The sequence below is a fragment of the Acomys russatus genome, chromosome 7 (assembly GCF_903995435.1).
Source record: "Acomys russatus chromosome 7, mAcoRus1.1, whole genome shotgun sequence".
In the NCBI taxonomy this organism is placed as follows: domain Eukaryota; kingdom Metazoa; phylum Chordata; class Mammalia; order Rodentia; family Muridae; genus Acomys; species Acomys russatus.
The window spans coordinates 204,618-329,444 of NC_067143.1; the positions used below are offsets into that span (position 1 = coordinate 204,618).

General features: G+C 42.4%; 1 protein-coding gene and 1 pseudogene across 1 annotated transcript; both read left to right on the forward strand.

Moving 5' to 3' along the window:
- The first annotated feature begins 11,487 nt into the window (after positions 1-11,487).
- Positions 11,488-12,326, forward strand: LOC127192051 (palmitoyltransferase ZDHHC3-like; annotated as a pseudogene).
- A 15,206-nt stretch (positions 12,327-27,532) lies between these two features.
- Positions 27,533-86,048, forward strand: LOC127192356 (zinc finger protein 25-like). The gene is given in 6 exon segments (XM_051149650.1): positions 27,533-27,585; positions 71,179-71,305; positions 77,998-78,009; positions 78,012-78,089; positions 83,307-83,416; positions 84,402-86,048. Coding segments are annotated over 6 exon segments (1,980 nt in total). The 5' UTR covers positions 27,533-27,579.
- The last annotated feature ends 38,779 nt before the right edge of the window (positions 86,049-124,827 follow it).

The window sequence follows — 124,827 nt, forward strand, 5'->3', positions numbered from 1 at the left end:
GACCCAACATTCAAGAAGCCAAGGAAGGTGGAATTCTGTGAGTTCTAGAACAGCTAAGGCTACATAGTGAGACTTTGTCTCAAAACCAAACACTTAAACAACAACAACAACAGCAACAACAACCCCCTCTCACTTGCCGATCTACAGACATTCTGCTTCAGTCATGGATCAGAATAAAGAGCACCATGAGCACTATTAGACCTCATGTCTTCTTTGAGGTAATGGAGAAGGTGTCCAGGCCCTCCCCTAGTTGGGCAAGCCTTGGCCTGAGCCACACCCCGACACCAGACTTTGTCATTCAAAAATATAAGCAAAAATCTATTCAAAGTGGTGGAGAGGGCTAGGAGCTGGGCTGTATTCTACTGCATTACAGCCGTACGGGGCATGGTGAGCCGCTAAGAAAATTCATTTTTACTGGTGCAGTGGTGGTACATGCCTTTAATTCCAGCACTGGAGAGGTAGAGGTAAGCGAATCTCTGTGAGTTCAAAGCTTGCTTGGTCTACAGAGTGAGTTCCAAGGCAACCAGTTCTTCACAAAGCAATCCTGTCTCAGCAAAATGACAAACAAATCTTCATTTTTGTCAGTCAGAAGAAGCAACTACAGCAACTCTTCCAGCAGCCAGCCCTCAGGAGCTAGCAACTTCAGGGCTAGTCTCAGCTATCTGAAACCCTATCAAAAATTACATAAAAAACAAACAAAACAAAACAAATCCTCCCTCCACAGGCAGGGTGAGGGGAGCACATGGACCCAACTAGGTCTACTCAGGTGATCAAGATAGCCTGGCCAGACAGGGGCCAGGACCTGCCTGGGTTTAAACTGGGCACTGACCTAACAGTGAATCTGACTCATAGAAATGTATGCAGACATTTTATTTGGTTTTTGAGAGGGGCACTTCCTTCTGACCTTTGGTGGGTGGAGCCACAGCAGCTGGCTGTGACCAAGACTGGTGGGGCCAGATGTCAGCAGTATCTAAAGTGAGGAATTAGATATTTACATTTCAGTTTGTCACTGCTGTTAGTTGTCCCTGGTGCCAGGTCATGGCTGGCCTCAATCTCCCCATGTGGCCAATGACCCTGAACTCCTGATCCTCCTGCGTGTACCTCCCAAGTACCCAGATGTCAGGTGCCCCTCTGGGCTGTAATTTCTGCAGAGCCCCTAAGTCATCAGCAAGCTGCTGCTCCCAGCCAAACCATGCCTGCTTCTTGGCTCTGCAAGTAGTTCCATGGTCATATATAGCCATGCCCTCAGCCACTCTGCCCCATGCTCCCATCATAAACATTTGAACATGTTCTTTCTGCCAGAGACCCCTTGTTGGCCAGTTTTCATTGTCAACCTGACAAAAATCTAGAATCCCCTGGGAAGTAAGGGACTTTCTGGACCAGGCATGTCTCTGAGGGTTGTCTTGAACTCTCTGGGGAAAGCTTGGCATCCCTTTTCCTGTACCAGCTACCAGTCCCCCTCCTACCTGGGTACCACCACTCCTCCTAGGCAATGCTCTGGCTTTCAATCCCTCAGGTGGATTCTCTCATTTGTTTGATACCAACACCTGCTATGGGAACAGTCAGGGATCAGGCCATGTTCCTTTTGATGTTCTTTCTTAGAGGCAAGGATGAGATGTAGTAGTTTTGGAACTATTTAGAGAGGACAAGCAGATTCTGTTAAGAAGGGGACAATCACATGAATAAGACAGGAAACTAATGGCATATCAGTTGGACCTATTTCACACTGAGACATCATCTGGCCTGTGCTTCTGTGTGTTGTGGTCCAGAGACCAACTTCCTGTATCAGTCTCAATATGAGCTTGTTTTCTACACATATTCCTTTGGACTTGAGGATGCAAAAAAGTGTACACTGGTGTAAATCTTCAAAACTTACAAACAGAAACAGCATCACCACAAGCAACGGTGAGTGCCATGATGCTGGTTACCACAGATAAGGCAAGAAGAAGCACAGTGGAGGTAGTGTCGTGGCTCATACCTTTCTCCTTTATCCCTGGGGCAGGTGACCCTCTGTAGGAAATATGGAGGCAGCAGGATAGAACAGGGAAACTCAAACCTACTCCTTTCAGACTCAAGCATATTCAGACTAAAGTAATGAAATTTGTCAATATTAAGGTCACTTTGGACAAACAGTGTGGGCCCTTGTCTGCAGGCAGAGGAGACACTCCCTCAAGGTACATTTAGTACTTGGACATAGGTGAGTGGACCCCACTGCTGATAACAACCCACCAGACCCAAATGTGTTAAAAAGCTAGTTCCTTGCCAAAAGCTGGCTCTTTGAAGAAAAACATAACAAAGGTGCCCTGGAGACAAGCTCCAGGAAGTGTCCTGGGAGTGGTTCCTGCAATTTAGTTACCATTGCTTTAAAAACCCAGATCTGGAGTGTAGGCACAGATTTTTCCTTCTGTAGCTCTCTGTCTTTGTCTTTCTTTTACCATTAAGCTTAGTGAATTAAAATCTAGCTCTTTGACTCTTGATTGTCTTTATTTCAACCAAGTAGAGTCAGTTATCTGGTTTTTCATAGGTCAGAGGCTCCCTTCTACCACTGGAAGGGGCTCAGATTCCTATTGTCTCAAACCCTGGCTAAGTGTGGCTGCCCTGTGCTCCCTCCCTGCCCAGAAGGCCTTCTTCGTGACCAGTTCTCAGGACAGAGCCTTCTTCAGCTAGCCTCTCGAAAGCTGAGGAAAACTCTGTGACTAGATTCTCAGCCCAGCCTCCCAGAGAGGCTATGGCCATCTGCTGTGTGTTTTCATGAGCACGTGTGTGCTGCACCTACTCATACACAGCACAGCGTACAAACAGAGATCAAAGACAGCTAGGGGCTGGGTGCAGGCTGAGGAGTAGCTGCTTCACAGCCCAGATTTTGCAGAATCGCCTTGGGTTGGAATATTGTAGGCAGTTTGCAGTTGATTGGCAACCTAACTAGGTATGGAAGGCAAAGATAAGGAGCTTAGAGAAAATCTTCATCTTGGGCGTACACCTGAAACTTCAAAAACCACGGTCCTAGTAGTTGGGGGAGGGGAAGAGTCCCATGACCAGGAGAAGCACAGATCTTACCCTCAGGAATAGGCAGGTGGGGAAACTTATGCTGTTGATTGACAGGAGTACTTATCTGGAGTCCATGTAACGTGTGAGAGGTAGAATCTCAAGGTTCGATTAAGCTTACAATAATTTTCTAAGTTTACAAAAAGGCACGAAAGTTTTAGATATTCCGACACTACCATGGTTTGTAATGTGTACTGAATCCACATTGTAGAAAAAGCAGTAGATTTATGCCTTTGAATCATAGAAAAAGCTGTAGTTTGGGAATAAAAGCATAAACACTTTCCTTTGCCCAAAAGGCTGGATATATAGATTGGACAGAGATCTTTTCAACAAGTATAAAAGCATTTTTACATCTATATTTGGAAAACAACCAAAGGAAATTTACATTTTTGAGCTTGTGACTGTGATAAGAGTGTCAATGCTTTAACCAGGGCTAGAGTCATAGCTTATCAGAGCTCCATTGATTAATGTTGGTACTCTGAACTTATAAAATATTAGTACAACAGTAGAATAGTGAGAAAAGAAATCTGAAACATTTTTATTTTTTACATACCTCAAATTACTTTGCCATACCTTTATAAATTTGCACTTACATATCTAAAAACATTTTCTTAAACCCTCACAAATTGCTTAAGCTTTCCTATTCTCAGATCTGTACATTTGCATTTATATGTCTTAAGTTACTTTCTTAGATCCTCACATCTTACTTAAATTTCCAACCTTTTGTTTCCATCCAATCATTTACATGAGACACAGGTTGTTGACTACTGAGAACAGTCATTGCAAAGCAAGTCTTTCCCCAGCCCCAGACAGGGGTTCTCTGTGGAGTCTTGGCTGTCCTGGATTCTGCAAGTTCTTTTAAATAAGGAAATAATAAAAAGTTACATTGAAACCTGTTTTGTAAGTTTATCTTTTTCAGCATGAAGTCAGCCAGCAAAGTAAACTGTGCCTGTGTCTGCCTTAGCAGGCCTACTAGCTCTGCAAAAGTGAGACCTGAGGCCGGATATTACACATAAAATGAACTGAACAGGCAGTTGAAGCCTTGAGGAAGGAGCTGTTTTGCTTGTTGTTGTTAATAGAAAGGTGTAATTAGCCATCAATATCATCAGAGATCTGTCTGATAAAGAATAGCAGAAAGTATAATCCAATGGCTTCTGTATATATTAAGATGACAGAGACTTCCTAGCTACCTAAAAGGTTACCTTAGGTTCCTGTGGTCTCAGTGGCTATTGTTGGGGGACAGAGGTCACAAGGTCTTTGGCTGTCAAACAGGACAGCATTACAGCTTCAGTTGGTGCACAAGAGAGCTTAGGCACTTAGCTGCCAGAGCCAGAGATTTTTCCTGTGGAGAAGGAGTTTGGGGAAACTAATCTGTATTGCCAAGGCAGAATAGAGCAGTCAACCCTGCAGTGTCCACAGTTTGGGAAGGATCTGACAGGGGGTAAGGTATGGGGCAGTTGTTTGTTACCTAGTGATTAGTGTTATCACAATTCAGGTGGAGTGATCTGCACCCCATTTTTTTTTTTTTTTTTTTTTTTTTTTTTGGAGACCTTAAAGTCACTGCTATGAGCAGACATTTCTGTTTATCACAAAAAAATGTATTAAACATTTTAAATGCCACATTCAGTAGATCTCTGAAGATTTTGAGGACTATTTGTACTATCCAACTGTATTTTGACATTAAGGGTTAAGCAAGGGAATATCATTGGAGACTGTGCCTTATCAAGGGCACCTGTCTTCAAGGCCTTTAACTCATCCTCCTGGACACTTGGTCTGGAGCTCAAGATGATAAGGTAAACAAAGGAGCAGGCCAGCTGTGTGCAGTTAATTAAGGCATGACAGGCAATCGGCTTTGTATTTTTATGACTTATGCACTGTTGGTCTAGATAACACTAATTTCTACATTCTTTACCGACTAGCAGGCAATTGAGAAAATATTTGGAGAAGCAGGATAGGAGTTAGTTTCTAGGCCTGGGAGCATGAACTTAGTTTGACCTTGCCAGAAAAATGGAGAAGTTGTCCCTGAGATGGCTGGACCCAGACAACTGTTTCCTTAGAACATGAAGGAGCACAGCAGAGAGGAAGAGACCTAAGGAAGACAAGGAGAAAGGGAAGGGACAGGACAGAAGGAGATCAAGAGGGCAGGAAGAGACCAGAAGGAGATGGGAAGGGAGGGAAGGAGACAAGAGAGGATATTAGTACCTCACCCCAAGATCGCTGTGGCTTTCTCTACTCCTCTACACACAAAAGGCATCTGACATAGTGATATGTCCTGGCCCACAGGACAAATTGAACCAGGGTTCACCTGAAAGAGGAAGTGGGGATTGAAAGTGGGGTACAGAGACTGTGGTACAAGTCTGGAAATTTCTGATCAAGACTTACTTTAACGCGGAAGAGTAAGGATATATAGAGCAAGGTCAATAGGATCTATTCTGATCCCACTCTCCCTAGCCCCCAGGCAAGAATACAATGGCCTGAATTGCTCCCTGTAAGAACTTCCTATTTCTCTGAGTAACTCCCTATAAGAACTTCCTTGATCCTCTGGGTGGTTCCCAGTAGGTACTTCCCTACTTCTTTCAAAGGTAAACAGTCCAAGGATAGCCTAGGACACAAGACCTCATCCAGCAAAGGTCAGCAACTCGAAGGTCACAGCGTGCAGCCAGAGCATGGGATTTCTAACATGGCAGAATTTGGCATGGCTCCCCACAACATAGAGCACTCATCTCAGTGGGCCACTAACAGGGATCCCACTGCAGCCTTCACACACCTCACTGTGAATGCCTCCACTGCATGTGTGGGCTGCCACTGTTGTGATTGCTGTTAATCCCAAAGATGGGAGGAGAAAGACCACTTGCCCAATTCATCATGGCCAAATTAATTAAAGAAATCTTCTGTTTCTGTTTTTTCGAGCAGGGTTTCTCTGTGTAGCCTTGGCTGTCCTGGATTCAATTAGTAAACCAGGCTGCCTTGAACTCACAGAAATCCACCTGCAAGTGCTAGGATTAAAAGTATTGAAAGAGCCCTGAAGGGAGACCCTCACTCAAGCCTTGGGATGGCGCGCACCCAAAGACACACAAACGACCGTCTTGCTGTAAACGCACGAGGTAGTTTATTGGCGGAGCTCTGGGTTGACACATATCTCACGCAGGAGACAGAGGGGTCGACCCAGAAGTCCAGGGGTTTGGGGTTTATATGGACAAAGGTCGGGGGGCGCAGCCACACACGATTGGTTGTTTCAAATATTTGAACATCAGCAAATTGCGTAGGCAGATCTGGGGTAAGGTCAGACTTAATCACACGGGAATTCAGAACCCGAGGGTAGATGTTTATCTGAGCTAACGACACATCTGGTTAAACTCAAACCTGGAACATTGTGTGTGGGCCTCAAGGGGGGATTAAGCAAACACCATAAGATCAGATGAGGGGTCTTGGCTCATTACTCACTCGACCATGCCCGGTACCTGTTTCTCTCAGGAATTTGTCCTTGTGTACCCTCCCTATCTTTTTTGGCCAGCCGGTCCCTGGAACACTCAATAGGCCTTTGTCTCCTAGCTCCCCATTCTTTGTGACTTATCATCTGGGACCTTGGGCTAGCATACCTGCCGACCTGCACTTATGAGTTAGAGAGCTGAGAGCTCTGCTGTTCTGGTTGCTTTAATGCCAATTAAAATTTTTCCCTTTCATAAAATTTTCCCTTTCAGTATGTGCCAGTACGCCTGGCTAAAGCAAGTATTCTTGTGTGCGTGTATGTGGGCTGGGCCCCCTAAAATGGGGTTCAAGAGGCCAGCCTTGAATATGAAGAGGAGATGGCTTTAATAGCTCAGGGCTATTAAACGAGGGATTTGGTGGGCAAAATACATTGGGTTACAGAAACAGAGTAAACAAGTGAATCTTAACAACGTCTTGTCCTTGGGCAAGTGGGACCCATAGTAAGAGGCATTTTTGTTTTATAGGTGTCTTAAGTTGCAGTTATTTAAACTTAAAACATAAAGTTAGCCATTACACTGGCTAGTCATTATGAAGGCTGTGCTCTTGGAATTTTCAACAGGAGGTACTCATATATGCCAAAGGGCAGACTTGTGCTTTAATGTTTCAGGGAAAAAGGTTTTTATGGCATTTGGAGCTCCCAAACTACTGCTTGCTCTTGAGCCACAACCACTGCCAGTCTGGAGGGTCAGAAAAGATGATGGACATTTAGCTGACCCAATCCAAGTCCCATAGAGATCTGAATGCCTCTGCCCACCAGACGCTGGCATTAAGGAGTTTGCCCCCAACTCTGGCAAGGCACTCTCTTCTAATCCATTCATTTCATAATGGTAGGACACCAAAAGGTAAATGAGCTTGAACTATGACCTGAAACCCCAGCAGTTGGTGTCTTGAAAGCTGTCCAATTCTCTCCCTGCAAATAATATTCAGAAGCCATACTTCTTAGTGAACTTGTGGGGCATGAGCCCTTAGCTCATACAAGATCTACTAATCCCAACCATTTTGTCTTTGTATTCTAATGCCTTGACCTCACCCTCAAAACCTCACTTTTCTGGACCCTAATAGCTGGGGTCATTGCCCAAGCTGGTATTAAATTTTGATGTCCTGTCTCTACCTCCCAAGTGCTAGCAGGAAAGATCAGAGCCACCACAGAAAACTTGTAAACTGTTAATATTTTGGGCTAACGATATGCAGCTGAGAGAGATGTAAACCATCCTAGGTGGGCTATTTTGAACTTCCTGATGCCCCACCTGGGTGGACTAGGCTTCCTTCCAGCTGTGAGGTAGGGAGATCCCTTCACTGTACATTGTTTTATGGGATGTGCATTATAATGACCCAGTGCCTAGGAGAAGGGGAAGTACTTTACAGAGTCCGGAAAAATAGCAGAGTGTCAGCTTTTGGAGCCCAGGCATGAATTCTACGGAAATGCAGATCTCTTCAGATCTGGGAGAGGTCTATGCCTGCAGTATAAGCAAGAGATGAGAACCAGTGTGCTGTGCCCTTCAGTGCACCTGCTCACTAATAGAGCTGCCCCTGTCAATCAGGGAGTACTACCCAACAGGTTTTCCGACTACCCTCCAGCCAGAAGCGGTCGAGATCTCTTTCTTGCAATGATGCTGCATTCTGGGTTCTGGGCTAAGAAAGTCACAAGTGGCACTGTGTGCTTCACTGTGAATGCTGTTGCCAGGAGCTGTAAGCTATACTGCCCAGGAGTTGCAAGGACCTAGCAGGATGCTGGGTTGCCACCAGTTCCTGCTCACTCCCAGGGAGGACCCATAATACTGGCTCCAGCAGCTCAGCAGGCTCTGGGGACAGAGGCTCCTGGGTCATCCATGATGCTTCTGAGATCGACCACTCTCTCCTCACATCTGCCTCTGAATGGCTGTGCTGCCCTGGGTGCATCTGAGCAGAGCACAGAGAGCAGGGGAGTGTGCACACAAATATCCTTGATGCCATCACAGTGCAATGTGCATGCATGTGCTGCTGGTTTTGTCGCTGTGGAAGGCAGGTTGCAAAACTCTGAAAGATTTAGTTTCTCTAGTTTCTTTTAGAAGTTATGCATTTTACATTTAACATTTAGTTTTAGAATCTGTTTTTGTTTTTGTTGTTGTTTTGTTTTTGTTTTTGTTTTGAGACAGGGTCTCTCTGTCTAGCCCTGGTTATCACAGAACTCACTAGACCAGGGTCCACCTGCATCTGCCCACTAACTGCTTGCATAAAATGCATGCACCACCATTACCAGCAGAGTTTACTTTCTTTTGTAGCTGTGGAACACCTGTCCAGAGTGGTACTGCCACAGTGGGATAAATGGTGGCTATTCACGCCAGCTCAAGGCGCAGGGAATTCCACTGGTAAACATCGAATACTTGGTAAACCCTCAAGGCAGGAAGAGTGGCCAGGCATCTTTTTTATCAAGAAGAAAATATTACTGAGATATGGTTGTCTAAATAATATCTCATGTAAATTGCATTTACTGTCTGGGAGTGCAATTCCTTATGTTGTTACCACTTCTCTTATTCTTTAGTTAAACATTCTACTTGAGTGCTGAAGACCTTGCAGATGTCCAAAATTCTTTTTTATTTTTGTACTGTTAAGGCTAGTTGAGTATCTAGTCTTCAGAGGCCACTTGCACTCAAGAGGAACCTCGGATTCTGTAGCCTTTTTTTTTTTTCCTTACCAGTTGTCCATTAATGTGATGATAAGTTAAACATATGGCTTCCTTTGAAGCATTGAGGAAATCTTGCTTCCATCAAGTCTCCTCTTTGTAGACTGCACATTATTTATAATTCATAGAGTAGGGCTTCCATGTCCTCCCTAAGCAAGAGAACAGGTGAATTTCCACATAAATAGCATTAAGAGATGACCCACAGTCCCCTAGGACCTTCAGGCAAGGGTTAATCCCTCCAACCACATTAGAATAGCTTCCATGTGTGGTTATTCAACACCGAGAAGATCAGTTTTGCATCAGACTGGTCCTTTTAGCTACTGTATACTATTTCATGGCTACACAATTTAAATAAACTTTGATTTGGCACATAGTTTAGCCAATCCTTGTAACCATTCATCTCTGGCCTTACAAACTGTAAAACAATATACATCATCTCTAAGTTTCACTTTTTAGTTACCTTAAATAACTTACTCAGATCTTAACTTGCAAAAGCTTTTTAGTCTTTTTCATTCTGGAGGTATTCAGCCATCTTCATCTACACATATCTAACTTCTTACTGAGGCCATTTCCATATTTAAATCCACCTGGCATTTTATTTTGCCTACTGATTTCTTAATACCATGAGACCAGCATCTGGCTACTAAATCTTTATTAGTAAAAATTGAGCGATTGGGATTTTGTATTTTAAAACAACATGGTATAGAGAAAGTAGATAATATCAGTATTAGAGAGGGGTTTTTTTTTTTCCATAATAGGTACCAGGTGCAAAATGCTTGAATGTGATACTTATTAGGGTTGGATGGGAATAACCCCCATAGGCTCATCATATATTTGCATACTTAGTCCTCAGTTGGTGAACAGTTTAGGGAGGATTAGGAGGTGTGGTCTTATTTGTGTAGGTGTGTTATGGTAGGGTAGTCTTTGAGGTTTCAAAAGCCCATCTGGGTCCAGTGTCTCTCTGCCTACCACTGGAGGATCAGGATGTAAGCTCTCAGCCCCATGCCTGCCTGCCTCTTGCCATGTTGATAATGAACCAACTCTGTGAAACTAGAAGCAAACTCTTAACTAAATGCTTTCTTTGGAGAGTTGCTTTGGTCATAGTGTTTCTGCACAGCACTGGAGAGTAGCTAAGACAAAAGTTAGTACCAGTGACTGGACTATTGCTGTGACAGGCTTGACTATGCTCTGTGTTGGAGAAATATGAAAGAATTTGGGACTTTGGGAAAAAACTTGGTTGACAATGTTAAGTATGACCCAGCAGGCCATTCTACTAGGAATATGGAAGACAGAAGTGCTGAGGGAAATCTGAACTATGCAAGCCTGTCTCAGAGGGTTTCAGATGTTAGGGAGTGGCCAACAGACCACTCTTGTGATACTCTGGTTGATTTCTGCCCTTGTGTAAAAAAATCTGCTGGAGGTTGAGAGAGAGAGAGAGAGAGAGAGAGAGAGAGAGAGAGAGAGAGAGAGAGAGAGAGAGAGAGAGAGAGAGAGAGAAAATTAAAAATTTTAACTAAAAAGATATGGGAGATGGAGAGATGGCTCAGAGGTTAAAAGCGCTGACTGTTCTTCCAAAGGTCCTGAGTTTAATTCCAAGCAACCACATGGTGGCTCACAACCATCTATAATGAGATCTGGTGCCCTCTTCTGGCATGCAGGCAGAATAGTGTATACATAATAAATAAATAAATCTTAAAAAATAAAAAATAAGATAGTGGGACAATATTCTGGAGAGACCATCTTAGTAAGCAGAATTCCTCCATGGTCTTTGCATTGATCTTTACCTTGGTTTCTCTTAACGGTAAGTGTAAATCAAACAAACCCTTTCCTATTTCCTGTCAAGGGGATTGCTATGAAGGTCTGACCTTGTTGCTTATGTGAGGATTGTGGAAGTCTTGGCACTTTGGGCTAGGAAAGCTATTTGAGTGTTCAAGAGCTCTGGGCTGTTGGAAGACAATAGTGGGAGCAGAACAAATGACTGAGGCCTAGCTTCTAAAGTTTCACAGTAAAGTTTGAAGGTCCCTCAAGTACCTGATTAGGGCCATTTGTGTGATATATTCCAATTACGAATCTGGTTTCTGCCCGCAGCTGCAGCTGGCACCACCGCCTGGAGCTCCATTTGCTTCTCCTGCGTGCCGCCCACTGCGAGGCCGAGCTTCGTAAGCCCTGGCGCCTGGTGCCCGAACCATAGTGGCTGCTGGAGGCTGGACCCCGTGGCAGGGGCAGGAGCAGGCGGTGCGGGACTGTACACTGCCTCCAGATTGATGATGCCAGTAAGGACAGAATAGCTTATGATGCTTATCCCCACCCACCACTTCCGAGACATTAAGCAGAAACAGAATACCTCCAGCTAGAGAAATGAGCAACCACCTCTCTTCTTGGGTCCCGCGGGAACCATGTGGTTTATCAGCAATGATTGTGGCATGGCCTGTGCCATTGTCACCTGGTTTCTGGTCCTTTATGCGGAATTTGTCGTCCTCTTTGTCATGCTGATTCTATCCCTAGACTACAGGTATAGCATCATCAATGGAATTGTGTTCAACCTGCTGGCCTCTCTCTCCCTGGCCTCCCACAGGAAATGCCACTCAAGAGTTCATGGAGAGCATTCAGCTGAAGCCTGGGCAGGTGGTGTATAAGTACCTCAAGTGCTGCAGCATCAAGCTGGACCAGACACACCACGGCAGTGTTTGTAAGCAGTGCATTCACAACATGGATCACCAATGTCCTTGGGTTAACAATTGTGTCTCGAGAACAAGCAGAAATACTTTGTCCTGTTTGCAATGTACATAGCTCTCATTTCCCTTGCACACCCTCAACATGGTGGGATTCTACTTCCTGCATTGCTGGGACAAAGTGCAGCTCTTTCTCGCCGCCTGCTCATCCTGCTGTGCTTTGAGGCGCTGCTCTTCCTCATTTTTACATCAATGATGTTTGGGACCCAAGTACACTTCATCTGCACAGATGAGACGAGAATAGAACAATTGAAAAAGGAAGAGAGAAGATGGGCTAAAAAACCAAAGTGGGTGAACATGAAAGCTGTTTTTTTGGCCACCCTTTCTCTCTAGACTGGGCCAGTCCCTTTGCCACACCAGACCAAGGGCAGGCAGATCCATACCAGTTTGTGGTCTGAAGGACCCTTGACCAGCGTTGCCACTCAGACCACATCACAGCACCGCTCCATCGGCTCTTGTGAATGTTTAGGCCAAAATCAAAACAAAGTGACTACTCTTAAACTTTTTCACGTCTTCAGAAAAGTGGCTGAGCATTGCAGAGAAAGAAAAAGTCCCCATGTTTTACTTTTAAAAAGAAAAATCATCCTTTCAATTTTTGGATGACTGAAGCTGCTCTTTTCCTTTTAAAATCACATCTCTGGCCTTTGTTTCCTCTCTGGTGTCTGTCAGCATAACTAACATGGAAGATGCTGCCCAGGCCCTGCCCCTTCCACTAATTGAATGCCCCCTGATGCTGTGCGTGGATGAGTTGGCCCAGTAGGAAAGCCAGGGGGGCCCTGACTGCCTCTTGCCCACAAGGCAGCACTGACACACACTGGACTCAGAACCTCATCGAAGATGATGCTAACTCCTTGAGGCCTAAGAATAGCAAGAGTGGGGGCTGGAGCCTTCATAAGGGTCCTTGATGCTGTGGCCTCTGGCCCAAGTGGGCAGACACAGTTGGCCTCATTCTCAAAATTGATTGCCAGTTTTGCATTTGATGAGCATGAGTGTACAGACTGACTTGGGGGAGGTAAAAGGCCTAAGTATTCTGAATCAGCAATTATGTCTCTCTCTGGCTTTGGAAAACTTTGGAGGAGAGATGTTTTCCAGTTCAAAAATGCCTTATACAATCGCAAGAGGAAATACACAATTTCAGGCAAGCTACAACGATTTCCTACCCCAGTTCCCACCCTTTCCCAGCAAGATGTCAGTCAAGTTATGTTCATTCTGAGGGAAACAGACAAACCACCTATCAGGATCATCTCATTTTTAAGTTGTGTCATGGGGACATACTTTCTGGACTTTAAAGTCCTCCAGATGTGCACTGTCTTGTGTCTCACCTTTGTTTAGCCTGGGAAGTGGCTGTGGTGTTAGGCAATGTTTTTAGAGTTGCCAGGTAGCCTCCCACCCACTCACCTGCTTCTTAGCCATCCACACAGACTGGCTTTCCCATCCGTAGGTACTGCCTGTGCAGAGTTTGGTCTTGAGCTGGGGAAGGACTAGGGTGCCCCATTTATTGAAAAATTTCACAGTTTTTATAGGCACAGAGGCATGGGTATTTGTGTAAGCAAGGGTTGCTATGGATACCTAACTCTGGAATGCTCCAGCAGGTGTCTACCTTTACAGCTGCTATAATTGCAGAAGAGAGAGAAATTCCAGAGAGAAAGGGAAGTTGTGAAAGATCTGCTTAGTCAGGAAAAAGTTCCCAGAACTACTGCTCGCAGGCAGCTAGCCTTTAATCTGATTTTACCAGTAGTCTTACTGGAAAAGCTAGTTTATAGCCAGAAAAGAGTAGCTCTTACTATGAGCTCTGGGGGTCTTGGAATGACCCTCCCCCACAATAAACCACAACAGGTGTCTAACTGCCGAACTATGACAGGGTTAGCTGGTTTCTGGTAAATGACAGACTGCTGGAGAAATAGGAACCTACGCTCTGACAAGATGGCTGAACATTGGCCATATAGCCCGTCCCCTACAGTGGTTCTTCCTGGGAGTGGGTTGAAAGCAGGGCCCTGTGCAGTCCTCTGCAACTGCCGCTCCCAAGCCAGGCAGTGTCTGTGCAAATCACTGAGAGAAGTGTCCTTCTTGTTGACATAGCTGTGAAATGCTCCCCCTTGCGGGGCATTTGCTGTGGTTGTGTAAAGTTGGCCGCCAAACTCACAGAAGCCTAGTTTAGTATCTTTTAGAAATTCTGCACTTTGCATTTAATATTTGGGTGTAAGATTCATTTGTAGTTAATTTTCTGGAGGTTGTAAAGTGTGCCTAATTAGTGTATTTGCATATAAATGCCAACAAGGTCCAGTAACTTTTGCTAGTAAAGACATACTGAGTGTCCTTGCCTTATTTGACAAAACCAATGATATTTTTGTGGGTTTAGTTTTTACATTTTCTCTTCTGTGCTGTTGATCTCTATCCTATCTCAAACAGTCTTTATTGTTAGGATTTTTATTGGACGTTTTTTCAGTTTGTATTTCAAATTGTTTATTGATATTCCATTGAGTCTATAGTGATGGGATTGCTCTCCTTTTATAGAGTTTAATTTTTAAGTACAAATCTGTAGTTTTAGTCTATAGTTATTTGCTACATTTCTATGTGTTTTTGTCTGTTTTATCTGTGGTAACATAGCCGAAGGTGCTCTCTATGACACCTTCAATCCTACAGTTTTCATGCTGCAAAACCAGTAACACCTAGAAGACATTATCTGATTCTGCTGCGCTGGCAGCCTTTGTCCTTTTTGGACCACAGTCTGTGTGTGCTGACCTGACCCTGAGGAAATACTTTCTTCTTCTTCTTCTTCTTCTTCTTCTTCTTCTTCTTCTTCTTCTTCTTCTTCTTCTTCTTTCTCTCTCTCTCTCTCTCTCTCTCTCTCTCTCTCTCTCTCTCTCTCTCTCTCTGTGTGTGTGTGTTTGTGTTGAGATAAGGTTTCTCTGTGTAGCCTTGCCTGTCCTGAACTTGCTTCGTAGACTAAGCTGGCCTCAAACTCACAGAAATCCACCTGTCTCTGCCTCCACTGTAGTCTCTTTTTATGACAGTTGATTTCTCAATTCCAGCTTAACCAACATAGATTGTCCCAGTAAAGCAAGTTTTAATTCAGTGGCAATTGTCTCTTGCCATTCACAGTTAATCTGTCTGCCTCAGTAGACCAGAAACCAGATTCTTTTTTTTTTAAAGGTTTGGAAAAGGTTTATTGCATTGTTGCCATGTGGAAGCACTGACAGTTGGAAAGAAGGAGAATGTCCCACTGACTTCTGAGAAAACCACAGGGCTTCATTAATTTCCTTCCTACTTAAAACTACAGTGAAACACCCTATCTCCAACCCCAACCTCAAGCAAAAGCGAAAAAGAGGACATTTATGGTGATTGTTTAAAACATACTGGTGTGGAAGATTTCATGGTGCTCAGGGTCCACATGGGCTGCAGAGTTCCCAAGTGGTCTTCTCTCAGCACCTCCTACATCCCCTGGTGTAGGGGACGGGCTATATGGCCAATGTTCAGCCATCTTGTCAGAGCGTAGGTTCCTATTTCTCCAGCAGTCTGTCATTTACCAGAAACCAGCTGACCCTGTCCTGGTTCAGCAGTTAGACACCTGTTGTGGTTTATTGTGGGGGACGGTCATTCTAAGACCCCTGAGCTACTCTTTTCTGGCTATAAACTAGCTTTTCCAGTAAGACTACCAGTAAAATCAGATTAAAGGCCAGCTGCCTGCAAGCAGCAGTTCTGGGAACTTTTTCTTGACTAACCAGATCTTTCACAACTTCTCTTTCTCTCTGGAATTTCTCTCTTCTGCAATTATAGCAGCTGTAAAGGTAGACACCTGCTGGAACATTCCAGAGTTAGGTATCCATAGCAACCCTTGCTTACACAAATACCCATGCCTCTGTGCCTATATAAACTCTGTGAAAGTTTTCAATAAACAGGGTTTGATCAGAATCCAGACTTGCCCCCTTCTTCGTGTCTTGTGTTCTGTCCCTATACAGGAAAATTCTCCTCCCGAGCGTTAGTCGAACCCTGGCGGGCCAGGGCAATCCACCACAGCACCTGCTTCCTTGGCTCAGCCGCCCCTTCTCTCAACTGGGGACAGTGGACCCTCTTCTGGCAACCTCTGGCAGCTTCCATCAGCAGCTCGCCTTCACTCTTCTCCCAGCTCCAGGCAGCAGTGGTTACTAGCACCTTCTGGAACCCAGCCTGCAATACAGCAGCCTGGAATCGTCCTCTGCCCTCTTTGAGTGGCAGACAGAGGCCTTAATGGGCTAATGGATAACAGGATCAACTCTATTTGTGACTGTGTGCACTGAAGGGACACAGCACAATGGTTCCTGGCTTCCCCATGCACAGAATGGATCTGAAGAAATTTGTATTTCAGTAGATCTTGTACCTGGACTCTAAAAGCTGACCCTGTTATCTTCCTGAACTCAATAGACAGTTCTCCTTCTCCTTCACACTACTGGGTCACTATCATGCACAGACCATAAAACAATATGCAGGGAAGTGACCCCCACCCTCCCAACACACACACACCCAAGCTGGAAGGGAGCCCAGCCCAGTTAAATTAAACCACCTTTCCCTGGAACCTTCAGTATGAATCTGTTTTGCTGGCAAGTTTTTTTGTCATTTGAAAAGGAAAGGGAAGATAAACTGTCTTCCAATGGTACTGGCTCATCAGCTTCAGAATCCTGCACTGCTGCAGAGATGGCTCAACAATTATGACTGTATTCTGTTCTTGCAGAGAAATTGAGTCTGTTTCCCAACACCCAGTATGGTTGACTCATATGCTTATAACTATGGATGCAGGAGATCTGACCCCCATCTTCTGCCCTCTGAGGCAATTAGGCAATCACACACATACATACATACAGGGACTCACACAGACACATATATAGCAAGCAAATAAAACGTAAAGAAGTAATTTTTTAAAATTATGATGAAAGTTCCAAATAATGTAAAAAAGTGTAAGTGGCCAACCTTAGTGGCTCCTGGCATAAAACACAGGCAATTCCACCTTGCCTGTAGGCTCCATTTTCTACACCTCTGTTTGGCACATAGCAAGCTGAGAGTCAGCCCGAGGCCACACCACTCAGTCTCCATCTCGAGAAACTGCTTATTTACCTTATCTCTGAAGCTGCATTCCTCAGAACTTACCTCCCTATCCTTGAAGTTTTTACTACTGAGATATATAGCAGAGCATCCCCATTAGCTCCTAGGAACCCACTTGCTTATCAGCTACATTCTCTCAAAGTTTACCCCCTTATCTTAAAGTTTTTACTACCGGGGTAGAGAGCAGAATAGCTGCCATTAGGTTTCCATAGCAACCCTGTCCTTGCCTCTCTGGGGCCCTATAAAAACTCTGTGAAAAATTTCAGTAAACGGGGTTTCATCAGAATCCAGACATCATTTCTTCGTGTCTCCCTGTCCTGTCTCTTTTTCAGCCTTGCATCCCCCTCCCAGGTTCTGTTTGAAGACTCCGTGGGCCAGGGCAAAAAAAGAGCATGCTAAGAAGACTGAATATATTTACTTGAGCTCTAGAAGGCAATTTTTTCCTTATTTGCCTATCAGATTTTGATATTTGTGTGTAAATGTTAATAAAGATTATAAATATGACCAAGTGGGCTGGAATGAACTTTGCGGAAATATTTTCTTCTTCATCTCCTCTCTCATGGACACTTGGCCCAGCCTGTGAGGGTTTGACTAAAGCTCGGGAGGAAATTCACCTGTATGAAGGGACAAAAAGACATGAAGGAGAGCAAATCTAAATCGTTGATCAAGCTTTCAAATTTTACTTTTCAAGCAACAGCTTTTATAAGGCAGAAGATGGGAAGCCTATTGCTATGGCAACCCAGCAGCAAGCTATCTCAAGACACGGGGAATTCCAAGAAGGTCATAACGTTCTGCTGGTTTCTGGTAAATGACAGACTGCTGGAGAAATAGAAGCCTAAAGGTGCAGGCTCTGACAAGATGGCTGAACACTGGCCATTTGGCCTACTGTCCACAACAGACACTAGTTCAAGTTTTCCTTTGACTATCTCTTCCTAATTTGTATATGGTTTTGTTTCATCTTAGTTCACACATGCACGCACGCACACACGCACACGCACGCGCGCGCACACACACACACACATATATGTTTTATGTTAAATAAAACTACTTTAATTTTAAATGCCTGGCTGTGATTATAACTGTCCTGGTACATTTGATATTAAACAACTGATGAAGAACAAAACAGATACTAAAACCTCACAGGGAAGACCATGTAAACTATGTAATATGGCATTTAAATTGATTTCTTGTAAACAAAATAAAAAGCAAACAATAAAACTTAGCAAAGGCCAGATGTGGTTGTGCACATCTTTACTCCTGGCCCTTGGGAGGAAGAGGCAGGCAGATATCTAAATTAAAGGTCAGCATGGTCTACAGAGAGAGTTCCAGGACAGCCAGGGCTACAAAGAAAAGCTATCTATCTAAAAGGAAAAAATAAAAAAAGAGGCCATTCTCATCTACAGAGCTTGAGCTTACACAGAGAAACTCTATCTTGGAAAAAGAAGAAAAGGAAAGGAAGGAAAGAAGGAAAGAAAGAAAACACATCAAAACCAAGGCAACAACATCCAATATCCAACAAGCTGGTGCTGGGAAGCCAGATAAGCAGTTAAAGCATCTGCCCCACAATGTGAAATCGAAGGTGAGAATTGATTGCACAGTTCTCTAGTGGTCTCTAAATATACACGGGTATGCCCACCTTCGTAAATAAAAATAAGTATTTAGCCGGGCGAGGTGGCATACGCCTTTAATCCCAGCAGAGGCAGACAGATCGTTGTGAGTTCGAGGCCAGCCTGGCCTACAAAGTGAGTCCAGGACAGCCAAGGCTACACAGAGAAACAAAACACAAGGGCTAGAGAGATGGCTCAAAGGTTAAGAGCACTGACTGCTCTTCCAGAGATCCTGAGTACAATTCTCAGCAACCACATGGTGGCTCACAGCCATCTATAATGGAATTGGATGCCCTCTTCTGGCCTGCATGTGTACATGCAGGCAGAGCACTGTATACAAAATAAATAAATAAATCTTTAAAAACAAAACAAATAAAAATTTGCTAATTATTCTTACCCACATTACCCCCAGTTTAATCTGCACATACACTAAACATCAAACTAGAATCATGAGAGAACAATGCATTCAGTCTCACTGAAATGAATTATCACATGTAATGCCTTACAAGACGTGTTCTTCTATTCTTTTACAAAGGAAGCACAAAAAGTCAGAGCTGACCGCAGTCCCACATAAAGTAGCAAAGGAGTTTAACCCAACTTGACTAAGATCCTCAAATAGAATAACACTGTGATGGAGATAATTATCAACTTGACTGAGTTTAGAGTCACTATGGGAACACATCTGGATGTGTCCTCTATGAGAGGGCTCTAAAATGTATAATATGAGGAGGCAAGCCTCACCCTGAGTCTGGGTACCACTGCTCCACTCACTGGGGCTCAGAAGAAAGCACAAGGGAAGTTGAACAGCAGCATGCATTCAACTCTCTGCTTCCTGACTGGAGCTGGGATGTGAAGAGCTGCCTCCAGCTCTGGCCACCATTCCCTGCCACAATGGATTGCACCCTCAAATGGTTAGCGCACAGGAACTACTCCTCCTTGACTTCTTCTGTCAGGTATTTAACACAGAGTCAAGTAACTGACACAACCAAGATGTGTTTTAAGTGACTGACTAGGGCTGGGAGTGTAGCTCAGGGCCGAGAGGGTGGTGAGCATGAGTAAGGTCCTAAACCTGATCCCTAACACAAACACTAACAGAGAAAAAAATGGAAATGATAGCCATCTCAAAGCCAACACTACTGAGACATGAAACTTCTTACAAAGATACAAACGAAGACCTATGTAAAAGAATGATCTTTTATATTTAGGAACAAGAGGAAGGGAAGGGCAAGTTTTACTCTGATATTCAAAGCATGTTGTCACAATGTCAGTGTATTAGCAATTAAAGAGAGATTTTAGCACAGAAAACAAGATTATTGTTCAGTGGATACAGGCTGAGGTCAGGCAAGCTGCAGCTACTTTTTAACTGTTAGGCACAGGGACTTCTGTCAACCCTCAGAGGAAATCAGGAGCCAGCATCACAAACATGATGATAGGTCTTTCTCCAGCCTGATCACTGGGTGGTGGCTCCATTCCTGGAGGGACTATCCTCCTGCAATCTAGGCCAATCTGCTGACAAGAGAATAATAATAAAAAGTACAATCTGCAGTGTAACAAGTATACTTAGATAGATGGGAAACATATTTTTTTGAGCACTACTGTTAGCCAACACAATGAATCCTCATCTTCCTGAGCAAGCAGACAAGATAAACTCAGACAAGCAAGAAGAGCTCAGAAAGACTTCTTACCTGCCACAGGCAAGGAAAGCATGGGAGGCATTTCTAAAACAATGATTTTCCTCAACAAAGGAAGCATGGGGATTTTACTTATGGAACCTGGACACATTCCTGTAGAGGTCTGCTTATCCTAAGCATGCTTAGTTAATAAGTCCACTTTTGAACATGGTCACAAGGTAAAAGCAGAAATATGTTGGGGCATGCTTAGCTCAAAGTCATGTAGGAACGTATGTAAAATATAAAAACGATTCACAGATATTAGCATAATGTTCTTGTTGATTGTGTACAGTTTTTTCTTGTTCTTTCAAATGTTTGTTTCTCTACCACACTATCTGGTTTCAATCTCGACATTGCATTGTGATGTTTATTCTAAGTATCTCCTGTCTCAATTTTGTGTAAACATGCCACAATTTGTTGTTTGTATTGCCAATAAAACCCAACCAGTGCTAAGCAATAACAGAGATTAGGGTGGGACATCCTAGTGTAATGAAGGGAGGAGAAAGAGAGTAAGGACAGGAAGGATGCATGTGGAGAAGACTGAGAAATATCAGGAGAAATGAGCTGGACCTAGGAGGTGAGTAAAGAGCAAATATAATGTGGGAAATCTAAATGGGAGGAAGCTATACTAGCTTACATATTTAGGATAGAGTAATTATCGCTCAGTATTGTGCTCTAGGCTAATTAAGTATATCCTAGTCTCTCTGTGTGATTATTTGTGTAAATACCTGGTTAAGAAGTAATTGTTGATTTAATAAAATAATATCTCAACTTTAAATATTAATAATCATTCAACATATGGCAAACAAATGTGTGGCTTGAATATAAGTTATAGCCTGAGAAATTATAGGTGAAAGTTTCTTGGCCAAAGAGGAGGGAACCAAAGACAAATGCACCTCACCAGTGCCGCTCCCTGCTGTTTCCCACAGATTCAGCTCCCACAGAGTAGCAGCATGTGTGGACACATGGTGGCTTGGAGAGGCAAAACTGGGAAGCAGGCAACCTTCTGGACAGAGCTAGACCTAAAACTGCACCTAAGATAAAAACCAATATGGCAGAGGGCAGTTGGAACTTTTCTGGCTTGGTTTTGGCTGCTGTTGTTTTCAGGGACCTGGTTACAATGTCTTTAATGATAACCACAGTTTTCCATGCCCTCTCTACAAAGATCAAGGAGAAAATTGGAAGAAATCCAAGAGATGGAATACTAAGTTGCAGGCAATAAAAATGGAGAAAGAGTTGATGGAAGCTAGATCTCAAAGCTCTCTAGCTGTCAAGTCTTTCTGGGAAAGGTCCACCTATACGTTTTTAGCAACTAGATTCCAAGGAATCATACACAGGGCTCCACCACTGTAGTCTGAGATGGCACAACTGACCCAAAATTTAAAATGTTCTTGTCTCTTTGCTTGAAAGTTTTTGTTTTTCCCTATAGCAGAAAGAGAAAGGACATTTTTGTTGTTTGGCTTTGCTAAAACATGAGAATTTTGAAGATTTTGACTGAGTTTGAGTTAAAAAATGTAAACAATGTAACACCATACACCATTCATCCCAACACACACAAAAACCCAGAGACTGGGAGATCTCTGACTTCTGGGTCAGCCTGATTTACATAATGGAGTGGGAACTCCTGCTGAGAAAGCCACTTTTCAAAGCTCCAGCTCCAAGGGGGGAAATGATCAGTTTAAATTTTCCTGTTGCCATCAGCACAGATTGATGCTTTCTTAGCATGGATGCCACCAACTCTGATTCTTAATTACTACTATGCCACCACCACCACCACCACCACTACCACCAAGAGATAGTGTGTTAATCAATATAAAGACCCAAGGTTAAGCTGGGAGACAAACATGCAAAGAGCTTGCCTCCCACAGCCGAATGCTGATTAAGGTGAGGTGTCACATTGCTCTAGCAACTGGCTTGTTCCTTTAAACATTAGACACTTTGCCATGGGGGACAGGTTATGGTCACACCTGGCCCAAAGAGACACAGAGGATTATACAGGCAGAAAAACACTAAGCCGTGTTGTTTCTTTTTGAAAACTTAAAAAGATTCTTGTAAGCTTCAGGAGATCCACTGGAATCTACAAGTCACACTTTGGATAAATATTTTTTATTTCAGAGGTTGGGTCCTGCCCCCCATCCCCCAGTTTTGGGACTCCCCTCCCCCAACTACCAAGACAATGGGCCTAAACGTTTCAAATGTAAACTCCTTAGCTTTATCTTCTGCTCCTAACATATATATGTTCCAGCACACAGCCAGGTGCTGCATCCCGACCATGGCTGCTTCAGCCTAAACCTCACAGATTGCATCAGCTAGACCTGCATTTTCTTTGCCACAAGTGGTCTCACAGATCCTGAACAGCAAACAGCCTGCTCTTCCTGGACTTGGCCAACATTTCAGCGTTTCGAACCTCTGTCGCCATCCTACTGTCAGCCTGAAGCAGTCAAAACACCAGATTTCTGCACCTCTTATGCATTTATTATCAACAAAAGGCTGCTATGTTAGGCCCTGCTGCAAGGCATGCTTGGCATGGCCTGCCCTCTACGGAGGGGGTGGGGCTTCCCCTCCCAGAGATTCACTATAGAAACAGACATTTTCCCTACACCTTCCTACCCCTCTCTCCTTCCCTTCCCCTCCCCCCAGCACACCATCCCCCTTCCGTGTCCCCGACCTGTCTGACAATCAATTGGGACCCTCAGACCCCTGGGGAGAAAATGGGGGACAAGAGACATGAAGAACGGACAGCAAGTCAACCAGTCTGATCAAGCTGACAAAATTTTATTTTCTCACAGGAAGCAGGAGGCTGAGTAGGGTGATCCAGGTGGGCGGTTTTCGCAAGATATCAGGAAGTCAGGAAGTTTGGCAGGGCGAGGGCCCCCGTGGTTCTGGGGCTGGGTGGAATTGTTAGGCATCTGGAACCACAACATGTTATCTATAGACTTTGTTCTGCTCGTCCTCTGAAGGCCTCTGTAATTCCGGGAATACTGAGAACAGCTGGAGAGTACCTTGAGGGAGGGGAAGAGGTTACAAGGCAGCCTTCTGGAATGTACCCTGAGGCAAGCAGGGAAAGAGGTCACAAGGCAGCCTGTGTAGGGGACACGCTACATGGCCAATGTTCAGCCATCTTGTCAGAACCTAGGTTCCTATTTCTCCAGCAGTCTGCCATTCACCAGAAACCAGCTGACCTTGTCGTAGGTCAGCAGTTAGACACCTGTTGTGGTTTATTGTGGGGGCTGGTCATTCCAGACCCCCAAGCTACTCCTTTTCCGGTGAGACTACTGATAAGATCAGATTAAAGGCCAGCTGCCTTAAAAAAAAAAAAGGCCAGCTGCCTGCGAGCAGCAGTTCTGGGAGCTTTTTCCTGACTAACCAGATCCTTCACGACTTTCCTAGAATTTCTCTCCTGCAATTATAGCAGCCGTAAAGGTAGATAACTGCTGGAGCATTCCAGAGTTAGGTATCCATAGCAACCCTTGCTTACGCAAATACCCATGCCTCTGTGCCTATATAAACTCTGAAAATTTTGAATAAACGGGGTTTGATCAGAATACAGACTTGCCCCCTTCTTCGTGTCTAGTGTTCTGTCTCTATACAGGAAAAATTTCCTCCCGAGCGTTAGTCGAACCCCGGCGGGCCAGGGCAAGCCTGCCCCAGGTCCACTTGATTTATTATGCCAAGGTCCGAGATGCTTGCCGGCTATGGTCTTGACTTCCCTTCTCCCCTCCCATGCCACTTCTAATAAACCTGCATTTATCTATTATAGCATCATCACCAATTAGCTCATTCTGTTTATTTAATCAATCAGTGTGGGACATCACAGTCCAATGAGGGGTGGAGAAAGAAAGGAAGGATGCATGTGGAGTAGACCGAGAAACGTCAGGAGAAATGAGCCAGACCTAGGATATGAGTAAAGAGCAAATATACCGTAGGAAATCTGAAACAAGCCTGTTAAGGGATCGTGGTTGTTCATAGATTTACCAATCTGAGCATGAACATATTTTAACACAGAAAATACAGAAGAGGCTTTTAGGCAGATACAGGTGCCAAGTCTTCACCTGGGACTCAGGATTCCCAAATGTAGACCAAAGCCCATTAGTCAGGAGTTTATAAAGAGAGAGAAAAAAAAAGATGAAATCTAAATCTGCTTTGTAGCTAAACTCTTAAATAAAAAGGTAGCCATCAGCATCACTAATGTTTACAATCACAGGCTATCTCTGACCACCAGAGGGGTTTTTAAAAAGTAAAATATTTTACATTCGACAGCACCAGCAACCACAAAATAAAAATGAACCCGTCTTCTAAGTAGAATATGGCAGTGCAAATGTCCAGGAGGAAAAAAGAAATTGGTAATTTTTTACATATCAACCCCTCAAAATCTCAGCCTTTTTGTGTGTATGAGTGAAAGTAAATATTAGTAAGAAACATTTGTAAACTGAGCAGTGGTGGCACAACCTTTAATCCCATTACTCCGGAGGCAAAGCCAAGTGGATGTCTGTGAGTTCGAGGCCATCTTGGTCTACAGAATGAGTTCCAGGCCATCCTGATCTAAAGAGTGAATTCTAGGACAGCCAAGGCAACATACAGAATCCCTGTCTCGAAAAACAAAACAAAACAAACAAACAAAAACCTGAAAGAAATAATGAAGGAAACAGAATAAAGATTTGTGTATCAGTGAATAAATAACTTAATGTTGAAGGTTACCGGTTATTAGTCAATTAATTGGGGCAACACTTCAGCCTTAATATCTCCGTCAGCGAGAACTGGTCAGTCGTTCCACGGGGCTGGAGGGACAGTTTATGATAGCTCTGGCTTCACCTGGCAAACTGCACCCAAGAGCCCCCTGCCCAGGTCTCCGCTCCGGGGCCTCCCCTCCCCCGCCCCCCATCTTTCCCCTCTCACAAAGCCCTGTCCAATCGAAAGCAGTGTTATAGGAGCATCCAATCAGATTCCCTGAAGAGTAGCGGGCGGGCTTTGTTTCTAAGTAAGGTTCTCAGTATTTCGCACCAACACTCGCACCCATTGGGATCTGTCAGCCTCAGCTTCTTCTCCATAGCTGGGATTCTCTTGTGTGTCTGGCTGCTCGCAGCCGCAGGGGGCTCCGCAGCGAGGACACGGGTGTCCGTCGGGAAGCGGAAATGGTGAGCGCACGGCGTCCTGACCTGGGCTGTGTGTTGCAGCTCCGCACCTTCCCGCCCCGCCCCTTTGAGCCATCATCCAGGCTTCAGACTCTCTGGCCTAGGCGGCTTGGTTCTCAGGCACCTGGGCGGGGCTGCCAGGAGCCAGGAGCCACTTTCAGAGGTGGTGGGTCAGGGCACCCAGCGGCGTGCTGCAGTCGTCCCCCCGACCTGCATTCACCCCAGGGCTTTCCAGTCCCCGCTGTGCTTTTCATCCTGGTCTTTCCCCGCGACTCTGGGGTTGTGTGTCTTTTTTTTTTTTTTTTTTTTTTTAATACTTTTTCAAGATTTAATTATTTATTATGTATACAGTGCTTGCCTGCATGACAGAAAAGGGCATTAGATCACATTATAGATGGTTGTGAGCCACCATGTAGTTGCTGGGAATTGAACTCAGGACCTCTGGATGAGCACTCAGTGCTCTTAACCTCTGAGCCATCTCTCCAGCCCTGGGTTTGTGTGACTTTGTGGTGTTTGTATCGGACTCTACAAATCTGGGTGTATGAGCGCAAATCCACTGTGGCTTTGCTGTCACTGGCTGGTCTTTCCCGGAGTTTCTCACCACCCTGTCCTCAGGAAGCATTTCCTTGAGTCATATGGGTCACTAGGGTATGGACCGCGTGATTCTGATTGTAACTTTATTGAGGAGGCAGTGGCAGATTGACTCGCTGCCCCAGGACGACTCAACTAGATGTACCTAGGGAGGTGGGTCCAGGGCTAACTGTCTCACCTCACCACAACACTTCATATGGCTCTGCTATTGTGTGTGTGTGTGTGTTGCTATGAATCTGTTATCTGTGCTCCGCCCCCTTCACTCCCTCTACCTGTCACTCCCCTCCTCCCTCCCTCCCTCTGAATATGTGACTGGCTCTGACTGTCAGAACCCAGGCTTGTGAACCCACTCTGCTTTGTGTCTGCTGTCGCTTTATCTTTGTTCAATATCTGACTCTCTTACGATCTAGTCAACAGAACCATGTTTCTGAGACCCTGGAGTTCCTAGGTCCTGGGTTGCAGTCCTGATTCCTACTTCCTTCCTGGGTGATTGTTACTAGCTGCCTCTTTGAGCTATTTGTATGTGTGTGTATATGGTATTCCAGATGGGACTTGGAGATTTGAGCACATTAGGCATAATCTGAGCTCTGATAGAGACAGGGTTCCAGTGTCGCCCAGTGTGGGCTTTAACCTGCTTTCCTCCAGTGGTGGCTTTTAAAATATCTGGGATTATAGACTGCACCATCGTGGTTGTTACTGGGTCCTGTTTCTGTAGAAGGAAAGAGGAACCCAGGGCAGGGACAGACATTTGGTGTGCACGTAGACGTTAACTGTTCGTCTGTAACCCCAAAATCTGCTTGTGATGACTCTAGGGTCAGTGTGTGTGCAATGGGCTATGAATGGATCTGTCCTGGTGGGGTCCCTGCACCTTGCCCTTTGCACATAAGGTGTTCTGGAAGACCACTGGTTCCAAGGGATGTGTACACTGAGGTACAGACATGGTGAGAAGTGCAGATCACAAGGCCCAGCAGCTGGCCACAGTTAGAACTGGAGACCTGGCCCTTGGGTAGGGGTGGAGGCTGACTCCTGTTTTCCTATTTGTCCAGCACATTGGCATGTGGGCAGCTGAAACTGCTGTTTGGAGACATGACTCAATAGACTGGTTGAGGTATTTTCCAGTTCCCACCTGTGCTGCACCCTGATTGGGGAACTTTTGCAGATTTCCCTTGGGACAAGGCACTGATGTAGTGGATTGTGTTTTTGGCCTTCAGTGCAAGGCAGAGGACAGAGGGAAAGGCTGTAGGAATTAGCAAGACAGGAACGAGAACTGTACCCCAAACCTGGCCAGGGGTGTATGGGTTCTTTAGTTCTTTATTCAGGTGTCTCGTCTCTGCAAGTCTGTCCCTATGTTCCTTGTATCCCATGACCTCCTGCCCCCTTTTCTCTCTTTTTCTTTTCTTTTGCAGGTAGGTCTGTGTTGACAAGCCTGGCCTGGGACAAAAACGGACCGATCTATCCACAGCTTCACCCTGAAGCAGTGATTTGGCCATCATGGGACTGCAGAAGACTGTGGCTGCACCAGCCTCAGGAAGACAGCTAAAGGCTGGAAGAAAACACGCTGATGATCCCCAGTCCATGAAGGTGGCTTGGGAACCAAAGTGTCTGAGGGGGGCCTATGGGAGGGTGTGGGGAACAGGCATTCTCGGTGCAAGGGAGAAAGACTGTGAGGGAAGGAATCAGGGTTTTAGCAAGGAGTTACGGTCTTTGGTAGGGGACATAGCCTGCAGAAGTCTGAGGAGTAAGGGGGAAAATAGTTTTGAGAGATGAGATTGTGGGTACAAGCTCCGAGAGAAGAGATTTGTGGAGAGGCTGAGGATATGAGGGTCTGAGGGAGAGAACACTGTAGCAGTCTGGAGTTAAGAGACGTGGTTCTGAGGGAGGAAAGATGAGAGAAAAGGATGAGAGTCTTAAAAATTAATTTTGTTTTCTGAAATTATAATTACACCACTTCCCCCTTTTCTTTGCTCCTTGTAACCGTTTCCATTTAACCTCCACTTTGTTCTCTTTCAAGTTTCTGTCTTTTTTTCTTTAATTGCTGTGTATTCCAACATACAGAAATGTACCCTGTTCTGTCTGTATAATGTTACTTCTATGTGTGTGTTTTCAGGGCTGACCATTTGGGGCAGTCTTCAGGGAAGGGCAACTTCTCCCACTGTCAGCATTTTGTAGTTACTTGTCTGGGGATAAGGCTTCCTGAACTTTCCCCATCCATGCTATTATTATGTCTTTTGTCCTTGTTTGGGTCATATTTAGGCATCCATGTTGGAGAGACTTGGTGGATGTAGCTTCTGGCATTTTTAGGTAACATTCTCACAGGACACTCCTTGTTTCCCTACGTCTCACAGACAGTCTTTATGCCTCCTCTTTGGCAAGGGTCCTTGAGGTGTGGTTGCAGGGTTTGTGTTGTGGATGTATTAGTTGGGCTTTGGCTCCATAACTTTGCATTTTGGGGTTAAATTCTGCCTAATGCTGGAACTCTAGCCAACTAACCTGAGCTAGTTAAGTCATGGATTTTGGAAGAGAAGGTAGGTGACACTTTACTGAACTAGCATAATCCCTAATTACACTCTAAGTATACGCACAGATAAGTGTAGTCCCACCTCGTACCAAGAAAACCCCTTGCAGTAGAGGCATGGGTTTTCAGGGAATCTGAGAGTAGATGTCAGTTTTGAGGGAGTAGGAGGGTGTGAGGAGATCTGAGGCTGGAAGCATAACCCATGGAAAGCTGAAGGAAGGGCTGGCGAAATAGCTTAATGTATAGTATTGCCAGGAAAGTGTTGAGGAGCTGAGTTCAAGCTGTCAGAACATACATCGAAGCTGGGCATGAAGTGTGAATGTTTGTAATTTCACTGCCCCTCTGGTGAGATGAAAAGCACAGAGGGGAGAAATCTCAAGAAGCTGGCATGCCAGCTAGCCTGGCATATCCTATAGAAAAGCCCCAGAAGAGACAATCTCAAGTTGGAAGGGAAAAAGTAAAACCTAAGGTTGTATTTCTATTTCCACATGGGTACTCACATTCATATTCATATTTTCTCTCTCTTTTAATCTCCCCCCCCCCTTGCGCTCGCTCGCTCTCTCTCTCTCTCTCTCTCTCTCTCTCTCTCTCTCTCTCTCTCTCACACACACACACACACACACACACACACACACACACACGGAAACATTTGTGCTACTGAAATAGTTTAATCAGTTAGTTACTTATGTATAATTATGAGGATCTGACTTTAATTTCCAGAACCCACTTAAAAAGCTCTGTCTGAGGCGGCTGTAGAGAGGGCTCAGCATTAAGAGTGCTTGCTGCTCTTGATATTGGTTCTCTGCGCATATGGAGTTTTTCCCCAACTCTGTGTAGCTCCAGCTCCAGGTGATCAAAATACTGTTAGTCTGTGGGCACCTGCTCTCTCCTTCATACACACACACACACACACACACACACACACACACACACACACACACGTAAAAACTGTAGATTCCCGAGTACTGGGATTAAAGGCATGCGCCACCGTGCCCGCCTCAAAAACTGTAGATTCTTAATAGAACGTGGGTGGAGATAAACACATTCCTGGGCAGTGCAGGCCAGCTAGCATGGCTTAGTTGTAAAGAAGTTCCATGTGCAAAGTAGGAGGCCTATCTCTAAAGCAAGGTATCCCTTGATTTCTATCATGGAAGAAAAGTTAATATAAATACCTTACCTATGGTAATGTAAGGGTGCAACTGAGGAAGGCACCAAAGGTTAACTTCTAGCCTCCATACACACCCACACACCCACAAATTTATAAACACAATCTGCCAACTTCCCCCTTCCAGAAAAAAATTAGGGGGACATGGGATTCCTTCTAGAATCTGGTGTTTCCAGCTGGGAACCAAGAGTTTCTATAAAATTAAAAAGATTTTCTGTGACAGTTGCCTTTGTGGCGACAACAGTCCTTCTATGGTATAATAGCATTTCTTCTTCCTTTTTAAAATTGTATGTAAATGAGTGTTGTATCTGCATGTGCACCTGCGTGCCAGAAGAGGGCATCAGATCCCACTAGAGATGGTTGTGAGCCACCATGTGGTTGAACTGGAAGCACTAGATGTTGAACTCAGCAGCTCTGGAAGAACAGGCAGTGATCCTAACTGATGACATCCTAACTGATGATCTCTCCAGGTCCCTCTAAAACAGCATTTCAAGCAAGAATGTCAACGTACCAGTGAACTGTGTTTACAACCTATGAGTACATGACCTTTTGAAAGTATGACCTTTTGAACTCAATCACACATTATTAAAAGTAAAAACATCTGAAGTTCTTCAACTCTTGGTTTACCCAGCAGCTATAAGCCTGGGCAGTGACACCCGGTAACTACACTGTTAGCACATTTAAGCTTCTAAGTGATGCTTTAAAATGGAAGGTCACTAGTTCTCAAACTCCCGTCATCTGACTGTGGCTGCTGTGAATTGAACCCTTGTCCCCTGCAAGAGCAGACAGTGCTTTAATTGTCTGGCTCCAGTTGAAGTTTTTATTTTTTTACATGACCTATTACTTTATAAAATGGTTATACTAATTTTATATAAAACTGTATAATGTATTGTGACACACTTGCCCAATTGTTTCTTCGCAACAAAATTCCCTAGTACATTTATGTTTGTAATCCCAGCACTCAGGCAGGCAGAGTCACGGGGATGTCTGTGAGTTAGAGGCCAACCAGGTCTACAAAATGAGTCCAGGAGAGCCAAGGCCCCACAGAAAAACCCTGTGTTGAGAAACCAGACTGAATAAATAAATAAATTTAAAAAATTGTTTTTCAGAGATCCAAGCATATTTACATATGTCTAGATCCCTTTAGTCTTAGAGCTTGGGTGAGGAGAGGAAGGAGAGGTTTAGCCTGTATTCCTTCAAGTCACTTATGTTAAAGCTGAGGCACCCAATGCATGTGCAGATTTGATGGACCTGTAGATTTCAGTGGCTTAAGACAGCGCATCAGGGGCTGGAGAAATGGCTCAGTGGTTAAGGGCACCGCCTGCTCTTCCAGAGGTCCTGAGTTCAATTCCCAACAACCACATGGTGGCTCACAACCATCTATAATGTTATCTGATGGCCTCTTCTGCAGATAACGCACTCATATACAAAAATATTCATTTGCAGTCTAATTGCTTAGGAAGCTCTCTACACAAAATTTGTTGCATCCTTACATTACCATAGGTAAGGTATTTATATTAACTTTTCTTCCATGATAGAAATCAAGGGATACCTTGCATAAGACAGTGTCTTAGTTTCTTTCTTAGTGTGATAAAATAGCCTGACAAAAGCAACTTAGAGAAAAGTGTTTATTTCAACTCAAAATTAAAGCGAGCATATTCCATCCATGCAGGGAAATCCCATTGGCAGGAGCTTGAGGCAGCTGATCCCATTTGATCCAGAGTCATACATGAGAAACAAGGAATGTTTGCATGCTTAGCTCTCTCTCCTTTGCTTAAAATTCAGGACCAGGCCCTCGTAATAGTTGCATTCATAGTGAGTGGGTACTTTCACCTCAGTTAATCTACTGAAAAACAAACAAACAAACAAAAAACTTACTCGTGTCAACATAATCTAGACAATTTGTCATTGAAGTTCCCTTCCATAATTCCACATCCTGTCAAGTCTTCAGTGGAATCCATAGAGATAATAGTGATGCTCGCCGAGTACTTGGGGTTTAAAAAGAAATGTGCCATTACAGGGCTCTGTATCATTTGAGGACATCTCTGTGGACTTCACTTGGGACGAGTGGCAGGGTCTGGATGTTGCTCAGAGGACACTCTACAGGGATGTGATGCTGGAGAACTACAGCAGCCTCGTGTTCTTGGGTGAGTCCATCCTGTGCTCTTAGTAAAAGTTACATTCTTGGTTGGTAATCATAGGACGCATTGCTGGCCTTTGTGTTTGTCTATTTGTTCTGTTTTGTTTTCCAAGACAAAACAAGACAGCCTGTTCTATGGAAGGAATTCCAGAGCATCTACGGCTATACAGAGAAACCCTGTCTTGGGGTCTAGGGGAAGAAGTTACTCATTACTTCCATATGCATCTCAGTAAATACTCCTGTCTTCTCCCCTTCCTCCTCCCCTGTTCATTTTCTAACACTCTAATAATTGCTGTTTTGGGGATTTTTGTTTGTTTGTTTGTTTGTTTCAGGTTTTTTTGTTTTGTTTTCTGTTAGTCTCTGCAAGGTAGCCTTAGCTTTCACATGATTTGAGAAGTGCTGAGTGATTTTTGTTTTCGTATTTGGGATGAAATGTTTTATTTCATATTTAGATAAAGACTTTATTTTTTTCTGCGAAACCTAAAGAAACATCTGTTCATAGCTATGAAGTGAGTAGATAAGCCAAAAGAAAGATTCCCTCAATTCCAGCTTAGAGAATAAGTGGACTTCCTGGGATTCACAGAGAACAAGGGCATTCAGACAGTTCTACTACCAAAGGTCCCAACCCTACGCAGTTCATACCTACTTGTATCATGTAGCTGGCTAAATACCTTTAGCCTTGTAGGTTGATTTCTTCTTTTAGTTGCTTACTTTTCTATAGAGGTAATTTTGAAATTCATAGTTAGGTTGACTTTTGCTTCTGTTTGCTCTTTCTCACATATATTATTATCCTCCATTTTCCTGATTTGTTTTTTACAACACACACACAGAGATTCCATGGGCTGACAGATTCTTCTATACATTGAGCCTCCAGCTGCTCTTGTCGCTCTTGTCGTTCACATGCCTGCATTTTTTCCTTTGTTATGGGCCACCGCTCTTGCCAGGCTGGTCTCTTCGATACCCACCGTAGGGTAGGGTTGTTGGTATTTCAGCCGTGGCCCCTCTTATCAATTTAGAAGCTCAATCCCTGTGATGTCCTGTGTTTGGACAATGAGCACAGCTTTTGATTGTTTTTTGTTACACTTGTCAGTACCACCCTTAGGAGCATCTATCGTTTCACATCTAATTTCACCATTGGCTGTGTCTGGGATTGCAGGAATATTATTTGATTACCCTTTCCTCATAAATTTATGGTTATGTCAGCCACATAGGGTCTCAACTTCCCTGTTACACTTCTGGTCCCACATATTTAATCCATCCTGCACTTTGTCTTATTTGAGATAATTTCCCAATTCCTATAACCTTGGTGTTAACCTTCTGAAATGGCCATTCTGGACTCTTAAGACTTTTGGAAAAGGATACTGATGTCAGCTCCTATAGCTACTAAACCTTCTATTTGAACACCATTTATGTGTAATATTAATTTGGGTCTGTGATCATTAACTACTGTTTGCCAGAACACATGTTTTCCAGTACTCCCAAATGTCCCTGTTCTTTCTACTGGAGCAGCTTTGCCCTTGATGTAGGGAAACAGTAATAGCTGAGCAATTCTGTCCCCTGCATTAATTTATATTTCCATTTTTTACATATGCCATTTTCTTCCTTGGAATCCCCATCTATAATACCTGGATGCACAATAAGTCCTTGAGAAGTTAGTTCATTTCTTCCCTACTATCCCATAAACACCAGTAGTTATTTTGTAATATTCATCTTTTGGGAATAGATTTATCTCTTATCCATTTGTCTGTTGGTGCTGTTCATGCCTATAATGGTCTAATTACTCTTTTACATTTACTGTTTGCATTTTCAAATGCCAAGGTCTCTATCAATACTTGTCTGGCATCAGGGTTTGATATGGCTTTGTTTATAACTGAAGCAAATCTCAGTAAGAAGTGTACGAATGCTTCTCCAGAGCCTTGCATTATCTTCTAAAATGAGGTAGATCTTTTCCCTGGATCCTCAACCATATCTCAAACTCTTGAAGCTGCAATATGACATTGTTCTGTAACTACATCATCAGATTGGATTTTTCTGGTAGGTCAACATAACGCCCTTCACTGAGCAATTGATTTTTAACAACATTTAACCCCCTTGCTACATTTTGTTGTTCTATTTTCGTGGTTTCAGTCCCTCTACCATGGTAACCATTATAACTGCTGAGCAGATTATAGCACAGCTGACACCAATCCCTTCCAATACCAGGGAATAATTCTATTTTAGGTTGCCCAGTTAATGAATATTTGTTTAAAGAATGACTTCTTTAGGCTACAACAGACCCATTAAAATGCTTTATTTTTTTAACTTTTTATAATCTAATCACATTACATCCCGGTTATTACCCCCTTATTCTTATCTTCCCATTCCCATCCTTCCTCCCTCTTCTGCCCTATTCCCTTCCCTTAGTCCTTTGATGGGGGAAGGGGCCCTCCTCCCCCACCATGTGACCACAGCCTATCAGGTCTCATCAGGATAGCCTTCTTCCCCTTCCTGTGTGGGCCTGCAAGGCTGCCCCACAGGGAAAGTGATGAGATTGCAGGCACCAGAGTTCATGTCAGAGGCAGTCCCTGCTTCCCTCACCTCCACATGGAGAATGAGCAGTCCATCAGCTACATCTGAACAGGAGCTCTAGGTTCACTGCATGCATTGCCCTTGGTTGGTGCATTAGTTTATGCAGGGCTCTATGATCCAGACCTGATGGCCTTCCTGTAGAGCTCCTGCCCCCCTCCAGGTCCTTCCATCCCCTTCGCTCTTCTATTTGACTCTCAGCACTCTGCCCAGAGTCCATCCAGCTTCCAGTCCCAACATCTGTCCTGATCTCCTTCTGGTGGAGTCTCTCAGAGTACATCTATGTTGGGCTAATATGCACTTAGAAGTGAGGTATATACCATTTATATCTTTCTCCTTCTGGAGTAGCTTACTCAGGATGATCTTTTCTAGTTTTATCCATTTGCCTGAAAATTGCATGATTTCCTTGTTTTTGATAGCTGAATAGTATTCCACTGTGTAAATGTGCAACAGTGTCTGTATCAACTCTTCAGTTGAGTGACTCTTCCCCACTTTTTCTTCTAACAGATTTAGTGTGTCTTGTCTAAATTCTAACATTTCTGTTGGATGCCATGTTATATTCATGAGCACTATCTTTAGCAGGCATGTGTTGCATAATTAGTGGAAGAACTGCCGCTGACCTTATAGTCCCAGGCAACTCATCTGACGGTGCACTTGGCTCAACATTAACCCATTTGTCTTGTATGGGCTCCTGCCCTTCCTGCCCTTTGCCTCATGAAGGGGCTCTGGGTACCTGGTGCCAAAAGTGCCTAGAGCAAGGTAGGGCAACAAGAGCTGGGCAAACTCTGGCTCTCAATTAGCAGGAGTGAACTCATATCTTCTCTCTTTCCCAGCAGTTCACCCTCTACCTACAAACTTTCTTATTGTGCAGCCAACTCTGCAATCCTTTCCAGAATGAGAGAATTGAATGGCACTTCGGTTTTCCTATCTCATCCACTTTTTGTTTCTCAGACCTTTCCCATCCACTTACAATTTTTCTAATTATCCAGCAATTCGCCCAACCCTTTTAAAATCAGAAAAGTCCTTCTGGTAACAATATGGGAGTAAACCAAATGGCAGCAGCTGCCACTTTGTTGACATCATGAACTTTATAACTTACCTCTACAGCATTAGAAACCAAGTTTCCCAATATGCCTTGCAATATCTGGGCACTACTTGCAAGCATCCTTTAAAACTCTATTTTATTTGGCATGTACATCTCTTCCAGCCCACCCCCCAACTCTAGGTAGGTGAGAAAGAAGGAGTGCAGGTCCCTACACTTAGTCCTGGCTGGTTAGGATCACTGGGTTCTTTGGCACAAAGTCATCAGGATGTCCAGCAGCAGCCTTCCACTATCTTCAGCTGGCAAAGACTAAGACCTTCTCTAAGCTGGACAAGGCTGTTACCACCTGGCAAACACTATGCCTCTCTCTCAGGCACACAGCAAATTATCACCTGTGGATATACTAAAAGCAGTTCCACATCCTACACATGAGATTAAAACAAAAACCTGTTTTTAAAGAAACCAAAACTTCCCACTACACTAGTCTAATCTCTTCTACTACTCTCCTCCTTCTCTTCTTTCTCCTCCTCCTCCTCCTCCTCCTTGTCCTCCTCCTCTTTGTCCTTCTTTGGGAGTAAGACATTTAAGAAATCTAATAAACAGCTTTATTAACTCCACGAACAGACAGAGAACAGCACAGTCCAGCTCTCAGAACCAGAGAGAGGCAGGATGACTTGGGTTCCAAGGAGAGGAAATGGGAACCCACATGACAGCAGTGGAGTTCTGATCTTGCCACCACGCCTGGCCTGAAAGTCCTGTTCTTATACCTGTCCAAGGACAGGGATGTTACATAGCACAGTTCTGAGGCCGTGCACTGTGATTCCCAGGCTGGAGGCAGAAAAGGGGGTGGGATGCAGGGTGTGTGGCCACCAAGCACTAATTTGATGTAAAATCACCTACTTAGAGATCCGGGCACCTGGAGGTCTATTAGCTGGGAACTAAGACAGTGTCTCACCAGGCCTATGTGGATGGCCCTGAAAGGGAGAGGACAATTTTTCAGAGTCAGTTTTCTGTTTAGTACCATTTAGGTCCCTAGGAATCGAACCCAGGTCACCGGGCTAGGCAGTAGGCTTCTTTTCACACTGAGCTATCTTAATGGCCCACACTATTTTTGTCTATTAATATGTAATTATTAATTTACTAGTTATTCACTTTAAATCCTGTTCATAGCCCCTTCCTTGTTTCCCCTCCATCCCACCCTCTCTCCCAGTTTGCCCCATCCCTCCTACTCTCCTCCCTAAAGCAGGGGGAACCCTCCTCTCTCCCACCCCAGCATATCCTGTCACATCAGGGATGAGGGCATCTTCTTCTACTGTAGCCTAGAGAGGCAGCCGCACCAGGAGAAAGGCTTTCTTCTTAAAGTATTCAGAATTCTCTTTGTTTTGCTACTTTGCCTATAATTCAACATAGAAAACACAGAGTCATTTTGTGGTTTATGCACAGGATTTCTCTGATTAGCCCTGGCTATCCTCAAACTTACTGCATAGACCAGGTTGGCCTCCAACTCAGAGATCCAACACCTTCTGCCTCCCACGTGCTAGAATTAAGGGAATGGGTTGCTACTACCTCTCAACACATTTGCTTCTCATTGATGATGGAGGTATATATATTAAATGATCATTTAAAAATGCCTAGGTTACTTACTTCACTTAATTTTGTAAAAGAGTCTCACAATCTGCTCCTGGCTGGCTTGGAACTCATTACAAAGGACAGGCTGACCTTTAGCACAAAGTGAGCTTTCTGCCTTTGCCTTTGAAATGCTGGGATTAACTATGTGCTCTACCATGCCTAGCAATTTAGAATATTTAAAGCATTTTTTTAAAATATGTTCTTATTTATACCACATGTGTGCAGTACATATGGACAGTTAAAGAGAGTGTCAGATGGGCTGGAACTAGAGTTACAGGTGGTTGTTTGCCACCTGATATGAGTGCTGAGAACTGAGCCTGGGTCATCTGTACGAGTAGCAGGTGTTCCATCTCTTCAAAACCTAGGCTTATTGTTTTATGATTACTCTCTCATTTTTAAAACTTGTATTTTCTCTTTTATTCACTTCTGTTTTCTTACATTTTCTGGCAGTCACTATGTTGACTGAAGGTCATATTTCAGTCAGTGAAGCATGTGAGTATAAACCCTCTAATGAAAGTTTCTTATTCAGTGAGCAAAGCGCAGGTCCAGAATTATATCTGTTGTCTTTCATGTGTAGACTGAACCTAACACTTGTACAACACGTGTTTACTATTCCCCACTTACAGGACATTGCATGACCAAACCTGAGCTGATCCTTAAGTTGGAGCATGGACTTGGGCCATGGAGTGTGACAGAAGCCTCTGTCCAGAGCCTTCCAGGTCAGTGAATGCTACTGAGCAAAGGAGGGCAGCAAGAGGACAGGTCATCATGGTGGTCGAGATAAACGCTTCTCTCAACTTCCCTAGCCCCAACCAGACAAGTGTCTGAAAAGTGTTTGTAGTTTCTGGAAGGAATTCGCCCTTTTAACCCATCTCCTAGTTTTTGGTTGTTTCTAATGTGTGTTTCCTTATATGCAAACATGAAAGTTTTTTTAACTGATTGCTGCCCTATTGGTGGTGCATACATCAATGAGGCCACCAGCCAGCCAACACACGGGACTGTGTGGTAAGATGAGGACAGAGAACTTACATTAGACTCTAGTGACACAGTAGTAACTGCTACACTTCATAGGCTCTTAATGGATACTACTGTAAGAAAATACAGGTTAAAATGCCCCCCTTCTTTAACCTCCTTACTTCATGGTGTTTTTACTTAATTTTTTTTATTCAATCCTTCTTTGTCTATATTTTTATTCTTCCTTTTTGGCTTTTTGTTTGTTTGTTTTCGAGATAGGGTCTCTCTTTGTTAGCCTTGGCTGTCCTGGAGTAGCTTTGTAGACCAGGCTGGCCTCAAACTCACAGCGATCCACCTGCCTCTGTCTCCCAAGTGCTGGTATTAAAGGGGTGCACCACCATGCCCGGCTCCTTGTGGGCTTATTTAACTTTGTATTTTTTTTTTCCACCAGATGCATTATCTCTTGTGTTTTTCTGTTCACCCTTCATACATTTCTTTCATTTTTATTTTCCTTTTACTTAACCCTGTTTTCCACTTCCCATGCTCTGTTATTGTTTCATTTTTATTATCTCTTTCACATTTATTGTTTTTTTTTATTTTTGTTTGTTTGATTTGTTAGTTTTTTTGTGACAGGGTTTCTCTGAGTAGCCTTAGTGGTTCTTCTGTAGAGCAGGCTGACCTTGAACTCAGAACTGGCCTGCCTCTTCCTTCTAAGTGCTGGGATAAAGGCATGTGCCACTACTACAAGTTTTTTTTTTGTTGTTGTTGTTGTTGTGTTTTGGTTTGTGTTGTTTTTTTTGTTTTGTTTTTTTGGTTTGTGTTTTTTGTTTGTTTGTTTGGTTGGTTGGTTTTGGTTTTGGTTTTTGGTTGTTCGAGACCTTTCTCTGTGTAGCCTTAGCTGTTCTGGAACTCACTATATAGAACCAGCTGTCCTTGAATTTATGAAGTCTTATAGTCTCTCTGCTTCTGCTTCAGAGTGCTAGGATTAAAGATGTGAGCCACCACACCCACCATAATGCTTATACATTTTTACCTGAAATTTATACTCAAATAGTCTTTGGTGTATCAGTTTTGATTATTATTACTGTATTTGTTTAATGTGTGTGCACATGTATGTTTGTATGCTTGTACACTTGTTATTGCACACACTTTAGGATGCCATCAGACAGCTTGTAGGAATTGGTTCTGTTTCTACCATTTGGGTCCTGAGGACAGAATTCAGGTCATCATATTGGCTGCACCTTTCTTTATCCCTTCTGCCATCTTGCAGGCTCTAGTTTTTGTGTTTATTTTCATTTTCACTTTATGTTTATGTCTGTTTTCTTTTGATGACAGTGCTATTACTTCAGTTTTCTTTCTCTTCCCTTAGTAATGATGGAGATTGAGGCTACAGATTAAGGCTGCTGAGTGAAAAGACCCTGAGCCTAAAATAAGAAGAGCTTGCCTTTCCTATACCTCCACAAATGGCACTCTGGAAACCCAGTAATTATGGCAGAAAAGCAAAATTGACAACTCTTATGCAACATGATCAATCTAATAACTGAATTTTGTACGTGAATTGTCCAGTCCTTTGACTGGCTTATTTAGAGACCTTAGTGAGGAAGCTAGTGCTCATGTTTTTTCAATGAACCTGTTGAACCTGTCAGATTGTGTTTAAATATTCATACTTATGTTAACAGGTTGGTGCTGGTGTCAGCTTTGGTCAGAGAAGCTTGGCCTTGCCATGGGTATTGGTTACTGTGGACTTAAGATTTATCAAAGCTCTAAAACATGAATGTTTCGGTTGTGGTAGTGAGGCAGGATGGTAAGTGTGAATTCTGATGCTGGCCTGGTCTCCATATCAAGTTTCAGTATAGCTAAGACTGCAAAAAGAGACCCTGTCTCAAAAAGAAAAGAGAAGGGGCCAGGGGATGGGGTGGATAATAAACTCACCCAAACCAAGAACAAATATTTCTTTTAATATAAACAACACTACAGGATGTTCACACTTCACACTTTCTCTTCAGTCTTTTTGAAGCAAATGTTAATTTCACAACACAAGCAGAAAGTTCTTGTTATAACAAAAGCATAAAGCATCACAAAACAGAAAGAAATCAGGAATACAAGTTAAGAAAGAAATCCGTGATAATTCAATTTTCAGGTGACATGACCATATATTTAGATAACCATAAAGGCTCTTTTTTAGTTTCTTTGTATAACAGCCCTGGCTGCCTTGGAGCTCGCTTTGTAGACCAGGCTGGCCTCAAACCGAGAGATCCATCTGCCTCTGCCTCCCAAAATTTGGGATTAAAAGCATCAACCAACAAACCCAGATGACTATAATGGTTTTTTGTTTGTTTGTTTTTTTAATATAAGGAAAGTTATTTGAGGGAAGGGAAGGAGAGAGAGGAGTTAGTGCCTGAGGGCAGAGAGACAGAAAGACAGTGGGAGAGCATAGGAGGGAAGATAGAGGAGGAGAAGTAAGAGAGCAGGCAGAGGGAGATAGAGGTGGCAGGAGAGAGCAGGATCTTGGTTAGGTTCTTGTTCCATGCTCCTAATGGCTGTGGCAGATGATCACATCAGAGGTTGCTAGGCAACCTAAAAGCAAGCTATTGGAATAACATTCCTCCCTTTTTGTTTAATTAAAAAAAAAAAATAGGAGCTAGGAAGGGGCAGTGAGGCAAGAGTGAGGGTGTTGTACTTGAAAATGGCTGCTTCTTGTTGAGTTGGGGGTGATGGCATCTTTGGGGAATGAGGGTAGTCTGGCCAAATCCTCGAGAGCCAGCTGTTTTGCTGCTGCATGATCTGTGAGAATGTCTAGAAAGTATGGACCCATCTGACACAGTCTTCAAGGTTAGCCTGGAGCACCTGTGCTGTCCTGAATGGAGGAGACAGCTGGACTGACAGGATACTGGAACATATATAAGGGCAGAAGATAAAGTTAAATAGGTTAGGGAAAAATAATTCTTTTTTGGGGGGAGGTGCACATTTGAAACTTTTGGACGTATTGTTTTGGTAGTTGTTGGGGGACAGGAGTCCCAAAAGTAAGGAAAAGGGGTGAAATCCTACCCTCTGAAATCGGCAGTAGGTGGAATCTTAGACAGTACTTATCTGGAGTCCATTTGATCTCAGAGGTGGATTCAGGTAGACTTCCTGTAGCTTACAAAGATCCTTTTGAAGTTTAAAAAGAGGATAAACTTTAATCATGTTAGCATCACCATTGTTTGTAATATGCAGTGGAATACACATTGCAGAAAAAAGGCAGTACACACATCCTTGCATTATAGCATAGTATAGGCTTAATAAATAATTTGGAGTTAACAGCATGTGCTCTCTGAGTTCAGGGAAGGCAGAGGCTCACTTGATATTGTTTTTCAGTATGATTACACATCATGAAAGAGGGCCTCTTCTTTTTATCTAAGAGACTGGATGTATATAAGTTTAGCACAGTAAGAAATATTTTTAAGGCTGTACTTTTCCTATTTCCCATGAGATGTAGGTGAGACTGCTGGGAGCAGTTACTGTCCTTTAGCGAAAGGAATGGTAAAAGGTTACATCTGAGACCTGCTTTTTGAGTCTGGTAACAAGGTAGACTACGTCTATACCTAGTGGACCATCTCTGTGATAATAAGGCCTAAGGCCTGATTTTTAAACATGAAGAGTATTGAGAAGGCATCTGAAGCCTGTTTATCTTAACATGAGGTCTATGAATAAGGTAAACTTATTTGTCTTTTAAATAAAAGATCTAGTAGTTAGTAGTTTTAACTAGCTAATGAACTGACTAATGAACTAACATGGTGGATTACCTTGAGAAAAAGAGCTACTTGCCTGTTGTTTAGTTATCAAACTATGATTAGTTTAGCCATCAGTGTGATCAAAGACCGGAGGAAGATAGATTGTAATCTAGAAGATTCTATGTATCAATCAAAATGGCAGAGATCAGTCTATTGTCCACTCCCTAGACAGCTGTCCCAGGTTGCTAGGGGTCTCCATGTCAATGGAGGCAGAGATCGCGTAGGCTTCAGGCACATAAGATGAGAGGTTTTTTCTGTGGAGGAAGAACATGAGAGACATTGGCTCCACCTCTTTTTCAGCAATGTGAGATAATAACTCTCTGGGTATCCAGTTTGCACACAGTTCAGGTTGGGCCCTGGCAGCAGGTAAGGCATTGGGGGTAGTATTATCCAGTGGTTGTCGTACCACAATCTGGGGTTGATGTTATCAGTCATTGTGCCCAAATCTTCTTGGAGACTTTGGGGAGTTGCTGCTAGGATTTGGGAGTCTCTGTATGCCATAATAAGTTTGTATGTGTTTAATGCCATGTTCTGCAGATCTCTGACAGGCTTGAGGGCTACCATATCTGAATTAATCTTTGTCTATCTTTAGCTATATTATATAAACTACACCTTGCAAACATAAAGCAGAATGTTATGATTTATAAATATGGCATATTCTGAAGATAAGTGTTTGAAGACCACATCTATCTCAAGTACATCTGAATAGACAAGCTTTCTTGTTTCTAATTAATTCTTGTTTAAATTTGAAAACATGTACAGGATACCAAATAAAGGTTAATCTTGTAATTAGATTGGTTCTTAGCATGACTAAAGACATATTTCTGAACAAATTACAGGGTTTGATTATTTGTAAGATGACTATTAGCTTGGATTTCTTAATTTCTTAATAATAATCCTTAAAAACTAGGATTTTAGGTAACTCCCTGTTAAGTTAGAGCTTTAAAAATCATACACACAGTCCATAAAGAGACTAGGAAGTTTTTTTTTTTTTTTTACCATTTTACAGTGTACCAGTAAAGAGCATAACAGTTTCCTGTATGATTTAGCTTATAAAGGTCTATAGCTTATTAAAATATAAAGCCATATTTTAGAATAATAACATTAACAAAAACAAGGCTAAGCTTATTTTAAGGCAGCGATTTTTAAACTTTTGAGAGTGAAAGTAGAACATAATAACCAAGCTCTAACATTATAAACAAAGGAATGTCTGTTATTAATCTGATTTCCAGAGCTGACAATATAATAAAACACTATTAAAACAAAACCAACCAAACAAACAAACAAACACTTTCTCAATTGCATTGCCAGGCTTGAACAGCAAGCAGCTTTTCCAGCTAAGCCATCTAGTCAGCCCATAAAATACTCTTTTAATGAAAGCTATCTGCACATTCAATGCATTCCCAAGAAATGATAACATATTCTCTAAGTAACAGAATATACACATATGATTCTCTTACAAAAGCAATAATGCCAATTGGCCAATGGAATCCTATAGAAAATGTGATCCTGGACATATGCCTATAGCTGCTTTAAAATAATGCTACAAAGATCTAAATTAACAACAGTAGCAAGTTGTTGGCAGAGATTTTCAGCACATACCTTCAAATGGACTTACACAGTGATCTAAAAGTATATTCACACAACCTTAGCCATGTTTTTCTCAATAGTATAACCAAGAAGCTGTGTTTCAACAAAAGGACTTTAAAAGATCATTCTGTAACAAGTAGATCTCCAGAAAAAGAAAAAAAGAAAAAGACTCACCCACACTGCCATATGGAACACAGGCCTTAACAGGAGGCTTTTAATCTTGAAACAGTTGGAGAATTTCATGAAAACATCATGAAATATGCCATGTGTAGTGACTTCTGAATAGAAAATAAACAGCTCTGGAATATGAATGTAGCAGGGCATTGTGGGTCATGCCTATAACCCCAAAAGTGAGAGGAATTCAAGGCCATCCTCCACATGGTAAGGTTCAAGGCCGGAACATGGTAGACGAGACCATGTCTGAAACAAAAACAAGTACAACAGCAAAAAACGAATTCCTTCTTTGTAAATTTTTAATTTCTCCCCAGCAACAGCCACAATGAAGTATTCTATAGAAACAAAAATATCTTTGCCAGGTAGGATTAAAAATGAGAATATATGGAAAAAGAGCCTATGTATACAGTTGGTGATAACATAAAATTATCCAACTACTATGAAGTTTTCTTCAGATATGAAAAATAGAACTACTGTATGATGCGAGTATCCTCTTCCTGGATATATGCATGATGAGACTGAGGATTTCCTTCAAATACCGTGCTCACAATAACCTAGATATGATACCATTTAGTGCTCATCATTAAATTCATCAAAAAAAAAGATTAGGCACAATTCAGATATATTATTTAAGTACGTGTGGTACACATGCAAGGTGAAATAATTAATTTTATTCTTCTAGAAAAACAAAAATGTATACCATTATCATAAGTCAATATTTTATAGTTTCCATAAAGATAAGAAGATACATTTTTCATTTGAATTGCACGAAAAAGATTTCAGAGTTTTTCATGTACAGTGATATATTTAATATCATTTTAGGTATTCATAAAATAACTGCCCCAATTGAGAGCTACCAGGAAAATCACAATGGACATTTGCGGCGAGCTACAATCACGAAAAGCTGTGCATCAAATGAGGAAATTGTTGAAGTAAGTAAAATAAGATGAGCTCTTAACATATTTCAGATCTAAGCATACAGACTGGACATTACTTAGGAATGGTTCTTCAAGAACTTAACCCAAGACAACAAGATGACTCAGTGTGTAAATCAATTTGCCACCAAGACTGACCATCTGGGGTTGATCCCCATGTCCCATATGTTGTAGCATGAGAGAAGCCCCCAAACCTATTCTGTGTCTTTTATAAGTGCACCAGAGCATGTATATGTATACACACACAAACATAAATGTGATTTGAAAATGAAAAAAAGTAAATCAGACCTGGGGAGATTCTTTCAGTCAGTAAGTGTGCTTGATGGAGAAAAGCATGGAGCTTGAATATAGATCATCCCCACCATGTGTAAAGCCAGCTTTTGTGACGTGCAACTTTAGCCAGGGATATGAAGGCCACTGGGGTTTGCTGGCCTAGCATTTCATCCCAGCTAGGAAGCTTCAGGTCCAGTGAGAGATCTGTTCTCAAAAATTAGTTCAGATAGTGATTTATAAAGAAAACTGAACATCAACCTCTAGTAACCTCACACACACACACACAGACACACATGAACTTGTGTATACACACATGTTTTCTCCTGTTAGACTTACAAAGAACCCACAGATGAGAGTCTTTTTCTATTGTGTGGCTAATAACATGCCAGCTGGAGAAGAATGTGAGAATTTTAATGATAATATAAAATTACTCTCACATCCTGGCCAACTTAATTTGCCAAAACCTCAGTCAAAGTTGACAGCTGTGCTTTCAATATATTTGACCACAGATGTTGTTTTAAATAAAGGCAATCGTATTTACAATTAATTTTCATAGTAAAGAGACCTCTCACAAACTTAGTAAATGTTTGAAATCTTTATATATGACATTATCTATGTAACACAAGCAAAATCCCAAACCCAAATCAGAAACCACAGTCTAGGAAAAAGCTCTGTGTCTGTATGAAATATAACTAATTCCTCTGTCTCAAGGCAAACCAGAAGGTGGCACAGAAAATCCACCAAGGGACAACATCCTATGAAGGTAAAGGATGTGTGAAGACATTTTGCCAGCCATCAAAGCACACAAGGAGTCAGATGACTTATGCATGTAAGAAAAGTTTTGGTTCTGTATCACCCCTCAATAAATGTCAGGGGCTCCTTAAAGAAGAGACACTGTATACACACAGACAGTGCAGGAAGAAATTCGCTTGGAACTCCCATCAAAAGAGTCATAAAGATGCAGAGCCATGTGAAGGCGCAGAATGTGGGAAAGCTTCCCACACCAAGTCTCAGCGTCCGGCCACTCATACAGATGAGAAGCCCTACAAATGTCTAGAATGTGGGAAATATTTCTCATGCAAATCAAAAATCACTGAACATCAAAGAAGTCATACAGGGGAGAAGCCTTATGAGTGTACAGAATGTGGAAAATCTTTCAGCTATAAGTCACATCTCACTGTACATCAGAGAAGCCATACAGGTGAGAAGCCACATGAATGTACAGAATGTAGGAAAGTTTTTTACTATAGGTCACAACTCATTCGACACCAGAGAAATCATACAGGGGAGAAGCCGTATCAGTGTAAGCTTTGCTCCGAAGCTTTCTACTTTAAGAAACAACTTACTCATCATCAGAAAACTCATAGTGCTGAGAAGCGCTTTGAATGTAAGCAATGTGGGAAGGCATTCTACTGGAGGTCTAACCTTGCTGTGCATCAGAAAACTCACACTGGTGAGAAGCCATTTGATTGTAAACAGTGTGGAAAAGCATTTTACTGCAAGTCCCACCTCACTGTGCATCAAAGAACTCATATAGGTGAGAAGCCCTTTCAATGTACAGAATGTAGAAAAGCATTCTACTCTCAGACACAGCTTGCTGCACATCAGAGAACTCACACTGATGAGAAGCCCTATGAGTGTAAGCAATGTGAGAAAACATTCTACAGCAAGTCTGGACTTTTTGCTCATCAGAAGACTCATACAGGCAAGAAGCCCTATGAGTGTAAACAGTGTGGAAAGGCATTCTATGATAGGTATTTGCTCATTGAACATCATCGAGTTCATACGGGTGAGAAGCCCTATCAATGTACAGAATGCAAGAAAGCGTTCTATTGCAAGAAACATCTTTCTCTACATAAGAAAACTCATGCAAGTGAGAAGTCATTTCATTGTGCAGAGTGTGGGAAAGCTTTCTCCTGGATGTCACACCTCACTCAACATCAGAGAATTCACACTGGTGAGAAGCCCTATGCATGTGAACACTGTACGAAAGCTTACTACTTTAAGAGACAACTCACTCAACACCAGAGAAGTCATACACATGAGAAGTCATTAGATGTAAATAATGCAAATGCATCCTCTCTGTCTCGAAAAAAACTCACACAAAGGAGAAACCCTGTGAATGTACCAAATGCAGAAAATGTTCTCCCTCATGCTACACCTCACTCAGAGTCAGATGAGAAAGACTAAGAGTGTAAAGGATGCATGGAATCTCAGTCAAGTGTATAATCAGAAAGCTTGCAGGTGAGAATATGATTAGGTAAAAAACTACAGAGAATTTCTACTGTAAGTCAGCCATTAATCAACCAATACACATATACTGGTCTCTTTGTAAACATTGTTAGAAGGCATAGTACTGCATGTGCTTTCTGTAAGAGAGGGTATGCATGGGAATGTCTCCTAGGAGTGTAAAAAATAGAGAAACGCTTGGTCATTCTTGAAATGACTTGGGTATAATGTAGGTGAGTAACGGTGAATGTAAAGAACAGAGAAAATCTTTCTAACATTAGGCCCCATCAATTCACAACTGAAAATTTGGAAAGGTGTGGCATCCAATAAAATTAACGAAATAGAAATCTACATTAGAAATTTCGCATGTGATGTGCCAAGTACAGCAAACATTGTAGTGAGCTGTATGACCACATGCTTTCAATTCTAGGTCCTCATACTGCGTCTTACTGAGCTTCAGTGATTTGTACTAGCCTTAGCAACATAGGTAGATTCATGACATAAAAAGCAGCAAAGCCTTCTTGAAGTATACCCTTTATGTAATGACATTGTAACCCATGTGTTTAAAACCATAAAACTTTAAAGAGTCCCAAAACTTTTTAGATTAATTTGAAATTGATCTGGCACCAGACGCCCAACAAAGTTGATTAAACACAGGATTCCAATATGAAAACATAGTTTCTTTGTCCAACTGATTTTATTAGAAAGGTTCATCAGCAACTCACAGATGTCAGGATTCTAGAAAAGGCATTCAGCCATGTTGCCACAGTACCAGGGGTCAGACAACTTATGAAAGTGAGAGCAGATCTGAAACTTAAACGTTACCTGGGCTTAAATGTGGCTCATGAGTCTTGTGCTGTATGTCTACACATACAGGTTTTCATGTGTCATCTTGAGGTAGAATATTTATGTGCATGAGTCATTGGTAAGTCAGATAAAATTGTCCATGAGTTTTAATGCCTCATCCGACATGAACATTTTAAATGTGTTTACACTTTTATCATTGTTTATTTTTGAGACAAGCTTTTGTTCTGTAGCCTGCATTTCCTCTGGCCTCTGCATGTATATAGGTATATACTCACATAGACACACAGTGCATGTACACAGAATAGAAAAGTACCAATTTTTTAATATGTTTTACTTTAGTAACTTTACATTAGTAAATTTTATACAGTTTACATTAGTAAATTTTATACAATTTACATTAGTAAATTATATAACAGAACATCAGTATATGTAATTTTCATGCATATTTTCAAATGTAATTTTGATTATATGTGCTATTGGAAATTAAAATGTTAAACTATAACCCAATAAAGAAACATAATGATATCCCTGACAGTATCCGCTAAACAATTTCTTTTTTTTTAGATTTTGTTCCTTATTGTAATGCTTCGTACCAAACTCATAGACTAAGCAAGTGCTCTACCCTTAGCTATGGTTTCCTAGGCAATGTTTTCATGAATTTGTTGTCAGCACTGCAACTCTGTAGTTGACACTAATCTATTAAAGGTCACACATCCTATCAAATGTATGTGCTTTATAAATAGTAGACTTTATTTACTTGAGTGGCTTCAGCCTACCACATAGAATATGTGATGGTTGTCTAAAAGTATAGCAGTTGAAATCAGAATATACCTTAGTAACATGGGATATGGCTTTGCAATTGTGATTTAAAACTGTCATTCCCAGCACATACTGCTGCTCCCGCAGACTAGTTCCAGGAACAGTGAAGAGGAGAGAAGAGAAAGTCTTGGTGGATTCGCGGTAGGGAGAATTGAGCAGGTGATGAACAGCTGGTTAAGGGAAACCCACCATTGGTTGAACAACTAGGTAGAGGAACTAGTTGTTGAAGAGAGATTGAGGAACGGAGGAAAAAGAAATACTGGAGACCCAGGCATATGCACTACAAACTAAAGGTTTTAAAGCCCAGAAGAACTTTATTTTCTGTCTCTCTTATATGCTGACTGTCTGTATGTCTCTAGCTCTGTCTTGCTGACTGTCTGTCTGACTCTCCCTGGACCATCCCCAGTATTTTATTTAAAGTGAAGTTCAATTAATTTCATTACAGGTTACATCATGATTTTTCTCATTTTTTACAATGAACAAGTCATTCAGAAATCAACAAAGCAAGAGAACAGCTAACAGGGAAATACAAACAGTTCTGTATAACCTACAATAATGCATACAGCAAAAATCAATCAATTTCTAAGCAATAGTCAGCATAACCTGATTATTATTTCTTAAATAATTATTTCTTAAATAATAATCAGGAAAGTTTAATCATAAATTTCCCTGGGCTAAAGCCATTGTGTTTATAAGATTGTCATAGCAACATAACTTGAGCTAAATGTTCTCTAATAAAGAAAAAACTTGACTTACTCCCAGTCCCAAATTAACAGGTGAGCTACTCAAACCTAGGCTAACTGCCAAGTGGTCCTTTACTGTAAAATATCTGTAAAGCATGATGTTCCAAGCTGACCTCTATTGCTCTCAAAACAGATTCTACAGAAACTTTTGTATAGGTAACAGTATCTGCCAGGTACTTTTCTGTCATGGTCTTAACTTTCTTTCATGCAGTTTCTGCTTGGGTGCTCACAGTCACCGCAAAAAACTCTATCCTTGTCTCAAGCCCTTGTCCAGGTGCCCACTTTCAACATTCTCTGTGGGAAAAAATTTCCCCAGTATGAATTTCCTTAGGGCCAAGAAATAAAGAGAAAAAGAAAGTTTTAGGAAAAAAGGTAGATTTCTAGACAAAATTACACCTGGACCATATGTAACATTAAAGGGCAGTGGTGATTAGCTGGAGATCTTTGGAACTTTATCAAGCAAAGCCTCAATAGCTGTCCTAGATGTCTGGAGATCATGTTGGACAGTCGGAGGTCTTGGGAACTTTGTCAAGCAAAGCCTCTGCAACTTTTCCTGTCTATGAAAACACACAAGTAATTTATAAAAACTTAAATGAAGAAGCATAGTTAAAAGAGAAGGTACCAGACTTAATCTTCAAAGCCATGTCCTTGTGACCTTGACCAACTAAGCTGCACTCCCTAAAGTCTAAAGTACTTCTCCAATAGTTCCACAATTTGAAGATCAATCACTCAGAACTTAAACATTTGGTGGATATTCCATGTAGCTGCACAGCACATAGGGACTATATTCCCAAATAGTTAGGTTCCCCAATATTTTAAAAAAGGTTAGGAAACTGCGAATAAAGCAGATACAGTTAAAAACTGATAAATTCAAAGATTAAAAAGGTATATACAGCATATGGGAATAAAGAACACATTTTAATCAGAATAAGCTATGCACTGTAGATAATGTCAAAATTGAGTGGCAAAAACATCAATGAAGTAGCAAATTCTAAGTGAAGAGTGGGAATCCAGAAGAAGATAGAATTTTGTCTTTAGCAGAGTGTTCTTTAAGGAGCTAAATAGAGGATTCTGTGAAATTCAGGTTATAAGTGATCTTCACACAGAAATGGTACTATGAGATGGTAATGAGAATCATATATATACATTTATGTATGTATGTATGTGTATATATATATATATATATTTTTTTTTTTTTTTTAATTTCATGCTCCACAAACTATGTGTGTAATTTTCAGGCCTAATTTCTTGGAACCTGAAAATGTAGCCTTTTAGAAATAAGCAGTTTTGCAGGTGTAATTAAGCTAAGGACCAGGGTGTGAATGATGTCATACTGGAATCTCTGAATAAACTCTAAAATCAAATCATACTGTCCTTATTAGGCAACAAAGGAGAAGGGGTGTGTGGTGGCTCATACCTGTGTTCTTAATTATGCTGTTGGATAAGGCTGTAGGTTCACAAGTTAAAGGCCAGTCTGGACCATAATTACAGTGCCAAAATGACTGAGATGCTTGCTCGCTTGCCCTCCCTCCCTCTTTTCCTTCTCCTCTCTCTCTCTCTCTCTCTCTCTCTCTCTCTCTCTCTCTCTCTCTTCTCTCTCTCTCTCTCACACACACACACACACACACTCTCTCTCTCTCTCTCTCTTACACACACACACACACTCTCTCTCTCTCTCTCTCTTACACACTCTCTCTCTTTCTCTCTCTCTCTCTCTCTCTCTCTCTCTCTCTCTCACAGAAAGTATAAAAAGAGGGTGGTGGGGTGGTGGGCTAAGAAATTGGGAAAAGTTGACTCTTGTAATCCAAACAATTATGAGGTAGAAACAGAAAGATCATGAGTTTAAGGTCATCCTCCAACTGTATAGTGAAGTGCATTCTAGCATGATTTTCATGAAACATCTTACCAAAATTAAAACCTAATCAAGTAATACCTTTCTTTATGAATACCTATCTTCCACTAAATTATGGCTCAGAAACATAAACAAGGCAACACTATTCTAATAGGCATCCTTGGGAAGAGGTCAAAATAATGGCAGTGGGTATATAACTGAAGATAATGACTCCCTTTTCCCAGTATACGTTTTCGAAATGTGTCACATCACTGGGACATAGTCTCAAGGCCATCACTGAATTGTAGGATGCATGAGGACAACCTTTAATATTAACTCAGTGGCTTGTGTCTGTCTTAAAACTTCTTCATGGGATGAAGTGACCAGTGGAAGCTGTTTACACATCAAGTCCTGATGTTTAGGGGCATATCAGAAATTGTCGGAAATTCTGCCATTATTCCAAGACAGAGTCCTTTTTAATAATTCCTTTACACTATATATTTCTTTATATCATCAGCCCAATGAACAGCTCACTCTAAATGTCTGTCTGTCTATCTGTCTGTCTGTCTGTCTGTTTGTCTGAGTCTTACTTTGTAGCTTTGGCTGTCCTTGAGCTCACTATATAGACCAGGTAGCTTTGAACTCATAGAGATCTACCTGCCTCTGCCCTCTGAGTGCTGGGATTAAAGCCGTATGCCAGGATGTCTGACTTTGTTTTGTTTTTGGAACAAGGTTTCTCTCAAATTCAGGCTGACCTGAAACTCTTACCTAGCTAGCCCAAGCCTCTCTCAGAGTCATAGAAATCTTGTCTCTTGGTGCTGGAATTTCAGATATGAAACCACATGCCCAGCTGAAAAAAAAATTGTTAAGATTTATTGTGTTTTTAATCAATCTCCCCCTCTTTTTCTGTCTCTGTCCTTCCCCCCTCCCATCCCCCAGAGAATTCAGATCCCCTTGAGTTACTGGTGGTTGTGAGCTACCTGACATAGCCACTAGGTGTAATGCCCAGATTGTGGGACCCCCCCCCCCCCAAAGACCGCCAGGGACCAGCCAGATGCAAATCACACAGAGTCTTGTTTACTGATAAAGCTCAGAGCCTGGGCCATCAGCCCCCTCATGAGTAGGGAAGATGGTGGCCCCTAGTGCTAGGGGGACAGGGTTTTTAAAGGAAAAAGCTGTTAGCAGGGGTTTCCTAGCCTTGCTGTTACATGATAAGTTAGAGGGGTACAGGAATGTTGTCCTTTAAGCCGATGGCGGGGGGAGGGGGGGGCCAAGGCCAGACCACAGGGGGAAAGTTTTTCTTTATTCTGGTCACTGTGACCTTTAGCTCTGATTGGTTGGCCCTGGGTGCAAGCTCCTAGGAACCGTTGCTAGCTGCAGGTTTGTGGCTCTCCCTGGGAACTCATGAGGAACTCCAGGTTGGAGTGGGAGTCATGTTCCGAGGCCTTGAACACAAAATGGCATTGCTTTGCTCTCTACATAGGAATTGGGTGCGATGCAGGCATAGCCCATCTCTTTAGACCCTCAAAGAGAATTTTTAAAAATTATTTTATGCTGGGTGTGGTGGCTCACATCTTTAATCGCAGCACTAGGGAGGCAGAGGCAGGCGGATTGCTGTGAGTTCGAGCCCAGCCTGGTCTACAAAGTGAGTCCAAGACAGCCAAGGCTACACAGTGAAACCTTGTCTCGAAAAACCAAAGAAGAGAAAAATTACCTTTTATTGATGTGTTTTCCCTGCATGTATGTATGAGTGCTGCATGTATACCTGTTTTTTCCAGAGGTCAAAAGGCATCAGATCTCCTGGAAATGGAGTTACAAATAGTTGTGAGGTACCATGTTCTTGCTGGGAACCAAACCCCAAATCCTTTGCAAGGGCAAGCGCTGTGTGAATAGTACTTCACTGCTTTTTAATTCACATTATCAATTCAGGTGGTGAAATGACCAAAATCGTCACAGGACACTCCAATGCTAAGTCCTCAACAGCAAGTAGATTTATTTGCCCCAGGGGGACAAAGGGCAAGGATTAAGACAAAGACAAAGAAAGAGATAAAGGACTAGAAAGAAAAGGATAGGAACAAGGGAGGCACAGGAGTGGAGTGGGGGTGGGGTGGGGGGCGGGATATTTACCCTGGAAAAAGAAAATACTACCTCTCTGTAGATAGGAGACATACATGGCCAATAGGCCAACTACAGTTTATAAAAGGAAAAAGGTAAACCCTGTGTTAGAATGAGCTGGTTGTTTTTTGTTTTTTCTTTTAAATTGGGCATATTAGGGTAGCCCAAAGAGGGCTTTTGATGGCTGGACTTTAGTACTGTGATAGTTAGACCTGGTGTTCAGCTTCAGGATGAGGAAGTGGCCAAATAAGGTGGCTAGCTTCCGGAATGTAATCTAACAGTTAAGCAAGGCAAGGGAATTGGGGAAGCTCAAGGCCTGTCAGAGCCATGTTTGCCATGCTTGGGCCTGCTAGAGCTCTTCAGAATCCTCTATTAAATTATGCAAGATCAACTCAGAGGAAGCCTTTTATTAGGCCTAATGTTGCAATATCAAGTGACACAGAGCAGTGCATCATCCACCAGCCTCTTCACCAAGTTAGTTGAATGAGTGGTTTATATAAGTAGACTTGGATTTTGCAACAATTACGGCAACTTCTTAAGAAAGTGAAGGTGATTTTGCATTAGTCATAGCATTGTTTCCTTAGTAGTGCCAGTCACAAAAGTCCCTCTGATAGTCCACCAGAAGGGTCCTACTCTGATCTGAATGGGAATGGTTGCAGGATTTTCTAGATTCTAGATCTCGATTTTATTCAGGCTCCTGACAGGGAAAAAGAAAATGACGACTAAAACCAGGTGCAGTGGCATACGCCTGTAATCTCAGCACTCAGGGAGGCAGAGGCAGGCAGATCTCTGTCAGTTCCTGGCCTGCCTGGTCTACAAAGTGAATCCAGGACAGCCAAGGCTACAATAGAGAAACCCTTTCTTGAAACAACAACAACAGTCATAATCGTAATAAATTGACAATTGGAGATGGTGTTACACCCAGATTTGATCCCCCCGAAAAATTACCAGAAAACACAGGAAACCACTGTAAAATGCAATAGAAATCTTTAATTCAGCTCTGAGCTGGGTCACACCTGATTCCCCCAAATCTTAGGGATGGCCCTAAGCTTCTGGGTCTTAGGGATGACCCAGAAGCTTTGATCTGAGGACCTTTTATCCTTGTAATGTTTTTTAAGCAGAAAAGGTTGCCAAGACCACCCATAGCTTAACTTCCTTTGTTCTCTCTGAGGGGATGAGTCGATTGCTAGGTAACGCTATCTCTGGTGAGGCTAAATCTCCTTATCTCTTTAAGTCATTTTTTAAAAGAACTTTGTCAGATAGGCCTTTTGTTGTACCTGTTGCTTGTTAGGGAGGTGTTAGCTCAGAAGGCTCCACTCTGGTGTTAAAGCAAGCAATTTTGAGATAGGCCATTTGTGGCAGGCACTGGTTGGTTTGTGCTCCCTTCTATGTTAAATCACTTGTCCGGTTCTGCTCTTTCTTTTTCTCTGTTTGTTTCAGTGGCACTCTATTTATGGAGTACATGCTCAGAATAAATATGGTCCTGGTCTCCATCTCCAGCAACAAATAAATTAGTTGTGGCAGTGCATACCTGTAATTCTACCAATCGAAATATAGAGGTTGTAGTATCAGACATCCATGGAAATCATTTCTTATGTTACTTGAGGCATTCATGAAGTGTTTATAACCACCAGTTTGGTATAAAGATAGTCTGGTCTGGAGTTTGACAGTTCTTTGCTCAAGAAATCTAGGGCAATAAGGGAGATTATAACAGCTGCCAGTTATGGGCCAATATCTCTGTCTATTTACAGTACATTTACTATGAGTGTTCAGTGTGGAAGGAATGTGGCCTTGCCTTTGGCTGGGCCCAAGGTGAAAGTGGTCTTGGATGGCTTGCCCCACTGAGATAAAGATCTGAGAGAGAGAAAGAGAGAGAGAGAGAGAGAGACGAAGAGAGGGAGAGAGAGGAGAGAGAAGAAGAGAGAGAGAGAGAGAGAGAGAGAGAGAGAGAGAGAGAGAGAGAGAGAGAGAGAGAGAGAAGAAGAAGAAGAAGAAGAAGAAGAAGAAGAAGAAGAAGAAGAAGAAGAAGAAGAAGTAAAAGAGAAAAAATTTAATTAGCATTAAAGCAACCAGAACAGCAGAGCTCTCTGATTCATAAACCCAAATACTTAAGAACGCAGGTCAGCAGGTTTGCTAGCCCAAGGCCCCAGATGATAAGTCACAAAGAATGCAGAGTGTTTCAGGAACTGGCTGACTGTTAAAGATAGGAGGGATACACAAGGACAAATTCCTGAGAGAAACATGATCGACTCAGATAAACATCTACCCTCGGTTTCCGAGGAAAAACAGGAACCAAGGACTGTTCCTGTGAGATTAAGTCTGACCTTGCCCCAGATCTGCTTACACAATTTGCTGATGTTCAAATATTTGAAACAACCAATCGTATGTGGCCGTGCCAAAACTTCCTGCTCCCCCCCTCCCCCCGACCCTTGCGCATATAAACCCTAAGCTTCTGGGCTTCTGGGTCGACCCCTCTGTCTCCTGCGTGAGATGAGATGCGTGTCGACCCAGAGCTCTGCCAATAAACTACCTCGTGCATTTGCAGCAATATGGTCGTTTGTGTGTCTTTGGGTGCGGGCCGTCCCGAGACTTGAGTGAGGGTCTCCCTTCGGGGGTCTCAGTAGTAGTAGTAGTGGTGGTGGTGGTGTAAGGCTCTCTCTCTCTCTCAGCCTAAGCCTGGGAACATGACCCAGACAAGCTTGGGAAAGTGACCCAGAAAGAATTGAAGGCCAGTTTCAGTTTCTGAGATCAAAGTGGCCAACCGAGATAAACCATTTCAACTAAGGTAAACAATTTTCAGAAAAGTACCATCTGGAAATTCTCTGGAAACTCCCCAACACCCCTCCCTGCCAAAAATAGCCCCCAAGACCAACGACCCCTGCAATAGCCAATAATATTTAGACAAGCACCCTTAGCGACCACCAGAGGCAATCCTAACATAGGGCACGCAGCCCCTCCTAACCTTTGCGGTTTTAGCCTTTAAGAGCAGTCTGTAACAGTGACTTGGGGTGCCTCCCTCCCAAGTGAGTGCTGAGGCCCCCTGACGCGCGTCAGCAATAAACCTTGTGCTTTTGCATCAACACTGTGACGACCCCCTACCCGAGTGGACTCTAGGGTCCAACAGTAGTAGTAGTAGCAGTAGCAGTAGCAGTAGCAGCCGCAGCCACAGTAGTTGTTTCAGTCCAAGACTCCGACTCCGATCGGGGATATTGGATTGTAAAAAGGACCATCGATTAGGAGAAAAAGAACCCTGAGTAATTGGAGTGAGAGAGATCAGAGGTTCCTGACCACAGCACAGGGAACAGCAGAGGAGGAATGTGCGGACTTCTGCTGGGTAGAGGAGAAACCTGGAGAATTACGCCAGGGGATTTCCCCAGCAGAACTGATACCCAGAAGGTTCCATTTTTTGTTCTCCTTCATCTTTTTTTTCCCCTCCTGTTTAGGATAGTCGGGTTGTAAGAAAGATGCCTTTGTTTAATAAATTCACAATAAAGTTTAATTGTTAAGGTACCAGAAACAACAGTTCAGAATTAAAATTTCAAAGAATGTTCTAGTATTTGTACTGGTTCTTAATAGTGCTTTAACAGTACTTGATAGAAGTCCTAGTGTCAGTAAAGAGATAGATTTCTTTCATCTATCTTAGTTACTTTGTCAATAGCATTTTGTTTTGTTTTGTTCTTTTGAAACAGAGTTTTTATGTGGAGCTTTGGCTGCCCTGGAATAGCTTTGTAAACCAGGCTGGCCTGAAAGTCAGAGAGATCCACCTGCCTCTGGCTCCCCATGTGCTGGTATTACAGGTGTGAGCCACAGTTCTGGCTATCTGTAACATCTTCATAAACTAAAACAAAACAAAACAAAACAAAAAACCAACTGTTCTTCTGTGTCCAAGGGGAGACTGGGCCTTGTTGGATACTCCTTCATGAAGCTTGGGCCCCATTGAGCACAAAACCAAAAATGCAGGATCCTCATTCTGAAGGTCAACACTACCTCAGTTTGGGGGAGAGACGGCAGTGAAGGGTGGGGCCAAAGGAGCTCAGTGCTCTGAAACCTGAGCCAGGTAGCAATGTGGGCTCAGCCTGACATGAGTGAGTAGGTGGCTGCTTTGAGAATAGCCAGTAACAAAGGCTCTGAAACCAAGAGGCAGTGTTGGGAGGCCGGTTTGGTTCTGGTTCTGGCTGCTTCGAGAACAGTTGACTGCTGGCCTTTGCAGATTGCCCTGAGGTGGATGGAGTGGCTGGAGAAAAAGATGGCAGAGATCTGTGTTGGCATACTGGTGAATAGCAGAAGCTCACAGAGGCCAGCAATTTGTGATTACCTGACTGGCAATCAAGCCCAGGAGTCCAGTGGTGACTTCTTTGGGGAGGAGGGGAGCCTTTTCTTCTCCAGAACAAATGATGAGTCTCAATCTTTGATGAAATAGATGGCAGATGTCCCCTTTTATTTCATGTAAAACAGTGGCGTATAAACTTTATGACGTGGGTGGAGTTTCTGGGGTGTGAAGGTGTTTGACTCACTGGGGCTAGAAGTGCCAGGGATTCTTCATTTACATGCAGCAGCATAGTCCTATCATAAGAAGCAAGAAGCAGTATTTAATTATCCTCTGGGTAGCTAGAGTGGGGAAGAATTCCAAGGACAGTTAGGTCCTCCTGGTCCTGTAGATTTCACACCAGCTCTGCAGGGTAGAGAGATGAAGCTAGGCTTCTCCCAGATACTTTGGCCCTTATCCTACAGATGTAGGAAGAATGTGTATAAAATGTACTCCAGCCACCCATACTGCCTTTGGGGTATAGACTCAAAGGTTGTACATGCTCTTGCATACTCTAACTGCTGTGAGTATGCTATCCCCCTTCCTCAACACACACTCGCACACACATACACGCGCGCCCGCGCACACGCAAAAAATACCCATACATATAAAATAACAAATCTCAAGAAAAGATGAAGAATCCACATCATACAGTCAAACAACTTACCAAGTGGAAAAATCTGGATATGGCCCACAATTGTAATCGTTGTACTCAAGGGGTTGAGGATGAGGACTCCCATGAATTTGAGGCCAGCCTGGGAAAACCCGAGTTACATAATTAGTTCTTTGCCAGTAACTGGAGATATGTTGCAAGATCTTGCTTAAAAAGGGGGTCAGAGCTAGGGAGGGGAAACCAAATATTATAGTTAGAGATAGGATAGACCTGTATCACTGACATGCAGAATAATAGCAGTACAAACTGAAGAGTTTCATCATTGAACTGATTAAATCTAATCTTGTACTTCTATTAACAGCACTAAAATTCATTCTTTCCAATGGAGTGTACACCCATATAATCCACCTTCTGGATCATAAATACCAATGAATAGTACACATACAAGTGTTTCCTATGAGCATACACAATAGGGGCTGGAGAAATGGGTCAGTGGTTAGCACTGGCTGCTCTTCTAGAGGTTTAATTCCTGGCATCAGTATGCCAACTCACAACTGTCTGCAACTCCAGTTCCAGGATATCCAATACCCTCACACATATATGCAGGCAAAACACTAATATACAATGAAATAAAAGTAAATAATTTCTTAAAAGAGGATACTAAATTAAAATACAGCAAAGAGAGTTTCTGCCTTATAGGCTTTAAAAAGTGGGTAAATTCCACAACATGTGATCTAACCTATGTGCCAGGAGTCAATAGGGATGCATTAGATAAGGGCCTAGTTACAATTCAAAACTGACCTGGGTCTAGACATGAGGGAGAACTGAACTTGCTGCAGCTGCAAGGTAGAAGGACAGAACTCAACTTTTTGTGAGAGCTACAAGGTCACAGCAGGTGTTGTCAGCTCTATCTGTGTAGCCTGATTTTGGGGGAGAGAGCTGCAGCAAAGTAGTCTGTTGTCTTCCAAGAAACACTAGATCAACCTCCAAGTATGTAGTGCATTGACTCTTGACAAAACATAGAGGAGATTCAGTGTGGAAATTAAGGTCTTCTCAACAAATATTACTAGGCTACAAAGACACGTGTACACACAAAAACAGTAGCACACAGACTTTACAACATTGACAAAACTGAGAGTGGATCGGAAACCTAAATGTGAAATGCAAAGTGCAGAAATTGTGCAAAATCGCCCAGAGGAACTAGGGGCTAGAAAACAGATGTGCATCCCAACTCCAAGGCAGTGGAGCCTGCTAGGAAAACACTACTAAACTACAACACTATTCGAGCCACCTTTTCCAAATGCGAGGTGTGTGTACTTACTCTGAGCAGAGATGTCATCTGCAGGAAAGCATACCAAGGCAGGGCAGACCTGTGCAGATGTGGCATGGGGTGGGATTGGGGGTTGCGGTGAGCTGTCCAGTAGCTAGGTCTGGGCCCAGTTTGGAGCCACCAAGTAACAGAGATGGTGCCGGATGCCTTGTTGGGCCCAGTTCCAATCCTGGGGAGGATCTACACCAGCCATTTCCAGTGGTTCAGTCACCTCTCCATCCTTTCTGGGTCAGCGGCCCCTTGCTCATCATAACCAGCTTTGGTGCTCCAAGGTCCTCTTAAGTCTGCACTGAGTCTTCAGGGCATGAGCATTTATTACACAGGAAAGGAGATGGCATTCTCCGGTTCTCCATGCATGAAGAAATAGCCTGTTCTTTCTGATTTCCACTGATTAACTTCAGCAACCTGGTTCAGACTTTGGGGAGTCTAATGTCAGATAGTTCACCGTCAGCTTATTTAAAACACTAAAGTTAGAAAAAACAGTTTCAAGGCAACAATCACTCCAATTCTGAGTGTCCAATGAGACTTAAGGTGTGACTACTTAGAAACTGCTTTGCAAAGCACATGTGACCATGAGGGTGGGTTCTATAGCTAAAAGGCCCAAATCTAGTGTGTTCTTTGACTGATAACATGGAGCTAGCAGGTCATAAAGTACATGTGGTGTCCCCGCTAAGGATGGGTTCTATTAATTGGGAGATAGGGAAGGAAATTCTGGGATAAATATCTTTGGTTATTTTGGTGAAGGCTGCCTCTACAAACAGCATAAACATCACCAAATCAATAACAGTATCCACCTCCAACCTTCTAGGCAGGAAAACAGGTATTTAATCTCCTCCACTGAGGAGAGGCCCTGGGGTGTTAAACACACCTGGTTAGTGCTCTGTGGACACAAGAGCCTTTGTGCCCCAACATGTGCTGACTTCCCTCAAAGACGGACTGTACTTCATAAGCCAAATAAACCCTTTCGGCCATGTGTTACTTTTGGTCAGTGTTTAAATACAGCACCAGAAAACCAGACTAGAACAGTATGGCTATCACAGAGCACATATGGAGGTAGGGAACAGCTTCTCTCCTTTCACTATGTGAGTTCTAGAAATGGAACTCAGACCATCAAACTTGGTGGCAAACTTCTTTACCCAATGAGGCATCTTGTTGGATTTACTTTTAAATGATTAACAAAACGGTATTATTTATGAACAACACAGCCAAATCACATCATTGTTTTTCTCAGATAACTAAGTAATCAAGTTTATGGGATACAATCCTATTGCTGCCCCTCAAGTGTAGATTAAGACAAAATACACACCAGGAACAGTGATGCATAACTCTTAAGAAATTTTTAAGGCACAGCAGAAAGACTACTACAAATTTAAGGCCACAATGGGCTGGGTAATGAGCTCCCAGAAAATCAGGATTACATTCTGAGATTCACCTTCCAAAAATAGCCAAAAAGGAACTAGAGAGATGTCTCATGAGTGAATCCCCAGTATGAGACCCTGAGTCTGAATCTCTAGAACCTACTTAAGAAAGGCAGGGGCCATGGGAGAGACAGGAGAATCACGGGCGTGGGCTAGCTGCCAGGTTTACTTCAGATTCAGAGAGAAACTTTGTCCCAAGGGAATAAAGCCCCAAATGTCATATGTTAAGATATTCAACCTCAGGGCTGGAGAGATGGCTCATCGGTTAAGAGCACTGACTGCTCCTCCAGAGGTCCTGAGTTCAATTTCCAGCAACCACATAGTGGCTCAAAACCATCTATAATGTGATCTGATGCCCTCCTCTAGCCTGCAGATGTACATACAGGCAGAGCACTGTAGACATAATAAATAAATACATCTTTAAAAAAAAAAAAAAGATATTCAACCTCCTTCTCTGGTCACACACATACAAGCATGAATTTAGAAAAAAATAATTAAAGAATCAAACTTGTCCAATGGGATCATTTAGTGAGTGAAGATACCTACAGCCAAACCTGATGAGGTGATCCTGGAAACTCACATGTTAGAAAGAAAGACTAACCCTCTCACAAGTTGTCCTCTGAGCTATATAAATGTACCATGGCATGTGAACTCCCAAATAAATAAATAAATAAAATATGTATAATGTATAATCAAAAAAGAAAAATAAAAAGCCAAGGAAAACTTGCTGATTAAAAGAATAGGAACAAACAAAAAATTGAAAATCACAATTATGGTAGAATTGGTTTGTTAACCAGTGGAAAATGAGTTCTTTTTCATGTCAGTGCCAAAAAACTTAATTTTGTGGGGCCAGGAAAACCTTGGAGCTGGGAGAGCAGGTACGGAGCAAGAGTTAGTACGAGATGTATCCAAACTCCAGAATATCTTGTCCTGAGACCAGCAGGAATAGAGTTGCTTCCTACCTGCTCTGGGCCTGCATGACCTGGTGCAAGTAAGGCCTGGTGGTCAGGTTTTAGGTTAAAATAATTCCTCTCCCTTTACATTCCTTTCTCCCTAGAAGGACGCACCTAGCCATCACTTGGAATTCCTCCTCATGCAAATAAAGCATCCTAACACCTCAGTCCCAGCCAGTGTGGTACACTTACCTCCAGTACTCTCTACCCACTCCCCAAGGTTTATATAGCTTTTGTTTCCCTCAATAAAGAGAGCCCTTTCGCTAAAAACTGTCTCTGGAGAAGGCTGTTTCTCCTGCACTGATGCCTACCCTGATCCTGCCTAACCAACCTGACTGGCTGAGCTTCCTTCCCTTCAGTCCAGCCTGGTGCACAATGGTGCCTGGATATCCCAGGGGAAAAGCAGACCTGGGGCAGCATACTTTCACTTCAGAAAATGTGGACTAGGACAATATGGATGTGGATATTCCATAGTTTGCTCAAGCAGTGCCCTTTTAAGGTTTTCCCTAAAGAATACAGTCTTCAAATCTATCCTATACAATGACTTCTCTCTGTTAAAATCAGTTTTAACCAGACATTGTCATGTTATCTACAATGCTGTTCATACTCCAAATTCAAAGACAAAACTCAGGGTCTTTTCCTGAAAAACTAATGAGAAACTAGCACAGGATTCACAATGAAGTATTCTGTATTCTACATGTAGAGCAAACCAGGCTATTTCATGAGGTTCATCCTTAGCAATGACCAACAAAAAGCCTGGGAGGCTTAGCAGTTAAGGAAGCTTGCTACTCTTGCATAGGATTAGAGTTTGGATCCCAGCACTCACATCACCACCCAAAAGCATCTGATAACTTCTTCTAGCCTTTACAGGCTTCTGCATGTATAGTGTACACATGCATGATTATTTTCAGGTATGGGAATTGTTGCCAGGCATTTGGATTTAATTCATGTTGTTGGTGTGTGTTTGTTATTTGAGAGAGGGTCTATGAATACATAGCCCTAGCTGTCCAGGAACACACTATGTAGAACAAGATTGCCTCAAACACACAGAGATCCGTCTTTCAGAGTTCTGAGTTTGAAAGTGTGTACCATCATGCCCAGCTGTTTGTGTCTTTAAGCTGGGTCTCTTTGTGTTACTAAGGCAGGCCTCTGCCTTCTGGGGACAAGTGATGTGCCTTACACTCAGGTAGTCAGCTCAAACTCATTATAGTTATGTGTCAGAGTGCACCTTTGTTTTTGGTTTTTCTTTTCTTTTCTTTTCTTTTTTTTTTTTTTTTTGGCTTTTTGAGACAGGGTTTCTCTGTGTAGCCTTGGCTGTCCTAAACTAGCTTTGTAGACCAGGCTGGCCTTGAACTCACAGCGATCTGCCTGCTTCTGCCTCCCCAGTGCTGGGATTAAAGGCGTGTGCCACCACACCCGGCTCTTGTTATTTTTTAATTGGGTGTTTTACATAAAGTCTTGCCACGTAACCTTGGTGATCACTACATAGGTCAGGCTGGCTTCCACTCTTCTCTATGGCAAAATTTACAGGCATGAGTCACTACTATTCATGGCATATGCAGCTTTTGTTTTATATTTTTATTTAAATCATGTGTTCTGATGTGTCTACGTGTGGAGCTTATACAGAAATATGTCTTCTTCCCACCCTAGTGAGAATTCACTCCACACACTAAGGAAAAATAGGCTAAAATGCTCTTTCATGATAGTTCTCTGACTCTGGCTATTTTATTAAGAGGAGCTGGGTGGGGACAGAAGATTTCATTAGTTTATATACATCTTAGGCTTATGAATTCTACATATGCTGTCATCCTTAAATCTCTTTTACATCCTGCCCCCAGGTAACGCTGAACAATTTAAACAGAGACAGAAAACTGCAAGAGTTGTCACTTGTGCATATAGGAGAGTACCACAGCAAAAATATTGCCAGAACTATTTCTAAGTACACCAGTGTTGTTCTTTTCAAACAGTGGTTACCTGTTTGAAATCCTGCCCAACTGGCAGAATTTTGCTTTTCCTGATGAGAGAACAGAGGATTTAATGGTGGTTGTGACTTCATACTGTCCCCTTCAGCTGCCAGCCTTGAGCTGCCTCTTTGAGGCATGTCTTAGACAGAGGCTGAGCCTAATGGCTGGCTGTAAGTCAAGGTTGGTTCCTTGTGTTATAGGAATGGAGCCTAACTGGAAGTCAGTCTCCCTGAACAAACATTAACTTTCCCAGTAACCCTAAACTTCATTTGTGGTACAAAATGTACCATAGTTTCTAAAAAGCCTAGTTAGTACACCTCTTATCTTCCAGTTGAACTGGAGACAGCACTCCTTTATCTGAGTTCAACTTTGTGTAACTGAGCAGCATTTCCTAAGCAAGTTTATTTGTAAATCCTTTATAGTATCAATTTTATTCAACCTTCTCCTGGATCAGCACAAGCACACGATTGCAGTGCCCCCAGAAGCCAGCAGAGGGTGGTGAGTCCCTTGGAGCTGGAATAACAGTAGGTATGAGCAGCCAGACAGCAGGTGGGAACCCAATTCCACCCTCTGCAATACACGGGATACTGCTGAGCCTGTTAAGGGACCGTGGTTGTTCATAGATTTACCAATCTGAGCAAGAACATAGTTTAACACGGAAAACACAGAAGAGGCTTTTAGGCAGATACAGGTGCCACGTTTTCAGGTGCCACGTTTTCACCTGGGACTCAGGATTCCCAAATACCACCCAGAGCACATTAGTCAGTTTATAAAGAGAGAAAAAAAAGATGAAGTCTAAATTTGCTTTGTAGCTAAACTTTTAAATAAAAAAATAGCCATCAGCATCACTAACGTTTACATTCACAGGCTATCTCTCTGACCACCAGAGGGGCTTTTACGAAGTAAAACATTTTACATTCGACAGCACCAGCAACCAGAAAATAAAAAAAGAACACTTCTTCTAATTAGTGTATGGCAGTGCAAATGTCCAGGAAAAAAGAAAAAAAAAAATTGAGAATGTTTATATATCAGTCTCCCCAAATCTCAGCCTGTGTGTGTGTGTGTGTGTGTGTGTGTGTGTGTAGGCAAATATTATTAATAAGAAACATTTGTACCGGGCAGTGGTGGCACAACCTTTAATCCCATTATTCCGGAGGCAAGGCCAAGTGGATGTCTGAGTTCGAGGCCATCCGGTCTACAGAATGAGTTCCAGGCCATCCTGATCTAAAGAGTAAATTCTAGGACAGCCAGGGCAACACACAGAAACCCTGCCTCAAAAAACCAAAAACAAAAGAAAACCAAATAAAAAACCTGAAATAAGGAGAAAGGAAGGAAAGAAGGAAGGGAGGAAGGAAAGACTTGTATATCAACGAATAGCCTTATGTAGAAGGTTACCGCTTATTAGTCCATTAATTGGGGCAACACTTCAGCCTTAAAAAATCTCCATTAGAGAGAACTGGCCAGTCGTTCCACGGGGCTGGAGGGATGGCTCAAGGGACAGCTCTGGTATCACCTGGCAAACTGCACCCAACCGCCCCTTGCCCAGGTCCCCGCGCCTCCCCGCCCCCCAATCTTTCCCATATGTTTGGAGTCCACTGCCTGAAGCTCTGTCCAATCGAAAGCACTGTTATAGGAGCACCCAATCAGATTCCCTGAAGAGTAGCGGGCGGGCTTTGTTTCTAAGTAAGGTTCTCAGTATTTCGCACCAACACTCGCACCCATTGGGATCTGTCAGCCTCAGCTTCTTCTCCATAGCTGGGATTTTCTTGTGTGTCTGGCTGCTCGCAGCCGCAGGGGGCTCCGCAGCGAGGACACGGGTGTCCGCCGGGAAGCGGAAATGGTGAGCGCACGGCGTCCTGACCTGGGCTGTGCGTTGCAGCTCCGCACCTTCCCGCCCCGCCCCTTTGAGCCATCATCCAGGCTTCAGACTCTCTGGCCTAGGCGGCTTGGTTCTCAGGCACCTGGGCGGGGCTGCCAGGAGCCAGGAGCCACTTTCAGAGGTGGTGGGCCAGGGCACCCAGCGGCGTGCTGCAGTCGTCCCCCCGACCTGCATTCACCCCAGGGCTTTCCAGGTCCCCGCTGTGCTTTTTCATCCTGGGCTTTCCTCTCGACTCTGGGTTTGTGTGTCTTTGTGGTGTTTGTATCGGACTCTACAAATCTGGGTGTATGAGCGCAAATCCACTGTGGCTTTGCTGTCACTGGCTGGTCTTTCCCGGAGTTTCTCACCACCCTGTCCTCAGGAAGCATTTCCTTGAGTCATATGGGTCACTAGGGTATGGACCGTGTGATTCTGATTGTAACTTTATTGAGGAGGCAGTGGCAGATTGACTCGCTGCCCCAGGACGACTCAACTAGATGTACCTAGGGAGGTGGGTCCAGGGCTAACTGTCTCACCTCACCACAACACTTCATATGGCTCTGCTATTTGTGTGTGTGTGTGTGTGTGTGTTGCTATGAATCTGTTATCTGTGCTCCGCCCCCTTCACTCCCTCTACCTGTCACTCCCCTCCTCCCTCCCTCCCTCTGAATATGTGACTGGCTCTGACTGTCAGAACCCAGGCTTGTGAACCCACTCTGCTTTGTGTCTGCTGTCGCTTTATCTTTGTTCAATATCTGACTCTCTTATGATCTAGTCAACAGAACCATGTTTCTGAGACCCTGGAGTTCCTAGGTCCTGGGTTGCAGTCCTGATTCCTACTTCCTTCCTGGGTGATTGTTACTAGCTGCCTCTTTGAGCTATTTGTATGTGTGTGTATATGGTATTCCAGATGGGACTTGGAGATTTGAGCACATTAGGCATAATCTGAGCTCTGATAGAGACAGGGTTCCAGTGTCGCCCAGTGTGGGCTTTAACCTGCTTTCCTCCAGTGGTGGCTTTTAAAATATCTGGGATTATAGACTGCACCATCGTGGTTGTTACTGGGTCCTGTTTCTGTAGAAGGAAAGAGGAACCCAGGGCAGGGACAGACATTTGGTGTGCACGTAGACGTTAACTGTTCGTCTGTAACCCCAAAATCTGCTTGTGATGACTCTAGGGTCAGTGTGTGTGCAATGGGCTATGAATGGATCTGTCCTGGTGGGGTCCCTGCACCTTGCCCTTTGCACATAAGGTGTTCTGGAAGACCACTGGTTCCAAGGGACTTGTACACTGAGGTACAGACATGGTGAGAAGTGCAGATCACAAGGCCCAGCAACTGGCCACAGTTAGAACTGGAGACCTGGCCCTTGGGTAGGGGTGGAGGCTGACTCCTGTTTTCCTATTTGTCCAGCACATTGGCATGTGGGCAGCTGAAACTGCTGTTTGGAGACATGACTCAATAGACTGGTTGAGGTATTTTCCAGTTCCCACCTGTGCTGCACCCTGATTGGGGAACTTTTGCAGATTTCCCTTGGGACAAGGCACTGATGTAGTGGATTGTGTTTTTGGCCTTCAGTGCAAGGCAGAGGACAGAGGGAAAGGCTGTAGGAATTAACAAGACAGGAACGAGAACTGTACCCCAAACCTGGCCAGGGGTGTATGGGTTCTTTAGTTCTTTATTCAGGTGTCTCGTCTCTGCAAGTCTGTCCCTATATTCCTTGTATCCCATGACCTCCTGCCCCCTTTTCTCTCTTTTTCTTTTCTTTTGCAGGTAGGTCTGTGTTGACAAGCCTGGCCTGAGACAAAAACGGACCGATCTATCCACAGCTTGTCACCCTTGTCGCAGCTTGTCACCATCATGGGACTGCAGAAGACTGTGGCTGCACCAGCCTCAGGAAGACAGCTAAAGGCTGGAAGAAAACATGCTGATGATTCCCAGTTCATGAAGGTGGCCTAGGAACCAAAGTGTCTGAGGGGGCTTATGGGAGGGTGTGGGGAGCGGGCCTTCTCAGTGCAGGAGAGAAAACAGTGTGAGTGGCGGCTCTTGTGAAGCTCACATCATTGCTGGCTGTGTACTCTTTTTTCCCTTCCTTTGTCTTAGCTTCCTGCTTAGATCACATCCATAAATTCCAACTCTGTTTTATCCTGGATTCTCCTAAATTTTGTTTCTACCAAAGTCAAGAAATCTGGCTCATAAGATGCCTCAGTACTTAGGAGCACATACTGTTGTTCCAGAGGATTCGGGTTTGATTCCTCGCACCCACCTCAGGTGGCTCACAACTGCCCATAACTTCTGCTTCAGGAGATCTAATGTTCTGGCTTCTGTAGGCACCTGCATGTGTGTTCCACAATTAAAAATGAATTTAAAAAATTATTTTAAGAAAGAATCTGTCCTTACCTGAGTGGCTGTCTCTGACAACAGCTTCTCAGGTTTGTTGAAGGATCAGGGAGGGGAAAGCCATGCCTCTATCCCTGTTTTCACTGCTGCTGAGAAGGGGAGTGTTTGCTGTGGAGGCTTTAGGGCAGATGGAGGGGCAGAAAGCCTGAGACCCACAAAACAAGAGGAAGAAAAAGGGAGAAGCAGGCACGGGGGAGGGGGGGGCATGGAAAGGCTAGGAATCAGCTCTGCCATGTTGCTGACCCTACCTGGGGGCCTCTTCTACTCAAAAAAGAGCCAGTGCCCACAGGAGCCTCCTGTCCAGTGTCATTATGAAGATGCAGAACCAGGATGCACACTCTCCTAGGCCTGCCAAGAAGCTCCTAAAATTCCAGCTCCCTATGAGCCCTCCCATGTGTGAACTTCCCCCTTTCACACTGTGGTCCGCTCTTTGTGTGTTAGGATAGATTCCAAGCAGAGAGTGTTTTGTCATTTTCTTCTGAATTCTGAGGCATATGTATTGAAGAATTAAATTCTGTTCATGAACATTCACACAGGTAATCTGTGAAAACTCTTCTGATACCACGTGAACAGTTTTTGTGCCCACCTTGTCTCCCCTAGGCACACGCACCTTACCAGGAGGTGTTTGGTTTTAGCTTCATTCTCACTTACTTTACAGGGTGATATGTCCTCACCATAGCCTATGGTCTTACAGATCTCAGGTATTAGAACTTGCTAGAACTAGGCAGCAAGAAGTACTATGTGCTCAAACTAGCCATGTCTCTCGTCTCTTGGAGTACCTAGTGAATATTAGTCCTTGGGTCACCAGTGCCCTGAGGTGGGATGTACAGCATTTTGTCTAAGAAGGTGAGCTTCAGATGGGGGTAAGGTCCTCCTAAACTCATGAGTCATTTGAAATGAACATATCTGGAGTATGTTCAAGTGAGCATTCTAATTTTGAATGCAGTTGTAGTTCCATTCTGTTGCTGTGATAAACATAATAACCTGAACAGCTTTGGGAGGAGGGAGTTTCTTTCAGCTTATTTTTCCAGGTTATGGTTTATCACTAAGAAAGACAGGGCTGGAACTTGAAGCAGAAACCGTGAAATGAGTGTCTTGCTGCCTTGTTCTTTGTCTCACAGTCAGCTAAGCTGTTAACACAAGATCACCTGACCAGAGGTAGCACTGCCCACATTGCTCTGAGCTTTTTTCTACATCAATCAACAGTCAAGATAATTGCTCACAGTCATGGCCAGAGACCATTCAGATCTGGGCAGTTGCCTAGTTTAGACTTCCTTGGATCTTGCCAGCTGAAGATAAGTAGGACAAAGACATACCAACAAACATTGTTTCATCATATGATACTTTAAAATTTATTACGTGTGTGTGTGTGTGTGTGTGTGTGTGTGTGTGTGTGTGTTTCTATCTCTATATGCATTATAAGTTTTTGTGGATGTACCACAGCTGGCATGTTGAGATCAGTAGAAACTTTGAAGACTATTTTCTTCCACTTTCATATAGGTTCCAGTGTTGAACTAAGACTTCAAGCTTGCTCCAGACATCTGGACGGATCTTATGTTTAATTGAAATTTTTAAATTAAACAGCATATCTATTTTATGTGTATGAGTGTTTTACCTACATAATATCTGTATACCTGCTGGCTTTAGAAGCCTGAAAAAGACATCAACAACTCTTGACTAGAGTTAAAGACAGTTGTGAGCATCCATGTGGGCGTTTTGCATTGTACCCTGGTCCCCTGCAACAGCAGACAGTACTTTAATTGCTTGTCTCCATTCTGTTCAAGTTTTTTAAAAGAAGTGACCTACTACTTTATAAACTGGTTATACTAATTTTATATTCACCCTCTTTAAAACTATGTGATATAATTTAACACACTTTCCCCCTTGTTTTTTCACAACAAATCTCTTTAGTACATTTATATTTGTAATCCCAGCACTCAGGGAGGCAGAGTCAGGGGAATCTCTGTGAGTTGGAGGCCAATCTGGTCTACAAAATGATTCCAGGAGAGCCAACGCTCCACAGAAAAACCCTGTGTTGAAAAACTAGACTGAATAAATAAATAAATTTTAAAAATTGTTTTTCAGAGATCCAAGCATATTTACATATGTCTAGATCCCTTTAGTCCTAGAGCTTGGGTGAAGAGAGAAAGGAGAGTTTTAGCCTGTATTCCTTCAAGTCACTTATGTTAGAGCTGAGACACCCAGTGCATGTGCAGATTTGATGGATCTGTAGATTTCGGTGGCTTAAGACAGTGCATCAGGGGCTGGAGAGATGGCTCAGTGGTTAAGGGCACCACCTGCTCTTCCAGAGGTCCTGAGTTCAATTCCCAACAACCACACGGTGGCTCACAACCATCTATAATGTTATCTGATGCCCTTTTCTGCAGATAACGCACTCATATACAAAAATAAATCTTAAAAAAAAAAAAAAAAAAGACAGCTCATCAGCTTTCGTTTGCAGTCTAATTGCTTAGGAAGCTCTCTACACAAAATTTGTTGCATCCTTACATTACCATAGGTAAGGTATTTATATTAACTTTTCTTCCATGATAGAAATCAAGGGATACCTTGCATAAGACAGTGTCTTAGTTTCTTTCTTAGTGTGATAAAATAGCCTGACAAAAGCAACTTAGAGAAAAGTGTTTATTTCAACTCAAAATTAAAGCGAGCATATTCCATCCATGCAGGGAAATCCCATTGGCAGGAGCTTGAGGCAGCTGATCCCATTTGATCCAGAGTCATACATGAGAAACAAGGAATGTTTGCATGCTTAGCTCTCTCTCCTTTGCTTAAAATTCAGGACCAGGCCCTCGTAATAGTTGCATTCATAGTGAGTGGGTACTTTCACCTCAGTTAATCTACTGAAAAACAAACAAACAAACAAAAAACTTACTCGTGTCAACATAATCTAGACAATTTGTCATTGAAGTTCCCTTCCATAATTCCACATCCTGTCAAGTCTTCAGTGGAATCCATAGAGATAATAGTGATGCTCGCCGAGTACTTGGGGTTTAAAAAGAAATGTGCCATTACAGGGCTCTGTATCATTTGAGGACATCTCTGTGGACTTCACTTGGGACGAGTGGCAGGGTCTGGATGTTGCTCAGAGGACACTCTACAGGGATGTGATGCTGGAGAACTACAGCAGCCTCGTGTTCTTGGGTGAGTCCATCCTGTGCTCTTAGTAAAAGTTACATTCTTGGTTGGTAATCATAGGACGCATTGCTGGCCTTTGAGTTTGTCTATTTGTTCTGTTTTGTTTTCCAAGACAAAACAAGACAGCCTGTTCTATGGAAGGAATTCCAGAGCATCTACGGCTATACAGAGAAACCCTGTCTTGGGGTCTAGGGGAAGAAGTTACTCATTACTTCCATATGCATCTCAGTAAATACTCCTGTCTTCTCCCCTTCCTCCTCCCCTGTTCATTTTCTAACACTCTAATAATTGTTCTTTGGGGGATTTTTGTTTGTTTGTTTGTTTGTTTGTTTGTTTTGGTTTTGTTTTCTGTTTGTCTCTGCAAGGTAGCCTAAAGCTTTCACGTGATTTGAGAACTGTTGGGTGATTTTTGTTTTCCTATTTGGGGTTGGGGGTGTTGAGTCCAGAAACAAAGTTTTACATGGAAAGTAATTATTATTGTGTGAAAGTTAGTCTTGTGTCTAATTTGCCTCAGGTTGTTCACTATATAGTTGAAGGTGGCCTTTAAACTTTTAAAAATACTTGTTTATTTGGGGTGTGTGTGTGTGTGTGTGTGTGTGTGTGTGTGTGTGTGTGTGTGTTTTAGTGTATATTTGTGCATGCAGGATCCAATGGGGTCAGGGAAGGCCATCAGATTCCCTGGCACTGGAGTTATAGATAGTTGTGAGCTGCCATGTGGGTGCAGCAAACTCAACTGCAGTCTGCTGCAAGATCAGTGAGTGCTCTTTGCCCACTGAGCCATCTATTTAGCCCCTTACATTTAATTTTATTTGTTTGTTTCTTTCCTTCTTTTTTATTAGATTTATTTACTTATTATGTCTACAGTGCTCTGCCTGCATGTACACCTGCAAGCCAGAAGAGGGTAGCAGATAACATTATTTGTGAGCCACCATGTGATTGCTGGGAATTGAACTCAGGACCTCTGGAAGAGCAGCCAGTGCTCTTAACCTCTGAGCCATCTCTCCAGCCCTATTTGTAGGGTTCTTGAGACAAGATTTCTCTGTGTAGTCCTGGGTATCCTGAAATTCTGTAGACCAGACTAGCCTTGAACTCAGAGATCCACCTACTTCTGCCTCCTATTGGATCATAGAATGTTACTCATATCAGGGATGACTGTTTGGCACTAGGCAACCAATGTTGATTCCTTTGTTTGTATAAAACAGAGTTGTGAGGCTGGTGAGAGGGCTCAATATGTAAAGAAGGTTGCTGCAAAGCCTAACCACCCAGGTTCATTCCCCAGGATCCACATTGTGCATTGAGAGGAGTAACTGCTGAAAGTTTTTCTCTATCCTCCACATACATGACATGGCATGTTCATGCTCAAACACACACACACTCTCACACACACACACACACACACACACACACACACACACACACACACACAAAGGTGGGGGAGGGGGAGAGAGAAAAATATGTGTAATAAACTAATTTAAAAGGTAGAGTTGTTGGGCCTAAAGAGACGGCTCAGTGGTTAAGAGCTTTTGTTGATCTCAACTAAGATTTCAAGTTGGTTCCCAGCACCCACACTGGGGCTTCCCACCACCTCTAACTCCAGTTCCAAGGTTTCTGATGTCCTCTTCTGACCTCTGCAGATACCAGGTGTGCACTTGGTATAATATATACATGCATGCAGGCAAAATTCTCTTAAACATAAAATGAAATAAAAGAAAAGTGGATTTGTGGATATAGCTAACTAGTAATGGGTTTATGTAGTATGACTGAGATTCTACATATATTTTCAGCATTGCCAAAAATAAATACAAATAAATAAACAATGAAAGTATTGAACCTTAAAAATATTCAAACATATTTTTGTTGCTTATTTTAGAATTCTTAGAGTGTACCTTCATCACTTCCCAGTCCTCCCAGGTGCCCCCTCATTGTGCCTTCCCCCAAGAAAGGAAGGGAAAAAAGGAAAAAATACACCATATCCAATTTGTGTTGCCCATATATATATTCTTTGGATCATTGTCAGGTTCCCAGTGGCCAGCCCCTTAAAGATAACTGGGTGTTTTCCCACCCCACCCCCACCAGAAGTTATCAACTGTGAAGAGCTGCACTTCAGGATCCCTATCCCAATTTTTTTTGTTGTTGTTTTTTTGAGACAGGGTTTCTCTGTGTAGTCTTGGCTGTCCTGGACTCCCTTTGTAGACCAGGCTGGCCTCGAACTCACAGCGATCCGCCTGACTCTGCCTCCCGAGTGCTGGGATTAAAGGCGTGTGCCACCACGCCCAGCCCCTATTCCAATTTTTAAAGGCTCTCTTCTATAGCTTCCTGCCTGGACTGTTTCTTTATGGGGGATTGGTGAGGGAAGAGGCTGTCACAGAAGCCTTTAGTGTCTCTCATTCTCAACTGTGAGTCTGCAGTCACCATTGATACTACTGCAAAAGAACCTTCCTTGCTCATAATAGCCGTGGCAGCCCAGATCATGTGCTTCTACATGCTTTCTGGTGACCGCACAGACCATGAACATCAACATGGCCCCCTGCAGCAGTGTGGATCGTGGACATCGAAGTGGCCCTCAGCAGCAGCGTTGACCAGACATCCGAATATCCTCTGAAGGCAGCATGGACCATGAACCTCAACATGGTCCCCTGTAGCAGTAGGGATCACTGATACCAACATGGCTTCTGATGACAGCATGGTCCCCAGACATCCATATGTCCTCCAGTAGTAATATGGAATGCAAATACCAACATGGTCTCAGGTGGCATCACAGACCGCAGACATCAACATGGCCTCAGGTAGCAGCATAGATCACAGACCCCAGCATATCCCCAGGCTATAGCGACAACAAGGGACACCATCATAGCCTCAGGAGGCAGCACAGACCATGGACATCTTTTGAGGATGCCCAGTGAACCATTCTCCATCTTGGACATCCTGTTGTTGCTGAAAATCAGCAATATCATGCAGCTGGGCAGTGTTTTTGTTGGTAGAGCCTGCATGAACTCCAGGCTGCTTCACACCACCCTGCCAGCCCTACATGGCAATGATATGTTTCTCCCCCCCCCCCCCACTGCAGCCATGCTCCCACATCTGGCACAGCCATTCAGTCTCTAGTTCTACTTTCTTCCACCAAGTACACACCGCCTGTCCCACCATCTTTCTTACCTCTTCATCACATTTGTTCATCAAAGTGGCATTTGTTAACTGCAGTGTCCCAGTATATTCTTTTTCCCAAATATCTTTACATGCAAATTCTTATTTTAATGAAGTATTCAACCATAAATATTGGACTGAGACTCCTCTTGGATAGTGTGTTGTTGCCCAAAGTCAGGTCAGGGTGATTTTTGCGGCTAGGCCAGCCATCCGAGAGCAAGATCGGAGTGAACACACCTCCCTCCTCTGAGGCTCACCAAGTGTGACTGAACACTGTTTTTGCAGACTATGGGCAACTCCATAGCCCCTCACCCTCCTATCCCAGAAGGGTGAGTAACCTAGGCTGCCGCAGCAGTGGTTCTATACTGCAAGCTGTCCCCTACTCCTTCCAGTGGCCTGAGGACAGGCCTGATTCAGCAAGGACACGTCCTTTGTCTGATGTGGCTACACTCCCATACCTCTCACTTGTCTTTAGTTTTACCTTTCTCCACTGTTTCCAATTTCATAAGGCCACTGTTTAAAACCATCTTTCCCTAAGAACTGCTTTTTTTTTTTTTTTTTTCAGTTTTCCTTGAGATTCTCTGCAGACTCCTCTACCACCTCATGTCTCTCTTTGGAACCTCCACGGGTCTCTCAGGCCCCTTGGAGCTGCTCCACAATTCTGCCGGTGCAGGGGGACACCATCTTGAATTAAATGTAAAAGATTGTTTTTATTTATTTAATGTATGTGGGTTTTGTATGCATGTGTATCTGTCACATGCAAACCTGATGTTCTGGGAGACCAGAGTTGGGATCATCCAAAATTGAGGTTAACAATGGTTATGAGACAGATTGCTGGGAATTGAGCCCAGGTCCTCTGGGAAAGCAGTAAATGCTCTTAACTACTGAAACATCTCTCCAACCCCAGTATTGAAACTTTTTTTTAGAACTGGGCCTTTTATTTTCTACTTTGCTTATTTTTTTATTTATTAGGAATTATTTCACTTGGCTAGACTAGAACTTGATACTAGGCTGGTCTCAAACTCATAGAGATCTGTCTTCCCCTGGCTCCTTAATGCTGCAACTCAGTGCATGCACCACCACACCTGGACCTGAGTGGCCATTTTAAGGTTAATTATGTTTTGAATTTCTCAGCAATTTCACATAGAAGGTGTGAAGTTTGAATTTTGACTTCTGGTTTGATCACATGTCAACTATTCTCTCCTGTTTGGAGTCTAAGGCTTTCTCTTTACAGCATCATTTATAGACCTGCTCACCTTTACACTCCCTTCCTGCTTGGCATGTCCTTGTCTCCTTGCCTTATCAGGTATGTCTATAACGCTAGTACTAGAACGAGAGAGTGGTGAAGCAGCACACGCTGGTGTGTTCCTAGAGGAAGTCATCTCCGCCTTGCTCCACTCTCCATGCTATGGGGTGGGGGTTTCTTGTACAGCGTCATTTCTCGAGGTATAGCTTACTGAGGTTTTTTGTTTCCTTTAATGCAGCCATTGTATTCATATGGATATTTTTGTGTGGTGGTGTTGTTTTGAGACAGGGTCTCAGTATGCAAACGTGGCTAGATTGGAACTCACAGAAATTAATTTGCCCTGACTCCTGATGTCTGGGATTAAAGGCAGGTGCCAGTATATCTAGAAATAAGGGTGTTTATTATTTAGTGCATGGATCTGAGGGTTTCACATTTCCATATGGTGAGCCCTTAGTATGAATCACACATGACTATAGTTTCTGACTGTTTTATGTGGTAGTTGATTATCTATTTTGTTAAGAAGTTTGGTGCCTGTGTTCATTGGGGTTACTGTACCTGCAGTTTGGTGTCTATGTCCTCGTGAAGCTTTGAAGTCATTGTAATGCTGATGCGTATGGTGAAAGGACAGGGTTTCTCTTTGTAGCCTTCTCTGTCGTGGAACTCCAATGTAGACGAGGCTGGCCTGGAACTCAGAGATCCACTAGCCTCTGCCTCCTGAGTGCTAGGATTAAAGTTGTGTGCCACCAACACCAGGTTTAGGCTTTCTTCTTCTTTTTCTTGCTCTTCCTCCTTCTTTCCTCCTCCTTCTCCTCCTCCTCCTCATCTTCTTCTTCTTCCTCTTCCTCTGATTCCCAGGCTGGAGGCAGGAAAGGGGGTGGGATGCAGGGTGTGTGGCCACTAAGCACTAATTTGATGTAAAATCACCTACCTGGAGATCCTGGCACCTGGAGGTCTGTTAGCTGGGGACTAAGACAGTGTCTTAGCAGGCATCTGTGGGTGGCCCTGGCATCTGTGAGTGGCCCTGGCATCTGTGGGTGACCCTGAAAGGGAGAGGACAATTTTTCAGTCAGTTTTCTGTTTGTACCATTTAGGTCCCCAGGAATCGAAGCCAGGTCACTGGGCTAGGCAGCAGGCTCCTTTTCAGACTGAGCGATCTTACTGGCCCACACTATTTTTGTCCATTAATATGTAATTATTTATTTATTATTTATTCACTTTACATCTTGTTCATAGCCCCTTCCTTATCTCCCCCTCTGTCTTTCCCTCCCTCCCAATTTGCCCCATCCCTCCTCCGCTCCTCCCTAGAGAAGGGGGAACCCTCCACCCACCCACCCCAGCATAGCCTGTCACATCAGGGATGAGGGCATCTTTTTCCACTGTGGCCTAGAGAGGCAGCTGTACCAGGAGAAAGCCTTTCTTCTTAAAGTGTTCAGATTCTCTTTGTTTTGCTACTTTGCCTATTTGCCTATAATTCAACATAGAAAACACAGAGTCATTTTGTGGTTTATGCACAAGGGTTCTCTGATTAGCCCTGGCTATCCTCAAACTTGCTGCATAGACCAGGTTGGCCTCCAACTCAGAGATCCAACTGCCTCTGCCTCCCACGTGCTAGAATTAAGGGAATGGGTTGCTACTACCTCTCAACACATTTGCTTCTCATTGATGATGGAGGTATTAAATGATCCTTTTAAAACTCTGCCTGGGTTACTTACTCTACTCAATTTTGTAAGAGTCTCACAATCTGCTCCTGGCTGGCCTGGAACTCATTAGCTTAAAGTGATCTTTCTGCTTCTGCCTTTGAAATGCTGGGATTAACTATGTGCTCCACCATGCCTCGCAATTTAGTTTATTTAAAGCATTTTTAAAATGTGTTTTTATTTACACCACATGTGTGCAGTACATATGGACAGTTAAAGAGAGTGTCAGATGGGCTGGAACTAGAGTTACAGGTAGTTGTTTGCCACCTGATATGAGTGCTGAGAACTGAGCCTGGGTCATCTGTACGAGTAGCAGGTGTTCCTAACCACTGAGCCATCTCTTCAAAACCTAGGCTTATTGTTTTATGATTACTCTCTCATTTATAAAACTTGTGTTTTCTCTTTTATTCACTTCTGTTTTCTTACATTTTCTGGCAGTCACTATGTTGACTGAAGGTCATATTTCAGTCAGTGAAGCATGTGAGTATAAACCCTCTAATGAAGTTCTTATTCAGTGAGCAAAGCGGCAGGTCCAGAATTATATCGTTGTCTTTCATGTGTAGACGAACCCTAACACTTGTACAACACGTGTTTACTATTCCCCACTTAAGGACATTGCATGACCAACCTGAGCTGATCCTTAAGTTGGAGCATGGACTTGGGCCATGGAGTGTGACAGAAGCCTCTGTCCAGAGCCTTCCAGGTCAGTGAATGCTACTGAGCAAAGGAGGGCAGCAAGAGGACAGGTCATCATGGTGGTCGAGATAAACGCTTCGCTCAACTTCCCTAGCCCCAACCAGACAAGTGTCTGAAAAGTGTTTGTAGTTTCTGGAAGGAATTCGCCCTTTTAACCCATCTCCTAGTTTTTGGTTGTTTCTAATGTGTGTTTCCTTATATGCAACATGAAAGTTTTTTTAACTGATTGCTGCCCTATTGGTGGTGCATACATCAATGAGGCCACCAGCCAGCCAACACACGGGACTGTGTGGTAAGATGAGGACAGAGAACTTACATTAGACTCTAGTGACACAGTAGTAACTGCTACACTTCATAGGCTCTTAATGGATACTACTGTAAGAAAATACAGGTTAAAATGCCCCCCTTCTTTAACCTCCTTACTTCATGGTGTTTTTACTTTATTTCTTTTTATTCAATTCTCCTGTGTTTTCATTTTTATTTTTCCTTGCAGGCATACTTAACTTTGTATTTTTAAATTTTTTCCTACCACATTCATTATCTCCCGTGTTTCTCTGTTCCTTTCATGCATTTCTTTTCGTTTTTATTTTCCTTTTACTTAACCCTGTTTTCCACTTTCCTTGCTCTATTATTGTTTCATTTTTATTATCTCTTTTACTTTTTTTTTTTTTTTTTTTTGGTTGGTTGGTGTTTTGAGACACAGTTTCTCTATGTAGCCCTAGCTGTCCTGGATCTTGGTCCATAGAGCAGGCCTTGAACTCAGAAGGGGCCTGCTTTTCCTCCCAAATGCTGGAATTAAAGGCATGTGCCACTACCCCTGGATCTTTTTGGTATTTTGTGACAAGATTTCTCTGTGAAACGTTAGCTGTCCTACAAAATCAGTATATAGACCAAGCTGGCTTACAGAGTTTTACGGTCTGTCTGTCTGCCTTTGCTTCAGAATTCTAGGATTGAAAGTGTGAGCCACCACACCCAGCATAATGTTTTATTTATTTTTACCTGAAATTTGTACTTGCATATTCTTTGGTGTATTAGTTTTGATTTTTATTAACTTGTGTATTTGTTTACATTTTGCATACACGTGTGCGTATGTGTAAGTATTTAAATGTGTGTGTGTGCATGTGTGTGGTTATATGCTTGTACACATGTTATAATACACTCTTGGGGATGCCATCAGACAGCTTGTAGGAATTTAGGGCATCATAATGGTAACAATCTCTTTTACCCTTGTGCCATCTTGCAGGCTCTAGTGTTGTATTTATTTTATGTCTGTTTCATTTTATGTTTATGTGCTATTACTTCATCCTTTCTCTTCCTTTGTAGTGATGGAGATTGAAGTTACAGATTACGTCTATTGAGTGAAAAGACCCTGAGCATAAAATAAGAGCTTGCCATCCCTATACCTCCACAAATGGCACTCTGAAAACCCAGTAATTATGGCAAAAAAGCAAACGAAATTGACAACTCTGATGCAACATGATCACTCTAATAACTGAGTTGAGTACGTGAATTGTCCAGTCTTGTGACTGGGGTATTCAGAGGCCTTAGTGAGGAAGTTAGTGCTCATGTTTGCTCAATGGACCTGATTTACCTGTCAGATTGTGTTTATACTGTCAGCTTTGGTCAGAAAAGCCTTGCCATGGGTATTGGTTACTGTGGACTCAAGACTTAACAAAATGCTAAAACATGAATGTGTTGGCTGTGGTGGTGCGCCAGGAGGATCTCTGTGAATTCTGAGGTCTCGATAGCAAGTTCCAGTATAGTTAGGACTGCAAAAAAAGAGCCTACCTTAAAAAGAAGAGAGAAGGGGTGGGGTGGAGGGGATATGGATAATAAACTGACCAAACTGAGAACATTTCCTTTAATATAAAGAAAAATACAGGGTGTGTGTGCTTTCTCTTCAGTCTTTTTGAAGCAGATGTTAATTTTATAACAAGAACAGAAAAGTTCTTGTAACAAGAACAGAAAAGTTCTTGTAACAAAAGCAGAAAGAAATCAAGGAATACAAGTTAAGAAGTAAATCTGTGATAATTCAATTTTCAGGTGACATGACCCTATATTTAGATGACCATAAAGGCTCTTTTTTGTTTTTTTGTTTTGTTTTGTTTCGTTTCATGTTTTCATTCGAGACAGTGTTTCTCTGTATAACATCCCTGGCTACCTTGGATCAGGCTGGCCTCAAACTCACAGAGATCCACCAGTGTTTGGATTAAAGGCATGCAGCAACTGGTCCAGCTTTTAAACATTGTCTACAAGTAGCAGGATTTACAATCAACATAGGAAATCAGCAGCTTGCCCTCCCTTTTCTGCTAAAAACAAGATCTAGGTCTCATATGTACCAACCAAGTGTTGTAACTCTGAGATAGGCCTTCAATAGGGAAATTGCTAATTTTTTAAAAGCAGCATCTGTTTTAGCCTAGGATGACCGCAACTTTAGTATGTAGTAGAGGATCACCTTGACTTTCTGAAATGGGTACCACTTTGTATAGTTTTATGTGGTGCTGGGCATTGAAATCAGGACTTGGTGCGTCCCTGGCAAACACCCTACAAACTGAACTTCATCCTTAGCTTTCAGTATCATTTCTACATATGAAAAATGAACACATTGAGAAGGAAATGAAGAAAACAATGTAATTCATAATTGCTTCCAAAAAACCCTAAGCATCTAGGAGTACTCTAAGGAGTGTGTAGAGTTAAAACTATAAGCCAGGTATGGTGGCTCACACCTTTAATTCCAGCACTTGGGAGGCAGAGGCAAGTGGATCAGTGTGAGTTTGAGGCCAGCCTGGTCTACAAAGTGAGTCCAGGGCAGCCAAGGATACACCACAGAGAAACAAAACAAGCAAACAAACAAAAACTGTATCAGTGATGAAATTAGGGTTAGCAAGATGGCTCCATAGATAAAGAGGCTTGAGTTCAATTTCTAAGACTAATTGATGAATGTGAGAACAGATTCCTATGGATTTGTCTTTTGACCTCCACACATGTGGTATAGCATGTGTGTACTCTCACATATAGACAAGTAAATCCATGTAATTTTTAAAAAAGAAATTGAGGAAGACAGTAGAGTATGTAAAGACATCATGTTTGTTCATTAATACAATTAGTATACTTAAAATATCTTTAATTTTTAAAAAGTTTCTTATTGTTATTATTGTTGTATGGGCCTGCTTTTTGTGTCAGAGGCGTGAGTGCTATAGCAGGTATGTGGTGGTCAAAGGAAGACTATTTGGAGATCATTCCTTTCACATTTATGTGGCTTCTGAAGCTTGAACTCACATTGCCAAGCTTGCACAGCAATCATCTTTTCCAGCTAAGCCATCTAGTCAGCTCCTAAAATATCCTTCTAATGGAAGCTATCTGTACATTCAATATATTCCCAGGAAATGATAACATATTCTCTAGATAACAGGAAAAATATAAGATATGATTGTCTTACAAAAGAAATAACGCCAATTTGCCAATCGAATCGTGTAGAAAAGGTGATGCTGGACATATCCCTATAGCTGCTTTAAAATAATGCTGCAAACAGCTACATTAACAACAATGGCAACGCTGTTGGTAGAAAATTTCAGCACAGAACCTCTAATGGATTTACACAATGATCTAAACATATATTCATACAACTTTGCCCATCTTTTTCTCAACGGTATTACCGAGAAGCTATGTTTTTTTGTTTTGGGTTTTTTTTGTTTGTTTGTTTTTTGTTTTTTGCTTTTTGAGACAGGGTTTCTCTGTGTAGCCTTGGCTGTCCTAGATTCACTTTGTAGACCAGGCTGGCCTCAAACTCACAGAGATCCTCCTGCCTATGCCTCCCGAGTGCTAGAATTAAAGACATGTGCCACCACCACATGGTGGGAAGCTATGTTTTAACAAAAGGCCTTTAAAAAATGATGGTTCTGTAAAAAGTAGATCTCCAGAAAAAGAAAAAAAAACAAAAACAAAAACAAAAAAACCTGGACCTTGGTGGCTATTTCTTGCACTGTCCATATGGAACAGAGGCCTTAACAGGAGGCTTTTAATCTTGAAACAGTTGGAGAATTTCATGAAAACATCATGGTATATGCCATGTGTAGTGATTTCTGAATAGAAAGTAAACAGCTCTGGAATATGAATGTAGCAGGGCATTGTGGGTCATGCCTATAACCCCAAAAGTGAGAGGAATTCAAGGCCATCCTCTGCATGATAAGGTTCAAGGACAGAACATGGTAGATGAGACCATGTCTGAAACAAAAACAAGTACAACAGCAAAACTGAGTTCCTTCTTCCTAAATTTTTTAAAGATTTATTTATTTATTTATTTATACAGTGTTTTGCCTACATGTACACTTGGAAGCCAGAAGAGGGCACGGGATCTCATTATAGATGGTTGTGAGCCACCATGTGGCTGCTGAGAATTGAGCCCAGGGCCTGTGGAAGAGCGAGCAGTGCTCCTCAGCCTAAGCCACCTCTCCAGGCCCCCTTCTTTCTAAATTTAAAATTTCCACCAAGGGCTGGAGAGGTGACTGAGAGGATAAGAGCACTGCCTGTTCTTCCAAAGGTCCTGAGTTCAATTCCCAGCAACCACATGGTGGGTCACAGTCATCTGTAATGAGATCTGGCACCCTCTTCTGGCGGGCAGGTGTACATGCAGACCCAACATTATATACATACACAAACAAATCAATCTTTTAAAAATAAATAGATAAATAAAATTTCTACTGAGCAAAAACCAGAGTGGAGATGCGTACTATACAAAAAAATAACTTTGCCAGGTATTCACTCAGCACAGGATTAATATTGAGAATATATGAAGAAAGAACCCATGTATATATATGGTAATATAGAATTATCCAGCCAGTATGTAGTTTTTTACATGTATGAAAAATAGAACTGCTGTATGATGCGAGTATCCTCCTCTTGGATATATGCATGATGAGACTGAGGATTTCCTTCAAGTACTGTGCTCACAATAACCTAGATATGATGCCTTTTAGTGCTCATCATTAAATTCATCAAAAAAAGGTGAGACACAATTCAGTTGTATTACTTAAGCAGGTGTGGCACACATGCAAGGCGAAGTAAATTAACTTATATTCTTCTAGAAAAAAATGTATACCATTGTCATACATCAATATTATTTTATAGTTTCTACGAGGATAACAAGGCACACTTTTATACTTGAGTTACATGAAGAAGATTTAAGAGCTATTCATGTGCAGTGATGTTTTTAATATCATTTTAGGTATTCATAAAATAACTGCTCCAATTGAGACCCACCAGGAACATCACAAGGGGTATTTGTGGCAAGTTGGAATCACCAACAGCCAGACATCAAATGAGGAAATCGTTGAAGTAAGTAAAATATTTAAGATGAGCTTTTAACATATTTCAGACCTAAACATACAGATTGGACATTACTTAGGAATGGTTCTTCAAGAACTTAACCCAAATCAACAAGATGGCTTAGTGTGTAAAGCGATTTGCCACCAAGCAGGACTATCTGGGTTTGGTCCCCATGTCCCATATACTGCATCATGAGAGAAACCCCAAAACTTGTTCTCTGACTTTCATAAGTGTGCAAGAGCATGCACGTGTATACACACACAAACACAAATATAATTTGAAAAATGAAGTGAATTACCTTAGGCCTGGGGAAATTCTTTTAATCAGTAGTGCTTGATGTAGAAAAATATGGAGCTTGAGTTTGGATCATCAACACCATATATAAAGCCAGCATTTGCTACATGCAATTTTAACTAATGCTTTGAAGGTCACTGGGGTTTGCTGGCTTAGCATTCCATCCCAACTAGGCAGCTTCAGGTCCAGTGAGAGACCTGTTCTCAAAAATTAGTGCAAATAGTGATTTATGGAAACACTGAACATTAACCACTAGTAACCTCATAGGTACAAACAGACACACATGAACTTGTGTATACACATGTGTTTTCTCCTGTACACTTACAAAGAACCCACAGATGAGAGTCTTTCTCTATTGTGTGGCTAATAACATGCCAGCTGGAGAAGAATGTGAGAATTTTAATGATAATGTAAAATTATTCTCACATCCTGGTCAACTTAATTTGCCAAAACCTCAGTCAAAGTTGACAGTTGTGCTTTCAATATATTTGACCACAGATATTGTTTTAAATAAGGGCAATACTATTTATAATTAATTTTCATAGTAAAGAGATCTCTCACAAACTTAGTAAATGTTTGAAATTTTTATATATGACATTATCTATGTAACACAAGCAAAATCCCAAACCCAAATCAGAAACCACAGTCTAAGAATAAGCCCTGTGGCTGTATGAAACATAACTAATTCCTCTGTCTCAAGGTAAACCGGAAGGTGGCACAGAAAATCCACCAAGGGACAACATCCTATGAAGGTAAAGGATGTGTGAAGACATTTTGCCAGCCGTCAAAGTACACGAGGAGTCAGATGACTTATGCATGTAAGAAAAGTTTTGGTTCTGCATCACCTCTCAATAAGTGTCAGGGGCTCCTTAAAGAAGAGACACTGTATACACATAGACATTGCAGGAAGAAATTCGCTTGGAACTCCCATCAAAAGAGTCATAAAGATGCGGAGCCATGTGAAGGCTCAGGATGTGGGAAAGCTTCCCACACCAAGTCTCAGCATCAGAGCTCTCATACAGATAAGAAGCCCTACAGATGTCTAGAATGTGGGAAATATTTCTACTATAGATCACAGATCACTGAACATCAAAGAAGTCATACAGGGGAGAAGCCTTATGAGTGTACAGAATGTGGAAAATCTTTCAGCTATAAGTCACATCTCACTGTACATCAGAGAAGCCATACAGGTGAGAAGCCACATGAATGTACAGAATGTAGGAAAGTTTTTTACTATAGGTCACAACTCACTCGACACCAGAGAAGTCATACAGGGGAGAAGCCGTATGAATGTTTGAAATGTGGAAAATCTTTCTACTGTAACACACATCTTTCTCTACACCAGAGAATTCATGTAAGTGAGAAACCTTATGAGTGCACAGAATGTGGGAAAGCTTTCTCTTTCAGTGCATGCCTCACTCGACATCAGCGGACTCATACAGATGAGAAGCCCTATGAATGTACACAGTGCCCCAAAGCTTTCTACTTTAAGAAACAACTTACTCATCATCAGAAAACTCATAGTGCTGAGAAGCGCTTTGAATGTAAGCAATGTGGGAAGGCATTCTACTGGAGGTCTAACCTTGCTGTGCATCAGAAAACTCACACTGGTGAGAAGCCATTTGATTGTAAACAGTGTGGAAAAGCATTTTACTGCAAGTCCCACCTCACTGTGCATCAGAGAACTCATATAAGTGACAAGCTCTATCAGTGTACAGAATGTAGAAAAGCATTCTACTCTCAGACACAGCTTGCAGTACATCAGAAAACTCACACTGATGAGAAGCCCTATGAGTGTAAGCAATGTGAGAAAACATTCTACAGCAAGTCTGGACTTACTGCTCATCAGAAGACTCATACAGGCAAGAAGCCCTATGAATGTAAACAGTGTGGAAAGGCATTCTATGATAGGTATTTGCTCATTGAACATCATCGAGTTCATACGGGTGAGAAGCCCTATCAATGTACAGAATGCAGGAAAGCATTCTACTGCAAGAAATACCTTTCTTTACATCAGAAAACTCATGCAAGTGAGAAGTCATTTCATTGTGCAGAGTGTGGGAAAGCTTTCTCCTGGATGTCACACCTCACTCAACATCAGAGAATTCACACTGGTGAGAAGCCCTATGCATGTGAACACTGTAGGAAAGCTTACTACTTTAAGAAACAACTCACTCGACACCAGAGAAGTCATACACATGAGAAGTCATTAGATGTAAATAATGCAAATGCATCCTCTCTGTCTCGAAAAGAACTCATACAAAGGAGAAACCCTGTGAATGTACCAAATGCAGAAAATGTTCTCCCTCATGCTACACCTCACTCAGAGTCAGATGAGAAAGACTAAGAGTGTAAAGGATGCATGGAATCTCAGTCAAGTGTATAATCAGAAAGCTTGCAGGTGAGAATATGATTAGGTAAAAAACTACGGAGAATTTCTAGTGTTAGCCATTAATCAACCAATACACGTATACTGGAGTCTCTTTGTAAACATTGTTAGAAGGCATAGTACCGCATGTGCTTTCTGTAAGAGAGGCCATGCATGGGAATGTCTCCTAGGAGTGTAAAAATTAGAGAAAAGCTTGGTCATTCTTGAAATGACTTGGGTATAATGTAGGTGAGTAACACTGGATGTAAAGTCAGAGAAAAGCTTTCTAATTTAATCCCCATTAATTAATTATCACCTGAAAACTTGAACAGTTGTGGGGCCCAATAAAAATAGAAAATATTTTTAAAGAAATCTACATTAAAGAAATCTACATTACAGCATAAGGTGAAGTGAGTATAGTACCACATGCTTTCAATTCTGGGTTCTCATACTTCAGATTTACTGAGACTCACTGATTGAAGACTAGCCCTAACAATATAGCTTGATTCACACAGCACAGCCTTCTAAATGACATTATAACCCATGTGTTTAAAATCTTAAATCTATAATATGTGCCAAAACTTTTTAAGTGAATATGAAATTCATCTGGTACCAGAACCCTAACTGCTGTGATTAAATAAAGAATTCAATATGAAAGCATACTTTTATAGTCCAACTGACTTTATTACAAAGATTCATCAGCAATTCACAGATGTCAGGATTCTAAAAAATGCATTCGGTCATGTTGCCACAGTACCAGTGGTCAGACAACTTATGAAGGTGAAAGAAGATATGAAATATAAAAGTTACCCAGGGATAAATGTGGTTCAGTAGCAGAATGCTCATGACTCTTGTGCTACATGTCTGCACATACAGGTTTTCATGTGTTATCTTGGCTTAAAATATTTATGTGCATGGGTCATTTGTAAATCAGATAAAATTGTCCACAAGTTTTAATGCCTCATTAGACATGGACATTTCAAATGTGTTTACATTTTTATAATTGTTTAGTTTTGAGGCAAACTCTTGATCTGTAGCCTGCATATCCTCAGGACTCCGTGTGTGCTATCCTGGACTCGCTTTGTTGACCAGGCTGGCCTTAAACTCACAGCGATCAGCCTGCCTCTGCCTCCTGAGTCCTGAGATTAAAAGTGTATGCTACCACGCCTGGCTGCAATTTCTTTTTTTAGATTTTTGTTCTTTATTGTAATGCTTTGGACCAAACCTATAGACTCAGGCACGCTAAGCAAGATCTCTACCCTGAGCTATAGGTTCCTAGGCAATGTTTTGATGAATTTGTGGTCAGCACTGGAACTCTGTAGTCGGAAACTAATCTACTAAAGGTCACTCATCCTTTCAAATGTATGTGCTTTATAGATAGTACACTTTATTTACTTGAGTTGCTTCAGCCTATCACATAGAATATGTGACAGTGGTCTAAAAGTATAGCAATTGAAGGTCAGAATATACCTTAGAAACATGGCAGATGTCTTTGCAAGTGGGCTTTATAACTGTCATCCCCAGCTCACACAAATAATCTGTGAGCTTAAAGAGATGAAACATAATTGAAGCTGGGCGGTGGTGGCGCACACCTTTAATCCCAGCACTTGGGAGGCAGAGACAGGCGGATCACTATGACTTTGAGACCAGCCTGGTCTACAAAGCAAGTCCAGGACAGCCGAGGCTACACAGAGAAACCCTGTCTCAAAAAACAATAAAAAAAAAGAAAAAAGAAAGAAAGAAACATAATTAAAAGAGAAGGTACCAGACTTATTTCTTAAAGCCATGCAGTTTGACCTTGACCAACTAAGCTGCACTCCCTAAAGTCTAAAGTACTTCTCCAAATAGTACCACAATTTGAAGATCAAACAATCAGAACATAAACATTTGGTGAACATTCCATGTAGCTCCACAGCACATAGGGACTATATTGCCAAATAGGTTACCCAATATTTTAAAGAAGCTTAGGAGACTACAAACAAAGCAGATACAGTTAAAACTGATAAATTCAAAGATAAGCAAAGTATATAAAACACTTGGGAATAAAGGACACATTTAATCAGAGTAAACTATACACTGTAGATAATGTCATAAAATTGAGTGCCACAACATCAATGAAGTAGCAACTAATAAGTGCAGAGATGAAATCAAAAAGCAGGTGATAAGTTTTGTCTTTGGCAGCATATTCTTTAAAGAGCTAAACAAAGGGCACCATGAAATTCAGGTTCTTTGATTTCTACACACACGCACACATAAATGGTACTATGAGATGATAATGAGAATCTTTTGTTATATTTATTGTGTGTATGTATATATGAACTCATGCCTACAATGTTAGTTTAGAGGGCATCTTTCTTGGAACCTGAAAATGTAGCCTTTTAAGAATAAGCATTTTTGCAGATGTAATTAAAATAAGGACCAGGATGTGAGTGATATCATATTGGATTCTCCAGATGAACCCCACAATGAAATCATACTGTCCCTACTACCAGGCAAAGGAGAAATGGTGTGTGGTGCACATACCTGTCTTCTTAGCTACACAATTGGGTAAGGCAGTAGTTCACAAGTTGAAAGCAAGCCTGGGCTTTAGAGTACCTTCAAGGCCAACATCAAATGTGTAGTTTTTTGCTGGGCGGTGGTGGCACACGCCTTTAATCCCAGCACTCGGGAAGCAGAGGCAGGTGGACCCTTGTGAGTTCAAGGCCAGCCTGGTCTACAATGTGAGTCCAGGACAGCCAGGGCTATGCAGAGAAACCCTGTCTCGAAAAACCAAAAAAGAAGAAGAAGAAGAAGGAGAAGGAGAAGGAGAGGGAGAAGAAGAAGAACAGCAACAACAACAACAAAAAATATGTAGTTTAAAAAAAATCCACACCAGTATCTTTAGGGGGAAAGAGGTGTAGGGCATTTCCTGTATCCCACTGCAGAGAAGGGTCAGGGCTTATGCTCTTAAGGCAGGCTCACCTGCCCCACCAAGGGCACCTCTACTGTTCTACCCAGGCATTGTGCTGGGCCAGTGGGGGATGGGACAGTGTCATCTCTGAGCAGAACTTGGACATCAACATGGCCCCGGGTCATCACCCAAACCAGGGCTTGGGTGGTGGTATAGGCTGAGGAAATGGTCACAAACTCTTGTTGCTACATGGCCAAAAACCCAGACATGGCCCTCAGTGGCAGCATGGGCCAGGACCTACCTCACCATGACCTCAGGTGGCGGGGCAGACTACTCTCATCAGGCTGTTCCTCTTCACCCTTGCTTCTCCAGTGCCACCGCTTTTCATGGTGCCCAAACCTTTTTGCTTCTCTTTCTCTCCCATCTCTCCATCATATGCTTGCATATTGTAGTGGCTCCTGCTGTGGGTGGCCTCTGGGTGTCTTTTCTCATGACCAGGAGAACTCACCCCATCCATTGCTGGCTGCAGCTGCAGCACTTGGGAGAGCTCCCTACAACTCCATTGGCCAGCACAGTAGAGCTGCCCCTGGTGGTGTGGGTGAGCTGGCCCCGAGGACATGCATGTGGGTATGAGAGCTGATCCTATCCCTAGGCCCTCATCCAGGGCTTTGAGTTAGCCTATCCCAACCTCTATGCTACTGGAGCACATGAAGGGGCTGGTACTGCAGATCCAAAGCTTCAGGATCCTCATGGCATGGAGCAGCACCAGGATATCAGAGAGGAGTCCCAGTGAGGATCCAGTATTGATGCTACAGGAAAAGCCTGAGACCTGGAACCAGACCAATTGCAATGAACATTTGCAAATAAAGATGTGTGGACATAAGGGTGTACTGTGTGACATACTGTGAGACACTGCAGATACCATGAGGAGATGAGTTTGGTTTGGTTTGGTTGGTTTTTGTTTTATTTTGTGGGGTGGGGGTGCATAGGTTGCAAGGGCCTCCCAAGGACTGATATCAAGGGTTGGACAGATGAGTGGGATTGGGCAGCATGATGTGAAATTTCCAAAGAAATCAATAAAAAGTTCTTAAAAGTATATTTAGGGGCATTTCAGAAATTGTTGGAAATTCTGCCGTTATTCAAAGACAGAGTCCATATAATAATTCCTTTATCATGATGACACACACCTTTAATCCCAGCACTTGGGAGGCAGAGGCAGGTGGATCTTTGTGAGTTCGAGGCCAGCCTGGTCTACAAGTGAGTCCAGGACAGCTAAGACTGTCAGAGAAACCTTGTCTGGAAAAAATTCCTTTATACCATGTGTTTCTTCATATCATCTCAGTTAACAGCGCCATCTTCTTTCTTTCTATCTATCTATCTATCATCTATCTATCTAACTAATTACTTTGAATCGGGGTTGTAGGCTTTGATCTTTTATAAACCTACTTTATTTGGTGTTCTTTAATGTCTATACCTCCCCTTCAACCTACCTACCCTAAATAGGAGAGAAAAGAGGTTAATGGGGACAGGAGAAGTAGGCTTTTTTGGACTCAGTTCCTTAGGCAGATTCCACTCCTTGTTGTCAGGATTCCAGCAGACCTATTAAACAACAAACCAGAAATTCAGCAAAAGCAGCTGCAACCACAGCTGCCAGAAGAATTGCCTCATTTGGGAGCAAGGTCTTTGCCAGTTGATAAACACCCTGGTACAGACTCTGAGAGGATATATATATATCAAGGGCCTAGCCTTTTTGGTTTTTTGTTTGTTTGTTTGTTTTTCATTGCTTCACATCTTTACCTGTTCATCACTTCAAGATGCTCCTAGAGAGAAATGCTCCAGAGAACACTTTGAGGTTCCAGGTTCCATCACTGCACATGATCTCTTCTATCTATCTGTCTGTCTATCTATCTATCTCTCTATCTAATTATCTATGTAATTATTTTGAATCAGGGTCGTACTATGTATCCTTGAGTGACCTTGAGACCACTGTGTAGACCAGATGGTTTCAAACTCATAAATATCTGCCTGCCTCTCTCTCCTGAGTGCTGAGATTAAAGCCATATGCCTGATGTCTGTCTTTGGTTTGTTTTTGAAACAAGGTCCCACTCAAATTCAGGGTTGACCTGAAACTCTATCTTGCCCAAGTCTCTACCATAGTCAAAAGAAATCCTGTGTCAGTTTCTTGGTGTTGTATTGCAGATGTGAAACCACACGAACAGCTGAAAGAAAATTTTGGGGCCTGGAGAGATGGCTCAGAGATTAAGAGCATCATCTGCTCTTCCAAAGGTCCTGAGTTCAATTCCCAACAACTACATGGTGGCTCACAACCATCAATATTGAGACCTGGTGCCCTCTTCTAGCATGCAGGCACACATGTAGGTAAAACACTGTATATATAATATATGAAATAGTTTTTTAAAATTTATTGTATGTTTTAGTCTCCCTCCCCCACTTTCTCTCTCTCACACAGACAGACAGACAGATGTATTTTGAGACCAGAGAATTCAGATCCTCTGGAGTTACTGGTGGTTGTGAGCTACCTGACACAGCCACTAGGAATTGGACTGTAGTCTTCAAAACTAGCAAGTGAACTGGGCGTGGTGCACTTGCTTTAATCCCAGCACTTGGGAGGCAGAGGCAGGGAGGTCACTGAGTTCGAAGCCAGCCTGGTCTACAAAGCGAGTTCAGGACAGCCAGGGGTCTGTGTAACAGAGAAAGTCTGTCTCTAACCCCTTCTCCTCCCAGCCCCCCACCCCCAAAAGAGGAGTATAGCACCTTATACACTGTTTCCAGAGGGGAAATGGGATATATTCAGCAGAATCATATGAGACAAAGTCATCATGAGGCTATCAAACTGCATTGTTCAAAGGGAACACGGGGTATCTCAAGAACATTACAGACAGCATAGAGTGGCTTGGGACTAATAACTCCAATCTTTTCATGAGAAAAAACAAAATTCCCAGGAACCAAAACATTTAGTCTTTCAATAGCCAAGTCTTAGCACCAGACTGGCCTTGGCAAGTCCAGTTCTGAGCAAGAATGCAGAACTAGATTCTGATATGTATACTCTGACAACTAAATGGGCCATTTCAAGCCAATTACATGATAAAGGTAGGTTTGGGGGAGGCAGCTCTTGTGCAGGTTCACTGGTCCCTGTGAAGCTGTGTATCCCCCATTTCTGAAAAGGAAACTCCATTTTTAAGGGCATGTGGAGTCTAAATGACTCAATCCTGTTAAAAAGCTAGCAGACTCCATGAAAGGCTTCAGTTTTTACTGACACAGCATAAGCCTGAGTTTGTTTCCCAAGAAAAGGAATGTCAGTCTCAAAGAAAACCACAAGATGGCCTCATCAGCCATTCCCAAGTAACTACCCCTAGCAACAGCCTATCAGAGAATGTCAGGAAAAGCCTGAAGGCCATGTGGCCCCAAATCTAAACAGGACAAGGGATCATGTGTACTCTTTTGGATAACATTGTGATCGGTTGGGGCTAAGGCTACAGTTAGCAGCCAATTAGAAGAAAACAAGACCCTCATTACCTAAGTCTTGGCTCTAGCCAATGACTATCACTCCCCAGTGGAATTTCCCCTATTGTAACCGCAATAAAAACCTTGCCTTATCTGAAGCCTGATAATCGCATTCCTTAGCCACTGAGCCAGTTGCAGGTGAGAGTCCCTGCATAAGCTTAAATAAACAACCCTGAGTGGTCTCTGGGGATCTTGAGATCTGGGTGTAACAGTCCCAAGAAACAGGGCCTGGGGAGTTGCCATGCTTACAGGGAGACAGAGAATGGGGGAGGAAGGAAGAAAGAGCATGAGCAAGTAGAGACCACAATATCTGGATCATATAGGGAAAAGCTTCTTGGGGAGAAAAATTCAGGCCAGAGGGTGAGATATGCCAGCTATGCCTTGCAGTAAGGACTGAGAAAAGCTGGTAGAACAGGGAGGTCTGACCTGCTTTAATATGTTAAATAGGCACCTCAGCCTCTTGTCCTGAGTCTGACACCCAACACATTACTCTTTTCCTTTTATCGAGATCTCTGAGAAAGCCTTAGCTCTGGCTTTCAACAAAGAAACTTGAGTAACTAAGAAATAAGTGGAGATTAAATCACAAATTTGTAAGAACAAATAAGTCAAAAGGTGACCGAATCTGAATCCTTGCCCCTTAGCAGGGCGGCCTTGGAAGGGGATTCAAGTTATTCTGATGAGACCTGATAAGTTAAGGTCAGATGGTGAGGGAGGAGACCCCCCACGACAGAGGTCTAGGGGAGGGGAACAGGGCAAAAAAGGGAGGGAGAGTGGGAACACGAAGATAAGAGCCAGAGGAGAATGATCAAGATGTAATGTGAATAAGTTATAATAAATTTTTAAAAAGTAAAGGATGATTCTAAGAGAAATCAAATGCTTTTTAAAAAAAATTAAATATGAATCTATGAAAATTCATGGCAAACAGCACAAGTCCTCATAGGTAAATTAAACAGCAAATGCATATACTAAAAATGTAGAGATAAAAAAATTTCAGTCATTTCACCTTCTACGTTAGGAACTGGATAAAAAACTTAAATCAATCAAAACATAATAAACAATTAACAAAGTCTTGTGTTTTGAGCTTTTGTTTGTTTTGAGATTGGGATTTCTCAGTGTAGCCCTTGCTGTTGTGGAACTTGCTGACCTTGTTGTAGACCAGGTTTACCTTGAACTCAGAGATCTAACTCCCTCTGCCTCCTGAGTGCTGGGAAGAATGATGTGTGCCATGGTTTAACATTTACCACCAGGCCTTATATTGCCTTGCATCTGTCAAAAGAAGATAGCCATTATAACTCATACTCTCCTTGTCCTGTGATACCTCTCTGCTTTCATGTCCTTGACTCAACTTTCTCCCCTAAACTCTAGCAAATACTAAAAAGTGAAAAAAAAAAAAAAAAAAAAAAAAAAAAAAAAAGAAAAATGCTTTCTAAGACATGAAGCTATCTCATTGCCTAAAGTATAAGGATATAAAATGGTAACAATAGTTATTCCATATCAAGATTTCTTACAAGATTTTTAAAACTAAAAAGGAAAAGGATTCTAGCTTTTTGAGAGACTATATTAATTAGGGGTATGAGTGTATTGCCTCCATATATGTTTGTGTACCACCTGTGTGTAATTCCCTTAGAGGCCAGATAGGGGCCAGATCCCCTGGGATTGGAGTTACAGTAGTTGTGAGATGCCATATGGATTCTGGAAATAGGACACAGGTCCTCTGGAAGAGCTCTTAACCACTAGGCCCAAGGATTTTTTGGGAAACACATTTGTAGCACTACTATGAAACTCAATAGGAAGAGAGAAGGATATACATGATTTCTGTTTCATTTCATTTCATTTCATTTCACACATTTATTTATTTATAGACAGAGCCTTGGTTACCCTTGATCTTATAAAGCTATTCTCTGCCTCACAAATGCTAGGATTAAGGTCATATCCCAGCACTCCAGACCTGTTTTATCTGTTTATTTATTTATTTTTTGTTCAATACATTAATCTTCAGGTGGAAGGACCTCTATGTATTCTTTAAGATTAAAGACAACCATTCAGATGATGTAGTGGCTTAGCCCTCTAATCCACTATGGTCATCGAGGCAGGAGGATTGTTGAATTGTCAGCCTGAGAGACTGACTAGGAGATAGACAGACCCCTGAGATATAGTCAAGTCAAGGGGCAACAGAGATGTAATGATGAAGGCAAGACTCCAGTTTTTTCATCACGATCATAGACAAAGGCCTGGAGTGTCTATTATCTATCTGCTTCCTCTCTTTTTTTTTTTTTTTTTTAACTCAACCAACACAAAATTAGGCAAGGGACTTGCCCTGTATAATCAGAAACATCTCTGTCTAAAGCTGTGGGCCTATCAACTTCCCTTTGTTTAAGTTGACCAATCTGAAATTAAGGGTTGTGAGCTCACCCCAGACTACCAAAGCCACTCAACACCCACAGTGATCCATGGGAAAATAGGGATGGGGTTGGGATGAACTTTTGTCATCAAGTTTTGCTATTTGTTGCTGCCTGCCCTGTCTGAGATTCTTCCTGGTTTTTGTTTGTTTGTTTGTTTGTTTGTTTAATTCTTTAACTGACAGAGAAAATGAACAGGATCAAGACCCATAGAGGATCTCAAACATTCTTTCCTCAATGACTGCTAGAGCCCCAGGTCTCAGATAGTGAAAGACAGGAAAACCCAGCCCCTGGTGGCCAGACACAAAACAACTATGGATTATAATATTACCTTTATTTAGTTTTTTTCCCCCATGGTGGTTGGCTAGCCTATGTGGAATACTGTGCTTCTTCTCAGACCTCGTGGAGGGACGGGGGAATCCCTGTGAATCAGAAACACTTTTTTCTTTGAAAGCCTTTTTATGTTCAAGAGCCCAGCCATGCCACATGGGGATGAATCAGCTTCTCAGAAATGAAGACTTGCTCTTCCATCTTTTATGGCCTTGAAAGAGTACTGTGTGGGGTGCTCCCCTCCAGACCTCGGATTAGGCACAGAATGCACACAAATACCAACTTCCACACACAAACCAAACACAAAGAGATCCTTATTAAGCAAGGCAAAACAATAAAGTGGCTGAATGTGAATCCGGAAACAGCAGCAAATCGCTTCACAAGTGTTAATTTTAAGAAGGAAAAGGGGAAGATCTGTATTAGAATGAGCTAGGATGTGTTGGTAACTTGGATATTTTAATGAAGTTAGTCAAAATAATGAATTTTGATAGTTGGACCTTCGTGATCAGGCTCAGTAATAAGGCAGTGACCAAATAGGAAAGAAACCTTGGTAGCTAGCTTTAGGAATGTAATCTAATGGTTTATCAAGAAGAACAAAGGGTAAAACCTGTGTGTTTTATCTTTGCCATGTTCCAGCCTGCTACAAGCCCCTCAGGCCTTATTATATGGCCTATAGTGTAATACTATAACTTCCCTATAAAGCTTATCTGTAGGGTAATTAATTTCTGGTTATTACTACTGATGTTTTACTTTTTTTGAGACAGGGTATTATTAGGTCTGGACCTTGCTTTATAGACCAGGCTGGCCTCAAACTCAAAGAGATCCTTTGCCCAGGTAACAACCAGGTAACCAGGTGAAAAACAAGCAGGAGGGCAGCATTGCATCATTTTGATTAGGTAAACACAAGGAGAATCCATTTTGTCCTAAGCACAATGTATCCAGAGAGCTAGACAAAACATTTTATGCTGATTGGCTAGGATATAGGCTTAGGGATTTTTCAGTTCCCTCCTGTTCCAGGAGAAAAGAACATAGTAGGGTATTGTGGTTTTGTTTAAGCAGAACATAAATCATTAATTCAAGCAGAATGTTCAACAAATATTGAGTTGTAAGTGAAAGGCTATTCAAAATCCTAGGCAGATAAAGCCTGAGAACATGAACTTAATTCTACCTTATGATCAAAATGAAGACGTGGAGGCAAAATGGCTTCAGATATGCTAAAAGCGAAAGAATGTGTTAAGAGAGGAGCCACAGTAATGCTAGGAACTAAGGTCGGTCTCAATGAAGGGGCTATAAAATTTAAGCTGGTTAAGCAGGTCACAACAGTATGTGAATAATAAGTTCTATGAAAGACTCAATTTTCTGCACAGCTCTTTTTCCCAGGGAACTTCCATTAGTTTCATTCTTATTAATGCTAGCTTTTGTTACATTATCCAAGATCTTTCGGAGAGAGGCCTTTAACAGTAGAACATTTAAGCACAAGCAAAAGCTGTGTAGCAAATTTCTACCAAGGGCAGTGAAGGGCCAAGCCAGGTCCTCTAGGTACTGGAACTTTGTCAAGCAGTGCCTTCAGGACACTTGGCCTCACCAACTCTCCATATTATACAGTGGGGCAGAATCCCACCTGAACTTAGAATTCACATATTCAGCTAGTCTAGATTGCCGGCATTCTCATGGGATCCCTGTCTATGTCTATCCAGTTCTGGCATTATAGAGGGGCCACCATACCCACTTGGCACTTACATGGGTCTCAAAGATGCTCTTCACAGCAAGTACTTTTCCCATTGAGCTATCTCCCTTGCTCTTGACCTTTTAAATATTTATAACCACCTACCTTCTCTCCTATACCCTCAGCTATCATTGGATACACTCTGTTACATATATGTGAGGTAGGAAATCTTTCTCTGACAACTGGCTTAGTTTTATTTTTCTTTGTTTGGTTTCATTTTTCAAGACAATGTTTCTCTGATTATCCTGGATTTGTATTATATAGCAAGCTGGCCTCAAATTCACAGGCATCCACCCACCTTTGCCTCCCAGAGTGCTGGGATTACAGGTATGTGCCACTACGCCTGGCATTTTTGTTTGTTTTTTGAGACAAAGTCTGTTATAATAAAGTTGGCCTCAAACTACTGTCTTGGTCACTGTTCTATTGCTGTGAAGAGACACCAAATCCACAGCATCTTTTAGATAAAAGAAGTATTCAATTGGGGCTTTCTTACAGTTTTCAGGGGTTTAGTCCATCATCGTGGTGAGGAACATAGCAGCACACAGGAAGACATGGTGCTAGAGAAATAGCTGAGAGTTCTACATTTGGATCCTCAGACAGCAGAACTAGACACTGTGCCTGATTTGGGCTTTTGAAACCTAAAGCCCTACTGACATACTTCCTCCAACAAGGACACACCTCCTAGTCAGTCTCAAGTAGTGTCTCACCCTGATGACTAAGTGTTCGAATATATGAGCATATGGAGGCAGTTTTATTCAAGCCACCATAATGGCCTGGATACCAAGCCCAAACCCAATGAAAGAACAAAGGCCAGATGCTAAAGTCCTAAGAGTTTATTAGATGACAGCAGAGCAGCACTTCTACTAGGGAGACTAATGCACAGTCTGCATAACATATCAGTCTTTTAGGAAAATTTTGTTGCTGGGCAAGCAAAAGCAAGCAATCAGATTACAAGGAAGACTAAAAAGCAGTTAGCTTGGGCTAAACTACAACATTTTCAAAAGATTATAATAACAGACCTGGTGTGACCCAATTTAAACAACTTCTCTAGGCTGGACATGGTGGCGCATGACTTTAATCCCAGCACTTAGGAGGCAGAGGCAGGTGGATTAATGTGAGTTCAAGGCCAGCCTGGTCTATAAAGCGAGTCCAGGACAACCGAGGCTACACAGAGAAACCCTGTCTCGAAAAAAACAAAAGAACAACAAAAAGAAACCAACCAACCAAACAAACAAACAAACCAATTTCTCTAAACATATACCTCTTTCCTGTTGGTGCACCTTCCTTACAGCACATTGAACCTAGTTACCAAATAATTTAACCCTTGAATTAGTTTTTATTTTGGAGATGTTTTTCTTCTAGGTCACATCACCACCACACTCATTTAAGTGGCTGAGGTTGACCTTGAACTCCTAATCCTCTTTCTTTCACCTGCTGAGTACCTGCAGGACAAGCTGAAGCCTCAGCTTTTATATGTCAATTTTCTTTAAAATTTATTTTTAGATTAATTTTGTTATTATTTTATGTGTATGAGTGTTTTGTCTCCATGTATATCTATACATGACATCTGTGTGTGTCTGGTATGTGAGAAGGTGGTAAGCCTCCATGTGGTTGCTGGGAATCAAATCTAGGTCTTTTGTAACAACAGGTGCCCCTAACTACTGAGCCAACTTTCCAACCTGTTGATCTTAAAATCTCTCTCTGTACCTCCCTATTCTCCTGTCACATTGCTAATATACCACACTTGACAAAGGTGGAGTTCTTAGCAAATTTTTCATAGACTCTTTGGGGTCTTTCCAGAAATACATACTTAAGGTAAAATCTCTATGAGGTCTCTAAGAAGTGGCCCTACATTAGGTCATTAATCTTTTTGTTGATGGTGTTGTTGTTGTTGTTTGTTTGTTGTAGTTGTTTGAGGCAGGTTCTTTGTAGTTCTGTTTGGCCTGGAAGTCACTATGAAGACCAGGGTAATCTGAAAACCAGATACATATCTGCCTCTGCCTCTTTAGTTCTAGGACTAGAGCATGCAGCACTACACCCAGCTAGTCTGTTGCTTTTAATGAGTTAGAGACTCATTAGAATTATTTTTCAAAACACTTTTAATGAGTCTTTGAAATTCTGGTATTTTAGTCCCTTGCTACCAAGGCCAGCTTCATTTCTGCTCAGGCCTGTAATCTACTTCTAAGTAAGGCAGGATGATTCCAGGAGGTCTAAGCCAGCCAGGGATATAGCTGATTCAGGCCATTTTAGGCAACATTGAGAGGTATTATCTAAACAAAACAACAAAAACACAAAAAAAGATAGACCTTAAAGTCTAGCCTTTCCCAACTGTGAAAGCATTATAATTTCAGTTCCCTGGGATGGAATTGTGGCTCTTTTGAATTTGTTTATTCATTTTCTGTGTTTGTATGGTGTGTGTGTGTGTGTGTGTGTGTGTGTGTGTGTGTGTGTGTGTGTGTGTGTGTATGTGTGTGTGTGATGACCCCTCCAGTAGAGTCTGTGTGACAAGTACTACACAACCTGAGGTTGTGACCCCGACCAGGGAGAACCTCCTGGAATGGGGCTGTTGTTTTTGTCAGGAGTAATGGATTGTAGTTTTTTTATTGTGTTAGAATCTATTTTTTTAACTCTACTCCCAAATCAGGACTTTTTAGGCATGACCACATTACTGTGAGACAGCCCTAACTTGGGGCTGTAGTCAGGGACTGTTAAGGGCTGGAGTAGCTTTGTTTTACTTTTGCTTATTAAAAGAAACATAACTAAATATTAATTATCAGTTAGTAATTTATATTAAGGCTTACAAAGAAATAAAGTATTTCAAAAGAAAGCTCCAGATAGTGGCGTTCAGATGTTAAAAAGAAAAACTAAAGAAAAAACTGTCTTGACACACAAGTGTTAGGCATAAATTCCGTTTATGAGAAAACATTGACCCTGGACAAAGGGAACAAATACATATTGATACTAGGTTAGTAACTTAGAAATGATGACGTCTTTACTGTGTGTTCTGTACCCTGTATTGTTCCATTTAAAGTTGTAATTCAAAATATGACAACACAATTACTTCACATTCTGTTCCTGCACTGTGTATGCTCAATTGCTCACTGACCTCCTTAAATCTCTTCAGTGGGAACTGTAACCACAAACCCCCTCTGTTTTCAAAATGTATGTATAAAAATTTAGACTGCTTGCTTGAAAAATACACTCAGATACAAACTCATTCCTGGGTTGCTCTGTTTGTCACTTCACCTTATCTCTGCCCACCAATGCTTCAAGAACTCCCGTTCCCAAGGACCTATACCTGACTGAACTGGTCCATGACATGTGTGCATGCGTGTGCACACTAGGTGTGCATGCCACAACTTGTGTGTGAAGGCCAGAGGATGGCTATCAGGAATTGGTTTTCCCCTTCCAATACGTTGGGGCCTGGAAATAAAACTCAAGTCAAAACTTGGTGGAACAAAAGTGTTTTACCTACTGAGCTGGTGTTCACAAGGAAAGAGTTTCACTAAAATAAATTGTAACATCACTGAAATTCATTACAGTTTTGTACTTGTTGAGTTAGAATTCATGCATAGAATTCTAAATTGTTTAGAATTGTCCATATTATATCATATGGACAGCACTGCTCTGATTCCAAAACATCCTGCCATACCTCCAGACTCCTGTAGAGCTAATTTGAAAATGTGAAGTTGTGGGTTACAGTCCCTTGTCAGCAAGCCCAATTTCATTTTCTTACATTAAATTGCTGGCTGGAATGAAATAGCAGTGGTGTCACTTTTTCCTCCAACTCTAGCATTCAAGCTTCAAGCAACCCTTCCTTCCTTCCTTTCTTTGGTTTTTTGAGACAGGGTTTCTCTGTGTAGCCTTGGCTGTTCTCTGTAGACCAGGCAGCCTTGAACTCACAGAGATCCACCTGCCTCTCCTTTTCAAGATCTGTGATTAAAGGCACGCACCATCATCACCCAGCTCTCTCAAAAAATGATACTCTAGCCCAGCATGGTAGCACAAGCCTTTAATCCCAGCTCTCGGTAGGCAGAGGCAGGAGGATCGCTGTGAGTTCCAGGCCAGCCTGGTTTACAAAGCAAGTCCAGCACAGAGAAACCCTGTCTCAAAAACCAAAAATAAAGAATTTATACTGTACTGCCAGCTTTGTGTCTTGTTTGATATCATTTTATTTCATGGTCAAAAGCAAGTCCAGCAGAGGGTACCAGTTCTCCTGGGATAGAAATTACAGGCAGTTGTGCTCTGACAGATGTGTATGCTTGGGAAAGAGAAGTAGAGTGCTCTGGAAAAGCACACACACTCTTTAACCTCCTATCTTTCAGCGCTTAACTTATCTATTTCTATAATTAGTTTGCCTTCAGTTTTGAGGTGTGGACCAGAGATTCAACCAGTGGCTTCAACCATTGCATTGCAGAGCCTCTTATATGTGTTTCTATTCTGAGTCAGGATGTCATTTAATTGCCTAGATTGGCCTTGGATCCATCCTGCAGCCTTGCAGGACCTTGAACATTTGATTTTCCCACCTCTGCATCCCAAGTGCTGGGATTACAGAATCCAGGTAGACTTTCATTTCTAAAATTGGCAGTTTCTATCCCATCTTTTATTTTATTTTATTTATTTTTTAAAGTAAATAATAGGCACTGGGTATGCTTAATTTTTTTTTCCTTTTTGCTGAGCAATGGTGACATACACCTTTAATCCCAGTTACTGAGGAGACAGAGGCAGGCAGATCTCTGAGCTCAAGGCCAGCCTGGTCTAAGCAGTGAATTCCAGACAGCCAAGGCTACATGGAGAAACCCTGTCTTGAAAAAAATCAAACCAGCCAACAATATTAATTTATATATTTTTTCTTTTTACAAGGCAACTTTTAGAGCCAGATGTGGGGGCGCACACCTTTAATCCCAGCACTTGGGAGGCAGAGGCAGGTGGATCCCTGTGAGTTCGAGGCCAGCCTGGTCTACAAAGTGATTCCAGGACATCAAGGGATACACACAGAGGAACTTTGTCTCGAACTCCCCCCATCCCCGCCCCCAAAAATAAAATAAATAAATCAACTTTTCGAAAAGTGGAATGGTTCTGCTAGTAAAGGTCCTTGCTACTGAACCCTATGAACTGAGTTCAAATTTGGGACCAATATGGTGTTAAAGGGACAGTCAACTCTACTCAACTGCCTTCTGAGTTCCACGCACGTGTGCTTCTCCCACATTATATTAATTAAATACATGCAATTTAAATTAGCTGTGCCTGGCGGTGCACGCCTTTAATCCCAGCCCTCAGTAGGCAGAGGAAGGTGCATAGCTGTGAGTTGGAGGCCAGCCTGGAATACAGAGCGAATCCAGGACAGCCAAGGCTGCACAGAGAAACTCTGTCTCAAACAAACAAACCAAGCAAATAAATAAATAATAAAATTAACTTTTTGTATAAAAATTCCTGCTGTGAGGCAGTGTGATCCATGCACTGCCATTATGTATAGCGGGCAGTGCACATAAGCGACCCTGTGCGGGCCAGCTCTGGAGTGCAGGAAGAGTAAGTTCTTCAAAGGAAACCTACCAAGAGCACCCACTTTTGTTTTGCCTCCATTCCCTCCCCAAGGGAACAGCTCCTGTCACTCAGGCCTGGCTAGCCAATCAGAGTAGCCAGAGAGGCTGGCCAATAAAGGGCATAGTCTCGCGGCGGAAGGCGGGTTCTTCGCCAAGCTGCGGGTTTCCCTTTAAAGGTTGAGTGAGGTGCTGCGTGGGCCGCGATGTAAGTGCCGCCTCCGAGATCTTTGGGGGGGGTCGAGCTCGGAAGCGGTGCCCTAGTGGGCAAGGGGCCGCCCTCTTCATAGGGAGGAGCGGCTGAGACCCGGGAACCCGTGTAGTAGAGCCTCCTTGCGGCTGGAGCGGAACAGTGCTCTGGGCTCCCGGCTCTTGTTATCTCCGCCCCTCGCTGGGCACAGTGGCGGGAGGCTCTGCCCTCTCGCTTTGCTAGTGACGTCACTCAGGGAACGTTCAGGCTCTAGTTTATCTGAGTTTTTGTTTTTAATAATTTATTTAATTTTATGTGCATTGGTGTGAGGGTGTCAGATCACCTGAGCTGAAGTTACAGACAGTTGTGAGCTGCCATGTGGGTGTTGGGAATTGAATCTGGGTCCTTTAGAAGAGCAGACAGTGCGCTTAACCGCTGAGACATCTCTCCAGCCCCGCTTTGAGTCATTTTTAAGAGGTTCTGCGCTTCGCATTTCATATTTAGGTTTCGGATACACTTAAAGTTAATTTTGTGGCGGCTATAACGTCTTTCCTTAATTTTTTCAAATATAGATGTTAAGTTGGCTCACTATTTTTTTGTTTGTTTGTTTTTTTGTTTGTGTCGCCTTGGCTGTCCTGGACTCACTTTGTAGAGCAGGCTGGCCTCAAACTTACAATGAAGGAAATTCATTGAGTTTTCTTTGCTCCTTTGTCAAGCACAGTTGACTGTATTCTTGTCAGTTATTTTTGAGTTTTCTCTTAATCTGATTATTGTGAAGTAGAACATTTGTTTTGGCTTTTGAGATAGGGTCTCTATGGAGTCCTGGCTTTCCTAGAGCTCTCTTTGTACCATTCTGGGCCTTGCACTCACAGAGATCCTGTCTCTGCCTCCGGAATGCTTTGAAAGGTGTTCGCCTACAACACCCACCAGAAGTAGACTGTTTTTGTCCAATATTTTAAAGTTAGATGATGGTAGTACATGTGTATGCTATACAGTGTATACTGACTTTTTTTTTTTTTTTTTTGGTTTTTTGAGACAGGATTTCTCTGTGTAGTCCTGGCTGTCCTGGACTCGCTTTGTAAATCAGGCTGTCCTCAAACTCACAGAGATCTGAGATGCTCTGCCTCCCAAGTGCTGGGATTAAAGACGTGCGCCAACACCGCCCAGCTTTTTTTTGTTTTTTTTTAAATCACCTATTTTATTTTACTTTATTTTATTCTTTTGAGATAGACACTAATGACCTGGTCTAGCTTCAAACTTGCTGTGAAACTCACATGATTTTGAACCTTCTGATCTATCTTCTTTCACTCACTTCAAGGGTGAAAAATTAAAGATATGTGTCAACCATGTCTGGTTTTATGTTGTACTTTGAAAGAAACCCAAGGCTTCCTGCTATTAGGAAAGCTCTCTACCAACTGTGCTACATATCAGTCCCATACGTTGACCATTTTGAATGTTTTCCCTTCCCACATAACTTTTTGTTCCCGACCCGCGGGTTCAGTTATTCGTGGAGTGGTGAGGAGGGTCGCGACCTGTGAATAAAGAATGGACGAGAACAGAGACATGGGCCCAGGAAAAACTTGCTTATCGAGGGCCGTTTATTATAAGGGGGTATCCAAATTTATAATAAGCTTCTGAAAGGGCGGGGTGAGAAGGAATGCAGTGGAAAGTTACAAAATCTTCTGGGCCAGGCCCAAGGACAGCAGGTGTGGAGTGGGGCGACTATACAGAAGTCTCGATACACCGAATGTTCTCTTTCTCAAGGTCAGGCTGGATCTTTGTGGTAGCCAGGCAGAATAATTATCTCAAGTATGCAGACAGCTGTGGCTTTCAGCCAGCAGGGCCTCTCAGCCACTGGGGCAGGTCAGGCAAGGTCCTATGGCTCCTGACAACTTTTATTCTTAAATTTTATTTGTTTTTTTAGTGTTTGTTTTTGTTTTTTCTTTCCAGAGACAGGGTTTCTCTGTGTAGCTTTGGCTGTCCTAGACTTGCATTGTATAGCAGACTGACCTCAAATTTACAAGAAATCTTCTTGCCTCTGCCTTCCAAGTCCTGAGATTAAAGGTGTGTGCCACCACTAGTAGAAGATGGCATTAAATCCCTTTGAACTTGAGTTGGATGCTTGTGAACCACTTTGAGTGCTTGGAACCCACTAGTGGTCCTTTGCTACAAGATCTCATGTTTAATCTCAGCACTGAGGCGGCAGAGGCTTGTGCATCACTGTGAGTTCGAGGCCAGCCTGATCTACAAGTGAATCCAGGACAGCCAAGGCTACACAGAGAAACCCTGTCTCGAAAAACCAAAAAAGAAAAAAGAAATCTCTTAACCATTTAGCCATCTCTTTAGCACAGCAATTCTCATCATGTGGGTTGATACCACTTTGGGAGGTTAACAACCCTTTCACAGGGGTCGTTTATCAGATATCTTGGACATCGGGCATTTACATTATGATTCATAATAGTAGAAAAATTACAGTTATGAAATAATAACAAAATAATTTATGGTTGGTGGCTCTCCATAACACAGGGTTTTTCTGTATATCCTTGACTGTCCTGAACTCGCTTTGTGAACCAGGCTAGCCTCGAACTCACAGTGATCTGCCTGCCTCTACCTCCCAAATGCTGGGTTTAAAGGCATGTGCTAACACGTATGGCTTCTATCCACAATTGGAATGTTTCTATTCATTAAAATTTTTAATTAAGGCTGGTGTGGTGGTGCATGCCTTTAAAAATCCCAGCACTTGGGAGGCAGAAGCAGGCAGATCACTGTGAGTTTGAGGCTAGCCTGGTCTACAAAGTGAGTCCAGCAGAGCCAAGGCTACACAGAGAAACCCCATCTGAGAAACAAGAACAACCAAGTTGGTTCCAGCACTCCTTTGGTTACCTGTTTCACTCAGACGGTATGACTGGACTCAAATAAGGAAAAACTGGTGATGGACTTAGAGGTCAGTTGGGTCGCTCAGATAGTTCAGTGAATAGCCTGTATGGTGAAGTGGAAGGCCTTCAGTGACTTTAGAAAGGAATGGTTAAAAATTCTGTCAGCTGCTGGTCTCTTATGCTGGGGAAGCAGTGGGGGTACATAGGAGGTGGGGTGCAGTGGGCCCACAGCTAAGCAAAGGAAGAAAGCCTGTCCACTCTTTACTGGACTCTAGTGAGAATTTTGTTAGCATTTCTTTTAATGTCATTTTTATTATTTTTTTTTTACCTACCCATAACTCTGAGGTTTATATGTATAATGTTTTCAATCTATCCCTAAAGCATTTACTATTAATTGAGAGGTTTTGGCTATGAAAGCTGGGGCATTATTGGACCCCACCGCTAGGAGAGGCCCAACCAGAGGACCAGTTCCTGAAGGAGCTTTTAAGCTACTATTTGAACAGTTGGGTGGGGAATGTTTCTGCACAGCCCAAAGGGATATCTATAAAATTATCAAGTACTGTATCCTTCCCTGGCAGGCCAATCTCGGTGAAATCAGTTTTTTCTGATGCTTGCCTGGGTTTTGGTCTTTCATTCAAACCCCCTTCCTAGGTAAGGGCTCTTTGTTTTGGATTTACTTGTGCACAAACCTGGCATCTGCTTGAGATATCCTGGCTAGGCTGTTCCATCTAGGTGTAACATACCCCAGTCTGAGCAACTCAGGAAGTCTTGTGGACCCCTGATACGTAGCCTGTTCTACATCAGTTACCAGAGTCCTGCTAGTTGTTTCTGGAAGAATGATCTTTCCATCAACCTGTGGGTTTGAGTTGCCCATTGCCTCTTTACCATGGAGGCTCAGCAGCACTTGGTTGAATATCTCACCAGAGTAGCAATAGCCTTCCACCCTGGTTTTAGGGCCATTTCTTGGGCAGCCAGGTAGAGGACAGCAATTCACTGGGGAAGCCAAAAAGCCTCTAGGAGGGCCAAGTTTTTGTTTTTTTGTTTTTCCTTTTCTTTAATGTTGTTTCTCCCATGGGTAAGAAGCCTAGAGTATCTTATTAAGGAAACTTGGTTCCTCTGGCCTGTTATAAGCCCTACCAAAGATATATTTGGCTTTTAGTTCAGAAGGAAACTGGTTGGCTTTTTGTTTTTGTTTTTGTTTTTGTTTTGTTTTGTTTGAGACAGAGCCTTACTATAAAGCTCTGACTGTCCATTAACTTACTATGTAGACTACCCTGCCTGGAATTTAGAGATCTCTCTACTTCTCCAGGGATTAATGGCAGGCCTGTGCCACCACACCAAGATTTCTCTGAGGTCTTTCTATACTGAACTGCCTAGCCAATTTCTGTCTTTTGATCATTACTACCTCTGAAGAGGCAGTCATCTTAACTGTTCATAGGAATGGGTTGCCGACCTGTCTGGGTTTAAACTGAATCTGTTACATTGAATATGATGGTTTGGGGGCCAATTTAGGTGTAGGACTTATTATTTTATTGAAACCGGGTTTGTCTGTGTTGCCCTGGCTGGCCTCCAAGTCAGAGATCTGCCTGCCCCTGCTTCCCAAGCTCTGGCATCATTGGTGTTAGTCCACTACACTTGGCTAGAAGTAGGGTTTAAAAGTCCTTGATTGTTATCTAGATAGAGACAAGAGTGGGGAGCAAAGTCAAGAGTTAAAAGCCTAGGTATGTGGCCTAGTTTGGTTTCTAATTGGTGTGATAAAACATGACCAATAGCAACTTGGGGGGAGGAAAAATAGTTTTATCTTATGGTTTTCTTTCTTTCTTTCTTTTCTTTTCTTTGTTTTTGTTTTTGCTTTTGTTTGTTTGTTTGTTTGTTTTGTTTTTCGAGACAAAGTTTCTGTCTGTAGCCTTGGGTGTTCTGGACTCGCTTTGTAGACCAGGCTGGCCTTGAGCTCACAGTGATCCGTCTGCCTCTGCCTCCCAATGCTGGAATTAGAGGCGTGCGCCACCATGTCCAGCTTTCAGTTTGCTTTCTTGTATGTCGCAGAGTGTGAGTATAGATCTCAGAGTGGATGCATTATTCCACATCAATTGTCAGTTTAAGAAAATGCCCCACAGGCTTCTGTACAAACCATTCTGATGAGAACGTTTTCTCAGTTGGGGTTCCCTCTTTGCAGAAGACTCCAGCTTGTGTCAAGTTGGCAGTTAACCAGCAGCAGGGAGTCGGAAGCCAGGATACTGTACTTACTCTCGATGGGCTCACAGGAGCCACACATCTACTCAGGCTTCAACTTCTTTTTGCCTTCAAGGCTGGACTTGACAGTGATGAACCCAAGATCTGTTCATAGTCCTTAGAGTGGCTAGGATTATAGTGTATGCTCTCACTCAGATGGGAGTGAGAGGGAGGGAGAGTGAGGAGAGACAGACAGGGAGAGACAGATTGAGATTTAACCATCATTTGAGTTTTAGGTTAAAATAAGTAGCTAGCCTATCTCTTTTGGCTGTAGGTAGACACTACTGTGTTGAATTGAGCCCAGGTATGAAGGTTTATATATATTTTTTTCTAATCAACAAAATTATTAGTGAGGTAGTTGTCTAAATGGCATGTTATCTAGACTATGTCTTCTGTCTGGGCAATATGACTCATTGGCCAATTAAAAGACTCAGTACCAACATTTTAGTCTTTGCTGAGACTTTTCTGTTGGGTGTTTAAGACCACATAGATGACAAAAATTAATTTCATTTTTTAAACATTGAGAAAAGGTCTCTGTGTGTAGCCTTGGCTGTTCTGGAACTTGCTGTGTAGACCAGGCAGGCCTGAATTTAGAGATCTGCCTCCTCTGTATTGGTATTAAAGGTGTGTACCAACATGCTCAGCTAATTATTTTTTATTGCTAAGTCCACTTGAGGATCTGGTCCTTGGTGGGTAACTTGGGCTTGGAGAAGCCTCTCGTTCTTCTAGCCTTCCTTTTACTAGTTGTTCCCTTTATGTGAGAATAAACCATGCTTGACCATGGCTTTGCTTAGAAGCATTGAGGAAAATTTCCTCTATGTTCACTCTCTTCTTTGTATATTGTTAGAGTTTACCGGCAGAGGTCTCCGTGGCTTCTCTGAATAAGAGAATAAGTGACTTCCCACAGATACAGAATATTTTGTACATACAGTCCCCTCAGAACTCAATATTTCTCTGACCATATCAGTATAGCCTCCATTTATGATTATTAAACACACAGAAGATTACCCATCTGGTTACTTGTTACAAGTTACACTGGTGGGTCTGTGGTTGCACAAATGAAACACCAAAGACACCTGTGAGAGGGGTGAGGAAAAAAAAACCAGAAAAGAACATATACTGATGTCAGGGACAGAATCCAGTGTAAACACTTTAACACTGTGACAACCAAGCCGGGCGTGGTGGCGCACGCCTTTAATCCCAGCATTTGGGAGGCAGAGGTAGGTGGATCACTGTGAGTTCGAGGCCAGCCTGGTCTACAAAGTGAGTCTAGGACAGCCAAGGCTACACAGAGAAACCTTGTCTCGAAAACCAAACCAAACCAAACCAAAACAACAACAACAACAACAAAAAACACTGTGACAAACAGATAGAGTTAGTTTATAGTGGCAAAAACCACAATTAGCTCATAGGAAGGGTTGCCAAGGGAACAGGGTGGTCAGTAGGGTAGTTAGCTATGACTCAAATTATTTTTTTACTTTTTAGACAAAGCAAGTTTGCTGACCCCTACTTCGATTGGTACTGGCCAGTTCAGTTGTGGACAGCTGAATGTGTGGCTGGGGAATTTTTGCTGACCATTAAGGCTATAAGATATGCTAGTCATAAACATGATTTGTAGTTGAAGTGACCTGGTGCAGGGACTTTTACCCCCAGCTGGAGGTATAAATATTTTTTTCTTAGAACATAAAACGTTGGCTCTTAGTCAGCTTGACCTTATCCATGGAATTATTTCTGGGCCAGAGTTGGAGGTCTTTTTGTGATACAATGGAGTCTAATATCCCTTTAATAGAATGAAGTCTGACTGCTGCTAATGTGGTCCCTGTTAACTTGGGCCCTTCACACCAGTCTGGTACTTGTCACTAACTGTGCTATATAAATAAAATGGGCAAAACCTAAACTTGGTTCAGTATGTATTTTCAAGCCAGTCCTTATAATCTTTAATCAACAACAGATTGATAGCTCCTTTGACATCATTATCTTGTACTTTGATCAGGCCTTGGCTGTCCTGGACTCACTTTGTAGACCAGGCTGACCTTGAATTCACAGAGATCTGCCTGCTTTGGTCTGAAGTGGGAAGGCCAAGTCCCACCTCTAGAGCTCAACAACAAATGATAATTTACCACTAACATGTATATATAAAAGGCATTTGTTTCTTGTTTTAAAAACATTTTCTCCTTTTAAAAAATATTTATTTATTTAATATATGAGTGCTGTATCTGCCACCATGTAGTAGCTGGGAATTGAACTTAATACCTCTGGAAGATCAGACTGTGCTTTTAACCACTGAGCCATCTCTCAAGCCCCCAAGGCATTTGTTTCTATGTAAAATAGCCCAGTGGTTTATTAGTGGACAGGAGACTGGTTGTGGAGGTCAGTGATAACTGGCTAGACCAAGCCTTATAACTGAGAAGATTTATGTAAGTGAGTTTTATCATCTATTGGTCATGTATTGCAAACAGGTATTGACAAGAAATAGAAACCATTTTATTTTTAGTTTTCTATAAGAAGCAGAAGAGTTAATGGGGCTAGAGAGATGGCTCAGTGGTTAAGAGCACTGGCTGCTCCCCCAGGACCCAGGTTCAATTCCAACCGTCTACTTGATGTTTCACAACCAAGGTAACTCCAATCTCAGGAGATCTGATGCCCTCTTCTGGCCTTGGGCACTGAACATACATGTTACACAGATATAAGTGCATACAAAACTTAACACAAACAAAAATGGTTGATTCTAAAGGGACATCCTCGGATATCTGTAAGTTTTATAAGATTATGGGTAAGTGGCAGAACACATAATTGAGAAGGTCAGACCAAAAGACATATTTGCTTTTACTAAAGTTTAACCTGAGACACTCCCTGCCTAAATTTGGTATGATCAGCTCTTTGGGAGTCAATACTTGTAATAATTTTTTATGTGTCTGCAGATAGCTTGAAAAACTTTATGTCTTAGTTAGGGTTACTATTGCTGCGATGAAGCCCCTTGATCAAAACAACCTGGGGAAGAAAGGGCTTATTTGTCTTAATCTTCCATATCACTGTGCATCATCAAAGAAGTCAGAGGACAAACCTGATGCAGGAGCAGGAGGCAGAAACTGTGCAGAGGTCTCAGAGGGTTGCTGCTTACTGTCTCGCTCCCCTTGGATATCTCAGCCTGCTTTATTATAGAACCTGGGACCACGAGTCCAGGGATAACAACACCTATGATAGACTGGTCTCTCTCCTATCACTAAGAAAATGCCTACAGGCTTGTGCATAACATTATTATTTTTACCGTTATTATTATTATTAATTACTACTACTACTTCCTTTGATAACTCTAGCTTGTATCAAGATGTCATAAAACTTGCCAGCACATTTAGTAAGCACCTTTCCTCTTATAAAGAGATCAAATTGTAGGGTAAGCTAATACTCAGTTATTTTTCTATAGAGGCCACCTTTTATCGCCAGTTTATATATAGGCCACTAAATGGAAGAAACCCCAATGGTAAAGGACACAGCCACAAAGAGCTTTGTTTGTTTTTTTGTTTGTTTTTCAAGACAGGGATTCTCTGTGTAGCTTTGGCTGCCCTAGACTCACTTTTTAGATCAGGCTGGCCTTGAACTCAAAGAAATCCACCTGCCTCTGCCTCCTGAGTGCTGAGATTAAAGGTGTGCACTACCATGCCCAGCTCTCAGAGAGCTTGTGCTGAGGACTTTCCATCTGAAAGACAAAATAAGGTGCAGTGGAATGTCTTCCAGGTCTTCTTTCTTGGTCTTGTTTGGTATAGAGATTTATCCTGAGAAAAGGAAGCACCTATCAGAGAAATCAATGTGATGGCTATTCTTGGTTGTCAACTTGACTGCATCTGGAATCAACTAAAACCCAATGGCTGAGCACATCTGGGAGGGATTTGGGTTTTTTTTTTTTTTTTTTTCTTAATTAAATCATTTGGAGTGAGACAATCAAATCTTTGAGGTGGAAAGATCCACTTTTAATCTTGGTCACACTTTCTCCCTGCATCCTCTATAAAGAACATGGAAGAAGGAAACTTGCTCTCTCTTTGCCTGCTCGCTCTCACTCTTGTTAGCAAGTTCATTCCTTCACTGGCATTAGAGCCTACCTTGAGATTCAGGTGTATATTGCAGAACAGCTGCGACATCCAGCCCGTGGACAGAGCAACTACTGGATTATTGGGCCTTGTGTTGGTAGACAGTCGTTGTTGGAATATGCAAAAATATATGTGTATATGTATATGTTTGTATATTCATATGTGTATGATAACTATATTAGTTCTATAAATTCTGTTCTTCTAGAGCAGTGGTTTTCAATCCTCCTAATGCACCTTTTAATATAGTTCCTTCTGTTGTAGTTGCCCCCCAACCATAAAATTATTTTTCTTGCTACTTAATAGGTACTGTTATGAATCATGATGTACATATCTGTGTTTTCTGATGGTCTTAGGTGACCCATATGAAAGGTCTTCAAAACTCAGAGGGTCAAAACCCACAGATTGAAAACCACTGCTCTAGAGAATGCAGTTAAACAGTCAGTGTTTAACTTATTTGGTCTTGGGTACTTGTGCCCTTCTTCATTAGCTGCTATGGGATAGAGACGATCATCCGTTTGTAAATGTTCACTTCTACCAACCTTTAATACCCTGAGACTTGAAAAAAAAAAGGTGAGGCATCATAGAGCATACCCTTAATCCTACTACTCAAAGGCTGAGGCCAGCCTGATATACATAGCAAGCTCAAGGTTAGCCAGTTCAACATAGAGAGACCCTGTCTCATAAAAACCAAAATAAGATTTCCTCCCCCCTCTTCTCCCTCTGGCTCTTTCTCTGACTCTCTCAGTTTCTCTCCTTTCGGGGGTACGCCTCCTCTCTCTCCCCTCCTCCTTTCATAATAAACTTCTTTCCTAACATTAAGAAAAAACCAAAATAAATAAATAAAAATTGCTGAAGTAAATATTTTGAGCTTCATATTTCAGAGAAGTCAACCAATTTCTTTCATGATTGTATGTGTTAAGGTTTTGGCTACCTTGTTGGGTTAAACTTCTGATGTTTAAACATTCCCTTTGTACCTTTTTTTTTAAATTTATATTCTGTCAATCCATATTACATCTCACAATCTAGATATGAGGCAAGCATGAGAGTACTCAGGGTGAATTCACTTTTTAAAAAGAGCCACTAGCTGTCTGGACCCACCAAACAATCAACTGGGACCCTAGACCCCTAGGGAAAGAATGGGGGACAAGAGACACAAAGAACGGACAGCAAGTCAAGAAGTCTGATCAAGCTGACAAAATTTCATTTTTTTCACAGGCAATTATATACCATTGAAGTAGGAGCTAAGTGGGGTGGTCCGGGTGGGCAGTTTTCGCAAGATATCAGAAAGTCAGGAAGTTTGGCAGGGTGAGGACCCCTGTGGTTCTGGGGCTGGGTGGAATTGTTAGGCATCTGGAACCACATGATGTTATCTATAGACTTTGTTTTACTCATCCTCTGAAGGTCTCTGTAATTCTGGGAATACTGAGAACAGCTGGAGAGTACCTTGAGGGAGGGGAAGAGGTTACAAGGCAGCCTTCTGGAATGTACCCTGAGACAAGGAGGGAAAGAGGTCACAAGGCAGCCTGCCCCAGGTCCACTCGATGTATTATGCCAAGGTCCGAAACGCTTGCCGGCTATGGTCTTGGCTCCCCACAATTAGCCAGGCTGCCAGGATTAGAAAAGCTAAATTATAATTTGCCACAATCAACCTTGGATTAAATACCTATAATCTAAAGAATATGGGACCTAGAAAACAGGAACATCTAAAATACCCTGTTAAGAGATGGCATTAGAATGTTCATTTTCCTTAGCCTGTTTATGTCATAGCAACTAAAAACTGAAAACAGAAGTAGGGATGCCTAGGGCATGTTGACGCAGAAGCAAGCAAATAACAAACATTGAGTAAAGGAGTCCCAAGAAGAGAAAGAATGATCTTATAAAAGCATTAAGACACAGCAAACCCCACATTTGCTACCTTCTGCCCAAGCAGTCTGAACCCAATGACAGCAGCTTCTTAGTATCTGGCAACCTATCATTCATGTTCAGCTTGGGATTCGTGCTTTCCCCAGACTCTGGGCCTCTGCAAATTTACAAGGGCTTCCCAAGCCTAGCCATTTCAAAGTGTTAGCTTCTTCTGGGAGACACATGGCTGGGGAAACCACTTAAGTCCCCTTTAAAGCAGTAAATATATTAGGACACTAAAAAGAAAACCCACTCCACAGTGGTCTGCTGTCACGTCCTTAGTGTGATATGCTATCTTCGTGTTACTGATAAAAATGGTGAGTCTCAATCTTGGCCAGATCTTTTGGCTGTACTGGCTAGAGTCATCAGAGGGGAAGATTCAGGTGAGGAAATGCCTCCATGAGATCTGGCTGTAAGGAATTTTCTCAATTAGTGATCAATAGGGGTGGGTGTAGGCCATGGTTGGTAGCTCTATCCTTGGGCTGGTAGTCCTGATTTCTAAAAGAAAGGAGACAGTCAAAGACCAGCTTTGACATCACAGGGTAAACTAAAGGCAGGCCATGGAATTGGCAATCTATTACTCAGCAGACTTTTCTGTGAGGGAATATAGCTTGATTCACTGGAGCTGGCGAAGTACTCCCTGGGGCTGGCAAAAAACTTTTTGGGAACTCTTTGAGGGCCAGCAAAAAAAAAAAAGGGGAAAGAATCATATATACTGGTGTCAGACTGTTGAAGTTTGAAACAACCATTGCAGGATATTTGATCCCATCGTGATCCCTGTTTCTTCTTGTTGAGTCTTAACACACACCTTTAACCAAAGAACTTTCTGGTCTTTATTGTAAACAGGTGATTGAGGTGTGGTTCAGCCAGCCCTAGCACGCACCTTTAATCCAAGAGCTATCTGTACACAGGATTTAATAAGGTTAACCTTAGGTCAAGAGGCAGAGCGAGAAACATGCTGACAAAGATTAAAGAGTAGGAGGGACTTTGAGTTGAAGGGTGTTTAAGACAGTGTGTAGAATTAGAAGGAGGTTTTGGCTTTAAACTCTTTAGTTCTTGAGCTCTTGGGTTCCTAGGCCTTTGGTTTTTTGAGCTTTGAGCTAGCAAGCTTTTGGCCTTGGGTTTTTTGTCTTGTTTTGACCTTTTCCTCCTCAGCTGTCAGCAGAGCTAGTAAGCCTTTTGTGCCTTTCCCATCACGCTGTGAGCTGAATAGAAAGGTCAGCTGAGTGCTTTCTCAGCCTCTCTGAGCTAGCAGATCTTCACCCTAGCATCTGGCTCCTGAGTCTTTATTGGCAAAAGAGAATATTTGAGATTTTCATTTAAAACAACACACAGCACAAGCTAATGAGTCATGCTGAACCAGACTTCTTTCTTGCCTCACACAATTGACACTTCTCTGGCCTTGGTGTCTATGGAGACCCTTCACACAGGTAGACTTAAACTTCAGATAAGTCATAAACTCAGAGGCCCGTCTGATCTCAGCTCAGACCATGCTGAAGTGCAATAAAATGAAACCAGGTCACATTCTCCTTCCCAGTTTCTTCTGTGCTCACAAACACCACTTACGGGTTTGAACATGCCTCCCCATGCCTTCCTTCTTCACAGGTTGTTTTGACAACAACTTGTGCTCAGTAGCTGAGGGGAGGTTAAACTAAAACCAGACAACACAGCATGGCAATAATTTGTGTGGTAAAACATATGAACTCAACTTTCTTGGGTTGAGACAAAGAATTCCTTCCTTTTTTTTTTTTTTTTTTTTTGCATGCTATCTGGGGTCTACTTACCTAATGCCATAGGTATTGTTTCCTATTATTAGTGCTAACTGAAGATATCTTTTTAAAGGAAAGAGTGCAGATGTCCACATTTAATATGAAATGTATGGATCCCATAAGGGTTTGTTCTCTGATGGAGGATAGGATTGCTTTACCATAAGCAGAATGTAACCATGTAGTTTGTTTCCGTCTTGGCCAGTGTCTTAGTTACGGTTTCAATTTTGTGATGAAACACCATGACCAAAGAACAAGCTGGGAGAAAATGGCTTATTTATGCTGTTCATCACTGAAGGAAGTCAAGACAGGAACTTAAGCGGGGAAGAATCCTGGAGGCAGGTGCTAATGCACAGGCCATAGAGGAGTACTGATTACTGGCTTGCTTCACATGACAATATATGGTGTCAAATCCATGAGTTAATGGAATATAATATTTCTTAGACATCCATCAAATGTATATGTTAATGGAGGTATTCATGTAGACATGCATGCTGGATTGAAACTGCTGCAGTTTGCAAAGTAAAGCTTATATTTTAACCACACTTAAAAAAAAAATCATATGAGGCCAGGCATGGTGGCACATGCTTTTAATCCCCAGCACTTGAGAGGCAGAGGCAGGCAGCTTGTTGTGAGTTCGAGGCCAGCCTGGTCTACAAAGTAAGTCTAGGACAGCCAAGGCTACACAGAGAAATCCTGTCTCGAAAACCAAAGGGGGGAAAAAAAAGAAAAGAAAAAAAAATCATAAGATAAATCCAGATGGAAGAAGATCCTACAGATTTATGTATATTTAAATGCTGAAGTAAATCATGCTTAAAGTTTCATAACATGAATGAAAAGCTATGTAATTTATGACTGTACAGTATTTACCAATTATTTGTGTTTGAAGAAGTTTCCAGCTGAACCTGATAGTGCAGGCTTAGGGCCTGCCCAAACAACTTAATAAGAACAGCCTCAATAAAAATTGGAAAAAAAAATGATAAGTAACCCATTCATTTAGCACTGGTCTCTTAGTTTAATTCTCAGTACCACCCTTAAGAGAATGAGAGGGATCCTAGGTGATAAATATCTATCTTTAACAGGAAAACATTGAGAGGAAAGTTTTCTAAGTGTAGACATGAACTTTAACAGCAGAAATAGTTGTTGATAAAGATTGTTAGACAATTTCCTGCTCACAGTGTAGGTATCCTTATAGTGTAGCCAACCATACACTTAGGCTGCCTGGTATAATTCCAAGACGCCATTAGTCTGTGGAATGTTGCTTCATTGCATAATTTAGGCATGGTACCAATAAGTATGTATCAAAAGATTTGGCATAAAAATAAATTTTCTAACTATGAGGAATACTTACTCAGGACAAGATTTTGTTCTATCAGAGACTTAGGTGAATATAAACTCCTAGGATGCATTAATCTTTATTAGTACTTAATCAGTGTTGCATCATATGACTTAACTGCATGTTGAGTTTGTTCTGATCATACGACGTGTGTATGGCTTGTGATGTCATGCCATGCAGTGCCAATGAACAGCTCCCTGAAGCACCTAAGTTCACACACAAAACTTTCTGGAATGTTACAAATTGAAATACTTTTACATAATGCCTAGAATTTTCTGCTATTATGGAAATATTATTTAATTGTGGAAAACAGACTTTTCTGTTTGCCTAGTGTCATTATCAGCATGTAAGTACCAAATTAATTTATCTTTCTATGGTATTGTTATAGTTTACATTTAAAAATTGCCTGTGTTAGCCGGGCGTGGTGGTGCACTTCTTTAACCCCAGCACTTGCGAGGCAGAGGCAGGCTGATTTCTGTGAGTTCGAGGCCTGCCTGGTCTACAAAGTGAGTCTAGGACAGCCATGGTAACACAGAAAACCTTGTCTTGTAAAACCAAAAAAAAAAAAAAATTTACCTGAGTTACTGACTTTTATTAAAAAAGAATCATTTGATGGTTATTGGACTGTAATAAAGAAAAATATTTTAACAACTTATAAAATGTTCCTAATTGTATTTCTGCCTATTTGTACTGATTTATACGATGTTCTCCATATTTCCAAACTATAAACCAAAGTATCGAGTAACTCTGAGAAACATTGATTCTCTATATGCTGCATTATCAAATATTCAGCTAAGATTTAATGTTTTATGTAAAAATAAGTATGCCCATTTCATTAATATACAAACTTACTCTCATGTTTAAAAATGGTAAAATTACATATGCACCAAATTGTTTTTAAGTAGATCTCTTTGATTTATGAGCAGCAAATGTATCATTTGAACATCCACTCTGTATACCTGTCTATTGAGGGTTGCATTACAATTTCTTACACAAAAGGAGTCATTAAAAAAAAAAAAAAAACTGGACTAGTCTGGTGGTTTCCAGTGTATGGCGCCGTGTTTTGGGGCCGTGAGACTTTAACCAGGTGTGGCCTAGCTAGAGGAAGTGGATCCATGGTAGTATAATTCAGGCCCAGGCATGATAGTGCACACCTGTAGTTCCAGAACTTGGGAGACAGAGGCAGGCAGATCACTGTGAATTTGAGGTCAGCCTGGTCTACAAAGCAAATCTAAGACAGCCAAGGCTCTTACACAGAGAAACCCTTGTCTCAAAAAAACTAAAAAAGAAAAGAAGCAGAAGAAAGAAAATATAATCCAGAACCACGAACAAGTTCTTGGCTATCTTTCTCTGTTCTTATACTGTCAAGGTGGGAAGTTACAGGCATATAGTCTGGCTACCATGGAGACATTGTCACCTTGTTCTCATGCCATGATAGGCTGTATCACATTTAACAACATCAAGTAATATTTCCAAGAAATATTTCTATAAATCCATGAGTGGTATTTTATGACAGGAGACGACAAGGGTGGGAGAGAGGGAGTGAGACACACACACACACACACACACAAACACACACACACACACACAGAGAGAGAGAGAGAGAGAGAGAGAGAGAGAGAGAGAGAGAGAGAGAGAGAGAATCCACAAGGAACTGATGATTGTATTGTGCATATCGCCCATATAAAATTTTCTTTTTGAGTTGCTTATTTCTGGAAAAAATTCCTTAGGTTTCCTCCAGTGCTTTGTGAGCCAGAACAGTGCAAAGGTTACATTTAGATTTTGGTTGTGTTAGGGTTAGGAATTAAGGGTTCAAGTTATAGGATTAGGTTAAGATTAATGTGATAGTAAATCACCTTTGTCATCTAAATGGAATTTAGATTAGCCATGGAAACAAATTTCTTTAGGCATGTCTGTAAGGAATTCTATGACTAGGTTAAAGTAAGAGAACCCACCATAAATGAAAATTATCTTTTGAAGATGACGATATAGTGACTGGGACCTGAAATGACTTTAGACGGAATTGTCTTAACTCCCCAGTACTCCTCTTCCTCTGATACTCAACTTTAGTTATTACCTAATTTACTTATTCGGTAGGACAGGATTTCACTATGTATGCTCAGGCTTTTCTCTCACTTATGGTGGTCTTCCTACCCTTACCTCATGAATGCTCCGTGGCCAGCATCATTTACAGTCCAGCTTAAGTGGCACATTAGAATGGTCAGACAGAGCAAGTATATTAGGGAAAGAGAGGGAGAGGGAGATAAGGGGGCAAGGGAGAGAGAGAGAGAGAGAGAGAGAGAGAGAGAGAGAGAGAGAGTGAGTTTTATGCTGCTTTTTGTAGTAATAAATACAGTTCTTTTCAGGAACCTCCAGCTGAGTGAAGCCAGTAGCCTTGACTGCATTGTCAAAAAGAACTTGAGTCAATACATAGTAGAACTGGAACTGGGGTTTTATGTCTGTTTATTGTTTAGTGTTATGGTTAATTTATCAGTATGCCTAATAATGTTTATTATCAGGCCCATAATTATTATTATTATGGTGGTATTTTTTAACCTGCTAGCAATTAAAAGCGCTCAAACCTTAGGCATGCCTAGCCCATTTGCCCTGTCCAAGTGTGTTGGCTTTTTATTGGCCAAATAGAAATAACATTTTAGGCAAGATTACACAGCAGTCTTGGGGTGCAGAGACAGCAAGCAGTAATTAGCATCAAATTACATCAGATCAACCTCCAACAGTGTGTGTGTGTGTGTGTGTGTGTGTGTGTGTGTGTGTGTGTGAAGGTGAGAGGACAAGGACAACATTACGTTCCACTGAATTTGAGGCAAGGCCCTTTGTTTGTTATTTTATGCCTATAATTATATAAGGATGCTCCTGTCTCTACGTCCTATCTTGTCACAGGTTACTGGGATTACAGAGATGCACCGTTGTATTTGACTTTATTTGTCAAATTTCTGGGCATGTGTACTGTAGAGCAAGTGCTTTACTCACTGAGCCATCTTTTCTGCCCTGGAGATTTTTCTTTGTTTTCCTTTGCTTTGTTTAGTTTTTCGAGACAGTTTCTCTGTATAGCCATGGACTTCCTTTGGCTACACACAAAGATCCTGCCTCTGCCTCCACCTAGTGCTGGGATTACAGGTGTGCAACACTGTGCTGCCAGACCTGGAGGTTCTTTTTTCTTTCTTTCTTTCTTTCTTTTTCTTTCTTTCTTTCCTTTATTCCTTTGTTTTTGTTTTTGATTTTTTGTTTTTAGAGACAGGGTTTCTCTGTGTAACAGCCCTGGCTGTCCTGGACTTGCTTTGTAGACCAGGCTGGCCTCGAACTCAGAGATCCCCCTGCCTCTGCCTCCTGAGTGCTGGGATTAAAGATGTGCATCACCATGCCTGGCAAGCCCTGGAGTTTCTTTTTCTTTCTTTCTTTCTTCCTCCTCCTCCTCCTCCTTCTTTTTTTGGGCTTTCCAAAGCAGGATTTCTCTGTGTAGCCTTGGCTGTCCTAGACTCGCCTAGACTAAGCTGGCCTCAAACTCACAGCAATCTGCCTGCCTCTGCCTCCCGAGTGCTGGGATTAAAGGCGTGCACTACCATGCCAGGCTAGCCCTGGAGTTTCTAAGAAGAGAATGTAGGCATAAGTATTAGCAAGAAACGCACTTCAGGAAAGTGTGGGTTTGTCAAGGCAGAGCCACTCTTAAGTGCAACAACAGCCATATAAACACCTTTTGTGACCTCTGAAATTACATCTTCAGAAGTCCAGGAAGGACTCCTGCCTTTTGGTAAATGAAACCATAGGTTGTTCCCTGAGGTGCCATAGATGGCACTACAATCTAATAAGATAAAGTCTTTATGCACAGTTTCTGAAGCTACAGTCTAGCTGTTAGAGACAGCATGGTGTGGTCCTGAATTCTCTCATCCCCACTTAGATCTCCAGAGCATCCCATTGCCTATGTAACTCAGCTCCCTGGCAGGAATGATATTCTAAGAAGACATCTGTGTCTTGCTCTTTGGCCAACAGACTATTGAAACAAATTAGTGTTTTTCTAGGAATCTCATCCTAGAAGAAAATGCTGGGGACAACTAGAGGAGCACTAGGTCTGACTTGCCACCATACTGTTAAGAGCTGATGGGAGGAGGAGAGTGGACTGTATCTCATCCCTCGGCTGGGCTGCTTAGTGAAGCATCTTGCTGGATTCTGCTTACACCTTATTCTGCTGTAGGACCCTAAAGATGGCCTAGGGCACATAAGTCATGACTCTTCCTAATGTAACCTCACTAAATAAATCATTTTCTGTCCTGCACTTATATTTATATTGATTGATTTTGTTTGTTGGTGCCACAGTGGGGAGAGAACCTCACCAAGATGCTAAGCCTTCATTTTCTGAAGGAGGAGAGAGGTTCAGCCTTCTGGAAAAAGACTGACCCAGAATAGCTCACTCTAGTTACTTTTACTCATTCCCTACACAAAATTTATTGGGGCTGGGAAAGGTTCCAGTTACCAAAGCAATCTTGCCCTTGCTGCCTGGGAGAGCAGACAACAGGCACAAATCTCAGCCCATTTTGATCAAATGTCAGAACTCCAAGTTTGCCAGGATTGTCTTAGGACCAAGGGCTTATGCTGGACCAATTGCAGACTATCCAGAGCGACAGCATTCTTCAAGGTTCAAACAGTCTCAAAACAATTTCTCAGCTTCTATTGATTAATCCAAACATAGCAAAGGCTTTGATGAGACATTTCACACAAAGTAATACACAGATGCTTTACTATATAGATCACTTAAAGCCCAACATAAAGGCTTTACTATATATAATAGCTACTTACTATTTATTTATTTATTGTTGGTTTTTCAAGACAGGGTTTCTCTGTGTAGTCATGGCTGTCCTAGACTTACTTTTTAGACCAGACTACCCTTGGACTCACAGCGATCTGCCTGCCTCTGCCTCTGGAGTGCTGGGATTAAAGGTGTGCACCACCATGCCTGGCTTGTTTATTACTTTTTCGAGACAGGGTTTCTCTGTGTAGCCTTGGTCATCCTGGACTCACTCTGTAGACCAGGCTGGCCTCGAACTCACAGCGATCCGCCTGCCTCTGCCTCCCGAGTGCTGGGATTAAAGGCGTGCGCCACCACGCCCGGCTTGGCTTGTTTATTACTTTTTAAGGCAGAGTTTATTGTGTAGCTCTGGCTGCCCTAGAACTTGCTATGTAAATTAGGCTGGCTAAGAAATCAGAGATCCACCTCTCTCTGCTTCCTTCCCAATTGCTAGGATTTTAGGCTGTTTTTCTTTTGTTTTATGGAAGGATGAGCAGCAGAGACTTTTTGATTAGGGTAGCCAGGACACAGGCACTGGTCCTAACTCCAGTACCGGAAGAAGGCTCCCTTCAAATGCATCCCTGATGCCTTCAACTCTTACTGGCTTCCCACGGTGAAGTTCTATTATAACCACACCAATGGACATATTTTACAGATGGGGAAATCCAGTTTCACAGACATAAGAGCTTTTTACTACAGTTATGTGTAACTGCTCTTTTTATTCCCTCCATTCTAGAGATTCATTAAAGTTGAAAATGAAGCCACCTAAGCCATGCAGGGTGACACAGGCCTGTAACCCCTTGGGAGGTTGAGACAGATTTGTGAGGATTCAAGGTCAACCAAGGTGCACAGCAGAGTAGGGAAGGAGACAGGCACTCGCAGAACTCGGATTAGTGGCTTCCCGCCCACCTCCCTAGCTTCCGCGGTTGGGCGAGAGAATCGCAACCCCCTGGAACTCGGTTGGAGAACCAGTGATAACGCTTGGGCTCCGGAAGGTCCTCCCTCTCCGGAGTCTTCATTGCTCTCCTAGGCTCCGCCCCGGCCCGTTTGCGTGCGTTCCTCACAGTGGCGTTCCCTGGCGAGCGGCGTGGGCGCTGGCAGTTGGAGGAGTCCACGCACACTCGGTGAGGAGCTGGAAGGCCCCGGCGCTGGCCCTGAGAGCTGCTGCTAGAGGCGGCATTCTAGCAACAGTCACTCCCGGGGGTCTGCGGCTGCGCTTTGGGTAGCCGCGGGACAGACCGGGGTTGGGGCGGAAGTGTCTTCCATGCCACTGTGATCCGGACTTCTGTTGTAAACTTGTTCACCTTCTTTCCTTTCGGGTCTCTTTCCTTCTTGGGCCTCCTGGCGTCTCTTCCTGTCCCTGGTGGAGAAGGTGGCCCTTCTGAAAGGTTTCCAGAATTTCCAGGCCGTAGTTAAGATGATCTTCCAAAAGGCCCCTAGACGTCCCCAGTTCCAGCACTCTCTTGTCTCTGTGTTCCTGGCCAGGCCAACTACTTTACTGGCTTGAACCTCAAGAAATCTGGCTGTCGTGGGTCCAGTGAAGAATAGGATTGTGTCTTCAGCCCTCTCTGGCAGGGTGTGGAGAAAGATCTTGCCTGTCTCCTGTGTCACGCCCTGCTCATAGAGAGTGGTGGCTACAGCCCAGCAACCTATGTACCTCTTGGTGAGTGTGACTTTGACTTCAATGTTAGACAATACGGGTAACAAGTGACTTGTCCTTGGGATAACATGTTTTCCGCATTTGTGTAGAATATATATGCTTTACAGTAGGGAATTTTCATTTTTTTTCTTGGTTTTTTCGAGACAGGGTGTCTCTGTGTAGCCTTGGCTGTCCTAGACTCGCGTTGTAGACCAGGCTGGCCTCGAAGAATTCTCATTTTCTTATTCAAACTTTTACTCTGGCTGGCTGGCAAAGGGTTGAGAAGAGGACAGGGAAAACTTTCACAGGCTTTCACCACTACTGAGAAAGTCACTTATCATTTGGCTCCCCTATTCCTCTGGATTTTAAGACTGTTGTCCAAGGCCTAGGAGAGTAGATATTTGGTACTTTGCAGTGTTACTTTGTGGATTTTTCTAAATGGGGAGCAAAGCTCAGTGTCTAGACAGTGAGATAGCTCATCAGTGGGTTCTGGGACGTTGGTTTAACTTGACGGTGAAGTAGTGGAAACTCACCAGGAATGTTCTCTAATGCTTTGTCTGGCTTAAAAATGTCTTTTTTATTTTTTGAGGATTTCCTACATCATAGTTTGATCATATTCATCCCCCTCACCTATCTCTTCCCAGATTCACATTCTATCTAATATCCAGTCTGATCAGAACTGCCAATAGACTCTTGTTTGATTTGACGGTGGGACTCTCGGAGATCCAGTTGCCTTTGTCTTCCCAGTGCTGGGATTAAAGGCATGCATAACCACTCTGGCCGCTACTGTTGTTTGTTCTCAACCTTTCTTTAAAGATTTGTAGTTAAGCTATAAATAGCATCTGAGTTTTCAGATAGTTGATAGAAACTGTGATGTGTGTGATTCCTTTTTTGGGGTAGAAGGATATCTCTCTGGCAGTCCTGGAACCTGCTATGTAAACCAGGCTAACCTTGAACTCAGAGTTCTTCCTCTTCCTGAAAGGAGTACTGGGATTAAAGGTGTGTTACTAGAAACCCAGCTATGTATGTGATCTGTTTTTAAAAACTTTTCAGGAACATTTGCCATCCTGGGATTCCAATGTAGATGGAAGATCAACTGAGACATCCAGCCTTGTGTGCTGAATAACTCTCAGGTTCTTGACCTTTCCTTTGGATGACAGCCATTGTTGGACTAACCAGATTGAGTACAGCCGGTAAGCCACTCTTAATAAATTCCCTTTATACACATATATATCTTCATTCTGTTGGTTCTCTATCCCTTTAGAGAATTCTGGCTAATACACTGTGTCTGAATACAATCTTGACTTTTCCTTTATTGGGAGTTGAATTCTCAGTAGATACTCTTGTTCTTTCAGATCTTTAAGGATGGTGTTCCACTATTTTCTGGTTTGTATTTATTTTTAGATGTATTTATTTTAGGTATATGAGTATTTTTCCTGCATGCATGTGGGCATCTTGTGACTGAGGAGGCCAAAAGAAGGGACGGGATCACCTAGACCTGAAATTACAGAAAATTGTCAG